Source organism: Suncus etruscus, chromosome 11 (assembly GCF_024139225.1).
Source record: "Suncus etruscus isolate mSunEtr1 chromosome 11, mSunEtr1.pri.cur, whole genome shotgun sequence".
NCBI lineage: Eukaryota > Metazoa > Chordata > Mammalia > Eulipotyphla > Soricidae > Suncus > Suncus etruscus.
Genome location: NC_064858.1, coordinates 84,439,195 through 84,579,599, shown reverse-complemented (window position 1 = coordinate 84,579,599; position 140,405 = coordinate 84,439,195). Strand labels below are relative to the sequence as shown.

The 140,405-nt window shown below is 46.7% G+C and overlaps 5 protein-coding genes, 4 non-coding genes and 1 pseudogene across 13 annotated transcripts in view; 4 read left to right on the top strand and 6 right to left on the bottom strand.

Moving 5' to 3' along the window:
- RAB5B (RAB5B, member RAS oncogene family) overlaps window positions 1-2,084 on the bottom strand; it is an 8,132-nt gene extending 6,048 nt beyond the window's left edge. The window contains exons 1-2 of the mRNA XM_049784078.1: window positions 1,823-2,084; window positions 262-413 (exon numbers count right to left, since the gene is read on the bottom strand). Of these exons, the coding sequence (XP_049640035.1) occupies window positions 262-413; window positions 1,823-1,985 (315 nt within the window). The 5' untranslated portion in view covers window positions 1,986-2,084. The remainder of the gene's footprint in view (window positions 1-261; window positions 414-1,822) is intronic.
- A 24,732-nt stretch (window positions 2,085-26,816) lies between these two features.
- Window positions 26,817-34,196, bottom strand: CDK2 (cyclin dependent kinase 2). 2 transcript variants are annotated; one of them, XM_049784060.1, is made up of 8 exons: window positions 33,987-34,196; window positions 32,991-33,068; window positions 32,560-32,680; window positions 31,064-31,234; window positions 29,103-29,204; window positions 28,051-28,194; window positions 27,551-27,754; window positions 26,817-27,099 (listed from the first exon to the last, which is right to left on the bottom strand). In XM_049784060.1, the coding sequence occupies exons 1-8, from the start codon at window positions 34,100-34,102 to the stop codon at window positions 26,995-26,997; spliced, it is 1,041 nt and encodes a 346-aa protein (XP_049640017.1). In that variant the 5' UTR covers window positions 34,103-34,196; the 3' UTR covers window positions 26,817-26,994. The 2 variants fall into 2 exon arrangements, with proteins under 2 accessions (XP_049640017.1, XP_049640016.1); XM_049784059.1 differs by lacking the exon at window positions 28,051-28,194.
- Window positions 31,366-31,468, top strand: LOC126023552 (U6 spliceosomal RNA). Its single transcript, XR_007500667.1, has one exon. It is a non-coding gene; the product is annotated as a U6 spliceosomal RNA (small nuclear RNA).
- Window positions 34,197-36,583: 2,387 nt separating the features above from the next.
- Window positions 36,584-53,844, top strand: PMEL (premelanosome protein). 3 transcript variants are annotated; one of them, XM_049784001.1, is made up of 12 exons: window positions 36,584-36,659; window positions 40,231-40,341; window positions 40,475-40,621; window positions 44,462-44,596; window positions 45,145-45,309; window positions 45,543-46,028; window positions 46,113-46,208; window positions 51,722-51,838; window positions 52,296-52,380; window positions 52,513-52,718; window positions 52,815-52,902; window positions 53,703-53,844. In XM_049784001.1, exons 1-12 carry the CDS (start codon window positions 36,584-36,586, stop codon window positions 53,842-53,844), a joined length of 1,854 nt encoding a protein of 617 aa, XP_049639958.1. The 3 variants fall into 3 exon arrangements, with proteins under 3 accessions (XP_049639958.1, XP_049639957.1, XP_049639960.1); XM_049784000.1 differs by having other exon boundaries at window positions 45,543-46,208; XM_049784003.1 differs by lacking the exons at window positions 40,231-40,341; window positions 40,475-40,621 and having other exon boundaries at window positions 45,543-46,208.
- Window positions 38,623-38,752, bottom strand: LOC126023097 (small nucleolar RNA SNORA22). Its single transcript, XR_007500309.1, has one exon. It is a non-coding gene; the product is annotated as a small nucleolar RNA SNORA22 (small nucleolar RNA).
- LOC126023282 (small Cajal body-specific RNA 11) lies at window positions 43,660-43,798 on the top strand. The gene has a single exon (XR_007500457.1). It is a non-coding gene; the product is annotated as a small Cajal body-specific RNA 11 (non-coding RNA).
- Window positions 53,400-90,654, bottom strand: DGKA (diacylglycerol kinase alpha). 2 transcript variants are annotated; one of them, XM_049783993.1, is made up of 24 exons: window positions 90,537-90,654; window positions 78,965-79,109; window positions 78,517-78,593; window positions 77,919-78,051; window positions 77,250-77,324; window positions 76,569-76,618; window positions 76,142-76,216; window positions 75,822-75,941; window positions 75,609-75,723; window positions 74,450-74,538; window positions 74,238-74,357; window positions 73,688-73,786; window positions 73,452-73,535; window positions 72,995-73,068; window positions 72,825-72,899; window positions 71,421-71,506; window positions 71,245-71,334; window positions 57,861-58,021; window positions 57,355-57,419; window positions 57,022-57,112; window positions 55,238-55,436; window positions 55,026-55,146; window positions 54,812-54,872; window positions 53,400-54,356 (listed from the first exon to the last, which is right to left on the bottom strand). In XM_049783993.1, the coding sequence occupies exons 2-24, from the start codon at window positions 79,026-79,028 to the stop codon at window positions 54,273-54,275; spliced, it is 2,208 nt and encodes a 735-aa protein (XP_049639950.1). In that variant the 5' UTR covers window positions 79,029-79,109; window positions 90,537-90,654; the 3' UTR covers window positions 53,400-54,272. The 2 variants fall into 2 exon arrangements, with proteins under 2 accessions (XP_049639950.1, XP_049639951.1); XM_049783994.1 differs by lacking the exon at window positions 90,537-90,654 and adding an exon at window positions 90,386-90,504.
- Window positions 82,922-83,027, bottom strand: LOC126023741 (U6 spliceosomal RNA). Its single transcript, XR_007500816.1, has one exon. It is a non-coding gene; the product is annotated as a U6 spliceosomal RNA (small nuclear RNA).
- A 7,025-nt stretch (window positions 90,655-97,679) lies between the features above and the next one.
- On the top strand, window positions 97,680-123,728 carry PYM1 (PYM homolog 1, exon junction complex associated factor). Its single transcript, XM_049784086.1, has 3 exons — window positions 97,680-97,726; window positions 120,825-120,918; window positions 122,809-123,728. Exons 1-3 carry the CDS (start codon window positions 97,693-97,695, stop codon window positions 123,290-123,292), a joined length of 612 nt encoding a protein of 203 aa, XP_049640043.1. The 5' UTR covers window positions 97,680-97,692; the 3' UTR covers window positions 123,293-123,728.
- Window positions 123,729-124,851: 1,123 nt separating this feature from the next.
- LOC126023711 (uncharacterized) lies at window positions 124,852-124,950 on the bottom strand (annotated as a pseudogene).
- Between the last annotated feature and the right edge of the window lie 15,455 nt (window positions 124,951-140,405).

The window sequence follows — 140,405 nt, the reverse complement described above, 5'->3', positions numbered from 1 at the left end:
ACCTCCAGCGCCACCGCCCGGCCCCTTTATTTTTATTTTTTGGTTTTTGGGTCACACCCGGCAGCGTTTAAGGGTTACTCCTGGCTCTATGCTCAGAAATTGCTCCTGGCAGGCTTGGGGAACCATATGGGATGCTGGGATTCGAACCAATGACCTTCTGCATAAAAGGCAAATGCCTTACCTCCATGCTCTCTCCGGCCCCAAAAATGTTTAAGAAAATTTTAATTCTTATTAAAAGGATACTCTTCTTTACCAGCTTACCTGATTAGTAATATCATAAACCACAATTGCAGCTTGGGCACCTCTGTAGTACATAGGGGCCAAGCTATGGTATCGCTCCTGCCCAGCTGTGTCCCAGATCTCAAATTTGACTGTTGTGTCATCTAGACAGACAGATTGGGTGAGGAAGGCAGCTAGAGATGAAAGAACAGAGAGGAAAAAATTGTAAGTGGGAGGAGAAATGTGAACATCCTATAACCCTTTCAAAATAACTCTATTCTCAGTCCATGACCAGTTACCTCTACCCAGGCCAAAGGTTTAGTGTTCTACTTATACAACTTTTTGCACCCCCCTTTTTTGGGTCAAACCCAGTGGCATTCAGTGGTTACTCCTGGTTCTGTGCTCAGAAGTCATTCCTGGCAGGCTCGGGGGACCATATGGGATGCCAGGATTCGAACCAAGGTCTGTCCTGTGTTTGCTGCGTGCAAGGCAAATGCCTTACCGCTGTGCTATAGCTCTGGCCCCCAGCCATTTCTTTTCCATATAATCTTCTCTGGTTCAAGAAGACATCTCCAAGTGGGTTAGTAAAAGATGGGGAGGAAAAATATGGGAATTTAAATAAAATATTCTTTATTAAATCAGCACCCTATTTTGGGGTAATGGGAGGGAGAAGGCAGCAAAGGTGGGAAAGGAAAATACTATTTATAATTAGTATTTAGTTCCAGGAGGTGCTATGGGCTTAGGTTCTGAGGGTTGAATCTGGATAGGCCATGTGCAAAGCAAACACCCTACCAACGTACGTTCTCTCCAGCCCCTCATTAAAGAAGCTTTCCAAACATACATATCTGCATTGTCAAATTGATTCAACCTCCAATATTAATCAGCAGATTGAGTGTAGGGTCTAAGCATGTACAGTATGAAAATGTTCCCCAGTGATTTTGATGTACATTTGTAATTACAAATCACTACTTCAAACCAAGCTTGCTCAAGCTAACACTCAAATGAAAACTAGGGTTAAGAGCAGGAAGCTAGATTGTGATAAACAATATTAATTTCCAAGGTTAAAGTATTATTTTGCTTTTGGGCCACACCTGGCAGCGCTCAGGGGTTACTCCTGGCTCTTCGCTCAGAAATTGCTCCTGGCAGGCTCAGGGGACCATATGGGATGCTGGAGAGCAAATCTGGGTCCGTCCTCGGAAGTGTGCTGTGCTGTCACTCTGGCCCAGTATTTTCCTTCTAGTTAAGAAAATAGCTGGTTTTTGGCATTGTGGCATTTTTGTTTCATTTAAGAATTTCCATTCCAGAAAACTAAAATGACCAGCCCCACAAATAAGTTCCTAGATCTGCCTTCATTAGACAAAGCATAGGGGCTGGAGAGAGAGCATGGAGGTAGGGTGTTGGCTTTGTATGTAGAAGGACGCTGGTTTGAATCCCAGCATCCCATATGGTCCCTTGAGCCTACTAGGAGCGGTTTCTGAGAGTAGAGCCAGGAGTAACCCCTGAGTGATGCAAGGTGTGACTCAAAAACCAAAACAAACAAAAAAACCAAACCAAACCAAAAAAAGACAAAGCACTGAACATCATCTTTCCTGGAGGAACTTACCTCCAATAGTACTCTCCTGGTACTCGTGGAACTGCCCTTTGACAAAACGTAATACCAGGCTAGACTTCCCCACTGCAGATTCACCAAGCAGGACCAATTTGAATTGGCATATTTTGCTGGCCTGGGGCTGCCCGTTGGGCCTTGCTGTGCTTCTGCTAGTCATGGTTATATATCAGAGTGGACAAGGGTGGAGGGAGGGGGGTGCCACAAAGCGGCAGAGGGGGGAAGGGGGAGGGGAGGGGACCTCCAGGCTTCAACAGTCCTGAAAGACAAAAAGGTGGATAAAATTAAACATAAACATATGCCACTTTTTTCATAGGGGGAGAACGGCATTCCCAGTGGTGTTTAGGGATTATTCCTGGCTCTGCACTTAGGAGTCATTCCAGGTGGGCTCAGGGAAACCTATGGGATGCTGGGGATCAAACCTGAGCTGGACTTGTGCAAGGCAAATGCTTCCCCACTTAGGGCTTACTTTTTTTTTTTTTCAAATAAACTTAATTAAATGACTGTGGCATAGTTCAAAGTTGTCACGATTGAGTTCCAGTTATACAATGTTCAATACCCACCCCTTCACCACTGCACATTTCCCATCACCAAATCCCATTTCCTTCTCACCCCTCTATGGCAGATATTTTCTTCTCTCTCTTCCTTTTTTCCCTTAGATACTAGAGTTTGCAATATTGTTTTTTTGTTTTTGTTTTTGGGCCACACCCATTTGACGCTCAGGGGTTACTCCTGGCTATGCGCTCAGAAGTCGCTCCTGGCTTGGGGGACCATATGGGACGCCAGGGGATCGAACCGTGGTCTGTCCTAGGCTAGCGCAGGCAAGGCAGGCACCTTACCTCTAGCGCCACCGCCCAGCCCCAGTTTGCAATATTGTTAATTAGGGGTATCTTGCATATCCTTTTACCTCCTTTTAGCACCTAGTTCTTATTATTTTTTTGGATTTTTGGGCCACACCTGGAAGCACTCAGGTGTTACTCCTAGCTCTGTGCTCAGAAATTGCTCCTTGTAGACTTGGGGGACCATACGGGATGCTGAGGACTGAATCCAGGTCAACTGCATGCAAGGCAAATGTACTCCTCTCTGTGCTCCAGCCCAGCACCTAGTTCTTGTCCAGAGTGAACATTTCCAACTCTCAATGTCATAGTGTTCCTTCTCTGACCTAACTGCATTCTCCTGTTCTTTGTGGTAAGCTTCCTACCATGCACCAGCCCTCCAGTCCTTATCTTACTATTTTTGGGTATTATTAACATACTACAAAAACATTTTCCCACAAATGAGTGTGATCATTCTACCCTTCTCCCTCCTGCTTATTTCACTGAGCTAGTCAATACTCTATCCATGTATAAGCAGCTTTCATGACTTTTCTTAATGGCTACATAGTATTCCATTGTGTAGATGTACCGTTGTGTCTTTACCCACTCATCTGTTTTCAGGTACTTGGGTTGTTTCCAGATTCTGGCTATTGTGAAAAGTGCTGCACTGAACATAGGGGTGTAGATGCCTTTTCTGCATTGTCTTGGGTATATTCTTAGGAGTGATGCTGCTCAGAGACATGGAAACTCAATTTCTAGGGTTTTTTTTGTTTTTGTTTTTGTTTTTGGCCACACCCAGCGGTGCTCAGGGGTTACTCCTGGCTGTCTGCTCAGAAATAGCTCCTGGCAGGCATGGGGGCCATATTGGATACTGGGATTCGAACCAACCATCTTAGGTCCTGGATCGGCTGCTTGCAAGGCAAACACTGCTGTGCTATCTCTCCGGGCCTAATTTCTAGTTTTTGGGTTTTTTTTTTTTTTTGTTTTTTGTTTTTTTTTTGGGGGGGCCACACCCGGCGATGCTCAGGGGTTACTCCTGGCTGTCTGCTCAGAAATAGCTCCTGGCAGGCACGGGGGACCATATTGGATACCGGGATTCAAACCAACCACCTTTGGTCCTGGATCAGCTGCTTGCAAGGCAAACACCGCTGTGCTATCTCTCCGGGCCTAATTTCTAGTTTTATAAGAAATGTCCATTATTGTTTTCCACAAAGGCTGAGCCAGTCCACATTCTCAGCAACAGTGCACGAGTCCCTTTCTGCGCCAGCACTGGCTGTTCTTGTACTTTTTGTGTGTGCCAGTCTTTGGTATGAGATATCTCCTTATTTTTATTTGCATCTCCCTGATGATTAGTGATGTAGAGCATTTTTCTCATGTGCCTTGGGGCCATATATATTTATCACTTCTCCCCATTTTTTGATGGGTTTAAATTTTTTTCTTGTTAAGTTCTAAACGTGCCTTTATATATTAATTTTTTTGTTTGGCTTTTTTTTTTTTTTTTGATATTTGGTTTTTGGGTCACACCCGGCAGCGCTCAGGGGTTCCTGGTTCTATGCTCAGAAATTGCCCCTGGCAGGCTCAGGGGATCATACGGGATGCCGGGATTCAAACCACCGTCCTTCTGCATGCAAGGCAAACGCCTTACCACTGTGCTATCTCTCTGGCCCAGGCAGGGCTTACTCTTAATTCTGTACCCAGGGATCACTAATGGCACTCCTGGAGATTACATGGGCGCTGGGGATAAAACCAATGCAAGGCAAGTGCCATACCTCCTATACCCAGTTTAGTTTTCCTCAGACATCTCCCCTTACGTCTCCCAGTGCCATTTGAGCTCTGATCACTTTAGGGGAATTAAAAGAGTATTGCCATTTCTTTGCTATTAAAATTTACCGCATTTTCCAGAGTATAAGACGATCCCCTAAGTTTGCAGTTAAAACATAGGTTTAGGGCCCGGAGAGATAGCACAACGGCGTTTGCCTTGCAAGCAGCCAATCCAGAACCAAAGATGGTTGGTTCGAATCCTGTTGTCCCATATGGTATGGTCCCCTGTGCCTGCCAGGAGCTATAGACAGCCAGGAGTAACCCCTGAGCACTGCCGGGTGTGGCCCAAAAACCCAACCCCCCCCCCAAAAAAAAAACCCATAGGTTTAGGCCTATATTCGCTGTATCAGACAGAAAGTTCCTGTGCTGCAACTGTATGTACCACAGTGAGCCAATCACAACAAGCAAAGGTTCAAAGGTTCTACTGTACAAGACTTCCTCTCTGACTCTGGCCAATCTGAGCAGGCTTTTGACAGTGTAGATTCGGGTCCAGAACATTGTCTAATTTGCATGCATAAAAAGCCTGCTTGGATTGGCTGAGCCAGAGAGGCTGTCTGAGCAGCCTTGCAGTGATTGGTGCAGGATCGAGTTGGAAAATTCATTTTGTGGCAATATTCAGACAATTTTCATTTAGCGGCATATTGAAACATTTTTCGGGATATACTCGGCGTATAAGATGACCCCCAATTTTCGGTTGACTTTTTTTTTTGTTTCAAAAGTCGTCTTATACGCCGGAAAATATGGTAGCTTTTAAGTCACCCACTATTGGCATGTCAACACTTTTGGGACTGGGAGATTAGCTCAATGCTGAATTCAATGCTGGAGGCCTGGGTTCAATGTTTCATACTGTGTGATCCCCTAAAACCATCAGTCATGAGCACAAAGCCAGAAATAACCCCTGAATGGGGCCGAAGTGATAGCACAGCAATAGAGCATTTGCCTAGATAGACCCTAGATAGACCCAGGTTTTATCCTTGACATCCCATATGGTTCCCAGAGCCTGCCAGGAGCAATTTCTCAAAAAGCCAAGAATAACCCCTGAGTGCTGCTGGGTGTGGCCCAAAAACAAAAACAAAAAAGAAATAACCCCTGAATACCACCAGATTTGGTTCCAAACCCACCCCCAATATCCAAAAAATAAGAAAAAAAAAGTTACACTTCTGAAAGGCTCCTGGGCAACTGCCACTCAGTAGCGAGAATAAAGAACAAGAAAACAGGGGCCGGGCGGTGGCGCTAAAGGTAAGGTGCCTGCCTTACCTGCGCTACCCTAGGACAGACCACGGTTCGATCCCCCGCGTCCCATATGGTCCCCCAAGCCAGGAGCGACTTCTGAGCGCATAGCCAGGAGTAACCCCTGAGCGTCACCGGGTGTGGCCCAAAAACCAAAAAAAAAAAAAAAAAAAAAAAAAAAAAGAACAAGAAAACAAGAACTTAGAGCCAGAGAGATAGCACAGCAGGTAGGGCATTTGCCTTGCATGGAGCCAACCAGGTTCATTCCCTGGCACCACATATGGTCCCCAAATCCTGCAAGAAATTAATCTTCAACACTGACCACAGAGCCAGAAGCAACTGAGCATTCCCAGGTATAGGCCCCAAACCAGAAATAAGCAAAACCTGGGGCCGGGCGGTGGCGCTGGAGGTAAGGTGCCTGCCTTACCTGCGCTAGCCTAGGAGACGGACCGCGGTTCGATCACCCGGCGTCCCATATGGTCCCCCAAGCCAGGAGCGACTTCTGAGCGCATAGCCAGGAGTAACCCCTGAGCGTTACCGGGTGTGGCCCAAAAACCAAAAAAAAAAAAAAAAAAAAAAAAAAAATAAGCAAAACCTTATTTTTGCCAACTGCCAACTGCCAATAGACAAGAGTGAGTTACAGTGAGAGCACTTTTTAGTTGTCTATTAATTTCCCAGCATGCTTTTTAAATTTTTTTGGATTTTGGACACCTGGTGGTACTCTGGGGTTATTCCTGGCTTTGCACTCAAGAATTACTCTTGGCAGTGCTCAGGGGCAACATGTGGGGTGCTGGGGATTGAACTTAGTCAACTGCATGCAAGGGAAACACCGTACCTATTGTCCTATCCCTCTGGCTCCCCACATCACAGCTTTAAAAGCAACCTATTTCCCAACTATCTCCAGCCTCTAGTCTTTCTCAGCAGTATTCTGAGGCTCAGAAAGCCACTCCTGACATCATGTGGCTGGGGCACTTGATGCATTGCTACCCATGCCCAGATACTAGGGGGCCATCAGCATTCCTGCCGTGGTGTTCCAAGGATTAGACGGTGCCTGGGATTGAATATGGGACCCCATGCATGCAATCCATGGCTTGGAGCTAACTGCTCAACTTTTAACTGGCTTGAATCCAGATTCACCCACAGGCAGATAAGATCCTCCATAGTTCTTACTGCTGGCATTAGCATTCCAGTCCTCACTCTCTTTCAGTCTATCCTTTTCTGGTCAAAGATGAGAAGTGGGGCTGCAGTAATAGTAAGCGGGTAGGGTGCTTGCCTTGTATGCAGCTGACAGGTTTTATCCCTGGCATCCAGAGCACCACCAGAGTGATTCCTGAGTTCAGAGCCAGGAATAAATCCCAAGCATTTCTGGGATTTCCCCCCCCTCAAAAAAGAGTTGAGAGCAAAACATAAGCAATAGACCACATATCATATCAGCTTTATGCCTTATTTTTTAGGCCACATCCAGTGACACGCAGGGGTTACTCCTGGCTCTGAGCTCAGAAATTGCTCCTGGCTCGGGGGACCATATGGGATGCTGGGGGTGTCCTAAGTCAGCTGCGTGCAAGGCAAACGCCCTACCACTGTGCCACCGCTCTGGCCCCCACTTTCTGCTTCTTTTACCACTTTTCCAAATCTGAGGGGAAGTAGGTTTAACCCATTCTCAACTTGCATGTCTTCCTGGTGACTGTGGATTATATTACCCATTACAATAAACAGGCCCAACAGATGTAGTTTTGTCCAAATCAGAAGCAGAGAAAGGTATATCTTCTAAACCAGTGGTTCCCAAATAAGGTCTACTGACCATTACTTAAATAAAATTATACTCAGGGCAGAAGTAACAATATGTTTAAGCTTTGCATACAGCCGACCTCGGTTCAATCTGATATCCTATGTGGCCCAAGCTGCTGTGGACTAGCTTGCATGACCCTCCACCCAGGCAAAAAAGAAAAAAAATTAACATAAGATGCTCCATGATTAGCTCTTTATTTTTCAAACTTATGGTGCTCAGGAATCACTCCTGGTGAGTACTCAGAGGCCATTTGTGCTGACAGGGACTGAATTAGGGTTGGCCATAGAAAGGCTAGTGCCCCTATACTAGCTCTCTGGCTCCAACTGGTAAGCTCTTACTGACATTCTTTTTTTTGTTTGTTTTTTTTGGGCCACACCCAGCTGTGCTCAGGGGTTACTCCTGGCTATCTGCTCAGAAATAGCTCCTGGCAGGCACGGGGGACCATATAGGACACCAGGATTTGAACCAACCACCTTAGGTCCTGGATCGGCTGCTTGCAAGGCAAACACCGCTGTGCTATCTCTCCGGGCCCTGACATTCTTTTTCTTTTGGGCCACACCCGGTGATGCTCAGGGGTTACTCCTGGCTATGCGCTCAGAAATTGCTCCTGGCTTGGGGTACCATAGGGGATGCCAGGGATCAAACCGCGGTCTATCCTAGACTAGCTAGCATGGGCAAGGCAGACATCTTACCACTTGCGCCACCTGCTCCAGCCCCTAACATTCTTTTTTTTTTTTTTTTAAAGAACTGGAAGGCACCTTCGGGCCTCGAACCATCAAAGATGACTGTAAAGCCAAGTTTGCTGAAGTAACCGCTGAGCTAAAGCCAGTCCCCTAACATTCTTGGTTTTTTTTTTTTTTTTTTTTTTTTTTTTTTGGTTTTTTTTGGGCCACACCCTGTGACGCTCAGGGGTTACTCCTGGCTATGCGCTCAGAAGTTGCTCCTGGCTTCTTGGGGGACCATATGGGACGCCGGGGGATCGAACCGCGGTCCGTCCTAGGCTAGCGCAGGCAAGGCAGGCACCTTACCTCCAGCGCCACCGCCCGGCCCCCAGTCCCCTAACATTCTTTTTGTTTTGTTTTTTTTTGTGCCACACTTAATGAAGCTCAGGGTGACTCCTAGCAATGCTTGAGGGTTAAATAAAAGATGTCTTTAGTATAGTATAAATAAATACTATTATTTAGGGCCCTGATTTATAGAAAAATGAACACTAAAGTATATTTCAACATTAATTATCAATATATTCTGAAAAAAGCAGTCATATGTAGTCAGAGAAAATTCAGGGATTAAACCATCAGTTCTTTTGGTTTTGAAGTCACACCCAGCAATGCTCAAAGATCACTTCTGGCAGCACTCATGGTATATATGCAGTGCCGGGGAATGAATCGAGTTGGGCTATGTGCAATGTAAGCACATAAGAGTACAGAGGTGGGCCCGGAGAGATAGCACAGCGGTGTTTGCCTTGCAAGCAGCCGATCCAGGACCTAAGGTGGTTGGTTCGAATCCCGGTGTCCCATATGGTCCCCCGTGCCTGCCAGTAGCTATTTCTGAGCAGACAGCCAGGAGTAATCCCTGAGCACTGCTGGATGTGGCCCAAAAACAAAAACAAAAACAAACAAACAAAAAAAGAGTACAGAGGTATAGTCTCTGTATAGTCTCTGTGCCTATGACCCTAGTTTGAGGCTTGGTACTACATGGTTCCCTGAGCACTGAGTTGGAAGTGCCTCTGCATGTACTGATGTACAAAAAGCACCCATAGGAAAGAGGTGAAGAAATATACGAAAAAAGTAGTGCAAAAAGGGCCCGAAGAGATAGCACAGCGGTGTTTGCCTTGCAAGCAGCCCATCCAGGACCAAAGGTGGTTGGTTCAAATCCCGGTGTCCCATATGGTCCCCCGTGCCTGCCAGGAGCTATTTCTGAGCACACAGCCAGGAGTAACCCCTGAGCAACGCCGGTGTGGCCCAAAAACCAAAAAAAAAAAAAGGAGTGCAAAAAGGAAGTCAAAAGAGAAATGAGGAATGACCCCAAAAGACCCAAGGCAAAATAGACTAAGGTAGAACTGAATAAATTGCTCTGATCCTAATAAGTATTCTGTAGTCTCCCTAGATCAGTCCTAAGAATCCAGATATGCGGGCTGGGCGGTGGCGCTAAAGGTAAGGTGCCTGCCTTGCCTGCGCTAGCCTTGAACGGACCGCGGTTCGATCCCCCTGTGTCCCATATGGTCCCCCAAGCCAGGAGCAACTTCTGAGTGCATAGCCAGGAGTAACCCCTGAGCGTTACTGGGTGTGGCCCAAAAACCAAAAACCAAAAAAAAAAAAAAAGAATCCAGATATGCATGTGCCATTCTGTGATGTTTTCAATACTCTATAAAATGGTTAAAAGTAAAATGAGGGGCTGGAGAGATAGCATGGAGGTCAGGCATTTGCCTTTCACGCAAAAGGTCATTGGTTTGAATCCCAGCATCCCATATGGTCCCCCGAGCCTGCCAGGAGTGATTTCTGAGTGTAGAGCCAGGAGTAACCCCTGAGCACTGCCAGGCCCAAAAACCAAAAAAAAAAAAAAAAAAAAAAAAAAAGTAAAATGATACAGTACGTTTTTTTTGTTTGTTTTTGGGTCACACCTGGCAGTGCCTTAGCTCTATGCTATCTCTCCAGCCCCAATACAGTAAGCTTTTTTTTTATATAGTTAAATTTATTCAATTTAAATCATTATTAAGGATAAGGAGAAAGCACAATGAGTTACATCACATGTTTTATACATAAGAGCTCCAAGTTCAATCACCACATGTCCCCAGACCCTCAAACACTGAGCCAGTGTAGTCACCCTCAGGTATGACACCCCATCATCAAAAAAAAAGGGGGGGAGGGGCCCAAAGAAATAGACAGAGGTAAGGCATTTGCCTTACATGCAGAAGGATGGCGGTTCGAACCCCGGCATTCCATATGCTCCCCCAAGCCTGCCAGGAGCGATTTCTGAGCATTGAGCCAGGAGTAACCCCCGAGTGCTGCTGGGTGTGACCCAAAAACCAAAAACAAACAAACAAAAAAGGGCAGAGTGCAAGATTAGCATGCAGGAGCCCAGGTTCAATCCCTGGCACTGCATGATCTTCCAAAGCACTGATGGGATAGACCTCTGCATACTGTACTATGATACTGCATGGCCCCTGAGTAACAGAGGGTGCAGCCCAAAATCCTATGCCACTCCCCAAAAAAGGTAGATGTGTGGTTAGAGAAATAATAAAGTGATTAAGGTGCTTGCCTTATAAGAGAACAACCCCATCCCTGGCACATGATTCCTCACATATCCCCACCCCCAGCACAGAGCCCTCAAGCCATCCCTTGGAGAAATAAAATGAGTAATCTGTGGGGAAGAGACAGTGATTTCTGAAAAGAGGGTAGCAGGTCAAATAATGTTGAGATCTAAGACTATGGTTACTACTAAAGCATTTCTAGGTGAAATTAAGATGAGTGCTAAATATAGTTCTCCAACTCTACTACTAAAGTCATGGAGCAATTATGAAAATGGGAAGCTGAAACAGTCTCATGTCCTAGAGTTTAGGAATCTGGCAAATCTGATTTTTATTCTCTGCTTTGCTCATTAACCCACAATGATCTTAGGATACTCCCTTTGCCCCTAAGCTTCAACTTTCTTATCTGTAAGAATTCTGGAGTGTGGAGGAGAATAGGAGAAAGTAGAAAAGAATTTAAACTCACTTCCAAAAACTTTAAAATTTAAAATTCTTTATTTACTTAGGGATTCTTAGCATCTGTAAAGATGAATTTTGGGCCTGGAGAGATAGCACAGCGCCATTTGCCTTGCAAGCAGGCGATCCAGGACCAAAGGTGGTTGGTTCGAATCCCGGTGTCCCATATGGTCCCCCGTGCCTGCCAGGAGCTATTTCTGAGCAGACAGCCAGGAGTAACCCCTGAGCAATGCCGGGTGTGGCCCAAAAGCCAAAAAAAAAAAAAAGATGATTTTTGGGGTCGTACAGGGGGAGGCTACAGGTTCCCAGCTGTGTGCAGGGGTTTTGTTTACTCCTGGCTCTGTGCTCAGGGATCACTCCTGGTAAGGTTCAGAGCCCAGGATCAAACCTAGGTCAGCCACTTGCCAAGCAAGTGTTTCACTCAGTGTACTTACTACCACTCCAGCCCCCCAGTGAAAATTTTTATTTATTTCAGATCACATCCAAGAGTGCTCCTGTGGGGTGTTGGGTGGGGGTCACTCCTGGCAGTGGTTAGGGAACCATGCAGTGCTGAGAATTTATTTTGGGGTCACAGTCAGTGATGTCCTGGTTCTACACTCACTTTGTGGCAGTGTGCTCAGGGAATGCTGGCCAGCTGCAAGGCAAGTTTTAGCCACTGTACATACTATAGCTTCAGCACTGAATCTGAACTGAATCTAAGATTCTAACGTAAGAAGGAGAAATCATTCTTATTACTTTTTTGTTTTTTGGTCACCCAGCAGCATTCAGAAATTGTTCCTGGCAGGTTCGGGGGACCATATGGGATGCTGGGAATCAAACCGGGTTCATCCGGGGTTGGATGCATGGAAGGCAAATGCCCTACTGCTGTGCTATCGCTCTGGCCCCAAATTATCTTTTTTTGTTTTTATTTTTGGGCCACAGTGGAGGTACTCAGTGGCCACTCCTGATGTTCAAGGGTCTGTACCAAGGACTAAACGAAGGTTGGTTGTGTGCAAGTGCCTTTCTCCCTGTACTATCTCTCTGGTTATATGGAAAATTATTTTTAAAAATATGTGGGGGGGGGCAAAGCTTGGGGGGCCCTATGGAATGCCGGGGGGATCGAACCTTGGTTTGTCCTAGGTTAGTGCTTGCAAAGGCAGACGCCTTACCTCTAGTGCCACCACTCCGGCTTCTAAACCTTGATCTTTAACTGCAACAATTAGAGAATTATTGTGTTTCTTACTCAAAGATTTTCAAATGATCAAGGTAGAGAAATGATATAATACACATGAGATTCAATTTGATTATTTCTCTTATATTCCAGTGATTTTCTGCTTTAAGTCAAAACAGAAAGTTAAATGACCCATTGGTGGTAAAAAACAAGTTAAGTCCTGGCCAAGAAATCAAGTATGACGTTATTTAATTCAAAACAGGGGGCGAAGAGATAGCACAGCTGTAGGGTGTTTGCCTTGCAAATGACAATGGCTTCAGTCCATTGGGAAAGAATGAGGAAGACGAAAGGGCAAGTTTTTGGTTTTTGTTTGTTTGTTTTGGGACCATACCGGGTAAAGCTGAAGGCTTACTCATCATGGCAGGGCTTGAGGACCATTTCGTGCAGGGGAATCAAACCCAAATGCGTGTAAGGCAAATACAATTGATCCAGCTCCAGAGTTCATTTGTTAGGTCCCCTTCTGCTCCCCTTCTGCTTGGTAGTTTTTTTTTTTTTTTTTTTTTTTTGGTTTTTTGGGTCACACCCGGCGGTGCTCAGGGGTTACTCCTGGCTGTCTGCTCAGAAATAGCTCCTGGCAGGCACGGGGGACCATATGGGACACCGGGATTCGAACCAACCACCTTTGGTCCTGGATCGGCTGCTTGCAAGGCAAACGCCGCTGTGCTATCTCTCCGGGCCCAGCTTGGTAGTTTTAGTCCCTATGCCAACTATAGCAGATTATTACTTAGTAATAGTGGCTGGATTCCAGGTATAAAGGCCTCAGGGCTCTATCCTATTCCCAAATGTTAGCCATCCTAAGGTCAGTTCGACAGATGAGAAGCAGTCTAGGGCAGTAAAGGGCTCAAAGGGCTGGAGTGTATACTTTACATGAAGGAGTTCCCCCACCCCATGCACCAGCAGGAATGATCCTTAAGCGCCCAATCAAGTATAGCCCCAGTCCAGTATGGCCTCAAATCCCTTCCCCAAAAGAAAAGACAATCTAGAGATCCTTTAGTCCAATTTGTATTTATAAGTAAGAGGGAAATGGAGAGCCTGTTTAGAGTACAGGCAGGGGTCGGGTGGGGAGGAGGAAGACTTGGGACATTGGTGATGGGAATGTTGCACTGGTGATGGGGGGTGTTCTTTACACGACTGAAACCCAAACACAATCATGTATGTAATCAAGGTGTTTAAATAAAAAAAAAGAATAAAAAAAATTAAAAAAAGAATTTAAAGAACTTAAAGGTCATAGAATTCACCAAATGATCAAGTATTACCATAGCCACAAAGGCTGCGACATGGGTGCTTAGTAGCAAACACTTTCCAGCAATAGTAGTCAGGCAGCCTACTAGTTTATCTTTACACATGTTAAGGAAACAGGAGATGCTAAATTCTGAACTGAGATCTCAAGAGAATACTAGGACCAGAACAAGAGCTTAGACTAAATAGTTTCTACCTCTATTCAATTCAGATAAGCTCTTCCTAAGGGACTAAAAATAAGTTAGGAAAACCCAGGCCTTCCCAGGAACCAGGATCCAGCCCCATCTCCTCCTTTCGATAGGACTCACTCATCATGTTCCTGTAGCACTCCTGCCAGGATGGTTGAAATAAAAGCAATTAAGTAGAACACAATAAATAAAGTAGTAATTCTGCAGGAATTGAGTGAGTTTTGGGGTTAAGGTGAGGGATTTACTGAACAAGGAAGAGCAGATGTCAGTAAATACCTCCAACTTTCCCACCTGTTATATGTCATGTTACCGAAGTATTTTCGTTTTGGGAATAGAACCAGCAACACACAGCTACACCTCACTCTACTGAGGTGACGACTCCTTGCGGTGCTCAGGAGATCATAGGTAATGCCAGTAATCAAAGTGGGTTCAGTCACATAAAGGCAAGTATCTTAACCCTTGTACTATCCCTCTGACCCCATAATATCAAAGTCTTTTTTTGGGGAGGGGGGGTCACACCCAGCAGCACTCAAAAATTGCTCCTGGCAGGCTCGGGGGACTATATAAGATGCTGAGAATCGAACTGGAGTCTGTCCTGGGTTGGCTGTGTGCAAGGCACTCTACTGCTGTGCTATTGCTCTGGCCCCCCCATATTAACAAAGTCTTAAACTGAAAATTCTACAACTTGATTTAGTCCTTTCATTGTGTGGATCCAATGTAAACCATTAAGTCACTCACTAGCCTAAATGAGAATCCTACTTCCCCCATCCTTTCATATTTCCCCAAGAGGCAAACAGCACACTTATCTATTAAATAAACATGGTTACATAAATTCTCTATTATTGAACTAGGAACGACTGGAATGCCCTTTTCTTATACCTAGCAAACTTCTAATTGTAACTTTTGGGGGGGAGGCACATCCAGCTGCACTCAGGGGTTACTCCTGGCTCTGGGCTCAGAAACCACTCCTGGCAGGCTGGGGGACTATATAGGATGCTGGGAATCGAACCTGGGTCTATCCCAGGCTGGCCGCATGCAAGGCCCTAGCGCTGTGCTATCTCTCCGGCCCCTTAATTGTAATTTGTTTTTGTTTTTTTGAGGCCACACCCAAAAAAGCTTAGGGTGAAGCTCAGGGGTTACTCCTGGCCTGGGGGACCATATGGGACGCTGGGGATCAAATGGCGGTCCTTCCAAGGCTAGCACCGGGCACCGGCAAGGCAGATGCTCCATGCCACAGCAACTTTATTTTTTTGTTTTTTTGGGTCATACCCAGCGGCACTTGAGGTTACTTCTGGTCTGCACTCAGAAATCTCTCCTGGTATGCATGGGGGACCGATATGGGATGCCGGAATTCGAACCACCGTCCATCCTGGATCGGCTGCTTGCAAGGCAAATGTCCTACCGCTGTGCTACCTCTCCGGCCCCTAATTGTAACTGTTAAGGTCAAACACAAATGAAGCCTTCTCTATGAAGCTGCATAATTACGATTTTGTCTCTGAATTCATTCCTGATTCCCCTCTGGTTTTCACAATCTTAAGAATATTTTCTGGGACCCGGAGAGATAGCACAGCGGCGTTTGCCTTGTAAGCAGCTGATCCAGGACCAAAGGTGGTTGGTTCAAATCCCGGTGTCCCATATGGTCCCCCGTGCCTGCCAGGAGCTATTTCTGAGCAGACAACCAGGAGTAACCCCTGAGCATCGCCGGGTGTGGCCCAAAAACCAAAAAAGAAAAAAAAAAAAAAGAATATTTTCTTTTGGTAGGGAAGGGGCTGTTAGGGGCCACACCTGACAATGCTCACGGGTTACTCCTGCTCTGAACTCAGGAATTACTGCTGGTGGTGCTCTTGGGATCATGAGTGCCAAGGATGAACTGGGGTTGGGCATGTGCAAGGCAAGTGCTTTACCCATTGTACTATCTCTCCATCCTTAAACTGTGTATGGGTTGTTTTTTGTTTTTTTGAGCAACACTGATGATGCTCAGAGATACCTCATGACTGTATACTCAGAAATTGCTCCTGGAAGTGCTAAGACCATATAGGATGATCTCAAGTAGACTGCTTGCAAGGTAAGTGCCCTCTACTTATGTACTATTGCGGGAGCCCTGAAGAGTATTTCTACCATAGCATTTACTATAAGATTTAATAATTTGGGTTTTGTGGTTTTCAGGCCACATCCAGCAGTGCCCAGGGTCTACACCCAGCTCAGGGATTGGTGGCTGCTCTCAGTGCTGGTGGTGGGGAACCATATGGTACCAGGGATTAAACCCAGCATGCAAAATCAGCACTAAGCCCAGTGAACCATCTTCCCAGGCCAAGATTTAATTATTTCGTATTTGAGTGCTCTTCTAAACTACAAACTTCCTTTAAAAAACCTAACTTTTTCTCAAAGAAGAAATACAAATGGCCAAAAGGCACATGAAAAAATGCTCCACACGGGGCCGGGAAGGTGGCGCTAGAGGTAAGGTGTCTGCCTTGCAAGCGCTAGCATAGGACGGACAGCGGTTCGATCCCCCGGCGTCCCATATGGTCCCCCCAAGCCAGGGGCGATTTCTGAGCGAATAGCCAGGAGTAACCCCTGAGCATCAAACGGGTGTGGTCCAAAAACCAAAAAAAAAAAAAAAAAAAAAAAAAAGCTCCACATCACTAATTATCAGGGAGATGCAAATCAATAAACAATGAGGTACCATCTCACACCACAGAGACTGGCACACATCACAAAGACCAAGAACAGTAAGTGCTGTCGAGGATGTGGGGAGCAAGGAATTCTTATTCACTGCTGGTGGGAATGTTGCCTAGTCTAGCCCTTATGGAAAATAATATGGAGATTCCTCAAAAAACTGGAAACTGAGCTCCCAAATGATCCAGCTATATCACTTCTAGGGATATACCCTAGGAACAGAAAACGAAATACAAAAATCCCTTCCTCACACCCATATTCATCACAGCACTATTTACAATGGCCAAACTCTGGAATCAACCAAGATGCCCTTCAACAGATGAATGGCTAAAGAAACGGCGGTACATATACACAATGGAATATTATGCAGCCGTCAGGAGAGATGAAGTCATGAAATTTTCCTATACATGGATGTACATGGAATCTATTATGCTGAGTGAAATAAGTCAAGAGGGAGAGAGAGACACAATAATCTCACTTATCTATGGGTTTTAAGAAAAATAAAAGACATTATTATAATAATGCCCAGAGATGAGAGCCAGAAGGACTGGCTCACAATATGAAGCTCAACTCAAGGAGGAGTGAGTGCAGTTACAACACTAACAACTACCATGACAATGTTAATGAGTGAGAGAAGTAGAATGCCTGTGTCGAATACAGGCAGAGGGTGTGGGTGGAGGGATATGGGGTGAATTGGTGGTGGGAATGTTGCACTGGCAAAGGGGGGTGTTCTTTTTGTGACCAAAACCCAACTACAGTCATGTTTGTAATCACGGTGTTTAAATTAAAAAACAAAAACAAAAACCTAACTACTTTTATGTTATCTTGTATCTGAAGCAGAGCACAATGTCTGTTCCCTAGTATCTGTTCATTAAATTAGTCCTCAATTAAGGCCAAAGTAATCGTACTTCTGGGGATGCAGTCAATGAATAAAACCTGAGTATTGGGGCCGGAGAGATAGCATGAAGGTAGGGCGTTTGCCTTGCATGCAGAAGGACGGTGGTTTGAATCCCGGAATCCCGTATGGTCCCCCGTGTCTGTAAGGAACAATTTCTGAGGGCAGAGCCAGGGGTAACCCTGAGCACTGCTGGGTGTGACCTCCACCCCCAAAAGCAAACATCTCTGGGGCCGGAGAGATAGCACAGCAGCAGGGCATTTGCTTTAGACCAGAAGGACGGCGGTTCGAATCCCAGCATCCCATATGGTCCCCGAGCCTGCCAGGAGCGATTTGTGAGCGTAGAACCAGGAATAATCCCTGAGCGCTGCCCAGTGTGGCCCAAAAACCAAAACCAAGCCAAAACCAAACCAAAAAACACCTGAGTACCATAGGGTGTAACCCAAAAAACAACAAAACAAAACAAAACAAAAAGTAAACCTATTTCCTCTTCCATTTACTTACTCCTTTCCTTCTGTGCCATCTGGATAGGTCCTTGGTTTTATTTGATGAAATTCATTTCTTCAGAACCAATTCTCTCCCTGATTTCTCTGTCATCTCCCTTGTACAGAGGGCCTCTTGAGACCCAGCCCACAATGTACTGTTGCAACTCATAAGGGCTAACTGCTTTTCCTGTCACCCGTTACCATGCCTCAGATGGCCTAATCACACCCTACATGCTACCCTCCCACCCTAACACTGAAGCAATTGGCTGAAAACAAAGTTGGTGCAGGAGATAGTTAAGCAGATAAGGGTTCTTGCCTTGCATGCAGCCAACCCAGATTCATCTCTAATACCATCTATGGTTACCCAAACTCTGACAGGAGTAATCTGAGTACAGAGCCAGGAGTAAGCCTTGAGCACAACTGGGTATGACATCCAAACAAAATAAAACAAAAGCAAAGTCCCATGAATTTTCAATTGATGTATTAAACATATGCAGGTTGTTGAACTAGAGCAATGGTACAGTGGGTAAGGCCTTGCATATGGGAAGCCAGATATGATCTCAACATCCCAGATGGTCCCAGACCAACAACCAACAGGAGTGATTTCTGGTCAACGACGGGTATGGTCCAAAGAACAAAAAACAAAAACAAAACTCAGGTTATTATCTAGACATTTTTGGGCTTGAGACACTTTTTTATAAAACATATATGGGGGTCAGAGAGATATCACAGCAGAAGGGCATTTGCCTTGTTCGCGGCCAACACAAGACAGACCCCAATTTGATTCCCAGCATCCCATAGAGTCCTGAGCCTGCCAGGAGCAATTTCTGAGCATAGAGCCAGGAGTAACCCCTGAGCAACTCCAGGTGTGACCCCCCCCCCCCGCCAAACAAAACATATATGGCCCATCAATATAGTACAGAAGCTAGGTATAAGTGATAGTACAGCAGGTAGGGGCCATGAGTCTGAGCACTGCTGGGTGTGGTTCCAAAAACAAAACCAATAAAAATTAACTTAAAATGAAATTAATTTTAAAAATATACAGGGAAAAAATATACAGGGGCTGGCAAGATAGTATTGTAGGTAAGGCGCTTGTCTGACAGGTAGCTGATCTGGGATCCTCCCTGGCACCTATAAGGTCTCCCAGGCACTGCCAGAAATGCTATTGAGCAGAGCCAGGAGTAAGCCCTAAGTATGGCCAAATGTGATCTTCATCCCTCAAATATATATATTCAACAGAGTTTGAGACTACACTGAAAAAGGTGCTTCTGGGGCCGGAGAGATAGCAAGCATGGAGGTAAGGCATTTGCCTTGCATGCAGAAGGACAGCGGTTCGAATCCCGGCATGCCATATGGTTCCCCGGGGCCTGCCAGGAGCAATTTCTGGGCGTAGAGCCAGGAGTAACCCCTGAGCGCTGCCAGGTATGACCCAAAAACCAAAAAAAAAAAAAAAAAAGTACTTTTTTTTTTGGGGGGGGGGCCACACCCGGCGGTGCTCAAGGGTTACTCCTGGCTGTCTGCTCAGAAATAGCTCCTGGCAGGCACGGGGGACCATATGGGACACCGGGATTCGAACCAACCACCTTTGGTCCTGGATCTGCTGCTTGCAAGGCAAACGCCGCTGTGCTATCTCTCCGGGCCCAAGTACTTCTTTCTACTAATAATCCAATTCAGAATCCACACATAGGCTTTTTACTCAATTTAGTTACTATTTCATTACTAAAATTTTCCAAAATATTCTTGGAAGATGGATTGTATTGTGTAGGATTTTAAGGTATCCTTCCTCCTAGAGAGCTGCTGCATTTATTTTGTTTTGGGGGCCATACTCAAAATCGGTGTTCAAAGATCACTCCCAGAATAGGTTTGGGAAATCATATGTAATGCCAGGGATCAAACTGGGGTCTGCTGTGAGAAAGGAAAGTGCCTTATTCTTTTTTTCTTTTTTGGAGGGGGTCACACCTGGCAGCGCTCAGGGGTTACTCCTGGCTCTATGCTCAGAGATTGTGCTCCTGATGGCTTCTCAGTCTTTTGGCTAAGATCAAGTGCAGAAATCACTCCTGGCAGGCTTAGGAGACCATATGGAATGCCGGGATTTGAACCACCATCCTTTTGCATGCAAGGCAAACGCCCTACCTCCATGTTATTTCTCTGGCCTCAGGAAAATACCTTATTCTTATATCAGCTCTCCGATCCTCAGATATCAAGGACTGAACCCAGGGCTTTCTGCAAAGTATATGCTCCAGTCCCACTGAACCATGCTTTGCTCTCTTCTAAGAGGCAAAAAGCCTTGTTAAGGGAGTGGTTCAGAGGTAGAGCATTTACTTCACATGTGTGAGGCACCACTGGGTTTGATTCCTGGCACTCTCTCCCCTCTTTCCCCAAAGTAGAAGCAAAAACTTGAGAACCAAAGGATATGGCTCAAGTGATAGAACATATGCCCTGCATGTGTGGAGAGCTGGGTTCTGATGCCCATATCCCAGCATCATGAGAGTGGTTTCCACAATTAAAAAAAAAAAGAGCAAAACTAAAAAATTAATACTTTTTTAGGTAAAGCGGGTCACATACAATGATGCTCAGGGCTTACTCCTGGCTCTGCATTCAGGAATCACTCCTGGTGGGCTTGGGGCACCATATGGGATGCCTTGGATTAGATCTGGGTCGGCCAGATGTAAGGCAAGCAGCATACCTGCTGTACTATGGCTCCAGACACAAAAACTAATACATCTTATCTTAGGTGGGAACCTGATTTTTTTTTTGGTTTTTGGGCCACACCGGGCGGTATTCAGGGGTTACTCCTGGCTATCTGCTCAGAAATAGCTCCTGGCAGGCACAGGGGACCATATGGGGCACCGGGATTCGAACCAACCACCTTTGGTCCTGAATCGGCTGCTTGCAAGGCAAACAACGCTGTGCTATCTCTCCGGGCCTGGGAACCTGATTTTTTTTTGAAGGTATGCTTTTATTTATTTTTGGGGGGTTTTGGGCCACACCCGGTGACTCTTAGCGGTGACTCCTGGCTATCCGTCCCTTGAAGGTATGCTTTAAGGGAAAAGAGGACATGACAAAACAACATAAAGCATGACAGGAAACATGGGGCCCAGAGTGGTGGCACAAGAGGTAGGGCGTTTGCCTTGCACGAGCTAACCTAGGTCTGACCTCGGTTCTAAACCCCTGCGTCCCATATAGTTCCCCAAGCCAGGAACAATTTCTGAGCGCATAGCTAGGAGTAACTCATGAGCGTCACCTGGTGTATCCCAAAAACAAAAGAAACAAAAAAGTGACAGGCAACAACTTGGGTACAGAAAATAACAAAGCCTAGAGGACATATAGACACTCACTCTCTTTTCTCTAGGTCTAGCTTTGCAGGGAGAAAAACAACAGAAGTTTCTGAGAGTACTGTTCAGAGTGGGCACCTTCAAACACCAGTAAGAGACACATTCAATTAAAAAAAAAAAAGGGACCGGAGAGATAGCATGGAGGTAAGCATCTGCCTTGCATGCAGAAGGGCGGTGGTTCAAATCCCGGCATCCCATATGGTCCCCCGTGCCTGCCAGGAGCGATTTCTGAGCGTAGAGCGAGGAAGAATTCCTGAGCGCTGCTGGGTGTGACCCAAACCCCTGCCCCTAAAATAACACATGTGCTGCCTGGGTCCATGGTGCCTGAGCACATGCGAACCTGTATCTCCCCTCCTGAGATGTGCACCTTTATACTTTCTTGCTGAGCTGTGTACATAGGGTCTCTCTCCAACTTTAGAGAAGCCCTCAATCTCTCTTGAACCCGTTACTCATTATTCTTTATCTCTCCCTCCCCTTCAGAATCTCCAAATAAAACCTGTTTTTGACTACAAAAATAAGGTGACTAGGGCTGGAGCGATAGCACAGTGTTAGGACGTTTGCATTGCATACTGCTGACTCAGGACAGACCCAAGTTCAATCCCCAGCATCCCATATGGTCCCTTGAGCCTGCCAAGAGCAGATTCTGAGTGCAGAGCCAGGAGTAACTCCTGAGCACTGCTGAGTGTGGCCCAAATACCCCCCATAAAAAAAGGTGACAGAATGAGATGTCCCAACTGTACTGAGGTTTAGAGGAAAATCTATTTCAAATCTAGATAAACAGGAGCTTTATCTATTACTAGAAAAAGATACAGGAATCATGCAGAATCATCTTTTGGATAAAGAAGGGCCAGTCATATAATCTGAACATGCAAAGACCATACATCAGGATAGATCTCAATCTCACTTTAGCAGAAGCCAATAACTCAAATAAAATGATTCCTCTTACTGTTTCCTTTCTGCCCATAACAGATCGTTTTTGCCATTTAGTTGGGCATTTCCTAGGATGCCCAGTGCACAACTGAAGAGGGGGAGAGTAAGGAGAAGGATCAACAGAGTTTACAGCACTCTACTTTTCTGAGTTTGATAGAAGCAGAATAAAATGAACTGTGAAAGGAATACAATAAATAACTACCAACTCTGAATTTGAGGGAACATGAAGACAGAATTGTCTTTGGTGGCACATCCTCCAAGCAATGCAGGATTAACTTGACTTGCTGTTGCTTATCTCTGACCTTACTGGAAGAAATATGTGAGTTTTGGATGGGTGGGAGGATTTACACTTTTTACACTTCTGTAAACGATATATACCTATTAACTTCGAAACCACGGAGAAATAGAATTATAAAACACATTGGTTTTATATGAAGACATGTGCTCGTTTAAATGAAGGAGTATGAGAAAAGGAAAATCAGAAAGATCTGATCAATGGTAGGAGACCTAAGGTGATCAACAGAGCATAAAAGAATAATCAGGAGTGGACTGCATGCCCTAGTGATCCCTTCTTTTCTCTGCTCTCTCCCTCATCTCCTTCCCAGGGTACCTCACTATTCGTCCAGCTTTCTAAAGGGCACAAAAACCTGGACTCCTGAAGAAGTAGACAAAGAACAAAAGTGATGTCAACCTTCTAGAATGCAATTTCTCACTCTTCCCCAAATTTTCATCACCTCCCATTTCCAAGCTCAGTTCCACAAGCCATTCATTTACCTACTGAGGGACTACCCAACTCCAAGTCCCACAAACACTTCCCCAACTCTGGGGGAAAAAGAAAAAGGAAAACAAAATCACTTGATGACTGCAAACTCCAAACTCCTTCCCCCCCCACCCCCCCACCCCCGGGCGGATAAGGAACTGCCTTATCTGACACTCCACGGGTCTCCCACTGGGTAGGTAAGAGGTCGGTCGTCCAGCAAAGCCCTAGCAGCAGCAAGTGGGAAGGAAGGAAAAGCAAAATCTTCCCGACTGCAGGTGGCTGCAAGTTGTTTTTCCTCTGCAAGTCTGGGAGAAGCAGAAACCAAGAGTTGCTTCTGGGCCCCAAAAGCAAGCCGGTAAGGTGGGGGGGGACGGGACCAAAAGCAACTAACTCCAGGACAGGACCTGCTGAGTGAGCGTGCAAGTGCTCCCCAAAAAAGAGCAAGATCCAAAAAAACTTTGGCTAGGTCGCTGAAAAAAACTTCTGGTCCTGGGTCAACCAACCCTAATGGGCCAAGCAAGCAAGCAAGGGGGTCCTTTGTGGGCACCCCCAAACCTGGGACTCCCCAGGCCCTGGCTCCATTCCTACCTCCTCAGTCTGTGCCTCAGTTTCCCCAGCCCAAGTCGCTCCAGGCTCAACTAAGGGGCACCCCGGACGCCTGCCTCCCTCCCTCTATCCATCCAGGCCCTCGGTCCAGGCGTCTCCCCGGAATCTTGGCCTGGGTTCGAGCTCCCCTTCCTTGCAGCCTCGCCCACAGCCCCGGCCCTTGCTTTTCCACCCCCAGCAGCTCCACCCTTGGCCTCCCACGAGCCCCGGGCCTCCTGAGCCCGGCCCCGGCCCCCCGATGCCTCCTGGACTCCCCCAAACCAAGTTGGAGCTCCCGGCCCGCCCGGCCCCCTCAGCGCCCCCATTAGGCCTGCCGGGGCTCGGCCCCCCTTCTCCCGGCTCCGCCCCAGATCTCTCCGATCAAGTCGCCCCGCTCTTCCCCGGCGCCTCCGCCCCGGCCCGAGTGGGCTCCATCAGTCCGGTACCTGGGGCTCCGTCTCCCCCGTCGGGCCCAAGCCTGTGCCGAACAGACAAACAGCTGCGGCTCAACCAAACTCTCCAGCCCCTCCTCCTCCTCCAGCGCCTCTCCCCGGGAGGGGAGGCCCGCAGCCAATCAGATGACGCCCCGCCCACCACGGAGGGCGGGCTTTGTGAGTGCCACTCCGCCAATCATCTGGAGGAAGGCGGGACTCTCTCCGCGCCGTCGCCAATGAGTTTGAGCGACGGAGTAGATAGACGGGTCCGCGGACCAATACGAAGCGGGAAAACCCGGAAGATGGACAAGGTAAGGAGCCGCTAAAGTGAGAGTTCTCGAAGACGGGGGCCAGGGCCAAGTTGATGGGCATGTGTATCGACCAATCAGATACAGGGAGCGTCACGGCCCCGCCCTCTGACTCATAAGCATCTAATCAGGTGAGCGCGGGGAGGCGGGTCAATGCGAAGCTTTAACCAGTGCGGTGGAAATAAGGAATTTGAGTGACAGGCCAGGCGAGATTGAGAAGCCTTAGTTTAGAGGGGAAGCAGCTGGACCTTCTTCCGCCCCTCCAAGCGGATTTGGCGGGGAGTGAGCGCAGCGCCCCGCCCCCTCTGGTGAATTCCTGGGTGGGAAAGGAACTACCTCTCCTAGAAACCCTGGAGTCTGGAAATTTATTGATTTATTTATTTATTATATTTTATTTTTTTGGAGTCTGGAAATTTATTTGTTTATTTTTTTGGAATCTGGGAATTTATTTTATTGGAGTCTGGAAATTTATTTATTTAATTTTATTTTTTCTGGAGTCTGGAAATTTATTTATTTTATTTAATTTTTTTGTGTCTGAAAATTTATTTTATTTAATTTTTTTTAGAGTCTGGAAATTTAAGTGAACCCTCCAAACTTCAGAAAAAAAGAAATTTTTGCAGGTGGGCTGCAGGAATATTGTGGTAACATTCCTTTTTGGTGGGGCAAGACTTTCTAAACTCCGAGAGTTTATACATCCCTTCAGAATTTTTCTTATAATTGGCAGTTTTCATCATTACAGAAATGTGAATAGTGAAACTTTAGAAAACTTGACTGTATGTTCTATGGACCAATAAAGATAAATGAGTTTACAGGACAAAAGCAGAGTCAAGGGGATTCCCTCTGAGCCCACTTTCAGTCTTGTTCCTGAGCCTAAATCCTTAATATTGAAATTCTGGAATGGTTTATCTTGCATGTATATGATATGTACATGTGTCGGTGGGCAGGAGTAAGAGGCAGTTTGTGGAAAACTGAGGAAGGAAAAGCTTTACTTTTCCCAGACGTTAAATGGGAGCAATAAGTCTTTGCATTATTCCAATTGCATCAAAGTGACCAAGATGGGGCCGGAGAGATAGCATAGAGGTAAGGCGCTTGCCTTTCATGCAGACAAACGGTGGTTCAAATCCGGCATCCCATATGGTCCCCCAAGCCTGCCAGAAGCGATTTCTGAGCACAGAGACAGGAGTAACCCCTGAGCACTGCCGGATATGACCCAAAAACCAAAACAAACAAAAACATGTACACACACACACACACACACACACACACACACACATTTTTTGGGCCGCACTGGCAGTGCTTTTTGGGCTTACTCCTGGCTCTTTGCTCAGAATCCTGGCAGGCAGACCACAGGATGCTGTGGGATTGAACCTATGTCATCCAAGTGTAAGACAAGTGTCCTACCTGCTGTATTCACTTTGGCTCCCACATTCATATTCTTACATTCTTTCTTCTCTTTTTTGGTGACATCTGACAGTGCTCAGGAACCATTTGGGGTACACTAGGAATGGAACTACATCAGATGTATTCAAGGCACCCTTATCTGCTATATTGTCATTTAGGACCTTTGCCCCATTCTTTTAGCAAATCAAGTAAAGGAGGAAAGAGATGAACTATAAAATTAGGAACTTTCTTTTTAATGAATTACAAACTAAATTACAAATAATGTTAAGAGTAAGAACACTCAAGGAGGGATGAGGCAAAAATCATAAAAATGGGGAAAAATACTTTTTTCTTTTTAAACATTTGCATTACAAAACCCCATGGTGCACATGGCAACAAATCCACCCACTGCCACTTAAAAAAAAACTGCTATAACCTGAAATATAAATATAATTGTTCATCCTTCTTTTAAAGAAATATTTTTTCCTTATGCGCGCAACTACCCACCCCAAGTCACAGCCCTAAAAAAAGGTGTCAGCGTTTTCAAAATAATGTCAAAACCCTAACTTCCACTTCTGGGATTGCCTTAAAAGAAAGATGTTAACTGATGGATCCCTGGCACCTGAAGGACTAAAAATCTTAAATGATCAACCCCCCCCCCAAAAAACAAACAAACAAACAAATATATTTCAATTGCCTTTTAAGGACTGAGTGATGCATAATCCTTGACCCAGAGTTTCCCAGACACCTCTTGGCCATAAGAGGGACAGTCAAAGGGTGTTGGCAGGGAAGACAGTCGGGATCAGAAATCACATTCCTCGCCAAAGACTGTGTTTGTGAGTCTCAAACTCTTAGGCAAGATGAAATACTAAAGCTAAAGTATAAACTGGTTGTATCTATTTTTAATCTAATCCCTTAAGACAGGCCCCTGGGTGCGCTTCTGTTTCCCAGGTTTTCAGAAGTTCTAACTTAACCCCCTTGCTTTAAGTTGGCTTTTCAAAGCTAGTGGCTAGAGCTATTGGGAGCTACCTGTCATTCCAAATATAAGAAATAATAATAAAGGGGCTTTTGGCATTGCAAAACCTTTATGGGGGAGGGGACTTAGCCTTTTTATAAAGTACCAACCCTCCTCAGCAATGACTGAGATGAAGGGGAGAGGGTCATGGAGGCTAACTTAAGTGCATCTTAACTTCCCTGGATTTTTCTCCTTTCATCTTTTCACATGTTTCTCTCTATCCTTGGTCTCACCAGAATTGTCTGGCTAAGAGGGGGAGGTAAATGTTAAGGCAGCCAGACAAGACTAGAGGGCAAATCACGCAATTCCAAGCCAGATCAGGCCCCCCACCGACACAAAGAGGGAGATATTTTGAGGCACACAGAAGAACATCACAGTCGAAGATGGGGTACTGGCTTGGTCACATCCTGGAAGAAAGGGTGAGCCAGAGCAGCCTTTGCTGAAATCCGCTTGTTGGGGTCGTAGTGCAGCATTTGCTGGAGGGAGAGATGTATGCTGACTTCAATGATAGCACAATGAACAAAACGGGCAGCGGGTGTGCCAACAAATGGAGAAAACGTGTGGGAGTTTTTTTGTTTGCTTTTTGGTTACATCCAGTGGTACTCAGGGATTTCTCCTGGCTTTAAACTCAAGAATCTGGCAGGCTCAGGAAGCCATATGGGATGCCAGCGATTGAACCCAGGTTGGCTGCATGCAAGGCAAGTGCCTTCCTTACCTGCTGCACTATCTCTCTGGAGCCAAAAACTGAGTTCTTGCACCCAAAACCCTCATTTCCCTCCTCCTATATCAAAACCATTATGCCAATAGGGCAAAAAAAAAAAAAACAAGAACTGCTGAGACCCAGAGTTCAGTCTCATCCTTCATCAAGGTAAAACCCAGACCAGGGGAAGGTGCCTAAGGAAATGGGTGCCCACCCCTCACTCTCACCGATAACAAGCTCTGTCCATCTTCATCCAGGGGAGGCACAACTTTGCTAAAATCTTGGCGGGCCCACTTGGGGAAACTTGGCTTATAGTCAGGCATAGAAGTAACTCCTGGCCAAACCACCTCATCTGGTGTGCCCAGAGTCCGAAAGATCCGGAAGAGCTGGTCGATTTCAGAATCTCCAGGGAACAGAGCCCGGCGGGTCACCTGAAAGGAGGCAAAGAGGAAAGGCCAAAACCCATATTGACGTCAGTTGGAACTGGCCCCTGCACACCCACAGGCAGTGAAAGGTCAGCAGGGCCCCGTGACTCCCTCCCCAGGGTCTTTCATGGGGTTAGTCACACAGAACCTGAGACAATAAAGTCCCTTCATCGGTCTTCTTGCCCCCTCCTTCCTTCCCCACAACCATGGCTTTCCAGATCCCCAAGGCTGGGTGGGACTGGGAGGGGGGCATGTGTCTGGGGTGCCACTGATACGTAGCAAAGGGATCCCAAGCCACTCACGGGATGTGGGGTAGACACTGCGGTCATCCCCCCTCCTTGTGATGCAGCCACTTCTAGATAGGAGCACAGCGGACAGAGACTGTGTCTTCCATTTCTTCTGTGTTCCCCACAGCACTTAGCATGGTGCTGGGTACACACTAGGTGCTTAACAAATATTTTTCAATGAATTGAGAGAGGAAATAGGGGCAATTGTAAGGTAATGTACTGAAAGATTAATGCATATTGTGTGTATACATATATGTGTGTGCGCATATATTTCCATATAAGTTAATGGTCTCCAAGTCCCCAGTTAACAACCTGGAAAAAAGAACCATTTTCTTCTTCTTTTTTTTTCTTTTTTTTTTGGTTTTTGGGTTATACCCGGCAGCGCTCAGGGGCTACTCCTGGCTCTATGCTCAGAAATCGCTCCTGGCAGGCTCGGGGGACCATATGGGATGCCGGGATTCGAACCACCGACCTTCTGCATGGAAGGCAAATGCCCTACCTCCATGCTATCTCTCCGGCCCGAAAAAAGAACCATAAAACATCTTGCTGGTTTAATTTTGAAACTTCAGCCCACTCCACTGTTGTGTTAAAAGGGATGATAGTTCCCATATATTGCCCTCAATGAGTCTTCAATTTGAAGAGCCAGAGGTTGAGTGGGACATGTTCTAAGATTGAAGTTTAAACAAAAGGTGTCGATAAGGTAGACACGGTGTCACTACATTTCTAGTTCTCTAGTAGAAGACGGAATGAGGGAAGCACTAAATTCAAACTCATCCTCTAAAATGTCTAGAGGCCAAAGCATACAAGAATTACAGATATACTTTAGCTCAATTTTGGGACAGAGGTGTTTGGGGATTCTGGATATAAATAAGGCTGCTTGAGGATCTACATGGTTGATATAAGAGACAGCAGCCCTATTCTCTCACTACAACCTTCCTTGGTGCTACTCTAGAGAAAAAAAAAAACCCTGTGATAACAGAAGAGCCAAGAGTCTGAGGCAAGAAATCCCTGTTATTGTTGAATTTGGGGAGTAGTGGGTTGGGCAAAACTTGAGCATGTGGCCATACCATCTCAGCAAAGATGCAGCCCAAGCTCCAGATGTCCACAGCTGTGGAGTAGTATTTGCAGCCCAGAAGAATTTCAGGTGCTCGGTACCAGAGGGTCACAACCTGGGGGATAAGAATAGGAAGGGAAATGGTGGCGTGTGGGCCGTGGACAATCCCACACCTCTGCTCCTCAACGAGGTTCTGCTAACTTACAGTCTTTTCACAGACACTTTCCTCACCTCCCTCACTTCCCTCCCTCTCCTTTCCCACAGGTGAAAAGACTATGTAAATTTTTCCCTTTGGTTTTTGGGCCACACCGAGCTGTGCCCTGGCTCCACACAGAAATTACTGGCAGTGCTTGGGGGAACCTTAAGGGCTACCAGGATCAAATCTGGGTTGACTGTGTACAAGACAAATGCCCTACCCACTGTACTAACACTCCTTTCTTCCTTCCTTCCTTCCTTCCTTCCTTCCTTCCTTCCTTCCTTCCTTCCTTCCTTCCTTCTTTCCTCCCTCCCTCCTTCCTTCCTTCTTTCCTCCCTCCCTCCTTCCTTCCTTCTTTCCTCCCTCCCTCCCTCCCTCCCTCCCTCCCTCCCTCCTTCCTTCCTTCCTTCCTTCCTTCCTTCCTTCCTTCCTTCCTTCCTTCCTTCCTTCCTTCCTTCCTTCCTTCCTTCCTTCCTTCCTTCCCTCGCTCCCTCCCTCTCTCCCTCCTTCCTGCCACAGCCAGTGGTGCTCATGGGTTACTCCTGGCTCTTTGCTCAGAAATCACTCCTGGCAGACTCAGGAAAACATATGGGATAACAGGTCAAACCTGGGGCCATCCTGGGTTGGCCAAGTGCAAGGCTAAACACCCTACCACTGTGCTGTTGCTCTGGCCCCTGCAAACAATTTCTTTTTATTGTTGTTGTTTTGTTTTTGGGTCACACCCAGCCTCGCTCAGGGATTACTCCTGGCTCTGTGTTCAGAAATCACTCCTGGCAGGCATGGAGAACTATATGGGATGCCAGGATTAAAACCACCGTCCGTTCTGGATCCACTGCATGCAAGGCAAATAAATGCCTTACCGCTAATTGCCTTACCATTGTGTTCTCTCTCTCCAGCCTGGCATACAGTTTCTTTTTTTTTTGGTTTTTGGGCCACAACCAGCGGTGCTCAGGGGTGACTCCTGGCTGTCTGCTCAGAAATAGCTCCTGGCAGGCACGGGGGACCATATGGGACACCGGGATTCGAACCAACCACCTTTGGTCCTGGATCGGCTGCTTGCAAGGCAAACGCCGCTGTGCTATCTCTCCGGGCCCGGCATACAATTTCTTAACCCAGAATTAGCCTAGCTCACTCATGGCACTGAGACAATGTATTCTGAACTCCCAATTTGTGACCTTTATTGGAAAACTTGAGATGAAGGATTTTTGTTGTTGTTGTTTTTTGTTTGTTTTTAGAATCTTACCTAGTGGTACTCATGAGCTAATCCAGCCCTGTGTTTAAAAGTCAAGTGGAGCTGAGAATCAAACCTGGGATTCCAGCATGCAAAACATGTGGCCAGTCAATCCAGCTATATGCCCTGTCCCAGTGTCATCATTTTAAGAGCTTGCCATCCCATCATCTGGGCTTGTTATCTCTAAGCCTGGGACAGCATGAACTCTGGTATTCTCTAAGACCTCCTGGGGTCAGGTCTGCTTTCCATTTTCTTTTTTTTTTTTTGGTTTTTGGGCCACACCCGGTGACGCTCAGGGGTTACTCCTGGCTATGCGCTCAGAAGTCGCTCCTGGCTTGGGGGACCATATGGGACGCCGGGGGATCGAACCGCGGTCCGTCTCCTAGGCTAGCGCAGGTAAGGCAGGCACCTTACCTCCAGCGCCACCGCCCGGCCCCTGCTTTCCATTTTCTGAGTGAGAATCTCTAGGCCAGATATTTTTACTATCTCTGTGACTGTCCTTTTAAACAACTACTAGAAGTCAGAAGAAAAGCAGAGAGGGACTTACCTCATGAGTATAAGTACGAACAGGCACTCCAAAGGCTCTGGCTAGTCCAAAGTCTGCAAGTTTGATGGATCCCTCTGCATTGATAAGCAGATTCTGAGGTTTGAGGTCTCGGTGCAGGACCCGATGAGAATGGCAAAAAGCTAGGCCCTGGAGCAGCTGAAACAGATAGCTCTGACAGGAGGAGAGAGAGAGAGAAGATACTCCAGTGAATAGCTTAGGGTCTCTGTCTTTCAAAACTCAACTAAACAAACAGGCCAGAGAGACAGTATAAGAGTAATGGCAGTTGCTCAGCACCTCTATATGTGCTTCGGCAGCACATATACTAAAATTAGAAAGATACAGAGAAGATTAGTATGGCCCTTGTGCAAGGATGACACGCAAATTCGTGAAGCGTTCCCTATTTTTAAAAATGGAATGTTTTGGGGGCCGGAGAGATAGCATGGAGGTAGTGCGTTTGCCTTGCATGCAGAAGGACGGTGGTTCAAATCCTGGCATCCCATATGGTCCCCAGAGCCTGCCAGGAGTGATTTCTGAACATAGAGCCAGGAGTAACCCCTGAGTGCTGCCAGGTGTGACCCAAAAAACAAACAAACAAACAAAAAAAAGAAACATTTTTGAGGAATAAAAAGAGTAATGGCAAGGCCCGGAGAGTTTGCCTTGCAAGTAGCCTTGCAAGTAGCCGATCCAGGACCAAAGGTGGTTGGAGTAACCACTGAGCTAGCGTAACCCCAAAACCATAAAAAAAATAAAATAAAAATAAATAAAGAAGAAAAACAAGGGGCAAACTCAGGTTCATAGGACATTTGCATCTAACCCCAGAACTATTTCCCCATATTTTGTCTCTCATTTTCACACTCTGCATCTACCATTGGAGGTGTTCAATATATCTGCACTGAATTCTGGTGATAGATCTGAAAGGAACTGCATGACCAAGGAACCCAACACTAAAACAGACAGAAAGTGGACTTATTATTGCCTGTTTTTCCATCATGAGGTGGAAGGGTTTTTTGAAGGTTTTTTGAAGGCATTTACCAAGTGTTCGCAAGCCCTCCAGCTCCATGATCTAAGTTTCATCTAATCTTCCACCTGAGTTTCTAAATTGATTCACCAAGGTTTTAATTCCTTTGATTCTCCTGCCCTGCCCAAGCGTTAAGAAGCATAATGGGCAGTGGAAATATACATGTGTATATATAAAGTGAGAGAAGTAAATGTGTGTCGAGAGAGGGTCCGTGGAAAGAAAATCAAGATCCTGGGGCCGGAAAGATAGCATGGAGGTAGGGCATATTTGCCTTGCATACGGAAGGTCGGAAGGTCGGTGGATCAAATCCCAGCATCCCATATGGTACCCTGTGCCTGCCGGGGGCGATTTCTGAGCATAGAGCCAAGAGTAACCCCTAAGTGCTTCCGGGTGTGACCCAAAAACAAAAAAAGAAAGTCAAGATCCCAAATCAAAAGTCTGCAATTTTCTCAGAAGAGAGCATAAAAAATAAATTTACCTTAATGAGCGGAAGAGGAATGCCAGTGAGAGCGGATGCGTCCATGAATTTCTTGAGGTCCTGGTGTAGAAACTCAAAAACCAAGTAGAGTTTATTTTCTGTGTGGATGACATCTAGCAGCCTAGGGAAGGAGTGGACGTTTAAGAATTAGAGGTGAGGGCCCGGAGAGATAGCACAGCGGCGTTTGCCTTGCAAGCAGCCGATCCAGGACCAAAGGTGGTTGGTTCGAATCCCTGTGTCCCATATGGTCCCCTGTGCCTGTCAGGAGCTATTTCTGAGCAGACAGCCAGGAGTAACCCCTGAGCATCGCCGGGTGTGGCCCCCCCCCAAAAAAAAAAAAGAATTAGAGGTGAGGAAAAGAAATGCCCAAACTACGAAGACACGGCTCCCTTTTACCCTACCACCATCGCACATCGCGGAGACACACTTACTTGACAATATTAGGGTGGCTGAGTTCCTTGAGCAGAGAGATCTCCCTGATGGCAGTACTGGGCACACCCTCTGTCTCACTTGGGGAGGTCGGAAAAGCAAGCAGGAGAGGCGAGTGTGGTTACAAATATTCTCTTTTTCTCTTACCCAGGCCTTCTTCTTCCCCACCCCTCGACACCCTTACCACCTCTGACACCCCTAAAGTAGACACAACCTTTAGGAAAGTAAGAAAAAAATGGGGAATTAATCCACGATTAAGAAACTAAGCAAGGGCCTGAGAGATAGCATTTGAATTTGGTTCGAATCCCAGCATATCCCATATGGTCCCCCAAGCCTGCTAGGAGCGATTTCTGAGCGCAGAGCCAGGAGGAACCCCTGAGCGCTGCTGGGTGTGACCCAAAAACCAAATAAGTAAATAAATAAACAAATACATAAATAAATAAATAAACAAGGGGTGGCTTTGGGGGGGACAAGATTCTCCTCTTCTCCCCAGCGAAGGAAAAGCAAGAGGAAAAAAACGTTAATAAAAGGAGCAAGCAGCAATGCCCGCCTCCCTAGAGTTGAACCAAGTGAAGTTCAACTGCCATTTTTGGGGGGAAGAGAGTGAGAAAATTCTAATACGAGGCTGGAGTCGGGAGGGCAGTGGGGATCCTTGAATGAAAAGGGGGGGGGTCCTTCATTCCAAAAACCTTTCGCCGGGTCCCACAAAAATCGCAACTCTACGGGAAGGGCCCGGACTCGGCGGTCTCCAGGCTTTTCCTGAACCTTTCCGGGAGCACTCCGGGAGTTGGGGGGCTCTGGAGGCTTTTGGGGGGTCGGTTTCAGGACTTAGGGCCTCTCCCACCCTTCCTTGCAGCCCCCCACCCCGGGCTCCGAGTCTCCCCGCCACTTCCAAGAGGCCCCTCCCCGCCCAGCGGCCACCTTCCGGTCCCTGGACGGGGCAGCCCGCCCGCCTGTTAGTTCGGGTGGGGGTGGGGGCCATTTGGGGGGCCACTCACGTGTCCAGGCGGATTTTTTTGAGCGCCACCACTTCTCCCGTCACCTTGTTTTTGGCCTTGTACACCACGCCGTACGTGCCCTCTCCGATCTTTTCCACTTTTTGGAAGTTCTCCATGAAGCGCTCCAGCCGAACCCGGGCAGCCCGACCGGGTGAACCCCCAGCTGGGAGCGGCGGGGGCCCGGCTCTCGGGGTGCGCACGGAGGAGAGGGCGAGACCGGGTTCAAGCAAGCGAGGCCCGCACGAAGGAGCCGAGCCCGAGCCGCCCGCTTGTCAATTTCGTGTAACTTGCAACAAGGTTGCCGCCGCCGCCGCCTCCTCCCGCCCCGGCTCCCGGCCGCCGCCGCTGCCGCCGCAGGCCCCGCCCCTCCTTCCCGCGTTTCCCTGGCCACGCCCCTGAGGCTCGCTATTGGTCGGTGGTCGAGCGGGAGGGGAGGGGCGGTGTTTCTGGCGGCCGGCGGTCCCGCCCACTCGGACTAAGCTAACTATGCTGGTGGAGCTTTGGAGCGTTTCTTCTGCTACGACTTGGAAACTCAGTGAATGTCTTTTGGCCAAGGATCTATCTATCTGTTTTGGGCTGGAGATCTGAGTCCCCTAGGGATTTTTTTTTTTTTTTAATTTTTATTGTGGTCAAAGTGAATTACAAATCTTTTCCAGTTTTTTTTTTTTTTTTGGTTTTTTGGGCCACACCCGGTGACGCTCAGGGGTTACTCCTGGCTATGCGCTCAGAAGTCGCTCCTGGCTTGGGGGACCATATGGGACGCCGGGGGATCGAACCGCGGTCCGTCTCCTAGGCTAGCGCAGGTAAGGCAGGCACCTTACCTCCAGCGCCACCGCCCGGCCCCAAATAAACTTTTTTTTTTTTTTTTGGTTTTTGGGCCACACCCTGTGACGCTCAGGGGTTACTCCTGGCTATGCGCTCAGAAGTTGCTCCTGGCTTCTTGGGGGACCATATGGGACGCCGGGGGATCGAACCGTGATCCGTCCTAGGCTAGCGCAGGCACCTTACCTCCAGCGCCACCGCCCGGCCCCTCTTTTCCAGTTTTTTAAAAAATAAATATCTGGGTGGCCCGGAGAGATAGCACAGCGGCATTTGCCTTGCAAGCAGCCGATCCAGGACCAAAGGTAGTTGGTTCGAATCCCGGTGCCCCATATGGTCCCCTGTGCCTGCCAGGAGCTATTTCTGAGCAGACAGCCAGGAGTAACCCCTGAGCACTGCCGGGTGTGGCCCAAAAAACAAAAACAAACAAAAAAACCATGGGGCTGGAGAGATAGCATGGAGGTAGGGTGTTTGCCTTGCATGCAGAAGGATGGAGGTGTTAAATCTAGGCATCTCATATGGTCCCCTGAGCCTGCCAGGAGTGATTTCTGAGCATAGATCCAGGAGTAAGCCCTGAGAGTTGCCAGGTGTAACCCAAAAACCAAAATAAATAAATAAATAAATATTTCCCTGTAATATTTAAGGCACATAGTGACAATGAATGAGGGGCATTGCCACCACCAGGGTTGTTCTCCCTCTTCACCCCTGTTCCCATCAGGCATCCCATATCTCCCTCCTTTACCCCGCCCCATAATGCTAGTATAACTGGTCCCCCACTTGTACAGCTTGTTGTAGATTGGGTATCAATTCTGTTGTCTTTGAACTTTGGAATTGGCGTTCAAGTCTGATTTTTTTTTTAAGTCTGATCCTTTTTTATTTCCATCCCTAGGGATTTTTGAATCTCTAACTTGCTATTTTTCACTACCCTAAGGAAAATGATTAATTCCTGTTGTTGACCAGGGAACCTCATTGTGAAACTGGGAAGTTGGGGATCTCTCCTAAGGGTATTCTGGTTTTAGAGGCTAGGCGGTCTTAGCCACTCAGATCACCCATTAAAGTCTCTGTCTGCTTTTTTTTTTTTTTTTTTTTTGGGAGGGGGGCCACACCCGGCAGTGCTCAGAGGACATCAGCTCTGTGCTCCGGGATAACTCCTGGCAGAGCTCAGGGGACCACATGGGGTGCTGGGGATCGAACCTAGATCAAACCCAGGTCGATTACAGACAAGTGTCCAACCTGCTAGTACTCTCTCTTGTCCTTCTCCCCTCTGCTTTTGATTATTGTTGTTTATTTGTTTTTGAGTTTTGTTACTCAAGCTCTGTACTCAAGAATCACTGCTGGCAGGCTTACACACCATATGGGATGCTAGGAGTCGAACCCAGGTAAGCCAAGTGCAAGGCAAGCACCCTACCCACTGTACTATCACTCCAGACCTCTCCTCTGCTTTTGTAGGCAGTGTATCTCTTACTATCTAGTTGGAAGATTCCTGGTTTGACTCCATACTTCTTGCCCTGGTGACTGCTGTGCATCAGGTTTGTGTTCTGTAGTTGTCCTTTGGGTAATTCTTTCTGGAGGGAGATACACCAAATTGAAGGTGACCCAGTGAAAACCAGAAACAGGCTAACTGGGGAAGTGGGTCCCTTGTCAGTACGGTCTCATCTAGAGGCCCCTCCCAGGTCTCTTGGTGGATGAGGAGGGTTTATGCAAATAAGTAGGGGTTTCTCATATAGGGGCTTAGCCATCCCTCCAGCACCTTTGGTTGCTGCTTGAAGAGGACCAGGATGGATCTAGTGCAGAGAAAATGCCTTCTGTCTGTGCCTGTATTATGTGCTGTTCTGACTGTGGTGGCCCCACAAGGTGAGTGTGGGTTCTGTGGACATGAACAGTATGAATTTGGGGTTGATTACCTGTGCTGTGTTTTCCCTCTCCTAATGAGAAATGCCAGCAGTACTGCAGCTTTCTCCTATTGGATTTAGTCAGGACATGGGCACCTGAGCTCCCTCACCACCTAGAGATCTGGGGTTGAGTCTGAAAATAACTCCTACTTGGAAGGACAGAAGCATAGTTGGTTCTTCTTACCAAAGTCTAAGACCTTCTGAACTTGAGCTAGAGCAAGGACTCCAACAGGTGAAATGAGGTGAAAACTCATTTGAAGCTCTTGGTATAGGCCATAGGGTCTTTAAAATGGGAGGACAAGGATGTGGTTTTTAGTAAAAAAGCTAAGAGGACCCCACCTTTCCTCTTTGAGATGGATGGGGATGGCTGAACACAGCCAGATCTTTTGTTCAGGAGCTGGGAGAGACAAGCATAGGGGTCTCAGCTGAGCATCACATGAAAGGGCTCTGGGAGATTGGGGACTCGTGATGAGAGCTAGAGGGGGGAGTGGGGATGGTTTAAGATCAGGAATGTCTCGTGCTGGTCTGGGAAGGAAGGGTTGGGAGTCAGAGCAAGAATGGGGCATCTTGTGATTCTCTTGTTCTAGAGGTGGTATGTTTAAGGAATGATCCCAGATTCCACCCCCATGGAATAAATTAACTAGGTTTCGATTTCATGTACATTGAAAGGATGGAAGAGTTTCTACTGTGCTGAAACTATAGGCATACTCTCTTCACTTCCTGTATCTTCAGTTTTACACATTTCTTTTCCTTTTTTATTTATTTTATTTTATTTTTGCTTTATGGCCACACTCGGCGGTGCTCAGGGTTACCCCTGGCTCTGCAGTTAGAAATTGTTCCTGGCAGGCTCCAGGGATTAGATGGGATGCCAGGGATCAAATTCTGGTTCGTCCTGGGTTTTTCACATACAAGGCAAATACCCAACTGCTGTGCTATTGCTCTGGCCCTTATTTTTCATTTTGAAATAATTTTTTTTTTTGGTTTTTGGGTCACACCTGGCAGTGCTCATGGGTTACTCCTGGTTCTATGCTTCTTCTTTTCTGTTTTTGGCCGGCCCCTCTTCTTCCTTCTCCTCCTCCTCCTCCTCCTCCTCTTTTTCTTCTACTTCTTCTTCTTCTTCTTCTTCTTCTTCTTCTTCTTCTTCTTCTTCTTCTTCTTCTTCTTCTTCTTCTTCTTCTTCTTCTTCTTCTTCTTCTTTTCTGTTTTTGGCCGGCCCCTCTTCTTCCTTCTCCTCCTCCTCCTCCTCCTCCTCCTCCTCCTCCTCCTCCTCCTCCTCTTCTTCTTCTTCTTCTTCTTCTTCTTCTTCTTCTTTTCTGTTTTTGGCCGGCCCCTCTTCTTCCTTCTCCTCCTCCTCCTCCTCCTCCTCCTTCTCCTCTTCTTCTTCTTCTTCTTCTTCTTCTTCTTCTTCTTCTTCTTCTTCTTCTTCTTTTCTGTTTTTGGCCGGCCCCTCTTCTTCCTTCTCCTCCTCCTCCTCCTCCTCCTCCTCCTCCTCCTCCTCCTCCTCCTCCTCCTCTTCTTCTTCTTCTTCTTCTTCTTCTTCTTCTTCTTCTTCTTCTTCTTCTTCTTCTTCTTCTTCTTCTTCTTTTCTGTTTTTGGCTGGCCCCTCTTCTTCCTTCTCCTCCTCCTCCTCCTCCTCCTCTTCTTCTTCTTCTTCTTCTTCTTCTTCTTCTTCTTCTTCTTCTTCTTCTTCTTCTTCTTCTTCTTCTTTTCTGTTTTTGGCCAGCCCCTCTTCTTCTTCTTCCTCCTCCTCCTCCTCCTCTTCTTCCTCCTCCTCCTCCTCCTCCTCCCCGGCCCCATCTTTTTTTTTTCCCGGCCCCATCTTTTCTGCTTCTTTTCCCTTCTTTTTTATATATATTTTATTCTTCTTTACAAACCACCATCAAGATTAGAATTCTTCACTTTGACACAAAATATACAATTTTGTATAATGTGCTGACTTTCTGAAAACACTTAAAAGGATAGTCCTTTCAATGTAGAGGTAAAGAACAGACATTGCTGTAGCACAGAATTAAAACCAAGGGTACTATAAAGCACACTTGGGTGTTCACTGTGCAATCTTTTCTGCTTATTAAAATTCAATTTAAATTTAGGGGTTGAAGTGATAGCACAGTGGTAGGGCAGTAGGGCATTTACCTTGCACACAGCCAATCTGGGGCAGACCCGGGTTCAATTCCCAACATCCCATATGGTTCCCCAACCCTGCTAGGAGCAATTTCTGAACTGCAGATCCATGAGTAACCCCTGAGCATTGTTGGGTAGGGCCCAAAATTAAAATTAAAATTAAAAAAAATATTTCAGGGCCAGAGCCATAGTACCCCTGGTAACATGCTTGCCTTGCACATGGCTGATTCAGGTTCAATTTTATGTACTCTATATGTTCCCCCTAAGCCCCACCAGGCAAGATTCCTTTTTTTTTATTTGTGTTTTTTTTTGGGGGGGGGGTCATGCCTGGTAGTGCTCAGGGGTTAATCCTTGTTCTGCACTCAGAAATCACTCCTGGCAGGCACGGGTGACCATATGGGATGCTGGGATTTGAACCACCGTTCTTCCTGGAATGGCTGCGTGCAAGACAAATGCCCTATCGCTTTGCTATCTCTCCAGCCCTCAGGAAAGATTCTTTTTTTTTGGGGGGGGGGGCACACCCAGCGGTGCTCAGGGGTTACTCCTGGCTTACTGCTCAGAAATAGCTCCTGGCGGGCACGGGGGGACCATATGGGACACCGGGATTCAAACCAACCACCTTTGGTCCTGGGTTAGCTGCTTGCAAGGCAAACACTGCTGTGCTATCTCTCCGGCCCCAGGAAAGATTCTTAAATGCTGAGCCAGGAATAAACTCTGAGCACCACTAGATGTGCTCTTAAAACAGACAAAAATTTATTTATTTATTTATTTATGGTTTGGGGGCCACAGGCAGTAACACTCAGGGGTTACTCCTGGCTATGCACTCAGAAATCGCTCCTGGCTTAGGGGACCATATGGGACACCGGGGGATTGAATCACAGTCCATCCTAGGCTAGCACAGGCAAGGCAGACGCCCTTACCCCTTGCCGCCGCTCCTGCCCCCAAAATTTAGTTATTTATGGGCTTGGGAAACACCCAACAATGCTGAGGGATTAATCCTGGCTCTGAACTCAGGAATTACTTCTGATGATATTCAGGGAGCCATGTGAAATGCCAGGGATTGAACCCAGAATGGCTATATCCAAGGCAAATGCCCTACCTCAATTAAAAAAAAAAAACATAAATAGGGGCCAGAGAGATAGCATGGAGGTAGGGCATTTGCCTTGCATGCAGAAGGATGGTGGTTCGAATTCCGGCATCCCACGTGGTCCCCCTGCCTGCCAGGGGCGATTTCTGAGCGCAGTCAGGAGTAATCCCTGAGTGCTGCCAGGTGTGGCCCAAAAAGCAAAAAAAATTTTTTTAGTTTAAAAAACCAAATAGCACACCAATCCAAAGAATCAGTAGGGTGACATGGAATAGTCTTATTTTCTCAAAAGTCACTACCTGTGGACTTTCAGGATCTTTCCTTTCAGGACCCAGAAACCAGGACTGGCTGGGCGTCTCAAGGCACTTCAGAACTAAATCCTGGAACAACCATCTGTACCCAGAGTGGACGGAAACTCAAGGGCCTGACTGCTGGAGAGGTAGGAATTTGGCAATCTCTGGGAAAGGCAAAGTGGGAGCGGAATGGGGAGAGGAACTCAAGAACTTAGGAAAGGACAATGTGTACCTGAAGGGAGAGCCAAGAAGTTCCAGTTAACACAATCGTCCTTTCAGGTGGCCCAGTTTCCCTGAAGGTCAGCAATGACGGGCCTACACTGGTGGGGGCGAATGCCTCCTTCTCTATTGCCCTGCTCTTCCCTGAGACTCAAAAGGTTTTGGATGATGGGCAGGTCCTCTGGGCCAACGACTTCATCATCAATGGTGAGTACTTCCCTGAAAATAGTTTTAGAGCTCACGTTCTCTGGTATCTTCAAGGAATTGCTTCCTCCTTGATCTTTTCCTTCCTTCCTTCCTTCCTTCCTTCCTTCCTTCCTTCCTTCCTTCCTTCCTTCCTTCCTTCCTTCCTTCCTTCCTTTCCCTTCCTTCCTTCCTTCCTTCCCTCCTTCCTTTCCCTTCCTTCCTTCCTTGCTTCCTACCTTCCTTTTCCTTCCTTCCTTCCTCTTCCTTCCTTCCTTTCCTCCTTCCTTTCCCTTCCTTCCTTCCTTGCTTCCTTCCTTCCTTGCTTCCTACCTTCCTTTTCCTTCCTTCCTTTCCCTTCCTTCCTTCCTTTCCCTTCCTTCCTTCCTTCCCTCCTTCCTTTCCCTTCCTTCCTTCCTTCCTTTCCCTTCCTTCCTTCCTTCCTTTCCCTTCCTTCCTTCCTTCCTTCCTTCCTTCCTTCCTTCCTTCCTTCCTTCCTTCCTTCCTTCCTTCCTTCCTTCCTTCTTTCCTTTTTTGGTTTTGGGTCACACCTGGCAGCAGGGGTTACTCCTGGCTCTCTGCTTACAAATTGCTCCTGGCAGGCTCCGGGGACCATAAGGGATGCTGGGATTCGAACCACCATCCTTCTGCATGCAAAGCAAACGCCCTACCTCCATGCTATCTCTCCGGCCCTTCCTTCCTTCCTTCCCTCCTTCCTTTCCCTTCCTTCCTTCCTTGCTTCCTACCTTCCTTTTCCTTCCTTCCTTCCTCTTCCTTCCTTCCTTTCCTCCTTCCTTTCCCTTCCTTCCTTCCTTGCTTCCTTCCTTCCTTGCTTCCTACCTTCCTTTTCCTTCCTTCCTTTCCCTTCCTTCCTTCCTTCCCTCCTTCCTTTCCCTTCCTTCCTTCCTTTCCCTTCCTTCCTTCCTTCCTTCCTTCCTTCCTTCCTTCCTTCCTTCCTTCCTTCCTTCCTTCCTTCCTTCCTTCTTTCCTTTTTTGGTTTTGGGTCACACCTGGCAGCAGGGGTTACTCCTGGCTCTCTGCTTACAAATTGCTCCTGGCAGGCTCCGGGGACCATAAGGGATGCTGGGATTCAAACCACCATCCTTCTGCATGCAAAGCAAACGCCCTACCTCCATGCTATCTCTCCGGCCCTTCCTTCCTTCCTTCCTTCCTTCCTTCCTTCCTTCCTTCCTTCCTTCCTTCCTTCCTTCCTTCCTTCCTTCCTTCCTTCCTTCCTTCCTTCCTTCCTTCCTTCCTTCCTTCCTTCCTTCCTTCTTTCCTTTTTTGGTTTTGGGTCACACCTGGCAGCAGGGGTTACTCCTGGCTCTCTGCTTACAAATTGTTCCTGGCAGGCTCCGGGGACCATAAGGGATGCTGGGATTCGAACCACCATCCTTCTGCATGCAAAGCAAACGCCCTACCTCCATGCTATCTCTCCGGCCCTTCCTTCCTTCCTTCCTTCCTTCCTTCCTTCCTTCCTTCCTTCCTTCCTTCCTTCCTTCCTTCCTTCCTTCTTTCTTTCTTTCTTTCTTTCTTTCTTTCTTTCTTTCTTTCTTTCTTTCTTTCTTTCTTTCTTTCTTTCTTTCTTTCTTTCTTTCTTTCTTTCCTTCTTTCTTTCTTTTCTTTCTTTCTTTTCTTTCTTTCTTTGTTTCAAATTATTATATAATAGTTATAGTAGAAGACACAGGTAAAGAAAAGGAAATGTTTCTCACATGATTGGGAGCAGAATCCAGAAGTTAGACAGATTTGGACTTAAACTTAATAGTGGTATGTGACCCTGGTCACAAGCTACTTGAATGTTCTGTGCTTTCATTTCCTTATTTGTGGATTGGGGGTGATTGATGGCATTTGAAGACTGTGATTGGATTAAAATGTGATAATACAGGAAGAATCTGGCATAATATTTGTCCTAGCTGTTATTTATGCATTTAATTTTTTCATTTTTTATTTAAACACTGTGATTACAATGTATTTTTTTCATAGATAAAATTGTTCATGATTGAGTTCCAGTCATACAGTATTAATTTTGTTTTTGGGTCACACTTGGCTGTGCTTAGGGGCACTCCTGGCAGTGCTTGAGGAATCTAATGCTGTGCCAGGGATCAAATTTGAGTTGACTTTAGGCTAGGCAAGCACCTTAATCCCTGTACTATATCTCTATCTCTAATAATTTGGCTATTTCTGTTTTGTTTTGATTTTGTGTTTTAGACTTTACCTGGTAGTGCTCAGCAGCATTCCTGGCTTGTTGCTCAGGGGTTACTCCCAGTAGTTTTCAGAAGACTATGAGCCCTTAGACCTATTACCCCACCTTAACATTTAATTTTATTTATTTTAGTATTTGAGCAACATTGGCAGTGCTCAGAGTTTATTCCTTTTTCTTCTTTTTTTATTTATTTTTATTTTTATTTATTTTTTTAGGGTTTATTCCTGACTCAGTATTCAGGCTTCACTCTTAGCAGGGTCAGGAACAATATTTGAGATGCCATAGATTAAACTGCTATAGATCAAACGATATCCAAGGCAAACGACCTACCTTGTATTATCTCCCCAGCCCCTAACTTTTGTTTTTAATTTCTGTCTCATTAACTGAGCCCTAGACTAAAATTCTCCCCAGATGGGAAGTTTCTTTTAGTTCTCTTTTTTTTTTGGGGGGGGGGGCCACACCCGGTAACGCTCAAGAGTTACTCCTGGCTATGCGCTCAGAAGTTGCTCCTGGCTTGGGGGACCATATGGGACACCGGGGGATCGAACCTCGGTCCATCCAAGGCTAATGCAGGCAAGGCAGGCACCTTACCTCTAGTGCCACCGCCCGGCCCCTCTTTTAGTTCTCTTTTACTTTTTTTTTTTTTTTTTTTGGTTTTGGGTCACACCCGGCAGCACCCAGGGGTTACTCCTGGCTCTATGCTCAAAATTACTCTTGGCAGGCTCAGGGACCATATGGGATGCCAGGATTCGAACCACCGACCTTCTGCATGCAAGGCAAAACATCTTACCTCCATGCTATCTCTCTGGCCCCTCTCTTTTACTTTCTAATAAACCTTCCTATTAAAAAAAAAAACAACTTGTCCCAGCCTGTGTTTTTCCTGCTGCTATGCTCCGCTCAAGCTGCAGGAAGTCAGTGGGACATACAGTAATCTTCCTCTCAGTTTAGGAGGGCCTTCCTGAGCATTGGGCTGGCTCTTAAAGGCACGAGAGGACAAATCTGGGGAAAAAAAAAAACAAAAACAAAAACAAAACTGGGGCTGGAGTGAAAGCATAGCAGATTTGATAACTGGCATCCCATATGGTTCCCCTGAGCTGCCAGGAGTAATTCCTGAGCACAGAGCCAAAAGTAACACCTGAGCACTGCTGGGTGTGATCCAAAAACAAAACAAAATAAAGTAAAACAAATCGCTCCCACTACAGAGAAAGCCATTCTAAACATTCTTATGTATTTTTTTTTCAATATCTTTCCTACTAAGAACATACATAGGAATCTTTCTTTTGTTTTTTTTTTTTTTTGTTGTTGTTGTTCGTTTGTTTGTTTCTTTGGCCACACCCAATGATGTTCAGGCTATGTGCTCAGAATTGCTCCTGGCTCAGGGGACTATATGGGATGCCCGGGATCTAACCCAGGTCTGTCCTGGGGCACCCGTGTGCAAGGCAAATGGCCTACCACTGTGCTATCACTCCAGCCCCAGAAATCTTTCTCAGTAGAATACCTTCCATTTCTCTTACTGCAATCCTATAGAGGTTACCTTCTCCTGGGGAATGTACTCTGTAGGTAAGGAGTATTCCCAGATCCCCTCCATGGCCATTGTGTTAGGAGGTTTGGTGTAGAGGAAGGTATGCTGGGTTCTAAGAGTAATTCTATTTGCTTTTCAGGGAGCCAAGTTTGGGGGGGCCAGCCAGTGTATCCTCAGGACTTGGATGATGCCTGTACCTTCCCTGATGGGGGGCCTTGCCCATCTGGCCCTCAATCTCAGAAGAGACACTTCGTTTACGTCTGGAAGACCTGGGGTGAGGAACTCCCCTTGTTAGTCTGTCATCTGTACTTGGAATTACCTCATTTTTTTTTTTTTTGTTTTTGTTTTTGGGTCACACCTGGCAGTGCTCAGGGGTTATTCCTGGCTCCAGGCTCAGAAATTGCTCCTGGCAGGCACAGGGGACCATATGGGGCGCCGGGATTCGAACCGATGACCTCCTGCATGAAAGGCAAACGCCTTACCTCCATGCTATCTCTCCGGCCCCGAATTACCTCATTTTTATCTGGACCTTGTTCATTCTTTATAGTGGCAACCCCTTAAGTTTTGTCAGATTCCCCAACTTTTACTTCCCCTTGCTTCCTTCCTGAAGCCTCCATATCTATTCTGGGTCATTCTGAGGGACCTTCCCAAATTATAGCTCTGTGGCATAAGTTTTCCTTTCATGTCCCCCAGACCACTCTCTTTCTAATTTCTTTCTAATCACCATCTGAAATAATTATCCTCAGTTTGTCTCCTAACCTTCCTCTCCCGTGCCATGCCTTATCCTGCCCCACTAACCAGCGGACTCACCCCTCTCTGTAGGCCAATACTGGCAAGTTCTGGGAGGCCCAGTGTCAGGACTGAGCATTGGGACGGGAGCACACACAATGCTGGGCACACATACCATGGAAGTGACCGTCTACCACCGTCGGGGACGCCAGAGCTACGTGCCCCTTGCTCATGCCAGCTCAGCCTTCACCATTACAGGTTAGTACAGTATTTAGGCAAAGCCATGAAAGCCATGTAGGGCTGGAGAAGGTGAGGAGGCTTCCCTGGAATGGGCATTGTGAAATAGGAAAAGGGCTACATCCCAGAAAACCAAGGTAGAGCAATGTAGAGGGTAGAGCCAGTGACGCAGCTTAGAGCTGGAGGGTATGGTTATAAAGGTGCCTCTGGGGCCCAGGCCTGATTGTTCTCTCCATTTTTGCCTCCAATCCCAGATCAGGTCCCCTTCTCTGTGAGTGTGTCCCAGCTACAGGCCTTGGATGGAGAGAACAAGCACTTCCTGAGAAATCAACCCCTGACCTTTGCCCTCCAGCTCCATGACCCCAGTGGCTATTTGACTGAGGCTGACCTCTCCTACACTTGGGACTTTGGAGATGACACTGGAACTCTTATCTCCCGGGCACTTGTGGTCACTCATACTTATCTGAATTCTGGCCCAGTCACTGCCCGGGTGGTGCTACAGGCTGCCATTCCTCTCACCTCATGTGGTTCCTCCCCTGTGCCAGCTACCACAGATGAGTATGTGCCAACTTCTGAGGCCCCTGGCACCACAGCTGGGGAAGGGCCTACTGCAGGAGTTGTCAGTACTGAACCTGTTCAGGGATCAACTACAGAGCCTTTGGGGACCACAGCAGCACAGGTGCCAACTGCAGAGATCACTGGCACTACACCTAAGCAGGTGTTAACCTCAGAGGTCATTGGTACCACACCTGCAGCAAGGCTGACTACCGATGCCAGAGGTTTAACTTCTGAAGTGCCAACCACAGAGCCTTCTGGAGCTACAGGTGCACAAGTAACAACAGAGCTGGGAGAGACCACAGCTGGAGAGGTGCCCAGTCCCCAAACTGAGGTTCCAACTATGCTTCCAGAAGGGGTCACAGGTAAGGGGCCAAAGGGCATGGAGTTAATTGAGATGACTTATCCAGAATTCAGATGTTGCCTAATTCTTTTTTCTTTTTGTTTTGGAGCCATACCTGGTGGCACTTGGGTTACTCCTGGCTCTGCATTCAGAAATTGCTCCTGGCAGGCTCAGGGGACCATATGGGATACCGGGAATTGAACCCAGGTCTGTCCCAAGACAGCCACATCCAAGGCAAATGTCCTACTGCTGTGTTATCCTTCGACCCCATAGATGTTTAAAGTCCTTAAACCTTTTCCTTTGGTGCTGGTGTGGTTGGGACGGAGCTGATACTCAAGTTCTTTCCCTGTCAGCTCTCTGCTTGGGGCTGGTGGTGTTGAGTGATGTGATGCTTGGGTTCAAATTCCTTAACCCCTGTGCTTTCTTTGACTTCTAAATCTCTCTTATTGATGTAGAATAAATATCTGGAGTTCTGGAAACTCCCTTCCTTCCTTCCTTCCTTCCTTCCTTCCTTCCTTCCTTCCTTCCTTCCTTCCTTCCTTCCTTCCTTCCTTCCTTCCTTCCTTCCTTCCTTCCTCCTTCCTTCCTTCCTTCTTCCTCCCTCCCTCCTTCCTCTCTCCCTCCCTTCTTCCTTTCTTATTTCCTCCCTTCCTTCCCCTCCCTCCCTCCCTCTTCTTCCTCCCTCCCTCCCTCTCTCCTTCCTTTTTCCTTCCTGTCATCCCATATGGTCCCCAAAGCCTTCTGGGAGTGATTTATGAGCAAAGGGCCTGGAGTAACCCTAAACACTGCTGGGTGTGGCCCCACAAAGAGTATTTTATGCTCTTCAAGCCTGTTTTCTCCCTTGAACATGTATTTCATGTCTTTGTCTCTATGTCTCTACATTTGCTTATTCACACTCTGGAGAAGCCTATTTTCTGGTGTTGTTTTGTTTTGTTTTGGGCCACACCTGCTGACACTCAGTGGTTACTCTTGGTTATGCACTCAAATCACTCCTGGCTTGGGGAGACCATATAGGATGCCGATGAATCGAACCACAGTCTGTCCTAGGCTAACGCACACAAGGCAGATGACTTACCTCTAGCACACCACTCTGGCCCCCTCTTTTATTTTTTTTAAACTTTATTTATTTGTTGATTAATTGATTGGTATTAGGGCCACATCCAGTGGTGCTCAGGTGTTACTCTTGGCTCTGCACTCAGAAATCGCTCCTGGCAGGCTTGGAGACCATATGGAATGTCCAGAATCGAACTGGGTCCCTCCCAGGTTAGCTGCATGCAAGGCTAACACCCTACCACCGTGCTGCCCTACCACTGTGCTATCTCTCCAGCCATCCATGGTCTCTTTTTTTTTTTTTTAATTAATTTTTTTTTTGGGGGGGGGTCATACCCTGCAGCGCTCAAGGGTTACTCCTGGCTCTATGCTCAGAAGTTGTCCCTGGGGGCCGGGCAGTGGCGCTAGAGGTAAGGTGCCTGCCTTGCCTGCGCTAGCCTAGGATGGACCGCGGTTCGATCCCCGGCATCCCATATGGTCCCCCAAGCCAGGAGTGACTTCTGAGCGCATAGCCAGGAGTAGCCCCTGAGCGTCACCGGGTGTGGCCCAAAAAACCAAAAAAAAAAAAAAAAAAAAGAAGAAGAAGTTGTCCCTGGCAGGACAGGGACCATATGAGATGCCGAGATTCAAATCACCGTCCTTCTGCATGCAAGACAAACGCCTTACCTCCATGCTACCTCTCCGGCCCCATATCTTTCTTTAAGTTAATTTATGTATACACCATGATTTACATAGTTGCTCATATTGCATTTATTTCTATCATTCATGTTCCAATACCAATATTAAATTTCCTCCACCATTGTCCTGGAATTCTCATCCACCCCAAAGCCTTGGCACCCACTTCTTGGCAGGCACAAAATAATATACTTTATATTGCTTGTTTACAAATGAGTAGTAATTAAATTATTTTTGTGAAAATTTTATCTCAAAATGAGGTAATTGAGTAAGTCATTGCCTGAGATTTACAAAGCTATTTGTTGCTAGTTGTTTCTGTTATTTGATCTGCTTCTTTCTGTTTGTTTTTGTTTTGGGTCGTGCCTGGTGCATTCAGGGGTTACTGTTAGCTCTGCGCTCAAAAATCACTCCTGGTAGGGTTGGAGGATCATGTGGGATGCCAGGGATCGAACCCGGATTGGTCCCAGGTTTGGCCGTGTGCAAGACAAACAAAACGTCCTCCCCGCTGTGCTATCTTTCTGGCCCCGATTTGCTTTTTCTTTTCTTTCTTTCTTTCTTTCTTTCTTTCTTTCTTTCTTTCTTTCTTTCTTTCTTTCTTTCTTTCTTTCTTTCTTTCTTTCTTTCTTTCTTTCTTTCTTTCTTTCTTTCTTTCTTTCTTTCTTTCTTTCTTCTTTCTCTCTCTCTTTCTTTCTTTCTTTCTTTCTTTCTTTCTTTCTTTCTTTCTTTCTTTCTTTCTTTCTTTCTTTCTTTCTTTCTTTCCCCGATTTGCTTCTTCTTTTTTCTTTTCTTTCTTTCTTTCTTTCTTTCTTTCTTTCTTTCTTTCTTTCTTTCTTTCTTTCTTTCTTTCTTTCTTTCTTTCTTTCTTTCTTTCTTTCTTTCTTTCTTTCTTTCTTTCTCTCTCTCTCTCTCTCTCTCTTTCCTTCCTTCCTTCCTTCCTTCCTTCCTTCCTTCCTTCCTTCCTTCCTTCCTTCCTTCCTTCCTTCCTTCCTTCCTTCCTTCCTTCCTTCCTTCCTTCCTTCCTTCCTTCCTTCCTTCCCTCTCTCTCTCTCTCTCTTTCTTTCTTTTTTTTTTTCTGATTTGCTTCTTAACATTAGATGGTTTGGGGCCGGAGCTATAGCAGAGCAGTAGGGCTTTTGTCTTGGTTGCGGCTGATTCAGGATGCACCTGGATTTGATCCCTGTCGGCCCATATGGTCCCCCGAGCCTGAAGCAATTTTTGAGCTCATCGCCAGTCAGCAGTAACCCCTGAGCATTACAGAGTGTGACCAAGAAAACCCCAACCATTTTTATGCCACGTTGACATCTAATTTGGTGTGTTCCTACAGAAATAGCAATACTGAAAAATTCGGAAGTGTCGCATGGCTGTATGCGGGAATTTTAAGCTCTGTGGTTTATATGGAAGTACAAGAAGTGTGATTGATGGGGGAGTATGTCTGCATTCACTCCGACACTGTCCTAGTGATTTCAGCCCAAATATCATTATACCTGGAGTTTTGGTCTGTTAGGCATCTCTGCAGTGATCAGTGGTTAAATGGTGAAGTCGGGTCATTGGCAGAGTGGTGATTGTGGGTGGTGGGTACAGCTGGTGAGGCTTTAGCAGGACAGGAACTTGGCCCACCCCTTTTTAAGATTGCCCCAATTTTCAACTGCAGGGCCCGTATACCCATGATTTTTTGTGGCTTGATTTACTTCTCTTTTGTTTTTGTTTTTGTTTTTGGGTCACAACCAGTGGTGCTCAGAGGTTACTCCTGGCTGTCTGCTCAGAAATAGCTCCTGGCAGGCATGGGGGACCATATGGGACACTGGGATTAGAACCAACCACCTTTGGTCCTGGATTGGCTGCTTGCAAGGCAAATGCCGCTGTGCTATCTCTCCGGGCCCTGATTTACTTCTCTTTTGAGCATGTGGTGAAGGCTGTGAGATATATATATATATATATATATATATATATTTTTTTTTTTTTTTTAATTTAATTTTCTTGGGCCATGCCCAGTGGTACTCTGGCTCTGCACTCAGAAATCATTCCTGGCAGGCTCAAAGGACTATATGAGATGCTGGGAATTGAACCGGGGCCTGTCCTGTGTTGGCTGTGTGCAAGGCAAACACCCTACTACTGTGCTATCTCTCTGGCCCTTATTTTTGGCTCCTCACCCTTCCTCCCTCCCTCTCTTCCTCCCTCCCTTCCTTCCACCCTTCCTTACACCCTTCCTCCCTTCCCTGCTACTATGACTGGCTCTAAGCTTAGAAATTGCTCCTGGGGCCGGGTGGTGGCGCTAAAGGTAAGGTGCCTGCCTTGCCTGCGCTAGCCTTGGACGGACCTCGGTTCGATCCCCCGGTGTCCCATATGGTCCCCCAAGCCAGGAGCAACTTCTGAGCACATAGCCAGGAGTAACCCCTGAGCGTTACTGGGTGTGGCCCAAAAACCAAAAAAAAAAAAAAAAAAAATTGCTCCTGCAGGCTTGGGGGACCATATGGGATGCCGGGGATCAAACCCGGATTGACCATGTGCAAGGCAAACATCCTACCTGCATTGCTATTGCTCTGGCCCCCTCATTTTCTGTTTAAGTGTAAATGTGTAGAAATATTCAAGACTCTGGTCCATTTCCCACCTCTGGTTCCCATCCCATAGTAGTCAACCATCATTATGCTAGGAACAGAGAGCGAAGGAATGAGAAAGTTATTATTATTATTATTATTATTATTATTATTATTTTGTGTTTTTTGGGTTACACCCGGCAGTGCTCAGGGGTTATTCCTGGCTCCAGGCTCAAAAATTGCTCCTGGCAGGCATGGGGGACCATATGGGACATCGGAATTCGAACCGATGACCTCCTGCATGAAAGGCAAATGCCTTACCTCCATGCTATCTCTCCGGCCCCAAGAGAAAGTTATTTTTTGATAAGTTAAAGTATATTGAATGCTGAGCCCAGAACCTGGCATAGTAGCAGGGTGTTGATGTATGGAGGTTCAAAGTTTAACTGCTATACATCAATAGCAGGGTATGAGAAATTTTTGAGATTTTTTTTTGGGGGGGTTTTGGGGGACCATATGGGATACTGGAATTCAAACCACCGTCCTTCTGCATGAAAGGCAAACGCCTTACCTCCATGCTATCTCTCTGGCCCCGAGATATTTTTTTTTTATTTTATTTTCTCCCTTCATTTCCCTCCCCTTTGTTGCTGTTGCAATGACTAGGGGCCACACACACCTAATTGCAGTTTTCATGTGCTTGGGTGAGATGCTTTCCTAGGTTTACCAACAGCCCTATTGCTGGGATCACAGTGGCATGTGGGATATGGTGCTGGCGATCTAATTTGTGGCCTCATGCCTACTAGGCAGATGCTTTGTTATTGGGACACAACTCCAGGACTTTTTTTATGGGACCACACATGGTCAGGGATTACTCCTGGCTCTGTACTCAAGAATCACTCTTGGTGGACTCTGGGGACCACGAGATGATAGGGATTAAATCTGGGTTGTCTACATGCAAGGCAAATGCCTTACCCACTGTACTATCTCTTTAGCCCAACTCCAGGATTTTAAAAAACTTCCAAACTAGCCATAACTGTGTGGTTCTAGAAACAATGCACAGCAGGGTCCCCCCTCCCCCGCTTCAGTTTCTTATCTCTCAAATGAGATTTCCAGGCTGTAGGGACCCCGATGGGTTTAAAAGAAAATGGAATTGCCCAGATCTTATTAGATTCCAAATCTGCATCTACTAGCTCTGACTCTTTCTAGTGGGGAAAAATGCCTTCTTTGGCCTGCTTTTTGACGTCATTTTTCTTGACTGCCTTTTCAATCTTCTTGCCAGGCTCCCAGAGCCCCCTGCTGGATGACACAGTCGCTTTAATCTTGGCTAAGCGACAGGTTGCCCTGGATTGTGTTTTGTACAGATATGGCTCCTTTTCCATCGCCCTGGATATTGTCCGTGAGTCTTCCCTACCATGGAGGGAGGGAGAGGGAGAGAGGGAGGGAAAGGGAGCGAGAGAAGGGAGGAGGGAGAAAGGAGAGGGAGAGGGAGAGAGTACTGCCCAGTGGATGAATATCTAGAAAGGAATAAAGACAAGAGTACTCAAACACTTTGATTTTCGCTTGAAAGCAGAAGGATGGTAATGGGGAAGCAACCCCAGGGCTTTCCTGTTTATGAGAAATGGGGAGGCCTAGCTGAAGAATCCAGTTGACAATCTTGCCACGTTGGACCTGTAGAGATAGGATAGTAGGCAAAGTACTTGCCTTACATGTGGCTGATCCATATTTGATCCTTGGCATCCCATATGGCCCCGAGACCACCAGAAGTGATTCCTGAGTGTAGAGCCAGGAGCAAACCTTGATAATTGCTGAGTGTGGCCCCCAAACAAAAAAAAACAAAATCTTGCACTCTGTAGAGGGCATTGAAAATGCTGAGATCCTGCAAGCTATGCCTTCAAGTAATGGAGATACATTTGAGCTGACTGTGTCCTGCCAAGGCGGGTAAGTCATCTCCTGGTTTCCCTAAGAATCCTTTAATTGACCGCTGCCCTGCTCTCTGGTGTGTTTTCCCTCCATTTGACATAAATGGTCTGGTTTCCTAGATCGTTTGACATAAATTGACACCTTTCCTAGGTTGCCCCAGGAAGCCTGCATGGAAATCTCATCACCAGGGTGCCAGCCACCTGCTCAAAGTTTCTGTCAGCCTGTGCCACCCAGTCCAGCCTGCCAGCTGGTTCTATACCCAGCACTGACAGGTGGCTCAGGGACCTACTGCCTCAACGTGTCCTTGGCTGATGCCAACAGCCTAGCGATGGTCAGCACTCAGCTTGTCATGCCTGGTAGGTGCTTGGAAGGGCTGAGCTGAAGAAGAGAGGGTAGAACTATTTAGCAGGCAACAGATACTGACAAAAACTCTTCCTGGGATTTTGCTCAAGGGCAAGAAGCAGGCTCTGGACAGGTCCCTCTGTTCCTGGGCATTGTGTTGGTGTTGACAGCTATGGTGCTTGCATCTGTAACCTACAGGTGAGGACTGCCCGTGTTGGGCTTTCATATCCCTTTATCCACTATTTTTCCTCCAAGGAAGAAGGAGCTTTCTTTGGGGATGTTTTCCATGAGTCCATATGTGAAACTTAAACAGGCCTGACTGTGTCCTTGCTTATAGGACCTGGGGGAAGTAACTTAGGAAAACTTACAGCAGCCTTGGAAGGCTGTAATGATTAGAAGTCATGAAGGGAGGGCCGGAGAGATAGCATGGAGGTAAGGCGTTTGCCTTGCATGCAGAAGGTTGGTGGTTCAAATCCCTGCATCCCATATGGTCCCCCAAGCCTGCCAGGAGTGATTTCTGAGTGTAGAGCCAGTAGTAACCCCTGAGCGCTGCCGGGTGTGATTCAAAAACAAAAACAAAAAAAAAAAAGATAAAGAACCTAGTTTTAAGAGCAAGAGTGCAAGAAAAGGGCCAGGAGTTATCTCAGAGAGAGGAATAATTCTTTGCATAGTCCCCCAAAAATGAGTACAATAAATTATATTGTTAATTGTTGTTATTAATAATATCAAAAGCAGATGAGAATGAGTGAATTCAGTCCTCTGAAAAGGGCAAATTCCCAGGTGTAGAGAGCCAAGGTCCTCAAAGCATGAATGCTTATGAGGGTCAGTCTTACAGAGATTTCCATTCAAACAAGAGAAAAATTTACTTGAGGAAGAGAAAGAGAGGGAGCTAGAACCCACACCTAGGAGATGGGGTAAGGGTGTGTCCTCTTCATGGAGAAGTGCTGACTGGCTGCCCTTATCCACTGCTAACCAGTTTCCCTTTCTTCCAATCTCAGGCAGAAGCTCAGGAAGCGGGACTCAGCTCCCGCCCTTCCCCGGCTGCCACGCCGCACTGCCCACTGGCTGCGGATGCCTCAATTCTTCCGTTCTTACCCTACTGGTGAGAACAGCCCTCTCCTCCATGGGCAGCAGGTCTGAGTATGCTCACAGGACCCCCTGATGGACTTTGAGTTGACAGACAGCAAAGTCTCTCATTTCTCCAGTCTTCTGCCGGAGATGACCATATTTGAAATAAATGCTCAGAACCTAGTGTCATTGCTGTTTTGCTTGCTTCTGGAAGACTTCTTTCAGTAAAGAGATACGAAAGGAGGTGAACCACTTAACAAATACCCCAGTGAGGAGGAGAGGTCATTTATTAGATGAGGCACTTTGAATGTGTATGTTTGGTGTTTCATGTTTGCATGGAGAAGAGCAGCGTGGTGTGGGATAATAAATACTGTGAAGGTGAAGGAACACGCTCCTGGGCTGGCGGGAATTTGTGCAGCAATGTGCAGAGCCTCAGGGTTCGAGTCCTGCTCGAACATAAAGGTGAATTCAAGGCTGGATTGGAGGCTGTGGTGTTTCTCTCAGCACAAAAAGCCAAAGAAATTGGAGGGGCGTTGGGGTGGGCCAATGAGCATAGGCATCTGGTTCTTGTGGGTGATCTTGATCTGCAAAAGAAGGAACATATTCAAAGGCAGAACATGGGGCTGGAGAGATAGCATGGAGGTAAGGCATTTGCCTTGCATTCAGAAGGACGGTGGTTCAAAAAAAAAAGAAGGAAGGTGGTTCGAATCCCGGCATCCCATATGGTCCCCTGAGCCTGCCAGGAATGATTTCTGAGCGTAGAGCCTGAGCGCTGCTGGGTGTGACTCAAAAAACAAAATAAAAAACAAACAAACAAAAAACAAATCAAAGGCAGAACATACTGCTTTGGGACTGCATTAGTAGTTTGAAGGGAAACATGTGGGATCCAAGGTGGATTGCTAGGGTCCTAGAGTCTAAGGGCCAAGCAATCAGAATTGAGGTAAAGGGCATCTTCTGGTTTGAAGAGGAAATAAAAAGTGAGGGAATGAAATAAAAAAGTGAAGATCCATAAATCTTCACTGGCACAGGCAGGACTTACCGTACAAGGCGTCTGCATCCAGGGCTCTCCATCAATCTGCATGGGAAGGGTTTTCCTGGTGCTGTAAGAAGCCGAGACAGATTGGTGATGATTTCTTTACCAGTCAAACCCCAAAACTCAGTTACGAGCTTCATAATTCCAGGCTCAAAGCCCATTTCCTCCAGCTCCCTTGACCCTCTTTCTGCCGAGAACCCCTGGTCAGAATTTCCCTTACTGGAATGTGATCTCAGAGCACTTGGCCAGGCGATGTCCAGCACTCTTGAGCTTGGTATAGATCTGGCCGATATCAATTGCACCTTCCAGACCGACTACTTCCAGTCGCTTGTCACTTAGGTCTGGGGGTGAGAAGTAGAGAGTTTGACAGGGGAGCGTCACACAACACCTTCCCTTCACCCACCCATTCACATCAAAGACAGCTCTTCTCACCTGGGACACATGTTTTCAGGATATCAGGGTCAGTGATAACTTTGGCTGTAGGACCTAAGGCCTGGTTGATCCCATGGGTGTCTCCTTGAGGTTTCTTGGTATCGCCCCAGAGGTTGGAACCACCGTGTGTACTAGGGATATTCAGTACAGCGATGCCTTCTAGAGAGAGGTGGCTCAGGTCCAGAGGCTTACCACAGATCTGAGCAAGAAGGGCACAAAGCACTCATCTCATGGTATAATGATGGTGAAGCATCTTCCCACCACAAGCAAACTAGGAAGGTGTGCTCAGAGTTTTGCAAGGGATGGAAGAATAGGAATTTTTGGAACTTGAGAATTTGGGAAATCAGAATTGGAGATGGGGGATCTCAAAGGTTCAAGAACATGAATAACTCCTGACTGAAGGCTATGAAGGAAGAAATGAAGATATACAAAAACTGAAAAGGAACTGGGGATACAGCACATAGAGCAAAGTGCATGTACTGTAAATGGCAGCCCCAATTCAAGCCCTGGTCCTGCCTGGCTCTCAAGCACTGCTGGGAGTAGCCCAACACCTCATAAGGAAAGAGCTTTTTTAAAAAAGGGAAAGTTTGGGGCCGGAGAGATAGCATGGAGGTAAGGCGTTTTTGCCTTGCATGCAGAAGGACAGTGGTTCGAATCCCGGCATCCCATATGGTCCCCCGAGCCTGCCAGGAGCGATTTCTGATTGTGGTGCCAGGAGTGACCCCTGAACACTGCCGGGTGTGATCCAAACCCTCCCCCAAAAAAGGGGGTAAAGTTTTAAAAAAAAGGGGGGGGGGCTCCGGAGAGATAGCATAGCGGCATTTGCCTTACAAGCAGCTGATCCAGGACCAAAGGTGGTTGGTTCGAATCCTGGTGTCCCATATGGTTCCCCGTGCCTGCCAGGAGCTATTTCTGAGCAGACAGCCAGGAGTAACCCCTGAGCAAGGCCGGGTGTGACCCAAAAACCAAAAATAAAATAAAATAAAATAAAATAAAAATAAATAAATAAATAAATAAAAAAGGGAAAGTTTGAGGCCGGAGTGGTGGCGCAAAACGTTAAGGCGTCTGTCTTGCGCACACTAGCCTAGGACAGACCGCGGTTTGATCCCCCAGCATCCCATATTGTCCCCCAACCAGGAGCGATTTCTGAGCACAGAGTCAAGAGTAACCCCTGAGCGTCACTGGGTGTGGCCAAAAACCCGAAAAACAAACAAACAAACAAAAAAACAAAAAGAGGGAAAGTTTGGGTCAGTGTGATAGTATAGTGGGTATAGCATTTGCCTTACATGGAGCCAACCCCGGTTCAATCCCCAGCATACTCTCCGAGCCTGCCAGGAGTAAATTCTTTTTTGGTTTGTTTTGGCCACACCTGGCAGGTTACTCCTGGCTCTGTGCTCAGAAATCGCTCCTGGCAGGCATGGGAGACCATATGGGATGTTGGGGATCAAACCTACATTGGCAAATGCCCTACCACGTGCAAGGCAAATGCCCTACCGCTGTGCAACACAAATGCCCTACTGCTGTGCTATCACTCAGGCCCCATGCCAGGGCCAGGTGTAATTTCTGAGGGCAGAGCCAGAAGTAACAGCTGAGTGCCACCAGGTATGGTCCAAAACCCGAAAAGGTAAGAAATTAAAAGAAGGGTGGTCCGATGGCAGTGGTTTATCAGAACTTATTAACGTTAATATCACAAAAGTTGACATATAAACCCCCCACTGCTCAATTTGACTGGCTTAAAAAAAAAAGAAATTAAAAGAATAAAGCTTATGTTTTGTAACCCCTACCTCAATTGTTAAAGCATTCTCTAGCCCTTTGCATGTTGAGAAGATAGATTCAGATGTAGCAAATTCGAAGTACCATAGCTTGTTCTTCATTCTGTATCAGCAACAACACAAGATCCAGGAGAGAGGGGACAGGTTAATGCTGGCCACGCTGGGCCATTTGGCAGTGAAATGGCCATCTATTTCCTGAATCCAGTTACAAGGTGAATAGGGTGAATTCGGTGAAGAATTCCCACAAATGTCAGTGTCTTTTGAATCCTCTGAGTCAAACCTGGACACTGCCAGGACCTTTGCTATTGTATATACCAACCCTACCCCACAGCTCCTGCTCCTCACCTGCTGTTGAACTTCTCTGGATATTTCTCTCTCATGGCATGAAATCGGTGAGCGATAGAGGCATCCTGAGGGGTTCAGGACATATTAGATGAGAGGCCTGATTTCTGTCCTAGTATAGAAACCCATAAACCCATAACACCCCAGTCTTAGTAGCAATATAGTCTTGTCTTGTCTTTTTTTTTTGGTTTTTGTGTCACACCCGACGGTGGCATTCAGGGGTTACTCCTGACTCTGTGCTCAGAAATCACTCCTGGCAGGCTCAGGGGACCATATGGGAGGCCAGGAATCAAACCAGGGTTGGCCACATGAAAGGCAAATGCCCTACTGCTGTGCCATCACTCTGGCCCCCAAAGTCTTTTCTTGCAGCTTCTGTACCCACCTAGCTCCACCCCTTATTTCCATGCATCTCAGCCCCATCAACCTCTACCTTTCTCTTCTGCTCTCATCTGACTTCTGTCTGCACAATCCCAATTCCCCCCACTTCCCCCACATCCCACCACACTGACCACACCAATGGAGAAGTAGTTATTGATTATATGAAAGGGAACTGGGTCGCTCTTTTCTTCGGTGTGCTGGGGTATCACCTCCACAGACCATCGATCCATATGTACCACCTTACTCATCTCTATATCCTTGAGAATCTTTGACAAATCCTCTCCCTCATATCCTAGGGAGAGAACCAAAGAGAATAGAAAACAACCATCAGTCCTAAAGAATCGTTTTTCCTAACACCTTTCCCACAAACTTCTAGAGTTTCTCTGCAAGCCCCCCCTCCCCCTCCAGGCCAAGTGTACTGGTTATGAATCTTTTTTTTTGTTTTGTTTTGTTTTGGGTCACACCCGGCAGCGCTCAGGGGTTACTCCTGGCTCCACACTCAGAAATTGCTCCTGGCAGGCTCGGGGGACCATATGGGATGCCGGTATTCGAACCACCGTCCAGCACGCAAGGCAAATGCCTTACCTCCATGCTATCTCTCCATCTGGATCCTATTTTTTTCCCATTATTTTTCTTTTTGATCACACCTATTAGTACTCAGGGCTTATTCCTGGTTCTGAGTTCAGAGATGACTTTTGGTGGAGTTGGGGGACCATAAGGGGTGCCAGAAGTAGATCCTAGTCAGCCATATGCAAGACAAGAATCTTATGCATTGCTCTATCTCTCCAGCCTCTTTCTTATTCTAGTTTTTGGGTCATATGCAGCAATGTTCAGTAGCTATGCCTAGCTCTGTTCAAGGTTAACCTCTGGCAGTGCCTGGGAAACCATGTGGAACCAGAGATTGAACCTAGGACCCCTGTATCAGAGCATGCACTCAATCCATTGAGTCATTTTTCTGGTCTACGGTTCAAACATTTTTGGAGTAGGAAGAGGCAGAGGGAAGATTGGGACCACAGCTGGTAGTGTCAGAGGCTATTCTTGGCTCTGGAATAAACACTGGCAGTGTATGAGGAACTATGTTTGGCATGGTAGAGCCAACTGGGGCTGGCCATATGAAAAGAAAGTGCCTTAAAGCCTGTACTATCTCTCTAGCCTCGGTGGGCTAAGCTTAAATAAACTCCTTACTGAAGCTTTGCTCCATGTTGTCAAGGAAGATAAAGTTTCTAAACTGTAATACTGACAATAGAATCAAAAGTTTGGGGCTGGAGCAATAGCACAGCAGTAGGGCATTTGCCATGCATGCGGCTGACCTAGGACAGACCTGGGTTCAATCCCTGGTGTCCCATATGGTCTCCCAAGCCAGGAACGATTTCTGAGTGCATAGCCAGGAGTAACCCCCGAATGTCACCAGATGTGGCCCAAACACCAAAACCAAAAAACACAACAACAACAAAAAAGTTCAACAGTAGGGGCCAGAGTGATAGCACAGCAGTAGGGTGTTTGCCTTGCACACAGTCGACCCGGGATGGATCCCAGTTCAATCCCCAGCATTCCATATGGTCCCCAGAGCCTGCAAGGAATAACCCTGAGCACTGCTGGGTATGGCCCAAAACAAAAACAAAAACAAAAGTTCGGGCCCGGAGAGATAGCACAGCGGTGTTTGCCTTGCAAGCAGCCGATCCAGGACCAAAGGTGGTTGGTTCTAATCCCGGTATCCCATATGGTCCCCCGTGCCTGCCAGGAGCTATTTCTGAGCAGACAGCCAGGAGTAACCCCTGAGCACCGCCGGGTGTGCCCCCCCCCAAAAAAAAGTTCAATAGTAAAGGACAAAATGACCAGATATATGGCCACAGACAGCACGAAAGTTAAGGCACTTTTCTTGCATGTAGGCAAACCCCAGTTTGAGCCATCCCATATGACCTCCAAGTCTTTCCAAAAATGACCTCTGACACAAAGGTAGGAATAAGCCTTCAGCACACTGTGGACCAACAGATCTCTTCCCACCCCACACTCAAAAACAGAATGCCTAGAAATTAGACCCAACCATATATGGAAATTTTTTTTTTTTTTTTGGTTTTTGGGCCACACCCGTTTGACGCTCAGGGGTTACTCCTGGCTATGTGCTCAGAAATCGCCCCTGGCTTGGGGGGACCATATGGGACGCCGGGGGATCGAACCGCGGTCCGTTCCTTGGCTAGCGCTTGTAAGGCAGACACCTTACCTCTAGCGCCACCTTCCCAGCCCCCATATATGGAAATTTGTTTTATAATTCAGTTTGTTTTGGGGCCATAACTAGTGGTGCTCAGGCTCTACTCTTAGCTCTGTGTTTCTGGCAGTGCTTGGGAGACCGTGTGGTAATGGTGGTGGGGAGATTGAACTGGGATACTGCATGCAAAACTGTCATTCTAACCCATGAAGTATTTCCTACCTCCATATGATGTCACTTTAAAGGGGTGAAAAGATGGGGCTGGAGAGATAGGGCTGGAGAAATAGTACAGTGGGTAGAGCACTTGCCTTGCATATGAAGAAATCTGGGTTCAATCCCTGGCACCACATATGGTCCTCCTTAGCCCACAGAGCCAGGAGTAATTTCTAAGCACCATCAGTTGTGGTCCCCAAACCAATAATATAAATAAACAAATAAATAAAAGAATGAAATGATAGATGGTGGGGCCGGTGAGGTGGCGCTAGAGGTAAGGTGTCTGCCTTGCAAGCGCTTAGCCAAGGAAAGACCCCGGTTCGATCCCCCAGCATCCCATATGGTCCCCCCAAGCCAGGGGCAATTTCTGAGTGCTTAGCCAGGAGTAACCCCTGAGCATCAAGCGGGTGTGGCCGAAAAGAAAAAAAAGAAATGATAAGATGGTTAAAAATTATTGTTGGATGAACAGACATTCCTTATGCCAAAATAAATTCAAGATGAGTCAAAGGTCTGGGGAGATGGCCCAAAGGGCTAGAGTGTAGGCTTTGTATGCAGAGTTGGGTTCAAACTGGGTTCAGGGGGCTGGAGAGACAGATAGGGTGTTTGCTTTGCATACAGCCCACCTGGGAGAAATCCGGTTTGATTTTCAGCATCCTATATGGTTCTCCAGCCTACCAGGGACGATTTCTGAGTGCAGAGCCAGGAGTGACCCCTGAGTGCTGCTGGGTGTGGCCCAAAATCAATCAATCAAGTTAAAAAAATAAATTAGGGGCTGGAGCAGTGGTGCAAGTGATAGGGCATCTGTCTTGCATGCACTGACCTAGGATGGATTGGAGTTCAATCCCCCAGAGTCCCATATGGTCCCTCAAGCCAGGAGCGATTTCTGAACACATAGCTAGGAGTAATACCTGAGCATCACCGGGTATGGCCCAAAACACCAACCCCCCTCCCAAATTAATTAATTAAAAAAAAACTGGGTTCAAACTGAAGTACCAAATGGTGTCCTAAACACCAACAAGAGGAACACTGAGCAACTTCTGAGGAGCATTTCTAAACCAAACAACAAAAAAGAATACAAAGATGTAATAACAACTACAAACTACTTTGTGTTAGTGATGGAGAGAGAGCTCAGGTGATAAAGTATATGCCAAACATATGCAAGGTCCTGAACTACATCCCTGGCCCACAAGTCTGCTGGGCCCAAGTAGCACAACATTACCAGGCAGAACCATATTGTCAGCCCAGGGGCCAGTTAGATAGTATACTGTGTAGAGTGTCTGCCTAGCACGCGGCTGACCAGGGCTCAATCCTGCTATCCTATATGGTCCCCTGAGCACCACCAGGAGTGATTCCTGAGTGGAAAGCCAGGAGTAAGCCTTAAACCTAGCTAGGTGTGACTCCAAACAAAACCAAAAAAGACAAAAGCTGGAGAATGGTTCTGTGCCAAAAGTGCCTGCCAGCACCAGAGAGAAAGTACGCACTATTGGTGTAATCCAAAACCAAACTAAAAAAAAAAAAAAAAAAAAAAGGGAAAGAAAGGAGTGGTAAAAAACTAGACTGTGAGAATCCCCTCTATCACAACTGAGCCCAACTAAAAATTGTGAAAGCAGTATGGGGCCACAGTGTGACCCCTAGTGGAAACACACGAGTCCACAGCTAAAGATTGTGACCCAGTGAGAGTGTGTTCATGCAACTAAAGTGTATGTTCCTCCAGAGCACTATGACTGAGTGTGTGGGTACCTCAGCCATGTGTGCAACACCCCAATCATCACCACAACAGTAAAAAGGGGGAAAGACAAGGGATTAGAGAGATAACACACTGGTAAACTGCTTCCCTTCCATGTGGATGATCCTGCTTGATATGGTCCCCTCTGCAAGGCCAGGGTCAGGTCACTCCAGAGCACAGACCCAGGAGTAAGCCCTGAATACTGTAGGAGAGTGGCCTTTACAAGCAAAACAAACGGGCTGGAGTGGTAGCACAGTGGTAGGGCATTTGCCTTGCAAGATGCCTATCCGGGACAGACCTAGGTTTGATCCTTAGCATCCCATATGGTCTCCTGGACCTGCCAGGAGCGATTTCTGAGCGCAGAGCCAGGAGTAACCCCTAAGTGTTGCCAGGTGTGGCCCAAAAAACAAAAACAAACAAAACAGAAAATGCTGACAGGGCCAAAGAGAAAGGGCAGCAATTAAATTGCTTGTCTAGCTTGCAGTTGTACATTTCTGCTGTTTGAGCCTGGCAGCTTTACTCTATGTAATCCCTGACACCACAAGTGATTTTTGGCTGTACCATAGTCAGGTATAAGTAAGTACCATAAATGGGGTATGACTCAGGTGAGCACTACTACCAGGAGGTGTGACCCCTGGCAACATGAATGTGAGGCCTTTGTGACCTTAAAACATCACAACCAGGGCTGGAGCGCTTCTGAGTGCCAAAAACAAAAAACAAAAAAACAAATTAAACAAATAAGTAAATGTACAAGCAGAGGCCAGAGCAACAGTACAGTAGATAAGACATTTCTTTGCATAGTCAGCCCAGATTCAATTCTAGGCATCCCAGATAGTCCCTAGAGTTCACCAGGAGTGATCCCTGAGTGCAGAACCAGGAGTAAATAGGCTGAATATAAACAAGGGCCCCACCATTATACTATTTCTCCAGTCTCAATCTGACAATTTTTAATCAAAACATTATCATCTTATATAAAAATATATCACTCGAGGTAGCTCAGAATTTCTCCTACAGAAATGATCATATGCGGGGCCGGAGAGATAGCATGGAGGTAAGGCATTTGACTCCCATGCAGAAGGTCGGTGGTTCGAATCCCGGCGTCCCATATGGTCGCCTGAGCCTGCCAGGAGCAATTTCTGAGTGTAGAGCCAGGAGTAACCCCTGAGCGGTGCCAGGTGTGACCCCAAAACAAAAAACAAAACAAAACAAAACAAAAAAAGAAATGATCATATGCATGCAGAAATAAATATACAAAGTGTAGGCTGAAGGTACTAGCTGAAATAGCAAACTTGGGGCCAGGGATTAGCTCAATGTTAAAACATATACCTTACATGTTTGAGGCCCTGGGTTCAATCCATGAAACTTTCCCCTCGAAATCCATGCTATGAACTACTTGAACTACTGTACAACAGGTGAATATAGTGAATATAGGGCCTTGCACGTGGCCAACTTGGGTCCTTTTTTTTTTTTTTTTGGTTTTTGGGCCACACCCATTGACGCTCAGGGTGTGCTATGCGCTCAGAAATCACTCCTGGCTTGGGATGCTGGGGGATGGAACCACAGTCCATCCTAGGTTAGCGCATACAAGGCAGATGCCCTACTGCTTGTGCCACCGCTCAGGCCCCCAACCTGAATATCTCAGGTATCTCATATGGTTTCCCGAGTCTGCTGGAAGTAATTTGGGGGGGGGGGGGTTTGGGCCACACACTGTGATACTCAGGGGTTACTCTTGGCTATGCACTCAGAAATCATTCCTGGCTTGGGGAACCATATGGGACCCCAGGGATCAAACCGCGATCCATCCTAGGTCAGCTTCGTGCAAGGCAAACGCCCTACCATTGCGCCACTGCTCTGGTCCCTGATGGAAGTGATTTCTAAGAACAAAGCCAAGAGTAACCCTCAAGTAGTGCCGAATATAGCCCAAAAACAAAACACAAACAAACCAAACGCTACTAGTGAATTTAGAATGAAATCTATAAACTGGGGGCCGGGTAGGTGGCGCTGGAGGTAAGGTGTCTGCCTTGCAAGCGCTAGCCAAGGAAGGACCGCGGTTCGATCCCCCGGCGTCCCATATGGTCCCCCCAAGCCAGGGGCGATTTCTGAGCACATAGCCAGGAGTAACCCCTGAGCGTCAAGCGGGTGTGGCCCAAAAACCAAAAAAAAAAAAAAAAAAAAAAAAAAAAGAAATCTATAAACTAACCTGAAAATCTATAAACTAATCGATTCCCTCACTGCATATATAGTTGGTTCCCTAATCAAGAATAGGAGTGAGCCCTAAGCACCACCAGGTATGGCCCAAAACAAAACCAAAAATACATAGAAAAAGAGAAGTGGGGGCCGGGCGGTGGCGCTAAAGGTAAGGTGCCTGCCTTGTCTGTGCTAGCCTTGGACGGACCGCGGTTTGATCCCCCGGTGTCCCATATGGTCCCCCAAGCCAGGAGCAACTTCTGAGCACATAGCCAGGAGTAACCCCTGAGCGTTACCGGTGTGGCCCAAAAACCAAAAAAAAAAAAAGAAAAGAAAAGAAAAGAAAAAGAGAAGTGGCTTGAATGGGTAAGGCACTTTCCTTGCACATGGCTGACCCTGATTATATCCCTGGTACTGCATATGATCCCCAGAGCACTAAGAGGACGGGCCCTGGAATACCACCAGGTATGGTCTAAAAGTAGATTAAAAAATAAAGGGGCGGGCCCGGAGAGATAGCACAGCGGTGTTTGCCTTGCAAGCAGCCGATCCAGGACCAAAGGTGGCTGGTGCGAATCCTGGCATCCCATATGGTCCCCCGTGCCTGCCAGGAGCTATTTCTGAGCAGACAGCCAGGAGTAACTCCTGAGCACCGCTGGGTATGGTCCAAAAACCAAAAAATAAATAAATAAATAAATAAATAAAGGTGGCGCTAGAGGTAAGGTGTCTCTGCCTTGCAAGCGCTAGCCAAGGAAGGATAGATCCCCTGGCGTCCCATATGGTCCCTCCAAGCCAGGGGCAATTTCTGAGCGCTTAGCCAGGAGTAACCCCTGAGCATCAAATGGGTGTGGCCCCAAAAAACAAAAAAAATAATAATAAAGGGGCGGGGACGAAGAGATAGCATGGAGGTAAGGCGCTTGCCTTGAATGCAGAAGGTCGGTGGTTCGAATCCCGGCATCCCATATGGTCCCCTGGGTCTGCCAGGGGTGAGTTCTGAGCCTAGAGCCAGGAGTAACCCCTGAAGTGCTGCTGGGTGTGACCCCAAGACCAAAAATAAAAAAAAAATAAAATAAAGGGGCTAGAGAGATGTTATAGTGAGTAGTCACTTGCCTTGCCTGTTGAAAAACTGTATTAACTTCCTGGCACCTCAGACGATTCTTCAAGCTCACAAGGAGTGATATCTGAGCTCAGAGTCGGAGTTGGCCTTGAGCAATGGCGGTGTGACCCAAAACTCAAAATAAATAATTATGAAAAGGGGCTAAAGAGGTAGAACAGTAGATAGGATATAGCTACAGGTGGCCCAAAAAATTAAAAAAATGTTAAATTTTTTTGTTTCAGGGCCACATCCAGTGTTGTTCAGGGATTGCTCCTGGGAGTATATGGGGACCATATGGGATACAAGGGAGTGAACCAGAGTTGGCTGTATGCTATATGCAAGGTAAGTGTCCTATCCACTGTATTTTTGTTTCTGCCCTAATGCCCTAATTTGTTGTTGTTGTTGTTTTGTTTTATTTTGGGACCACACCTGGCAGTGCACGGGAGACCATTTGGGATACCAAGGAGTTGACATCATGTGCTGTAATCCAGACTTCTCACTGCTCTCTGAACCTCATAGTTATTCCTTTGGTGATCCCTGGCACTGTAATAAATTTATGTTCCCACCACATCCAGTTTTGTGTGAACACCACAACAAAGGGGTATGGCCCCAGTGGCCACCACTGAAAGATGTGTCAGCACCACAGCCAGGAAGTGAAGCCCCGGAGAGAACCTGTATGTACCACAGCTAAAGGACTGTGACCCACAGTGATCACCATAGTCAAGTGTGTGTGTGTCAGTACCAGATGTGCAAGTTCTGGAGAGCATCAAACTAAAAAGTGTATGAGCACTACAGCAAAGTATGTGTGTGGACTCTGGTCATCACTATAAAAATTATAACAGCAGGGCCCGGAGAGATAGCACAGTGGCGTTTGCCTTGCAAGCAGCCGATCCAGGACCAAAGGTGGTTGGTTCGAATCCCGGTGTCCCATATGGTCCCCCGTGCCTGCCAGGAGCTATTTCTGAGCAGACAGCCAGCAGTAACCCCTGAGCACTGCTGGGTGTGACCCAAAAACCAAAAAAAAAAAAAAAAAATTATAACAGCAGGGGCTGGAGCAGTGGCACAAGCAGTAAGGTGTCTGCCATGCCCAAACTAGCCCAGAACAGACCGCTGTTGGATCCCCTGGTGCCCCATACGGTCCCCCAAGCCAGGATTGATTTCTGAGCACATAGCCAGGAGTAAGCCCTGAGCATCACTGAATGCTCAGTGATCACCTTTGCCTCCCAAAAAAAACACCAAAAAAAAAAAAAACAAACAAAAAAAACAAACCCTTGCAACAACAAAAACAACAATGAAAGGGAAGTGGTTAAAAACTGATGGGGTGGGACCAGAGAGACAGCATGGAGGTAGGGTGTTTGTTTTGCATACAGAAGGTCCCGGCATCCCATATGGCCCCTCAAGCCTACCAGGAGGGATTTCTGAGCATAGAGCTAGGAGTAACCCCTGAGCGCTGCTTAGTGTTATCCACAAAAACAAAACAAAAACAAAACAAACAAACAAACAAAAAAAACCCAAAAAAACCTGATGGTACCAGAAAGTTAGCACAGTATGCTTGATTGCATGCAGCCAATCCAGGCTCGATCCCTAATACCACATATGGTCCCCGAGCCTACCAGTAGTGATCCCTGAATACAGAGTCATGAATACACCTTGAGATCAACCAAAAAAAAAAAAATTACTGACTTTATTTTGGCATAGAGATAGGGTAGCAGGTGACCTTGGTATGATCCCTGGCACTCCATATGGTACCTCATATGGCCTCTCCATTTACTGCCTGGAGTGATTCCAGAGTGGAGAGCCAGGAGTAAGCCCTGAGAAGCTTAGGGAATGATACCCCCCCCCAAAAAAAAAAAAACCCACCAACTTAATTAATTGGAGAGAATAGTAGCTCATTGTTTAAATATATATTAGTTGGAGAGTTAGAACAGGGGTTAAGGCACTTGCCTTGCATTTTCATCCAGTTTCATCCCTGGCACTACATGGTCTCCTAAGCATTAGCAGGAATAATCTCTAAGCACAGAGGTGGGAATGGACCCTGAGTGCTATTGAATGTGACCCCCCAAACCAAAATAAATAAATAAATAAATAAATACATAAGTACATATTAATATGTTAGTATGTTTCTAGAAAAATGTAAGTTTAGGGATACAGACTTCAAAACATTAGGGAATAGATTCATAGAAAATTTTTTGTGCTATCTCTCTCGCCCTATGCTTTTTTTCTTTTTGGACCACACCCAGTGATGTTCAGAGGCTGCTCCTGGCTATGCGCTCAGAAATGGCTCCTGGCTTGGGGGACTGTAGCATATGAAAAAGTTTCCATAAGAGGATTCTTGGAATTGTATATAAAAGTGTTTCCTTAGGATTGTTCTGTGACTTTTGCCCCACCTAACCCTTCCAGGTGGGGCGCTGTGGAGTTGGCAATAAATAGCTTGAGGGAGAGGAGTGAGGGGTCCTTCTGTGAGAAAGCTGCTTGCTGCAGGAGGATTCTCTGGCTCTCCTTGCCCGATCTTTTAAATCCTATCGTTCTTGTCTGTGTGGATTATTATTTGCTGCAGATAAATATTACCAAGGTCTTCCCCCGAAAGGGGACAAGGGGATGGGAAGTAATTTCTCATTCTGGGGACTGTTCTTGGATTCACAAATACCCAGCAAGGTTAACAGCGAAGAAACCTTGCAGGGGACTATATGGGACACAGGGGTATCGAACCGGTCTATCCTAGGCTAGCGCATGCAAGGCAAACACCCTACCACTTGTGCCACCCCTTTAGCCCCCCTAATGCTTTTTTTAAGTTACATCTTTAAAAATTTTTAGCCACATTTAATCCTGGCTCTGTGCTCAGGGCTTACCCCTAGCAGATCTTTAGTGACCCAATGGAGTTCCAGGGATCAAACCTAGGTTGGGTGTATGCAAGGCATGCATGTACACCTTACCTGCTGGACTATCTCTCTGGCCCCCTTGTTACATCTTTCATAATTTCAAGAGTTCCCCATAGTTTAGGAATTTTACATTTAAGTGCCTCGGTGACAAAAAAGATGAAGAGAGTGATTAAGTAACAAGGAGCAGAGAGAAATGTAGTGAACTGAAAAGTTCAAGATGCAATTATCAGAAATAACTAATTTCCAAAAAATATAAACAAGGGTTGGACGGGGTCGGAGAGATAGCATGGATATAAGTCATTTGCCTTGCATGCAGAAGGACAGTGGTTTGAATCCTGGCATCCCATATGGTCCCCTGACCCTGCCAGGAGCAATTTCTGAGAGCAGAGCCAGGAGTAACCCCTAAGCACTGCCGGGTGTGAACCAAAAACCAAACAAACAAACAACAAAAAAAAACCAAGGGTGGAGAAATAGCTTGTGTGTAGAAATAGCTTGTGTGTACTTTGCCTTGCAAGTAGCAGGTCCAGGTTCAACCTGGGCTATCCCATATGGTGCCCTCAGCAGTCAGGTGTGGCCCCAAAACAAACCAAATAATGTAAAATACTACCTGATAAGCAATGCAGTATACTTTTTTTTTTTTTTTTTTTGGTTTTTGGGCCACACCTGGCGATGCTCAGGGGTTACTCCTGGCTGTCTGCTCAGAAATCGCTCCTGGCAGGCACCGGGGACCATATGGGACACCGGGATTCGAACCAACCACCTTAGGTCCTGGATCGGCTGCTTGCACCCACTATGGAATCTGCATTTGGAAATCCCTCTTGGCAAGACTTAGGGAATTATATAGGATGCTGGGGATAGAACCAGGTCAGCCACATGCAAGGCAAGTATCCTACCTGCTGTCCTATCTCTCTGACTCCGTGATACAGCATTCTTATTTATTACTTTGTGTGTCCTATTATTATTATTCTTAGCTTTGCACTTAGGTGTTACTTCTGGCAGGGTTCGGAAGACTGTATGTAATACCTGGAATTGAACCTGGGTCAACAGCATAGAGGTAAGCACATTATCCACTGTACTATAGCTCTAGCCCCAACACAAAGTCCTTTTATAAAATTTTATTTTGCTTTTGGACCATACTCAATGGTGCGCAGGGATTACTCCTGGCACTGCACTCAAGAATTATTCCTGATGGTGGTTGGGGGACCAAATGGGGATCAAACCCTGGTTGGTACAAGGCAAGGCACACTATCTGCTGTACTATAACTATGACTCCTGACATAGCATTCATTCTTTTTTGGGGGTAGCGCTCAGGGGTTACTCCTGGCTCCACACTCAGAAATCGCTCCTGGCAGGCTTGGGGAACCATATGGGATGACGGGATTTGAACCACCATCCTTCTGCATGCAAGGCAAACGCCCTACCCTCCATGCTATCTCTCTGGCCCCAGCATTCATTCTTTTTTTTTGTTTTTGTTTTTGTTTTTGTTTTTTTTGGGCCACACCCGGCGGTGCTCAGGGGTTACTCCTGGCTGTCTGCTCAGAAATAGCTCCTGGCAGGCACGGGGGACCATATGGGACACCGGGAATCGAACCAACCACCTTTGGTCCTGGATTGGCTGCTTGCAAGGCAAACGCCGCTGTGCTATCTCTCCAGGCCCAGCATTCATTCTTTTTTTTTGGTTTTTTTTTTGGGTCACACCCGGCGGTGCTCAGGGGTTACTCCTGGCTGTCTGCTCAGAAATCGCTCCTGGCAGGCACAGGGGACCATATGGGACACCGGGATTCGAACCAACCACCTTTGGTCCTGGATCGGCTGCTTGCAAGGCAAACACCGCTGTGCTATCTCTCCGGGCCCCCAGCATTCATTCTTAACCCACGGAATCTGGATGCTATTCAACCCAGTCCTTCCTGTCCCCCTTCCCACCTTGTACTCGAGTCCCAGTCAATGAACGATACACTGTGCCACATTAGTGGCTATTTTCACTTTATACTTTTCCATCAAAAATGTCTTTTACTCTACCAACTCCTCTTCCATCATCTCTTGCAAGACCTTAGAGCTGGACTCTAAACCCAACAGGATCAACACCAAAATACTTCCAGTACAACTACCTGTCAAGATGACATTTCAAAGCAAATGCTCTCTCTCTTGCTCTCACTCACTCTATCTCTCTTCTACTCTGTCTCTTTCTTTCCCTCCCTCTCTGTCTCTCTCTCTCTCTTGGGCCACACCTAATGGTGTTCTTCCCAGCGTGGTGCATAGGAGTGACTCTGGTGGTGAAGGGACTAAATCTGGTTGGTTAAGTTAAGGCAAGTGCTATAACCTTCTGTTCCATCTCTCTATCCCTCTACATTTATATTGGGAAAGCAAGGGTATTTTTAGATTTCCAAGGAAAAGTGCTATCATCCTTGAACCTCCTAGGTTCAGATAATATCCTTGCTTCTTTCGAAATATTCTTTCAGGGTCTAGTGGTGTTGCAAGCGGAAAGGCACCTGCCTTGCCTGCACTAGCCTAGGACGGACCATGGTTCGATCCCCTGGTGTCCCATATGGTCCCCCAGGCCAGGAGTGATTTCTGAGCATATAGCCAGGAGTAAACCCAGAGCGTCACCAGGTATGGCCCAAACACCAAAAAAAAAAAAAAAAAAAAAAAAAGAAAAGAAAAAATGTAAAAGGGACCAGAGTGATAGCAGTGGTAGGGTGTTTGCTTTGCACACTGCTGACTCGAGATGGGCCCTGGTTTGATTCCCGGCATCCCATATGGTCCCCCAAGCTGCCAGGAGTGATTTCTGAGCACAGAGCCAGGAATAAACCCTGAGCGCTGTTTGGTGCAGACCAAAAACAAAACAAAACAGAAGAAAAAAAAGAAAAAAATATTCTTCCTTTTGGACAATCCATTTTGGTACACCCTCCCCTTCTGTGCCTCTTTTCTTTCCCAATCCTTTTTCTTTTTTCTTATTTTTTTTTGGGGGGGTCACACCTGGCAGTGCACAGGGGTCACTCCTGGCTCTGTGCTCAGAAATCGCCCCTGGCTGTCTCTGGGGACCATATGGGATGCCGGGATTCGAGCCACCATCCTTCTGCATGCAAGGCAAACACCCCACCTCCATGCTATCTCTCCGGCCCCTCTTTTTTCTTGTTTTTTCAATCCTTTTTCTTCCCTCTTCCTACTCAATGCCCCCAATCCCCACAGAAAACAATTTCTAACCACTTACCTCCTCCCCATCTTAGACAACGAGCCAGATCATTTCCAGTGCCCAGGGGCAGCACAGCAACAGGAGGTAAAGCAGGCAAGTTAGCTTTGTCTGGGGACACAGGTGAAGAGATAGAGGGAGTTAGTCCAGAGAGACACTGCCCCCAAAACCCTGCCTAAAACCTCTCTCATACTGACCAACGGTTTCTAGAATCCAGCCTACTGTGCCATCTCCACCACACACCAAAATTCGGTAGTCAGGAACATCCCTGAAGAATCTGAGCCTAAGGTAAAAGATGAGAGGAAAAAATGAGAAAGGACAGGGCCAGAGAGATAGTAAGGTTCTTGCCTTGTATAAAACCTGGGTACCGGGCCATAACTAGTAGGGCATTTGCCTTGCACACAGCTGACCTGGGATCAACCCAGGTTCAATCCCCGACATCCCATATAATCTCTAGAGCCTGCCAGGAGTTGAGTTCTAAGCGCAGAGCCAGGAGTAACCCCTGAGCAGCCTCTAGTATGGTACAAAAACAAAACAAACAGCCAAACACAACTGACTTGGGTTCAATTCCAGGTACCACTTATCCTGGGGTCTTACCATACCAGAGATCTCAGAGTGATCTCTGAGAGCAAAGTCAAATATAAACCTTGAGCAGCCAGGAGTAAACATTTTGTGCAAGGTATGACACTAAAGAACCAAAACCAGAGGGGCTAGAGAGGTAGTATAGTGGGTAGAATGCTTGCTTGTCTTGGACATGACTGGCCTGGGTTAGATCCCCAACATCCCATATAGTCCTTCAAACCATCAGGAGTGATTCCTGAGATCAGAGCCAGGAGTAAGCTCTTTGTACTGTCACGTTTGGCCCAAAAATAAAAATGAAAACATTCAACAAAAGGAGAAAGGATAGTAGTCTTGAGGCCATTGTACCCCTGGACAATGGGCAGATCCTTCTAGATTCTCATCTCTTATACCCTTCATCCCATTATCAAAAGGCTTCTATTTCTAGTAAAGGGAAAGAAAACAGTAAAACAGGAACAGTGAGTGACTGCTAAATGGCTGGGAGAGAGAGTATCATCACCTTCTTTGAGGTGAGAATAAAGATGAGCCAGGGACACAATCTCTGTCTTTTTCTCTCCCTCCCTCTCTCTGTCTCTGTCTCCTCTCTTGGGCCACACCTGATGGTGTTCTTCCCAGCTTGGAGCATAGGGGTGATTCTGGTGATGATGGGACTAAATCTGGTTGGTTAAGTTTAAGGCAAGTACAGTACAGTGTATAGAGCACTTGGCCTGTATGCAGACGACCTGGGTTTGATCTCTGGCACCCAATATGGTCGTCTCCCCACCAAGCACTACCACCAGGGGTTAATTCCTGAAGGTGGAGTCAGGAATAACCACTAAGCATTTCTGGGTATGGTCCTCAAAAGCCCCCCAAAACAAAACCAAACAAAGATGAGCCAGAGAACTAAGTGGGGGAAGTCCAGTGATTCTGAGTTCTGGTTGTTTGTACTCCACAAGCTTTTTAGTTCACAATATAGGTGTTTTCCTTCTCTCTTTCAAGCAGACAAACACAAATGCTGGAAGACAATTATGGCCTACACTCACCCTGGCTCAGGACCATCTTTCAAAAGGTTGAAGACCTGCCGAGGATTCAGTAGATACTGAAATTTCCAAAGCACCCTGGTTGAGGGAAGAAAGAAAGATCATGGCAGGGGATGACATGTGGCTATTCAAGCCTGTCACCATCTTGGAAAACCCAGTAAATCTTTTCTCACCTCTCTCCCTGCTTCCCACCACTCTTGGGGTTGACAAAGACCAGGAGTGGGTGTGTGTTAGAAACAGGGTTAATCTGTATAAAAGAAAGAAAACCAGGGCTCAGGGTAGCAACAAAGTGAAGGTAGAGGCTCACTCCTTCTGCACAGGGTGAAGCTTGTGGAGGGCAGAACCATACTCCAGTTTCCCCATTTCATTTCCTCCCAGGGAAGAGAAACCAATCCCCACCATAAGTTCTCTGGGGGCCGGAGAGATACTATGGAGGTAAGGCGTTTGCCTTTCATGCAGAAGGTCATCGGTTCGAATCCCCGAGTCCCATATGGTCCCCCATGCCTGCCAGGAGCAATTTCTGAGCCTGGAGTCAGGAGTAACCCCTGAGCACTGCCGGGTGTGACTCAAAAACCACACACACACAAAATAAAAAACAAAGCAAAACCATAAGTTCTCTGAATCTCATACCCGAAGAGCCTCAAAAGTGCTCAAACTTGTGTCTTCCATGGTCTTCTGATCTGTTTTGCTGGTTTTACGCTCCATTCCGGAGGCCTGAGGAGGCAGTGAGGGTTCGAGGGGGAGAGGGAAGGACAACTGGATTGCGTGTGATTCCCCACACAGGATTTGAACAGCTGGCATGGCAGTGGGTATTCCAGTCCAGAAATCCCTCACCCACCTTCCCAGCCACTGCCAGAGGCTCTCACCAGGACACTGGGGTAGATGGAAGATGGAGGCAGAATATGATCACGGAGCACCCCACAGTCACACTCTTGGCCCATGGCTGGCAGGCAGTCATCGTGAATCTGAAAGACAAATCAGGCACCGAAAGGTCATGGAGGGAGTCCTTCACTTCTCAATGTGATATCTGTATTGGATAGAGAGTTCTTGTGAGCAGAGACAATGGGATTGAAAGGGAGGGGAGTGGCTGGAGCAGTGGCACTAGAGGTAAGGCGTCTGCCTTGCTAGCACTAGCCTAGGACGGACTGAGGTTCGATCCCCAGGCGCCCCACATGGTTCCCCCCCCCCAAGCCAGGAGCGATTTTTTTGTTTTGTTTTGTTTTTGGGTCACACCCAGATTTCTGAGCACTTAGCTAGGAGTAACCCTGAGCGTCAACGGGCATGGCCCCCCAAAAAAAAAGAAAGAAAGGGAGGGGAGGCCTGGGAACCCAACCACAGGAACATAAAAGGATTATATTATATATTATTATATTATAGATTATAGATTATAGTCAGGGGTACAGTTTCTGAACTGACCTCGAGGTGGCACCACACGCAATGAAGCCCAGATAGACTGTGATAGATCCGGATCTTCTTCTGACAGCGATCACATCTTCCAGACTCACAGCCTCCTCGCACCCACACATGTGATTGCACCTTGGGGAGCAAGGTAATCTCTTGTCTAAGAGGTTCTGACCAGGGCCTGGAGGATATGTGGGAGGTAAGAGGGTGGAAATGGGGATACTCACACCAATGTCCTTCCTAGATTTGGCATAGGTGCTGACTTCACAAGGTCGGGCCTTCATGGCACATTGGTCATGAACGATGTACTTGCAAACTGGGCAAGAGGGAAGAAGGTTAAAGTCTTAGTTGCAACCCTGACACCTAATTCCTCCTCACCTGGCACTAAAATTAGACAGAACCACTTGTTGAGAGGGTATATAGCAGAGAATAAAAAATTGGTGTGGGCTCAACTCCAAGACCCAGATTTTTTCCCCCTCATTCTTTTCCCTACAATAATAATTATTTCTGCCTACCTCCATGCCAGAAACTATGAAAAGGTGGCCAAGAAAGAACAACAAGAACAATAGCTAACTTTTATTAGAATTGAGAGTTCGAGGGGCCGGAGAGATAGCATGGAGGTAGGGTGTTTGCCTTGCATGCAGGGGGTCGGTGGTTTAAATCCCCAGTATCCCATGTGGTTCCCCTGAGCCTGCCAGGATTTCTGAGCATAGAGCCAGGAGTAACCCCTGAGAACTGCTGGGTGTGACCCAAAAACCAAAAACCAAAAAAAAAAAAAAGAATTGAGAGTTCGTGTCTACATTGTGGAAAGCATCTTTCTTACATGGTTATTTATTCTTACACATAACCACTTCATTTTCAGTTGAGGAAATTAAGACTTTAAAGGGTTATGGTTTGGGGGATGGAGAGATAGTACAGAAAGTAAGGCACTTGCCTTACCTATTATCAAACTGGGTCCAATTCCCAGTACCCCATGTTCCCAGATCCCTGCCAACAGTCATCCCTAAGCATAGATTCAGGAATAACTCCTGAGTATTGCTAGGTCTAGCTCCAACATGAAGCAAGCAAGCAAAAATAAAACCTCAAAAAAGTTATGTTTTGGATTGAAAGATAGCTCAATGGACTGAGATTGCATGTTTTGTATGTTGGAACCCTGGGGTTAATCCCCAGCACCTCATCATTCCAAGAAGATAGCTAAGTGATCCCTGAATATGAATATGGGAGTACTTACTGCCAGGAGTAGGGGGAAAAAGGATTATGTGGCTTTCCCAGGGTCACAGAGCTTCTCAGTGGCAGAATTTAGGATTCAAATCTAGGTCTCTCAAAGTTCAGAGTCATGCTTCCACTTTAAACGTGGTTCTCACAATCCCAGATCCTATCACTTACTATTACAGCTCAGCCCCTGTTTGCCAAGACCAATGCTGGACTCGCATAGGTTACAGTAGACTGGTCGGGGGAACCTTTTGGATCTCCACATGTGTTGGCCATTGTCTTTCAGGGTCTAGAAGAACATAGTAGATGGTAGGCGGCGTCTCGGCATTTTGGGGGTCAGAATCAGAGCAGATGAGTTTCCCATCCTCACAAGTCTCTTTGACTTACCATCTCTAGACCCAGCAGTACTAGCAAGGGCACGGTGGTGGCTCCAGCCTGAAGCCATTCAGATAGGGAGACAGAGCCACTGCCATCGTAGTCGATTTGTTTCATCATCTCCTGAAGAATCTGAACAGAGAATGGGGGTGAAAGCACTGATTTTTGGTCTAGGCAGACCAAAAATATGGGATATGACACACCTCAAGAGCCTGTGAGGACACTCAGCCCAGCCATCTGAGCCACAGGGGACCAGCTTGCATGATAAGGGCAATGAGGAACTCACCAAGGAAAAGGAACCAGGGAGGACCATGAAGGAAGAACTGCCTTACCGGCCTCAGCTCAGAAACATCCCAATCCATGTACTCAGCTACTCGCATCATCTGTTTGATGATCTTTTCCACTTCCTGGGGGTCGAGAAGGTAAGAGCCACCGCCATATCCTACCTCACAGCCACATCCAAACTCTTCTCCAGAAATCAGGGTTCCTGGGTTCCACCCCCAGACCCACCTCTCACTCTCAGGTGCCTCTGCCAAGTAAATGATTGTCTATGTGTGTTCATATATTTGCAAGGCAGCCCCCAATTCATGTCTCCAATTTCCTCTTTCAGGGGTCCAGAGCTTGGAATCTATTCCCAAGTTCAGTCCTAGAGACTTAACTTCTCCCTCTGCTTCCTAAGATCCTGGAAGAGTTGGGACAGGAGGGCACAGACACAAGGACACATGCTCCCTTGTCCAGCATATGGGTACCCCAACTCACTGAGCTGTCCAGGATCCCATTTCTGTCCGTGTCGTACAGCTTGAAGGTAACTGTGGAGCATTTTAGAAGGCTCAGAGCCTGTTTGTAAGGGATATCCCCCAAATTCATAATAGACTATAGGGTAACAAAGAGATAGGGAGACACCATTGGAATGAAGAGTCCAGAACTTGGGGACTTGAGAAAGGACTTGAGAAAAGGGTACAAGCACATCTGGAAAACCTCAGGGGAGACAGTACACTTCTTCCCCATCCCAAAAACATTGCAGGGCACCCACAAGACATGAAAAAAGAGATGACAATGTGGATGGCATTAGATATAAACAACCAGAAGTAGAGAGGAAAAGGATCCAGTCACTGGTTCCATCTCTGTCTGGTCCTGCCAGACTTTAGAAATCTCCCCAAAAGGGCCGGTGAGGTGGCGCTAGAGGTAAGGTGTCTCTGCCTTGCAAGTGCTAGCCAAGGAAAGATCACGACCATGGTTCGATCCCCCGGCATCCCATATGGTCCCCCCAAGCCAGGGGCAATTTCTGAGCGCTTAGCCAGGAGTAACCCCTGAGCATCAAACGGGTGTGGCCCGGAAAAAAAAAAAAAGAAATCTCCCCAAAAAATGAAGGAAGGAAGTCTAGGAAAAATCCTATCTCCCTTTATTTTCCTTCTCTCTCTAGTCTGGAAGGCAACTCACATTCTAATTTGTCCTCTGGACGACCTCCTTCCAGCAGGGAGAAGTAGCAGGAGACATCATTGAGGCAGACCACATCTGGTTATAAAAAGGATAAAAGAGGGCCAGAGAGATAGTACAACAGTAAGGCACTTGTTTTGCCTTTGGTCTACCCATGATTGATCCCTAGATTTGCATATGGATCCCTGAGTATTGCCAGAAGTGATCCTGAGCATAGAGCCAGGAGTGAGCCCTAAGCATATCTTGGTATAACCCATTCCCCTCAAAAAAAAAAACAAAACAACAACAACAAAAAACACAAACAACCCCCCCCAAAATAAAGGATAGTGGAGAGGCCAGAGAGATGGCTCAAAAACATGGAAGGTTGGTTCTATCCCAGCAACACATAATCTCCAGAGCAACCTTTGAGCACTATCAAGTATGGCCCCAAAACAAACAAAAAAGTTAGCAGATCTGAGATAGGATCACTCACTCTGACTCTTTTTCTTTATTCCAGTTCTTCCCTTTCATTGTCTTCCCTTCAGTTCCTAACCAAATTAGTTACCCTCTATTCTTCATCTTCCCCAACTCTTCCCCCAAAGTGTGTCTCAATTCAACTCTTGCCCTCTCCCCTAAAGCCCCATTGGACCATCTTCCGGAGACCCAGCCCAGCTCTACCCTCTCTGACCATACCTTTCTCCACAGTGTTTTCTACGGATTGGTAAGTCTGGAAGGATTGAAACAGTGCAAGGCTTAGGTGATGAGGAACCTCATCCGTTTCCAAATAGATTTTCAGGAATTGCTGGAAGCCGCTGTACCCAATGGCCTGTGATGAGAGCACACATTATTCCAGGGCTCTGGGGACTGAAGAACTGGAAGCAATGAGGACAGAGACATGAAGTGCTGAGCTCAGGAGCATCCAAGGCAACTATGTGGTTTTTTTGGGTCAAGTCCTGACTTAATAAACTCTCTAGCTTTCTCATCAAGTAATAGTTGCAGTGACAGGCTTTTAGTGATTCTAGAGGACGATATATTAAGGCATGAACCCAGAATAATTCCTGAAGACTGGGAGTAGCAAACCCCAATGAAGATGCATAAACAAATGGGTAAACAAATAAACAAACACACAAACAAACATAAACAAGTAAATACATAAACATGTATTTATGGTCCAATGGGGTTTTAGGGGGGAGGGCAAGAGTTGAATTGAGACACACTTTGGGGGAAGAGTTGGGGAAGATGATACAAGGGATGGGTGACTCTAGGAGTGGGTCACCCTACTAATACTCACATCTCCTTGGAGATAACTGGCCAAGTTTCCGTCTTCCTCAAAGAGCTTTAAGACATCACTAACCTTTTGGGTGGAGTCTAGGGTATGAAGAGAATGAGAGAACATTAATCAATTTTTCTCCCTTCCAGCTGACAAAGTTCCATCCAGACATCCAACAGGGAAAAGATAAAAAGGGTCAGTGAGATAAGGCAGAAATTCCACAAAGAAACAGAGAGAAACATACTTGAGATCTTCCCAAGTGGCAAGCACTCTTCTCTCTGAGATTGGGGCAGGCAGCCAAGACCCAGAAAGGTGGGGAGAAAGATGAGAACTACAGTGTCTCCCATACCCTTCCTTTTACCTTCCCAGCCACCTCAAGAGTTAACTGGATAAAGCCAGGCAGACTTGTGGGGGATAAGAGTCTCTGGGGTAAGGTCTGCAAAATTGAGGGCCAGAAGAGAAGACTCACATTCCATGTATTTTTGTAGCTGGGCAAAATCAGTGGGGCTTATTAGGCCCCTCTCCTTGGCCATCTTTCTATTTTTCTCAGTGATTTTCACAAAGGCAATGTGGTAGTACTTCAAGCGCCGGGGTCGCCTCTTAAAATAGTTGGTCTGGAGGAAGATGACAAGAACACATAGAGGAAAGAGGCAGCTTCTGTATCTCCTTTGTTCCTTCTCCAACCCACCTTTTATTTCTATTCATTGATTGTCCTCGAAGACCCCTTCCCAGACCCCTACAGAATCCCCCTTCGCTTATGCTCTTCTCCTCTATGTCTTTACCACTTCCTGATAGCCTCCGTTCCTTTTGTGATTCAGCTGTATCTTTCTTTCCTTGGTTTCTTCCTTTCTTTTTTGTTTTTGGGTCACACCTGGCAGCGCTCAAGGGTCACTCCTGATTCCATGCTCAGAAATCGCTCCTGGCAGGCTCGGGGGACCATATGGGATGCCGGGATTCGAACCACCATCCTTCTGCATGCAAGGCAAATGCCTTACCTCCATGCTATCCCTCCGGCTCCTCTTCCTTTCTATTTTTCTCTTTATTTAAGCACTATGATTAGATAGTTGATTGTAGCTGGGTTTCAGTCATAAAAAGAACACCCCCACCCCTCCCTGGAGAGATAGCAGAGCAGTAGGGCATTTGCCTTGCAAGCAGCAGACTATCCAGGACAGAGGTGGTTCAAATCCCGGCATCCCATATGGTCCGGTTCCCAGAGCCTGCCAGGAGTGTTGTTTTCTGAATGCAGAGCTAGGAGTAACCCCTGAGCACTACCGGGTGTGACCCAAAATACCCCCCCCCCCCAAAACACAAAGAAGAAAAAAAAACACCCCCTTTTACCAGGGCAACCTTCCTTCCCACCACCAATGCCCCCCATCTCCCTGCTTTCCTTTTGTTTTTGTTTTGTTGGCACACTCACAGAGCTCAGGGATTGATTACTCTTGGCCATGCGCTCAGAAATTGCTCCTGGCAGGACCATATGGCATGCCGGGAAAAGAGCCCTGGTTCATCCCGTGTCGGCCGCGTGCTAGGCAAACGCCCTACGGCTGTACCATCGCTCCCCGGGGTTTCTGGTTCCTTCCCACTTGGTTCATCTCTGCCGGGGCGCCACCCCACCTTTACTTCCCTACTTTTAGTTTATCCTTTCTACCGCCTCTCCCAGTCTCTGCCTTCACTCCAGCTCTGCCCGGCTCCTAGGATGAAGTCGCGGCCTTCCAGGGGGTTCTTTGTCCCTACCTTGAGACCACGGGAGCAGCATACCGAACACGACCCCATCTTACTCCACCGCCAGCCTCAGTCGGGCAGTCACCCTGTCTAAGCCACCCATGGCCCCCGCAACGACCTCCAGCGCTTCGGACCCAGCGCGTGACCCAGAACCAGCCCTGGCTTGGTGGGGTCCCCAGCCCCAGGTGGGTAGCTAGCTGGCCGGCTGTGTTTTGGGAAAACTTCAGGTGAGGAAAGGTCAGCAGCGAAGTAGGGGAGATCTGAAAGGTAGTAGAGGATTTGCCTGGTTTTCCAGCAAGAAAAGGGCTTCACCCAGAGCTCAGAGCTCAAGTCTTCCTTCCACCCGACCCGCTCAGTTTGTTTGGAGAGTCTCAGCAAAGTTTTTGTTTGCTTGGGGGCCACATCCAGTGGGACTCAGGACTTACTCCAGGCTTTGGGCTCAGACACTGGGGACTAGATGGGGAGCTGACTGCTTGCAAGGCAAGTGCCCTTCCTTACCCACTGTATTATCACTCCAGGCTGGAGTCTTAGCTTTGGCTCTGGAACCCAGGGACCACTGAGAAGCCATCAGTGGCTCATACTGAAATACCAGCCCAGGGACAGTCTCAAGTGCAAAAGGCAACTTGGCTTTGAGAATTCAACTACCAGCAATGGCAGCCTCTTAGAATTAGTGCAGCAAAGTTTGTGAGTGGAACAGAATTTATCAGTGTATCTGGGTTCTGTTCTTATTTCTGATACCATGTAACCTCTGTAAATTTGGGGGGGGGGGGAATCACACCTGGTGGTGCTCAGGAGTTACTCCTGGTTCTAAACTCAGAGATCACGACTGGCATTGCTTAGGGGACCATATGGGATGCCAGAGACTGAACACAGGTCCACCCAGGTGCAAAGAAAATGCCCTGCCCACTGTACTATCACTCAGGCTCCCATGGCCTGTTTAGTTTGTGTGACTTGGACAAACTACATCTGTAAAGTAGGGAGAATGATACTCATAGGAAAATAACCTTTGCTTTAGGATTATTTGTAATGAAATACTTAGCATAATGCCTGGCATAAAAAAGTCTATAAGGTTATTATAGGGGCTGGAGAGACAGTACAGAGGGTAAGTTGCTTGCTTTGAGCATGGCAGACTGGGGTTTGATGTTCTCCTCCAAAGGTGATGCCTAAGCACAGAGCCCAGTGGTAAGCCCTGAGCATCACTAGTTGTGACCCCAAAACAACAAAAAATCTGTTTAGAGTACAGTCGGGGGTCAGGTAGGGAGGAGAGAGATTTGGGACATTGGTGATGGGAATGTTGCACTGGTGATGGGTGGTGTTCTTTACAAGACTGAAACCCAAACACAATCATGTATGTAATCAAGGTGTTCAAATAAAAAAAATAATAAAAAAACAACAAAAAATATCATTATATAAATATGTATTTTAATATAACATGTAATCATTTATAATTATAATATATCATTATGATATAAGTCAAACCAAAGGCCTTGAGATATGCAATTAATTGGTACCACCATTCTACAGATTAAGAAATAGAATTCAAAAAGGCTGGGATTTCCAAAAGCAGCTGATATGCTCTGCCAAACCTCAAAGAAGAAACCCAGACAGGATCCCTGACTGTCCTCTTCACACACCACTCAAGGCCATTCTCTCTATTCCTCACACAAACCAAGTCTTCCCTGTTAACTTGACCTATGTTCCTATTCCCATGCAGAGCTGACTTTCTGGCTCCAGTTGAAAAGTCACCTCCTTCAGGACACATTCTTGGATCATTCTGGCCTACAGTAGCCCCCACGCCTTTTTAGAGAACTCTCCTTTGTTTCTTCTTAGAACTTATCACAATTGAATGTTACTACTGTTTATTATTTTTCTTTATTTTGAGCCACACAGTGGTACTCAGGGCTAACTTTTTTCCCCCAGAGCTAACTCCTGGCTCTACTAGACTCGGAATTACTCCTGGTGGAGCTTGAGGGACCATATGGGATACATAGAATTGAATTACATTGGCTTCTGTGTAATACTACCCACTGTAGTATTGTTTCCTTCCTCCCATCCTTATTTTTGTCTATATTTGGCAGTGCTCAGGGGTTGTTCCTGGAATCACTCCTGGAGTACTCAAGGAACCAAGCACCCTACCTATAGTATCGTAGTATCACTCCCGTTCCTATTAAAAAAAATTTTTTTTTGGCTCTTGGGCCAGACCCACTGTTGCTCAGGAGTTACTCCTGGCTCTGTGCTCAGAAATCACTTCTGGCAGGTTTGAAAACCTGCGGGATGCTAGGGATCAAAACTGGATTGACGGGGCCGGAGAGATAGAATGGAGGTAGAGTGTTTGCCTTACATCAAGAAGGACGGTGATTCGAATCCCCACATCCCATATGGTCCCCCGAGCCTGCCAGGGGCGATTTCTGAGCACAGAGCCAGGAGTAACTCTGAGCGCTGCCGGGTGACCCAAAAACCAAAAACCAAACACCAAAAAAAAAAAAAAAAAAAAACTTGGGTTGGCGGGGCCGGAGAGATAGCATGAAGGTAAGATGTTTGCTTTGCATGAAGAAGGTCGGTGGTTCAAATCCCAACATCCCATATGGTCCCCAAAAACAAACAAACAAACAAACAAAAAACTTGGTTGGCTACATGCAAGGCAAATGCCCTACAGCTGTGCTGTTGTTCTTGCCACTCTATTTAACTTTTTCAAAGCTTTTATTGAACAATATAAAACTTCATGAATTTGCATGTCTTTCTTGTACAGATGCCATGTTAATCTTCTCTTATAAATTCCAATTTTAGTCTATATGCTGCAAAGCAAGTACACAAGTAGAAATTATTTTGCTGTTCTGTTTATTTTTTATTTTTGGTTTTTGGGCCACACCCGGTAACGCTCAGGGGTTACTCCTGGCTATGTGCTCAGAAGTTGCTCCTGGCTTGGGGGACCATATGGGACGCCAGGGGATCGAACCGCGGTCCATCCAAGGTTAGCGCAGGCAAGGCAGGCACCTTACCTTTAGCGCCACCGCCCGGCCCCGTTCTGTTTACTTTTGATTTTCTGGTTATCTATCCTCCACCAAAATGTTAAATTACAAAAGAGCAGGAACTTTTTTTTTTTTTTTTTTGGTTTTTTGGTGGCCCATACTGGGAAGCAGGAACTACTTAGTCTTGTTCAACACTGAATCTCCAATACTTAAAGGTGTCCAACATGAAAAAAAAAAAAAAAAAAAAAGTAAAGTGTCCAACATACATAGTTGTATAAAAACAGGGAGTCAAATATAGTTAATCTATATTTTTTAGGGGCTGGTGTGCTAGCACAACAGTAGGGCGTTTGCCTTGCACACAACCAACACAGGACGAATCCCGGTTTGATCCCGGGCATCCCATATGGTCCCCCAGCCTGCCAGGAGTGATTTCTATTTTTTTTTTTTTTTTTTGGTTTTTGGGTCTCACGAGGAGCGATTTCTGAGCACAGAGCCAGGAGTAACCCTTGAGCGATGTCAGGTGTGACCCTCCCCTAAAATTTTTTTGGGGGGCCGGAGAGGTAGCATGGAGGTAAGGCATTTGCCTTGCATGCAGAAGGACGGTGGTTCAAATCCCGGCATCCCACATTGTTTCCTGAGCCTGCCAGAAGCGATTTCTGAATGTGGAGCCAGGAGTGACCCCTGAGCGCTGCCAAGTGTGACCCAAAAACAAACAAACAAAAAAAACAAAAAAAAATTTTTTTTACCTTAATATGGTTAATAGAATACAGTATGCCTATCATGACAGGGAGATATGAGACATTTTAAGGAATAGGTGCTAAATGAGTTTTTTTTTGGGGGGGGTGGAGGTGGTCACACCTGGCAGTGCTCAGCGATTACTTACCCCTGAGTCTGAGCTCAGAAATTGCTCCTGGCAGGTTCGGGAGACCATATAGGATACCAGGGATCAATCTGGGTCTGTCCAGGGTTGGCCGCATGTTAGGCAAGTGCCTACCACTATGCTATCGTTCCAGCCTGAATAAGTATTTTTTTGGAATATAAGAGCAAGTGCTCTTCAAGTGCTTTTTGGTTTGTATGTTTTTGGCTTTGGGCCACACCCAGCGAAACTCAGGGGTTACTCCTAGCTCTGTGCTCAGAAATTGCTCCTGGCAGGCTCAGGGTACCATATGGGATGCTGGGGATCAAACCCAAGTAGATCCAGGGTCAGCTGCAGTGCAAGGCAACTACCCAACCACTGTGCTATTGCTCCGGCCCCATAAGTATTTATTTATTAAACAAGAAAATAATGCTAAAGAGCACTTGCTGATTGGTCATTTGCTTTGCATGCAACTGATCCGAGTTTGATTCCCCAGCATCCCATATGATCGATCCCTGGAGCCTGCCAGGAGTGATTTCTGAGCACAGAGCCAGGAGTGACCCCCTGAGCACCAGCAGGTATGGCCTAAAATAAAAACAACCAAACAAGAAAGCACTTGAAGAACACTTACTGAGGTATTTTGTTGAAATCTCCAACTTCCTGTCTCCCTCCCTGTTGCCAACTAATTTAGTTTGTTGGGTCAGGTTCAAAGAGGCAGTTAGAACCTATAAGAATTTCCTTTCTGGGGGCCAGAGAAGTGGCGCTAGAGGTAAGGCACCTGCCTTGCAAGCGCTAGCCTAGGACTGACTGCACATGGATCCCTAGGTGTTCCATACAGTCCCCCAAACCAGAGGTGATTTCTGAGCGCATAGCCAGGAGTAAGCCCTGAGGATCAAATGGGTGTGGTCCAAAAAAAGGGATGTGTGTGGAGAGATAGCCTGGAGATAAGGTGTTTGCCTTGCATGCAGAAGAAAGGTGGTTCGAATCCTGGCATCCCATATGATCCCCTGAGCCAGGAGTAAGCCCTGAGTGCCACCGAGTGTGACCACGAAACCAAAAAAAAACAAAAAACAAAAAACAAAAAAAAAACCACCAACCAAGAATTTCACTTTTCGATGGAGCACGACTCTTCTCTATAGCCTCTGCCCTTGGAACTCCTCTGCTGCCCACCTTTTTGTAGTCTATCATTCCTATGTTGGAGCACTCAGGGAACAATTAGAAGGTGGTTCTGGAACAGTGACATTCAGGAGAAAGGACTCTACCCATCTAGCCCTTTTTTAGTGACTATAAACCAACATCAGTTGCCAACAATCTAATTAATATATAATAGACTCATGGGTAATGAGGCCTGTATGGCTTAATTAGCTGCTCTGAGTACCTCTGGGTATTCTTAAATGGCTCCAAAGTTCTAGGAATGGAATCTGCAAGCGAAAGTGACAGGAAGAGAATATAGCAAGGGACAATGAACAGGAAAGAGAAAAGGACACTCCTTTCTTGTTTCTCTTTTCATAAGGAACCTTTCTGGCCCATCAGATGGTAAAAACAGCATACAAGAGTAGAGTTTAAGAAAATAAACCTTGGGCCCGGAGAGATAGCACAGTGGCGTTTGCCTTGCAAGCAGCCGAGCCAGGAACAAAGGTGGTTGGTTCGAATCCTGGTGTCCCATATGGTCCCCCGTGCCTGCCAGGAGCTATTTCTGAGCAGACAGCCAGGAGTAGCCCTTGAGCACCAACGGGTGTGGCCCAAAAACCAAAAACCAAAAAAAAAAAAAAGAAAAAGAAAAAGAAAATAAACCTTGGGCCAGAGAGATAGCATGGAGGCAAGGTGTTTGCCTTGCATGCAGAATGACAGTGGTTTGAATCCTGGCATCCCATATGGTCCCCTGTGTCTACCAGGAGCGATTTCTGAGCACAGAGCCAGGAGAAAGGAGAAACCCCTGAGCACTGCCAGGTGTGACCCAAAAACAAAAAAAAAAAAAAAAAAAAAAAAAGAAAAGAAAAGAAAAGAAAAGAAACCTTATGTCCAGAGTGATAGCACAGCAGGTGGGAGTTTGCCTTGCACACGGTCAACCAGGTTTGATCTCCAGCATCCTATATGGTCCTCTGAGCCTGTCAGGAGTGATTTCTGAGCACAGAGCCAGGAGTAAGCCCTGTGCGCCACTGGATAAATGATCCAAAAACCAAACCAAACCAAAACAAAACAGAAGAGAAAATGAACTTCAGCGTCATTGCCTTAGTACAATGAGTAAGGCTCCTGTCATTCATGCACCTGGCCAGGTTTAATAGCCTGAACCCTATATGGTTCACTAGGAGTGATTCCTAAGTACAGAGCCACGAGCAGCACCTGAGCATTACTGAATGTGTCCTCAAAACAAAACAAGCAGGGGCCAGAGAGATAGCATGGAGGTAGGGCATTTGCCCTGTATGCAGAAGGGAGGTGGTTCGAATCCCGGCATCCCATATGGTCCCCTGCGATTTCTGAGCATAGAGCCAGGAGTAACCTCTGAGTACTGCCGGATGTGATAAAAAACAAAAACAAGGGGCCGGACGTTGGCACTAGAGGTAAGGTGCCTGCCTTGCCTGCGCTAGCCTTGGATGGACTGCGGTTTGATCCCCCGGCGTCCCATATGGTCCCCCAAGCCAGGAGCGACTTCTGAGCGCATAGCCAGGAGTAACCCCTGAGTGTCACCGGGTCTGGCCCAAAAACCAAAAAAAAACCCAACAACAACAACAACAACAAAAACAAACAAACAAAAAAAGAACTTTGGAGCAATAAGACAGTATGTAAGGGCCTTCCTTGCCTCGCACGCAATCGACCTAGGTTCAATCCCTGGCATCCCATATGGTCTCTGAGCACTACCAGGAGTGACTCTGAAGTACAGAACTAAGATGTGACAGAACAATTAAAACAAACAAACAAAAAATCCCCACAAAACTGAATATAATCAACTTTGTGATTGCCTGGATCCCAACTTAGAGTAGTAATTCCTTTCTTTTAGTTTCTGGAGTTCTCATCTTTAATATGTTAAATCCTAAATAAAATACTTTCACTTTGCTACAAAAGAAAAAGAAAAAGGGAGAGTGCTCAATGGGTTGAGTGCATACTTTCTGTGGAAGAGACTTTGGTTCTACAGAGCACCATAAGGTGAAGAACAAAAACAAAGAAAGGAAAGGAAAGGAAAAGGGGCCGGAGAGATAGCATGGAGGTAAGGTGTTTGCCTTTCACGCAAAAGGTCATTGGTTCAAATCCTGGCGTCCCATATGGTCCCCCGTGCCTGCCAGGGACTATTTCTGAGCAGATAGCCAGGAGTAACCCCTGAGCACTGATGGGTGTGGCCCAAAAACAAAACAAAAACAAACAAACAAAAAAAACTCCGGAATTTTTGGGCCCGGAGAGATAGCACAGTGGTGTTTGCCTTGCAAGCAGCCGAGCCAGGACCAAAGGTGGTTGGTTCGAATCCCGGTGTCCCATATGGTCCCCCGTGCCTGCCAGGAGCTATTTCTGAGCAGATAGCCAGGAGTAACCCCTGAGCACCGCCGGGTGTGGCCCAAAACCGAAAAAAAAAAAAAAAAAAGAAAGGAAAGGAAAAGAGAGACAGAGACAGAGAGAGAAGGAAAGAAGTTATGAAGAAAGAGAGAAAGAAAAGAGAGAAAGCAAGCAGGCAGGCAAGAAAGAAAGGGGCCAGAATGATAGTACAGTCGGTAAGGCAATTAACTTGGAAAGAAAAGAAAATGTTTACATGAGGTTGGCAGGGCTTAGAATCTTTGCTCTGGAGTAAGTTATTTTTATCTCCCCAACCTGTTTCCTCACCAGTAAAATGGGTATTTAGAGAAGTCAGTCACAATATGGGGATGAAATGACAATAGCGCAACCAACGTCCTTAGCAAGCTGCAAGGCAAAGAGGAAGGACTCAACTTAGGAGCCACTGCTGTTACTGTTGTTATCCAACTCGGAGAAACCCTTGTGGAGATTTAAGAAAACGGATGTCTTTGCCTGAGAAGGAATATATTCTAGGAACCCCCAGCAAGTGTGGCCAGGTTGCACATCTGCACACTGCTTCTAGCCAAACCAGTATAATTTCCCCAGCACAGTGCATTGAATCAAACTGCACTTTGCCTTTGGGAGGGTGAAGAGGTGACACACAAGACTGTGCACATCTAAGGACACACCTGGGACTTTGAGTTAAAGACACCCCACCCCCTCAGGACTTTTTCAGCTGTTCTGACTTCTTTTAACTTAACGTAAGTTTGGCTAAGTTTGGCTGCCGGGTTCCTGAAAGGCAGCAATCTTCGGGGTTGTGGGACCACAGAGACCAGGAATAAATCCAATTTGCTCTCAATTCCTTCCCAACCCTGAGGCTATAACCTGGGCTAGTCTGGGCAGCAGGCAGTGAATGCCAGAGCTGGGAGGGTGGGGTCTGCTGCTAGCCTGCCAGCTATTTGTGACTCATTCTTCCCTCCCCCCTCTGGTTTCCCTGCTACCCCAAACAACTTGGGGGAGAAAGTTAGAAGTCAGAAGATTCAGAGAGAGAATCCCAGAACGTCAGCAGAGCTGAGAGACTCTCCTATTTTGTGGAGGAAAAGTCAGAAGGAAAGTCAGAGGAGAGTCAGAAAGAAGATTCACTCGGAATCTCAGAACTTCGGCAGCTCTCAAAACATGAGAGAGGCTCTCATATTTTGCAGAGGAAACTGAGGCCCTGAGAGAATGCAACTCTTTCAAGGTCACAACCAACAGGAGTCTAAACATCCTGTCCTCAGTTCCACTAAATCTTAGGGTTTTGTATTTCTAGTCTAGATTTTTCTTCGGAGTGGGGGCACATATAGTGGTGCCTAGGGATTACTCCTGACCCAGTGTTCAGGGATCACCCATGGTGGTGTTCAGGAAGTCATGTGGTACTGAGGATTAAATTGTGGCCTCCCACATGCAAAACATGTAATCCAGGGGCAAGGGTGATAGCACAGCGGGTAGGGCGTATGCTTTGCACAGGCTGATTCAGGTTTGATCTCTGGCACTACAGAGCACCCCAAGCATTGCCTGAACTGATCCCTAAGTGCAGAGACAGGAATAAATCCTGAGTACCGTCAGATGTAACCCCCAGAACAAAACTAAACAAAAAAACCTGTGCTACAGCCTTTTGAACCATCTCCCAAGCACTCTAGATCTTATCTTTTAAATTTGTGCTTGTATGTGGGGTAGCCAGGATTGAATATAGAGCCATCTACCTGCAAGATAAGTACTGTACCACTGAGCTACATTCCTGGCCTGGATCTTGTTGTTGTTGTTTTTTTTAATCAAATGCAAAAATTGGTGGTAACCAAGAAGTAAATATTTTCCAAGGCCAGTGCTAACCTTTACTTATTGCTACCCCCACCTTGTTTTGGGGTCACACCTGCCTATGGTCAGTGGATCCTCCTGGCTGTGCATTCAGGAATTATTCCTGGTGGGCTCTCAGGGACCATATGGGAAGCTGAGAATCAGACCCTGATCGGTCTCCGCTGTAAATATCATTCTGGCTCCCTATAGTTTCCCTTTTCATTTCAACATTCATTTCTCACATTTCAAGCCATAGAGCTTTACCATTACTCAGAAATCAGCTATGCCCCCACACTCCCCAGCATTCAGGCTAGCCCAGCAAGAAACCCCAAGGGCCAGACACGTACACTCCTCTACTGGCTACGCTAGATTACTGAATTTCAGAATCCCTTAACCACCCTAGCTAGGACTGCCCCCTCTTTCCAAGGAGGAAATGGGGAGGCCTCACCATCCCTGCTATTATTAGTTAGCCCCCCCTTCCCCCGGCCAGGCATAACAATTTGACTTAAAGCCTCAAAATTGGTGAAGCCAAGGCAGAGACTGCAGAAGGGGGGGAGGCAGTGGAGAGTGTCATTGTGTATAGTACAAGCGGGAAGTTGAAATGTTGGCATGGTTTAGGGGTTTGTTTGAGGCTAAAGGAGATGCCCGGTGATATTTGCATTTCTGGCCCAGGAAAGAGAATTCCACCCGCCCGTCCTCTTCCCTCTTTCAAAGGTCTTTTCAAAGTGATGGCCCTGCCAGGGCAGTTTCAGAACTTCGCATTGGCAGGTGTGGAAAGGTTAGATAGAGGTGGGAAGTTTGGAAGGCTGAATTCAGGAGGCTCAAGCTCTTTCCCATCCGTGCAAGTGCTGCAGAGTCTCCCCAATGACTGTCCTGTAACTCTAGTCCCTAAGAGCCTTGCAAGCCGCACTTGCAAGGCGGGCGGGGAAGGAAGGAAGGAAGGTCGGAAGGTCTGGGCCGAGGTGCGGGGATGCATCTCTGCGGTTCTGGCCCAGTTTCCCGCCGCAGCCCCCCGCATCCTGGCGCAAACCTTTCCAGGCAGGACCCGCTCCAGCTGTCACGCTTCCTCCTCCTCCTCCAGGGCCTCACCGCCCTTCCTTCCCCGCCCGCAGGGGAACCCGGCCCACGGCCGGGGCTGGGACGCGCGGGGAGACTGGGGGTGCCGATGGACGCAGCCTTACCGGGCGAGGGCGCGCGGTCCGAGCTGGAGCTGGAGCCCTGAGCTGGGCTGGAGGGGACGGGCCGGGACGACAGACGCGGCAGGCAAGGGCCGCCCCGCTCCTGACGACACAGCTGCCCGCCCCCCGGCCGGCTGCCCAGCCCGCCCACCCATGCCCTGCGGCCCGGACCCGGGACTTGCCGCTCAGGAGTCCCCTCCCAACCCATGCACCCCGTTTCCAATTCATCAGAAGTCTGGTCGGGCATCCCTGCTCCTTGGAATCCTCCAGACCCATTTCCCCCACCTCCTGCCTCCTTCTTCCCGCTCCGGGAACAGCTAGCTCAGTTACTATCTGTTTCCCCTTCTTTCCAGTCCCTCCCGGGCTCTCCCTCCCGCAGCTCTGCGAGGCCAAGATAGGGGTGAGCCCCGCGGGTGGGACGCTTGGCTGCTGCCCACCTAGCTAATGGCAGGTCTCACTACTCTCCAAAATACCGCCCGCCCAGGAGACTTTCACTTCCCAGTTCCTTTCTCTATGGGCACCATTAACTAGATTCTTCCTTTGTTTTTGTTTGGGGGGGGGGCACACCTGGTGGTGCTTGTGGGACTATGTATGTGGGAGGCCCAGGATCAAAACACAGGCAAGTGCCCTGTGCACAACATGTAAGGCCGCTCTGACCCCATTAGCTGTACATTCTGACCTGGAAGATCCCATAGGAGCCATGGCTCAGTGATCCACAAGTAGCATCTAAAACTCCAACATGGGGCCCGGCGAGATGGCACAACGGCCTTTGCCTTGCAAGCAGCCGATCCAGGACCAAAGGTGGTTGGTTTGAATCCCGGTGTACCATATGGTCCCCTGTGCCTGCCAGGAGCTTTTTTTTTTTTTTTCTTCTGGTTTTGGGCCTCACCCGGCGGTACTCAGGGGTTACTCCTGGCTGTCTGCTCAAAAATAGCTCCTGGCAGGCACCGGATTCGAACCAACCACCTTTGGTCCTAGATCGGCTGCTTGCAAGGCAAATGCCACTGTGCTAGCTGAAAGAATCTGTTCTCCTTTGCTTACTTGCAACCCAAAACTTAGATGTCTCTGATTTTTGTTTTCTTGGTTTTTAAATTACTCTCTTCTCTCAAGAGTCAGTTTCTTCCCTCAATTCTGGGATGGAGGTTAGGTGGATTAGGTCCATTCTTTCTTTTGGCTGTAGACTCCCACTTTACCTGGTGGCCTGTGTTGAAGAAGAGGTCAAAAAGAGTCTCTCAGTGCCTTCAGATCGAATTCTTTTCTGGAGTTGTTAAGGCTCCCGGGGGAGTCATGGATGATGGTGAGGTTGCTAGAGTAAGGCAAAGGGAGAGAAACCTGGGAATTTAGCAGAAAGAACTAGGGACCCAGGCTTCCTGCTCTTGGGCCCCACCCCGTCAGTCTAACCCTCTCCACCCCTCTAATAAAGGCACAGAAACAAAGGTTTACATTCTTGGAATCTTCCCCTTTCATGTTAGTGAGAGTGGAACTAGAAAAGTCTAGTCGCTGACTAGAAAAGTGTGTGTGCATGTCCTGTGTTGTACAACACACACACACACACACACACACACACACACACACACACACACACACACACGGCCCTCTAGTGGAATAGTGGAAACGGGGGTCTAAGCAGTTTTTGATTATTTCAAGAAATGTTTGTTGGAAGAGCCTTCTCATTTTCATGAGAAATACAGCTTCCAAATAAGGTTTGGAAATATTTTATTGTATATAAACTGGAGATGTGAGACACAAATTGCAGAGGGCTTGGCTTTTCTCCTGTCTTCCACCCAGTCTTAAAAAGACAAGGTTCCTGGGCTAGAACAATGGCACAGCGGGTAGGGTGTCTGTCTTGCACACAGCCCACTCTGGTTCGATCCCTGGAAATCCATAAAGTTTCCTGAGCATGACTGGATGTGGCCCAACCTCCCTCCAAAAAAAGACAAGGTCCCTGTCACTCCTCAAACTTCATCTTCTGGGGCTGGAGAGATAGCATGGAGGTCGAGCTTTTGCCTTAGATGCATCCTGGCATCCCATATGGTCCCCCGAGCCTGCCAGGAACGATTTCTGAGCGTAGAGCCAGGAGTAACCCCTGAGTGCTGATGGGTGTGTCCCCAAAACCACTAAAAAACAAAACAAAACAAAAAAAAATAACTTCATCTTCTATATAGGAGGTCATATAGACCTCTTTAGTCATACTATTAAGAAATACTTAGAAGACCTGTTGTATACCTGCTCCTATTTGTAGTTCTGCAGGACAATCAGCTTGGGGCTAGGAAAAAAATAAAAGTAATTGTGTGTTTATGAAATAAAAATCCTCCCCAATACAAGTCATCGAAGAAAACCAGCATAAAATACAAGAGCAAGTCTTGCAGGGGCTGGAGTGACAGCACAATGGTAGGACATTTGCCTTGCACACAGCTGACCAAGGATGGATCCAGTTTCAATCTCTGGCATCACATTTGCTCTTCGGAGCCTGCCAGGAGCGTTTGTTTTCTGAGTGTAGAGCCAGGAGTAACACCTGAGACCTGCCTGGTGTGGCCCCAAAACAAAAGCAAGTCTCCCAACCCCATTTCTTTTTTTGGGGGGGGTCACACCTACCTGGTGGTGCTCAGGGGTTACTCCTGGCTGTCTGCTCAGAAATAGCACCTGGCAGGCACGGGGGACCATATGGGACACCAGGATTCGAACCAACCACCTTAGGTTCTGGATCGGCTGCTTGCAAGGCAAGCACCGCTGTGTTATCTCTCCGGGCCCCCCCAACCCTATTTTTTTTTTTTTTTTGCTTTTTGGGCCACACCCGGCATTGCTCAGGGGTTACTCCTGGCTGTCTGCTCAGAAATAGCTCCTGGCAGGCACGGGGGACCATATGGGACACCGGGATTTGAACCAACCACCTTTGGTCCTGGATCGGCTGCTTGCAAGGCAAACACCGCTGTGCTATCTCTCTGGGCCCCCAACCCCATTTCTAATAGTGTTTCTATTCTTGAACTCCTGAAGTCCTCACCTAGAAATTTTAGATTGAGCCTAATCTTTAAGCTATTCAGTCTTCTTGCAAATATACATAGTGTCACTCCCTATGTATGACAAGTTTTTCTCATGCTCATCCTCGGATACATTCCTATGTAAAGTTAAAGACACCATTTAAGACCTTTTACAAGACTTCAAAGTGGGAGAGGAGATCTCTAATTAAGAAAAATGGTAGTCACTCTAGCTTCTTTGTGTCTTCTTTATGATCTGTGTTCCATCATGCCCTAGTCAGTTATTGGTGGGGGTGGGGTGAAGTAGGGCCAAGAAACATCTGAGGAGGCGTGTAATGCCCATGGTTCCAGGTGCTCATTTCTTTAATCAACCACATCACATATATCAGAAAGAAAGAAACCACAATGAACAAAGGGAAAGGAAAAAACAAGTCTGTTCTCCCCAGCCTCTTCTTTCCTCTCTTCCTCCAGCCGGGGCACATCCGGGACTGGGGGCTGAGCCCTAGGTAGGCAATCAGTTGAGTTTCACTTCCTGTCACCTCAGAGCAAAAGTCAGATGTCTTTGGCACCAAGGGAGAGGTCTAGGGGAGGTAGCTAACAGTATAATCCACTTTAGGATTACTTCTTGCAAAAGAAAGGCCTATGGAGTTACCACCTACTTACTACTACCTTAAGAAGCTGACAGAGAAGACACTCAAATCTCACCACTAATTCACTAGCAGTTAACAAGGCTAAGGTTAATTAGTATTCACAGTAATGTACTGAATGCACATTGTTATTGTTTTGTTTGTTTTTGGGCTCCACCTGACTGTGCTCAGGGGTCACTCCTGGTTCTGTGCTCAGAAATTACTCCTGGGGCTGGAGAGATAGCATGGAGGTATTGCGTTCGTCTTGCATGCAGAAGGATGGTGGTTTGAATCCCAGCATCCCATATGGTCCCCCAAGCCTGCCAGGAGCGATTTCTGAGCCTTGAGCCAGGAGTAACCACTGAGCACTGCCGGATGTGACACAAAAACAAAAACAAAAACACAAAAAAATAAGAAATTACTCCTGATGGGCTCAAGGGACCATATGGGATGCCAAGAATTGAACCCAGGTCTGTCCCAGGTCGGCTGCGTGCAAGGCAAATGCCCTATCTCCAGCCCCAGCACATCAATGTTTAAATGAAAAAAAATTTTTTTTAAGAAGTCGGGGTTTCACCTCTGGCAAAAGTCATAGAGGTGAAAAATGGGAAGGGACGGGGCTGGAGAGATAGCATGGAGGTAAAGCATTTGCCTTTCATGCAGAACAACTGTGGTTTGAATCCCAGCATCCCATATAGTCCCCTGAGCCTGCCAGGAGTGATTTCTGAGCATAGAGAGCCAGGAGTAACCTCTGAGCACTGCTGGGTGTGACCCAAAAAGAAAGAAAGAAAAATGGGAAGGGAGGAAAGTTGTAACCTGAGAAAGCTTTCACATTCATATTTATTTGTCTTTGGGGCCACACTAGTGCTCCAGGGCTACTCTGGCTCCTGGAGGTGCTGGGAAATCAGGCAGTGGACTAGGTTTCCTGCATGTGAAACCTCAGTTCAACCCACTCACTGTCTCTTAGGCTCCTGGATTTTTGTTTTACAAAGGAAACAGAGCCTAGAGTTGGAGATGGGCAGGAATACATGCTTCCTGCCTGGCATTAGCGATCCTGCGTGATAGTAGTAACCAAAGCCGTGGGTTGGTGATTTAGGAAGCTTAAAGAATGGATCCATGGGGGGACGGGGGGGGGGGGGGCTAAGAGATAGCACAGCGGTAGGGCATTTGCCTTGAAAGCAGACGATCCAGGGTCCAGAGAGATAGTACAGCGGTGTTTGCCTTGCAAGCAGCCGATCCAGGACCAAAGGAGGTTGGTTCGAATCCCGGTGTCCCATATGGTCCCCCGAGCCTGCCAGGAGCTATTTCTGAGCAGACAGCCAGGAGTAACCAACCCCTGAGCACCGACGGGTGTGGCCCCCCCCTCCAAAAAAAAAGAAAGCAGACAATCCAGGATGGACGGTGGTTCGAATCCCAGATCCCATATGGTCTCCCCAAGCCGGCCAGGAGTGATTTCGGAGTGCAAAGCCAGGAGTGACCCCTGAGCGCTGCTGGTTGTGACCCCAAAACCCGAAGGAAAAGAAAAGAATGGATCCAGGCAAAAAAATCAGGGGCAGGACAGGCCAGGGCAGAGCCAGGCTGACACCTGAGGAGAGGAACCTGCAGCCCCTCCCAGGCTGCAGGGGAAACAAGTCGAGCAGGATTTAGCCCTGAAGGAACAACAGTTATTGAAAGAGGGGAATTGGGAGGGAGGCCCTTGGGGTTTGGCTAAAGAGCAGAAAGGCAAGGAGGAAGGGCAAGGCAGGACTGCAAAGGGAGTGAACAGAGAGGCTGAAATCCCTGCCCTGTGGTCCCTCTTGGGCTACCCAGCATCCAAGCAGGGGAGTCATTAAGAACACGAGTGGGGGAGGGGGCAGAGAGATAGCATGGAGGTAGGGCATTTGCCTTGCATGCAGAAGGTCGGTGGTTCGAATCCGGGCATCCCATATGGTCCCCCATGCCTGCTAGGGGTGATTTCTGAGCATAGAGTCAGGAGGAACCCCTGAGCACTGCTGGGTGTGACCCCCCAAAAAATACGAGTTGGGAGAATAGTCTCACTCATCTATGGGTTTTAAGAAAAATAAAAGACATTCTTGCAATAATTTTCAGAGACAAAAGAGAGGAGGGCTGGAATGGAAGTTCCAAGTCATGACATAAAGCTCACCTCAAAGAGTGATGAGTGCAGTTAGAGAAATAACTACACTGGTAACTATCATAACAATGAGAATGAATGAGGGAAGTAGAAAGCCTGTCTAGAGTACAGGCAGAGGTGGTGTGGGGAGCAGGGAGATTTGGGACATTGGTGATGGGAGTGTTGCACTGGTGAAGGGGGGTGTTCTCTACATGACTGAAACCCAACTATAATCATGTTTGTAATCAAGGTGTTTAAATAAAGATATTAATTTTAAAAAAGAATACAAGTTGGGGGGGGGCTGGAGAGATAGCATGGAGGTAGAGACGTTTGCTTTGCATGCAGGACGGTGGTTCGAATCCGGCATTCCATATGGTGCCTGAGCTTGCCAGGAGCGATTTCTGAACGTAGAGCCAGAAGTAACCCCTGAGCACCACCGAGTGTGACCCCAAAAACCAAAAAGAAAAAAAGCTGATGGGGCCGGAGAGATAGTATGGAAGTAAAGCGTTTGCCTTGCATGCAGAAGGACGGTGGTTCGAATCCCAGCATCCCATATGGTCCCCCGAGCCTGCCAGGAGCGGTTTCTGAGCTCAGAGCCAGGAGTGACCCCCCCCCCAAAACACAAATAAACAAAAACCAAAAAAAGAATACAAGTTGGGTCCAGGGCCTGCCCCGTGACCCTTGGGTGGGGCGGGCCTTAGAAGGAGGGGCGACCCGGGGTGCAAGGTGCAAGGTGCAAGGCCCAAGGCCAGGGCAGGCCCGGGGCGTCGGCAGGGCATCCCAGGACTGGGGCCGCCCCGGGGGGCAGGGCCAGGCCGGGGCTGCCCGCCCCATCGCACCCCACCCACCCCAGGCAGCCCGCCGGCCGTGTCGTTTCCTAGTCGGCCATGGAAGCTGCCATCAAGTCCGAGGCGGCGGGTTCAGGTGACCGGCCTCGCGTGAGGGGGTGGCGTGGGGGTGTCCCAGGGCGCGCGACCGGGCGCTCAGGCCTGGCAGCTGCAGAGAAGAAAGTTGGGGGGCCGAACTGAGTTGGGGGAGTCACAGTCGTGGGGAGGAGGCCTGGCAGCCCCGCAGTGCTCCACTAAGCGCTCCTCCTCGCCCGTCCGCTCCCCGGGGCCCTGGGGGAGAAAGAACCAGTGTGAGCGCACCCAGAGAACTTTCTTGGGGGGCCCTGAGGCCTGCTCTGCAGGGAGCTAATGGTGCCCCAAGAGAGGGGGGTCCTCTGGGGGGGTTTCCTTTCCATCCACGTTCGCACACCGCCCCCTGATGGCCCCCCGCTTCCTCTACCACCCCTCCCTCTTTGGGGGGTCCCCCTCAGCGTGCGCCCAGCCAGCCCTCTGGCTGGAAGGAGAAAATGGTGGCGGGCGCCGGAGCGGGGCCTCCACTTCCGGGGGGCAGGGGGCGGGACCCCAACCCGCCCGCTCGCGCCGGAAGTGGTTCGCGGCCCCAAGATGGCGACTCCCTATGTAACTGACGAGACCGGCGGTGAGTGCGGGAGGCGCCCAGTGGCTCCTGCCCCGGGCTCCTCGGGGCCTCTGGGGGTTTGGGACTGGGGAGGAAATAAAAGAGGGGTTCAGGGCCCCGCCCATCCCGGGGCTCCTCCTTGGCCCCGCCCTCCGAACCGCCCTCTCCCATTCATTCTCTCCTCTACTGGGGGGTTGGTTGCCACCTGCGCCCCCTTCTGGTCTCCTTTCTGGGGGGGCCTGAGTCTGTCTGGCTCTGCTTCCGGTCATGCCAGTTCTGGGGGGGACATCCTTCAGCAGTGTGCTTGCTAGTGTCTGTACATATTCCAGGATCTTAAGTCTTAGTTGTACCTTGGCTTTTTTTTTTCTCTTTAACAGTTGGAGCCCCCCCCCTTATCTTTTTGGGGTTCTCTAGTATTGAAAACTCCTGCACTTTCCTTTCTAGGGGGGGCTCTGAGTCTGTCTGGCTCTGCTTCCGGTCATGCCAGTTCTGGGGGGGACATCCTTCAATAGAGTGCTAGTGTCTGTTATTCATGATCTTAAGTCTTAGTTGTACCTTGGCTTTTTCTCTTCTCTTTAACAGTTGGAGCCCCCCCCCTTATCTTTTTGGGGTTCTTTAGGCTTGGAAACTCCTGCACTCTCTGTTCATTCCAATGCCTACCCTCCCTCAAGCCTCCCCTCTCCCCATTTTTCTTAGCTTTCTTAGGCTTTCTGGGCCCTCTTCCCTGGCCCAGCTTTCAGGACTTTTCTTTCTTGAAGACCAGATTTCCCTTCCTGCTACATAGTGCTTTGTGTGTTTTTTCCTCCTTCATCATCATTTTTTTTTTTTTTTTTTTTGGTTTTTGGGTCACACCCGGCAGTGCTCAGGGGTTACTCCTGGCTGTCTGCTCAGAAATAGCTCCTGGCAGGCACGGGGGACCATATGGGACACCGGGATTTGAACCAACCACCTTTGGTCCTGGATCGGCTGCTTGCAAGGCAAACGCCGCTGTGCTATCTCTCCGGGCCCTTCATCATCATTTTTTAGGGGGGTCACTTAAGAGCTAAAGGTGTGAAGGGAAGATGAACCTGATAGGACTTGCAGGTTTTAGTTTTCTCATGCATGCTTTTTTTTTTTTTTTTACCTTTTTTTTTTTTACTTTCTGCAGAGAGGATAATAGGCGTTGCTATAGCTAACTAAAGTAGAAGAACCAAACAGGAAAGTGTATATATATATAGTGACCTTTTGGGCCCTCTGACAAGTTGGTAGAATATAAGATTCTTTAAAGGCTGGCAAATTGTCAGCCTGAATCAGATGGTGGTTTCTAGGTGAGGTTTGTTTTGTGTATTGGGAACTGAGAATCAAGATAGTCCTTGTTTTTATTTTTTGGGGGGACACACCCAGTGACACTCAGGTTACTCCTGGCTATGTGCTCCTGACTTGGGGGACCATATGGGACGCTGGAGGATGGAACTATGGTCCGTCCTAGCTTAGCGCATGCAAGGCAGATGCCCTACCGATTGCACCACCACTCCGGCCCCAGAAATAGTCCTTGTTTTTATTTTATTTACTTATTTTGGTTTGGGGGTCATGCCCAGTGTTGCTCAGGAGTTACTCCTGGCGCTGCACTCAGACATTACTCCTAGAAGTGCTTAGGCTAGGGCCATTTGAGATGCTGGGGATTGAACCATGTGCAGACAACTGCTCTACTCCTGTACTCTCTCTCTGACCTCCCCTCCAGTATTTCTTGTTTTTAATCTCATCTTTTTTTGTTAATCTTCAGGAAAATGTACATAGTTTTACCTGCCCAGTGATGATTAAATAAGGTAGCATATGCAAAAGCAACTCATAAAATGTGTTGCAAGTGTTCTGTTTTTTCTGTAGTCTGCATTGTGGGGGAAGGGAGTGCACCAGTGTTATACCAGAGGTGGCCTGAGGGCCATATGGTGCCAGGGCCTTGTACATGCAAGTTAAGTGCTCTACCACATAAATCATTACTAACCCCTTGTGATCTGTTTTTCAGATATTCTCATATTTTCTTGTGTTTCTTTTTTTATTTTATTATCATAATTTTGGTTCTTGGGGCCACACTAGGTGGTGCTCAGTGGTTATTTCTGGCTCAGCGTTCAGAAATCACTCCTGGCAGGCTCAGGGGACTATATGGGATGCCAGGGATCAAACCAGGGTCCATCCCAGGTCAGCCGCGTGCAAGGCAAACATCCTACCGCTGTGCTATCACTCAGGCCCCTCTTTGTGTTTCTTTCCATGTTACCTCTCTTCCCTAATAGCCCAAGTCTGCTAGATCTTCCCACCTCACATTTTATAGTGGTATGTAACCTTCCTCCTGCTCTGTGATCAGTAGATACTTTTTTGGGGGCGGTTGGTTTTTGGGTCACACCTGGCAGCGCTCAGGGGTTACTCCTGGCTCTGTGCTCAGAATTCATGCCTGGCAGGCTTGGGGGAACCATATAAGATGCTGGGATTCAAACCACTGTCCATCCTGTGTTGGCCACGTGCAAAGCAAACTCTCTACCACTCTGTTATCACTACAGTCCTAGTAAATTCTTTGTTTTTCTGGTTTTTGTTGTTGTTGTTGTTGTTGTTTGTTGTTTTGGGTCACTGGCAGTGCTCAGGGGGACTGAACTCTACGCTCAGAAATCGTTCCTGGCAGCTCAGGGGACCATATGGGCTGCTGGGATTCGAACCACCATCCTTCTGCATGCAAGGCAAACGCCCTACCTCCATGCTATCTCTCCAGCCTCATATATTCTTCTTTAACTCTAACTCTTTTTGGTTTGGTTTGGTTTTTTGGGCCATACCTGGTGGTGCTCAGGGGTTACTCCTGCATTCGGGAATCACTCTTGGCGAACTTGGAGGACCATATGGAAGCTGAGGCTCAAACCTAGGTTGGCTGTGTGCAAGGCTAACTTTTTACTTGTTGTACTCTTGCCCTGGCCCTCTTTTTTCTTTTTCTTTCAGGTTCTCACCAGCATTGCTCAGGGCTTCTTTCATGCTCTGTTCTTTGGGGACAGTATATGGTGCTGGAGTCAGCTGCGTACAAGATGAAAAAAAAATGGCTCACCTTCTGTATCTCTCTAGTGCCTAACTAATTCCTTTCAATGTGTGATTTGTATTATGTTATTTGATTAAATTTACTCCCTATGTGGTATATACTCATAACTTTTTTTTGTATCCTGTTTTTGGCCATATCCAGTAATCTTCAGGGGTTACTCCTGGATCAGTCCTCAGGGGATCATAAGCGGTGCTAGAATTCAAACCCAAGCTGCATGCAGGGCAAGTGCCCTACCTGCTGTGCTCTGGCCTCTTGGATACACCTACTTTTGTTTTGGGGCCCTTACCTAGCTGTGCTCAGGGCTTATTCTTGACTCTTCATCCAGGGATTCCTCCTGGAAATTTCAGGGGACCATATAGGGTGCTGGGGATTGAACCCAGATCACCTGTATGTAAGGCAAATTCCCTGTCCACTCTACTATTTTTTTTTTTTTTTTTTGGTTTTTGGGCCACACCCGTTTGACGCTCAGGGGTTACTCCTGGCTATGTGCTCAGAAATTGCCCCTGGCTTGGGGGGACCATATGGGATGCCGGGGGATCGAACCTCGGTCCTTCCTTGGCTAGCGTTTGCAAGGCAGACACCTTACCTCCAGCGCCACCTACCCGGCCCCCCACTCTACTATTGATTGGATCCTTTAGGTATAATTTTATACGCTGGCGCTCAAAGCATATACTCAATCCAAAGCATACACTAAATCCTTTGGGCTATCTTGCCAAGTCCCATAGATCAACTTGTTGAAGAATTTTTTTTCTAAAATTTTTTGTTCGTTTTTATGCTACACCTGGCAATGCTCAGGGTTTGTTACTTCTGGCTTGGGGAATCATGGAATGCCCCAGATTGAACCCCAGTTTTTCACTTGCAAGGCAAGCACGCTATCTGCTGTACTATTGCTCAGGCCTCTTAAAAAATATTTTATTTTATTTTTTAGGCCACACTCCAGGGTGCTCAGTAGCTACTCTTGGCTCTGCTCGGAATCATTCCTAGTGTACTCAGAAGACCATATGGGAAGCTTAGGATTGAACCCAGGTCAACCCCTTGCAGTGCAAGGGCCTTACCCAATCCAGGGGTCTGCAACCTTTAAGACATAAAGAGCCACTTGGACTCCTTTCTGAAGGAAAAAAAAACAACCTGTGAGCTGCAAAACCATCACAACATTTAAAACAAATATAATACTGCATCCATTGTTTCTTATCTTAATGCTGTATACAGGATAGTGCAGTTAGCTGAGGATCTGAAGAAAAAAACCTTTTCACTTAACAATGTAAAATATTTTTGTGCAAATCAATAGCCAATTAGCCAATTAAAATATTTAAGAGATACCATTCCAGACCATGCAGTGTGGGGGATCAAACCCAGGTCAGCCACATGCAAGGCAGGCACCTTACGCCTAGTACTGTCTTTGTTGCCTTTACAACAGAGTCACACAGGCTGCTCAGAGGTTGCTCAGGGGTCATTCCTAGTGGGCTCTGGGGGGGGAAGAGAGGGAGATAGACCATATGGGATGCCAGGGATTGAATCTGGGTTAGCCGTGTATAAAATAAAAGCCCTATACACTTTTCTAATGATCTGATCAGACCCCATCCTAGTGAACTTTAAAAATTTTTTTCTGGGGTTGGAGAGATAGCATGGAGGTAAGGCATTTGTCTTTTATGCAGAAGATTGGTGGTTTGAATCCCGGCATCCCATATGGTCCCCTGAGCCTGCCAGGAGTGATTTCTGAGCATAGAGCCAGGAGTAATCCATGAGCGCTGCCGGGTGTGACCCAAAAACAAACAAACAAACAAACAAACAAAAAAAGTTTTTTTTTTGGTTCTATGGACCAAAAACAAAAAAGAAATTGGCATAATCAGTGATAATTATAGTGATGGGGCTGGAGTGATGGCACAGCAGTAGGGCATTTGCCTTGCATGCAGCAACCCAGGACAGGCCTGGGTTTGACCCCTAGCATCTCATATGGTCCTGGGAGCCTGCCAGGAGAGATTTCTGAGTGCAGAGCCATGAGTAACCCTGAGTGCTGTCAGGTGTGGCCCAAAAGCCAATATATGTAAATATATATATAATGGTAAAAAACCAAAATGCCTTCTTTTTTGTTTTGTTTTGTTTTTGAGTCACACCCAGTGATGCTCAGGGGTTACTCCTGACTTTGTGCTCAGAAATCACCCCTGTCAGGCTCAGGGGACCATATGGAATGCCGGGATTCAAACCACCGACCTTCTGCATGCAAGGCAAACGCCTTACCTCCATGCTATCTCTCCGGCCTTGTCTTGCCTTTTCATTTAACTTTATGACAAATATTATTCCTTGCTATGTAAAAACTGCAGGGCCCGGAGAGATAGCACAGCGGCGTTTGCCTTGCAAACAGCTGATCCAGGTCCAAAGGTGGTTGGTTTGAATCCCGGTGTCCCATATGGTCCCCCGTGCCTGCCAGGAGCTATTTCTGAGCAGACAGTCAGGAGTAACCCCTGAGCACCGCTGGGTGTGGCCCAAAAACAAACAAACAAACAAACAAAAAACCCTGCAAATATCTTGTAAAATACTGCACTGGGCTGGGAATATGGCTCAACAGATCATAAGCCTTACATGCAAGAGTTCCTGGGATCATTGCACGACAAACAAAAATGAAATAAAAAGTACTTGGCAATGTCTTATTTGGGCATCTCCCCTCTCTTTTTCTTTTTCTTTCTTTTTTTTGTTGGAAGGGTCACAACCAGCAATGCACAGGAGTTACTCCTGGCTCTGCACTCAGGAATCATTTCTTTCCCTCTTTTGGTTTTTGGGCCACACCCGGCTCACTCAGGGGTTACACTTGGCTCTGTGCTCAGAAATGGCTCCTGTCAAGCGCAGGGGCCAAATGGGATGCTGGGATTCAAACCACTGTTGGTCCTGGATCAGCTTCGTACAAAGTGAACTCCCTTCCGCTGTGCTATCTCTCTGGCCCATCAGGAATCATTTCTGATGGACTCAGAGGACCCTTTAACTTCCTTTTTTTTTTTTTTTTTTTTTGGTTTTTGGTTTTTGGGTCACACCCAGCAGCACTCAGGGGTTACTTCTGACTCTATGCTCAGAAATCGCCGCTGGCAGGTCCGGGGGGCCATATGGGATGCCGGGATTTGAACCACCGACCTGCTGCATGCAAGGCAAACACTTTACCTCCATGCTATCTCTCTGGCCCCACCCTTTAACTTTCTCTTGTTACTATATACTTAGATTATTTTTAGGATTTATGTTTCAAGAACTTTGTGAATATTTGTGTTTAGGGTTTATTTCTTTTTTTGTGGTAGGGGGTTTGAGTCACACCTAGTGATGCTCAGGGCTGCTCCTGACTCTGAGCTCTGGGTTTGCTCCTGACTGCTCAAGAACCATGCAATGCAGGTGTTATAGCACCTTAACTCCTTTTTTTTTTTTAAATTTGTTCTTTGTTTTTTTTGGGGGGGGGGTCACACCTGGTGGAGCTCAGGAATTACTCCTGGTTCTGCCCTCAGAAATCACTCCTGGCAGGCTCAAGGGACCATATGGGATGCCAGGATTCAAACCTGTCTGGATCAGCTGTGTGCAAGGCAAACACCCTACCGCTGTGCTATCTTTCAGCCCTTTACCTCCTTTTCTATTTCTCTAGTCCTAGATTTCTTTTTTGGGGAGTGGGGGATGGAGAAGTGGTTGGGCCACACCTACTTTGCTCAGTGTTTTTTTTTTAGTTCTGCTCAGGCATCACTCCCGGCAGTACATCAGGACCATATGCTTATTTGCGTAGGATAGGTTTCCTAGAAATAGAATTACTGGGTTGAAGGGTACAGCATTTATTTTGTATTGATCATATAACTAATGTCAGTTGTAAAAAAAACTTAGAACATATTTATGTAGTAGTAAATATGTAAATCACACTATTCTAGAACTCAAAAATAGATATTATTATATTTTCTTTTTATTTGTTTTTGTTTTGGGGCCACACCTGACAGCCCTCAGAGGTTACTCCTGGCTCTTTGCTCAGAAATTGCTCCTGGCAGACCCAGGGGACCTTATGGGATGCCAGGATTCAAACCACCATTGGTCCTGGGTCAGCTGCCTGCAAGGCAAATACCCAACGCTGTGCCATCTCTCTAGCCCTATATTTCCTTTTTAACTGCCCTATTTGGGGGGGGGGGGTTGGGGTCACACCTGTCAGCACTCAGAAATTAATCCTGGCTCTATGCTCAGAAATCGCTCCTGGCAGGTTCGGGGGACCATATGAGATGCTGGGATTGAACCACCATCCTTCTGCATGCAAGGCAAATGCCCTACCACTGTGCTATCTCTTCGGCCCCATTAACTGTCCCTAGTTTTAGGGTTCACACCCAGTGCTCTGAGGTATACTTGACAGTGCTAGGAATTGAACCCTTGCCTCCTGCATCAAAGCCTATGCTCCAGATTATTGTCTAGGCCCCTGGACTTACTATGTGACTCAGTACAAATCATGCTCTATAGAGTATTATAGTATGATTCAACCTAAACCCCCTGGTCTGCTGCTTGCAAGTCAAACGCCCTACCACTGTGCTATCTCTCTGGCCCTCAATTGTCATTTTAGATAAATATGTTTAACTTCTTGACTGCTATTTTATCAATTGTAAATGATAATATCTATCCATTGTCTCAATTAGGCAGTGTGTATAAAACTGTTGATGTAATAGAGTCATGAAAGAAAGATGTTCTTATTTATTTATTTATTTATTTATTTGTTTATTTATTTATTTATTTATTTATTTTATTTTTTGGGTCACACCCGGCAGTGTTCAGGCTTTACTCCTGGGTCTATGCTCAGAAATCGCCCTAGGCAGGCACAGGGGACCATATGGGATGCTGGGATTTGAACCACCATCCTTCTGCATGAAAGGCAAACACCTTATCTCCATGCTATCTCTCCGTCCCCAGATGTTCTTTTCTAACCTTTTCTTGGGGAGTGGGGGTTTGGGCCACACTTGGTGGAGCTCAGGGGTTACTCCTGGATCTGCACTCAAAAATTACTGGGTCCGGGGCCGGAGAGATAGCCTGCCAGGAGCGATTTCTGAGCATAGAGCCAGGAGTAACCCCTGAGTACTGCTGGGTGTGGCCCAAAAACCAAAAAAAAATAAATAAAATAAAATTTACTGGGCCTTGGGCCGGAGAGATAGCACAATGGTAGGGCATTTGCCTTGTACGTGGCCAACCCTAGAAGAACCCTGTTGATTTTCTGCATCTCTGAGCACCACTGGGTGTGACCCAAAAAAACAAAACAAAACAAAAAGAAAAAAGAAAAAGGAAAAGAAAAGAAAACTAGTGCCAGAGTGGTGACACAGCGGTAGGGCATTTGCCTTGTACATGGCTAACCTAGGATGGAGCTTGGTTGATCCCTGGGCGTCCCATATTGTCCCCCAAGCCAGGAGCAATTTCTGAACACATAGCAAGTAGTAGCCCCTGAGCATCACTTAGTGTCACCCAAAAACAAAACAAACAGTCAAAAAAAGAAAACTTGTGAAAGCATCTCACAGTGGTGTCATTAAAGTCATTATCTGAGGATTTCCTAAGCTGTCCCTAGCTGAACCTGTGTTGTTTTTGCATATTGATTGAGCTTAGTGTGGGCTTCTATGCTACTTCCCATCTAATTTGATGTGCAATTACTGGATTGTCGTTATTGTGGAATTTGAAGGCGTTGCTAAGTCACACATGTTGCCACTCCCTTTAGGAGCTCCAGGTTCTGTAGAACTGGGACAGTTCTTAGCCTGCCCCTTCCCAAGGAGGCCCAAACTTTTCAGCCCAAAGACTGATATATCTATGAGTTTCATCAGCTTGGTTTGGCATCTCTCCAAAATTAGCATGAAGCTGAGCTATTTAAATGCTTGGGGCTTCTGGCAGTATAGGGAATGGGAGAGGCTGCAGAAATTTTTATCGGTTTAGTATCTCTTCATCTCTTCAGAGATTAGTCTGAATCAGTGATGTGGGTTCACTTATATGGCAACAGTTGTGGTGTAGTTGCAGCTGCCTGGGCTTCCAACAGTATGGGGGAAGGGGAAGGCTATCTGTCCCAAGAAGACACCAGAGTTTTCAGCTGAAGACCCATATACCTGGGAGTTTTGTTGATTTGGTATCTCCTCTGAAATAGTTATGAAGCAGTGAAGCTGGACTGTTTATATATATGGCAGTGACTGTGGGGTGTAGGTATAGCTGCTGCTATCACCTTCTGAGGGGTCCTCAGAGTTCTCAGCCCAAAGACTAGTGTACCCGTGAATTCTCTGGACTTAGCTTGTCATTTCTTCCAAGATTAGTTGTGAAGCTGGGTCATTAACATTGTGGAGGCAGTGGGATATGGTTTAGATTTGAAAGTTATTTTTGGGGGGATACCATAACCTGTGACAACTTGGGTGTTATTTCTGGCTATGCGCTTAGAAATTGCTCCTGGCTTGGGGGACCATACGGGATTCCAGGATTGAACCAGGTCCATCCTGGATCTGCCGCGTGCAAGACAAACGCCCTACGCTGCACTATCGTTCCTGGCCGGAAAGTTCTCTATTTTTGGGGGGAGGGGGTTACACCCGGTGGCACTCAGGGTTACTCCTGATCTGCGCTCAGAAATCGCTCCTGTCAGGCATTGGGAACCATATGGGATGCCGGGATTTGAACCACTGTTCATTCTGGATTGGCTGCTTGCAAGACAAACGCCCTGCTGCTGTGCTATCTCTCTAGCCCCGTTAATCATTTTTTAAAAATTATATATATTTTTTATTTGGGGAGGCCACACCCGGCATTGCTCAGGGGTTACTCCGGCTCTGCATTCAGAAATCACTCCTGGCAGGCTTAGGGGATCATATGGGATGCTGGGAATTGAACCGGGATCTGTTCTGGGTCAGCCGTGTGCAAGGCAGTGCCCTACTGCTGTGCTGTCTCTTCAGCCCTGTGAAAGTTACCATTTTTTGGAAGGCCACATTCAGCAGCACTTAGGGGTTACTCCTGGCAGGCTTCGAGTACCATATGGGTACCATATGCCAGGGATTAAACCCGAGTCTGTCACTGGTTGACTGCATGCAAGACAAACGCCCTATTGCTGTGTTATTGCTCTGGCCCGAAAGTTATTATTACTTATATTGATAATTCTTGTAATACTAATATATTTTTTTCTCATGGATGCTTTGTTAATGATCATTGGGTTTATATGTGTAGTCTGGCTTCTAATAATTCTACTTTCCAAGGCTGTACTCTTGGAAGTAACTGGTTATTTTCAGGTTGCCCAAATAAGTAACCTTTTTCTTCTCAGTTCTCTTTTTCCATAATCTCTCTGCAAAATTTAATACTGTCAATCACTTCTTTTGCTTACAATTCTTTTTTTTTTTTTTTTGGTTTTTTTTTTTGGGCCACACCCGTTTGACGCTCAGGGGTTACTCCTGGCTATGAGCTCAGAAATCGCCCCTGGCTTGGGGAGACCATATGGGACGCCGGGGGATCGAACCGCAGTCTGTCCTATGCTAGCGCTTGTAAGGCGGACACCTTACCTCTAGCGCCACCTTCCCGGCCCCTGCTTACAATTCTTTTGGTCTCTATAGCATAGCACTGTTCTGATTCTCCTTTCCTAGAATAATTTCCTTTTGTTACTGGCACTGTTTCCACTTGAGTAAAATGATCAGATCATTGTTTTCTTTAGTCCCCCACCCCCCATTTGGGGCCACATTCAACTCAAGGTTTACTCCTGGCTTTCTTCTTCATTTTTTTTTTTTTTTTTTGGTTTTTGGGCCACACCCGGTAACGCTCAGGGGTTACTCCTGGCTATGCGCTCAGAAGTCGCTCCTGGCTTGGGGGACCATATGGGACGCTGGGGGATCGAACCGCGGTCCGTCTCCTAGGCTAGCGCAGGTAAGGCAGGCACCTTACCTCCAGCGCCACCGCCCGGCCCCCATTTTTTTTTTTTTTACTTTTTGGGCCACACCTGGTGACACTCCGGGGTTACTCCCAGCTCAGAAATTGCTCCTGGCTTGGGGGACCATATGGGATTCTGGGGGATCAAACCGAGGTTTGTTCTAGGTTAGCACATGCAAGGCAAGCGCCCTACCATTTGCGCCACTGCTCTGGCCCCATACTCCTGTCTTTGTCTAAGGGATCCCTTCTGGCGGTGACTCAGGATCCTATGGGGTGTCAGGGATCAAACATGGATCAGTCACTTGCAAGGCAAGCTCTGTACTCATTGTACTATTTTTCTGGTTCCCATTTTTCTTTTCTCTTTCCTCTCTCTCTCTCTCTCTCTCTCTCTCTCTCTCTCTCTCTCTCTCGCTCTCGCTCTCTCTCTCTCTCTCTCTCTCTCTCGCTCTCGCTCTCACTTCCTCATCACATCCAGGGATGCTCAGAGCTTACTCCTTCACTCAGGAACATTCCTCTTGGGCTTGGGGGACCAGATCAAGTTGATGACGCGTAAGACAAGTGCCCCTATGTATTATTGCTTTGTTCCTCTGGTCCCTGTTTTTCTTTCATTACTCACTGATACTATTTTAAATGTTTTCTCATGTACAGTGGGTAGAGTGCTTTCCTTACTTATACATGTCTGTCTCAGATACTATCCCCAGAACCCTTTATGTTGTTTCAAGCACCACAAGTCACAGAGCTAGGAATAAACCCTCCTGAGCATCACCAGGTGTGACTTAAAAACATCACAAAAGGGGGCCAGAGCTATAGCACAGTGGGTAGGGCATTTGCTTTGCATCTGGCCGAACCAGAGTCCATCTCTAGCCTGCCAGGAGTGATTTCTGAGTGCAAAGCCTGGGCATTGTTGGGTGTGGCACAAACAGAGTTTACTAGGGAAATGAAGAGATAGTAGAGCAGGTAGAACACTTGCTTTGCACAGGGCTAACCTGGGTTCGAGCCTCATTATTCCATTTAGTCCCCTGAGCTCCACTAGGAGTGATCCTTACATGGATCCACACAGTCAGGTGTGGCATAAAAACAAAAAACAACAATAACAAAAAGTTTAGGGGCTGGAGATAGTAGAGGGATTAAGATGCTTGCCTTGCATAGAGCTGACCACCCCAACTATCACTTAGAGTGATCCCCTGACCACCACCTACCAACCACCCACTCCCTCTAGAACACAAACACACAGCACAGGAGTTTAGGGGCTAGAGGGAGCATGCAGGCTATAAGGTGCTTGCCTGTCATGCTGCATCTGCATCTAGTCTAATCCCTGGCATATGGTTCCCTTGCACTGCCAGGGTTGAACTGTGAATGCTTCTTGATATTGGTCCAAAAACAAAAACAGCTTTAATATGGTGGAATTAAAACCAACTTTATTTTAGTTAGCTTGATCCTCCTTTTAGTTTTCAACATGAGATTTAGTGGTGCCTGGGCTATTTCTGGCTTTCAGTCACCAGCTGGCAAAATTTATTTCTTTGAACCTTGTCAGATTCTTGACCTTTACAGACCAATGGGAATTAACTCTGATAAGAAATCCAGTCTAGGGGCTGGAGAGATAGCATGGAGGTAAGGCATTTACCTTGCATGCAGAAGGTCGGTGGTTCGAATCCTGGCATCCCATATGGTTCCCTGAGCCTGCCAAAAGTGATTTCTGAGCACAGAGCCAGGAAGAACCCCTGAGCGCTGCCAGGTGTGACCCAAAAACCAAAAAAAAAAAAGAAGAAGAAGAAGAAAAAGAAAAAGAAACTCAGAAACCCAGTCTCTTACAAACCAACCAGGCAATAGCAAAATGACAGAGAACTGCGATGTAGATCTGATGAGATTTGTGACTGATTTTATTTTATTTTATTTATTTTTTTGCCTATGTTTTTTTCTTTATGAACTTTATGGATTTGGATTTGATTTCAAGGTCTTTAATCCACTTTGAATGACCTTTGTGTAAAGTGTGATATATGGATCAATCTTTAATTTCTTACATTTGGTTATCCAATTGTTCCAACACCATTTGTGTAAAAGACTATCTTTATTCAATTTCAAATTCTTTTTTTTTTTTTTTTCAATTTTTAATTATGAGAACAAAGATGCAAAGAAAGAGGACAAGGTAAAGTTACAGTGGAAGGACAATCACCTGTAACATAATTCTCAGAAGAAGTCCCCTTGCTGATATCTTAACTTTGAACTTTCAGCCAAAGAACATTAAGATAAATAAAACAGAATCCATGTACAATTACTTTGTCCCGCAAGTCCCCAGATTGTAATACATTAGAATATTTCTTAGCAGCAGACAAGGCACTCTAAAGCCATAAAACTTATGTAACTCCTTAGACATTAGAGGCATAGTATTTTTTTACATTTCCATGTACATGCATATTAGTTTAAGTTAACCTCAAAAGTTTAAGTGGTTTTTTTTTTTTAAGGATTAGAGTCAAAGGAGCACAGTAAAAACAGTGTTAGAGTGGCAATTGTTGTTTGCATAGGCCCACCAAAATATGAGAGGCATGGAAAGGAATAACCTTGGCCTAAATACAAAGAGACCCTACCCCTGAAGTTTCCTGGCATAAGACCAAATCTAGGCTCCAGGCAAGCTAGATTGTCCAATCCAAGACATTATCTTTAGTGCCAGCACACTTTTATTTTTCACATAGTCTCCATTGTTGGTATCATGTTTCTGTATTAAAGATCCCGGAATCTGCATATCCTACATTGAAGTCAGGATGTGGAGTGTCCTCTAGTTTCACCTCACAATTAAAGGGCAATACAGAGAGCCCTGTCCTATAATCAGGTTGTTGTTGTTAAGTCTTCTCAGTGTTAAGGGAAGTCTCTTTTGAGCAGGTCGATGTCTGAGCAGTGGTAGGGTCTTCCGTGGTAGAGGATTGCTTCCAGGTGATGTTATAGACAAACTTGGATGTTTCGTGGATGGCTTCCCTGGTTCAGGGGTGAATGGAAAATGCCCATTCTTCTGAGGCCTGTGCCAGGTCGTTCAGGGTGTAAGGTCTCTTTGCACTACAAGATTTGTGTGTTCCAATCTCTTATTAGATAAGATCTTATTTGTATGTATAGTATTTTCCCATTTTAATGTGCCTATGCAAGAAAGGAACAATGCCACGTGGAGTTATTGGTGCATATGGGGGCCATAAGAACAAGTCCAACAATCCCCATGACATGGTTCAATCAACAGCATTAAACTGGGGGACTCTTTTTTTTTTTTTTTTTTTTTTTGGTTTTTGGGCCACACCTGGCATTGCTCAGTGGTTATTCCTGGCTGTCTGCTCAGAAATAGCTCCTGGCAGGCACAGGGGACCATATGGGACACCGGGATTCGAACCAACCATCTTAGGTTCTGGATCGGCTGCTTGCAAGGCAAACACCGCTGTGCTATCTCTCCGGGCCCAAACTGGGGGACTCTTTCACCAAAATTCCTTATTGAACAGCTCACAAAGAGAAGATAAAAAGTGGTTAGAATCGTCACTGTATAAGAGAATATTTAGCTGTCAGAGAAAAAAACACATAAAATATTCTAAAGAAATACGTGTCCATTTTATGTCTTTTGAAATAGTTGGGGGGTTGTTACACACAGTGCACGGCTTTGGTCTGTGATTAGGATTGTGCAGTACTGAAGTTAAAAAGAGTAATGTGGGGGCCCAGAGAGATAGCACAGCAGCGTTTGCCTTGCAAGCAGCCGATACAGGACCAAAGGTGGTTGGTTCGAATCCCGGTGTCCCATTTGGTCCCCTGTGCCTGCCAGGAGCTATTTCTGAGCAGACAGCCAGGAGTAACACCTGAGCACCGCCGGGTGTGGCCCAAAAACCAAAAACCAAAAAAAAAAAAAAAAAAAAAAAAAGAGTAATGTGGGTTAGTGATGTTTGGGGGGTGAGAGAGTTAAGGAGTAAAAATGAGCTTTGTAGGGGAGTGGGAAAGGGCAGAATACAAAATGGACATTCTGGATACGCAAAACATAACATAAGGATAGGGAATACTCTTTTTTTTTTTTTTTTGGTTTTTGGGTCACACCCGTTTGATGCTCAGGGGTTACTCCTGGCTAAGTGCTCAGAAATTGCCCCTGGCTTGGGGGGACCATATGGGACGCCGGGGGATCGAACCGCGGTCCGTTCCTTGGCTAGCACTTACAAGGCAAGACACCTTATCTCTAGCGCCACCTTCCCGGCCCCAGGGAATACTCTTAATACATGCGCAGTGCCCCTGCGCGGTTTTCCACATGTAGCCTGGTCAGAAATTGACAGCGGGGGCCGGGCGGTGGCGCTGGAGGTAAGGTGCCTGCCTTGCCTACGCTAGCCTAGGACGGACCGAGGTTCGATCCCCCGGCGTCCCATATGGTCCCCCAAGAAGCCAGGAGCAACTTCTGAGCGCATAGCCAGGAGTAACCCCTGAGCGTCACAGGGTGTGGCCCAAAAACCAAAAAAAAAAAAAAAAAAAAAAAAAGAAATTGACAGCGACAAATTTAGTGCAACCGAGCAAATCCCAGCACACCCCAAGTTTGGACCCACCATTTCTGGCCGGCTGGGGGCCTATCAAGGCTCCCAGTGCACCCAAGTTAGGGAGAAGGCCTTCTACATGGGGTCTTCCCAAACTCCATGCCGGCTAGAGCTAGCCTCCAGATCAAGAAAGGATTGATAGATAGCTGGAAGCCAGGATCTGCCCGCCCTCCACCCTGTGCCCTTCCCACCCTAGTGCAGGGGGGAAAGGCGGGGAAAGCTTGGGACCCCATCTAGGAGGGACCCCCCCCACACACCCACCTTGTCTGGACGCCTGGGCTGCCACCTTAGGAAGGCCTGGAGGCCGGGGGCAGAAGAGGGGACGGCTGGGGTCCTGTCAAGGCTCCCAGCGCACCCAAGTTAGGGAGAAGTGACTGATTTTAGTAGCTGGAGTTGAAAGTGAGTGACTGAGCGAGAAGTGGGTCAGAAAGGCCTTTTGTGTATGGTCTGGCCTGTATGAAAATAGCCTGTGGGCAACTGGAAGCCAAGAACCATTTTTTAAGAAAAAACATCATTAATCTGTGTTCCTTTGGCCTTCTTGCTCACTAACTATATCTGAACTATATTTTTTCTTATAATTTCACCTCTCATCTTGTGCTTTTTAAATTTTATTTATTTGTTTATTTATTTTTGTTTTGTGGCTACACCCAGTGGCGCTCAGGGGTTACTCCTGGCTCTGCTCAGGAATCACTTCTGGCATGCTCAGGGGACTATATGGATGCTGAGATCAAACCTGGGTTGGCAATGTGCTGGCCCCAAATTCTGCTTTTTAAAATATGCTAGATCCTCCATGAAAGAGGAATTACCTGGGGCCAGGGCAGTGGTACAGCAGTAGGGTGATTGCCTTGCATGAGGCTGACCTAGGATGGACCATGGTTCAATTCTTGATTTGATCCCTGGTGTCCCATGTGGTCCCCCAAGCCAGGAGTGATTTCTGAGCGCACAGCCAGTTGTAACCCATGAGCATCACCGGGTGTGGCCCAAAAATAACAACAAAAAAAGAGAAATTACCTGATAAAAAGTAATTTCACTCAGGCATATACTCAGCCTCTTGCAGCTCTTTAGCCCATACGTATTATTTATAGTCAGTGAAGTGTAAAGTATAGTGGGTAAGATGTACCTGAGTATATAGTTGATAATATAATTTTCACATTAAATATAACATAACTTAATATTACATAAAATTATAAAAGTTTTCTTTTTCTTTTTTTTTTTTTTTTTTTTTTTGGTTTTGGGTCACATCCGGCAGCGCTCAGGGGTTTACTCCTGGCCCTATGCTCAGGAATCGCTCCCGGCAGGCTTGGGGAACCATATGGGATGCTGGGATTTGAACCACCGTCTTTCAGTGTCTAAGGCAAGCGCTCTACCTTCATGCTATCTCTCTGGCCCAAAAGTTTTTTTTTTTCTCTTTCTGTTTTTTTTTCCTGTTGAAAATGTTTCTGTATGTTAAATTCTCATGATTGAGTTTACTAAAATTAAGTGTCTGACAGTGAATTACCAAGGGTTTGTGGTTGACTCATTGATTATATTTCTGGCATCTATCATTTTTCTAGTCTTACTGTTTCAGCCAATAATGTTTCTTTTGCCAGTATTATTACACTTTCTTTCCTAACTGGATTCCTCTCTTTCCAGTATTTTCCCTCTTCAACTCACCTCTCATTGTGCCAGAATAATTTCCTGAAAACACTGTCTGAGATTAAAATAATCATTCACTTGACAAATTGTTTTGAATGAATTCTTTTTTTGTTTTTGTTTTTGGGCCACACCCGTTTGATGCTCAGGGGTTACTCCTGGCTATGCGCTCAGAAGTCGCTCCTGGCTTGGGGGGACCATATGGGACGCCGGGGGATCGAACCATGGTCCGTCCTACAGTAGCGCTTGCAAGGCAAACACCTTACCTCTTGCGCCACCTTCCCGGCCCCTGTTTTGAATGAATTCTATGAGTCAAATATTAAATTCTTTTTTTTTTTGCCCCCCCCCCAAATATTAAATTCTTTTAACTGGCATTACAAGATCTGAACATTAGCTTCCCTTTATATTGTACCAGCTCTCTTGACTCAGCCAGTCTGCACTGTTCATTGTGTCCTGATCATGCCATCTACTTTCCCACGTTTAAAATTTTGTTCAAGGCCCGGAGTGATAGCACAGTGGTGTTTGTCTTGCAAGCAGCCGATCCAGGACCTAAGGTGGTTGGTTCAAATCCCGGTGTCCCATATGGTCCCCTGTGCCTGCCAGGAGCTATTTCTGAGCAGACAGCCAGGAGTAACCCCTGAGCACCGCAGGGTGTGGCCCAAAAACCAAAATAAATAAATAAATAATAAATAAATGCCCAAAATCCAAATAAATAAATAAATAAATACATAAATAAAATAAAATAAAATAAAATTTTGTTCAGAGTGAGCGTTTATTTAAAATCTACTCTACATTCCGTTTCATTCTCTTTTTTTTTTTTATTAATTATTTTTTTTATTATTTTAATTATGACAACAAAGATGCAAAGAAAGAGGACAGGGTAAAGTTACAGTGGAAGCCCAATCACCCATAAACAGGATTCTCAGTAGTTCCATCGATGATATCCCAGCCTTGAACTTTCAGCCAAAGAACATTAAGAAAAACAAAACTGAACCCATGTACAATACAATTACTTTGTCCCTCAAATCCCCAGTTGTAGTACATATTGTTTCTTAGCAGCACACCATATAATCTAAAGATATTAGACTTATGTAACTCTTTAAACATTGAGGGCAAAGTACATTTATCTAGTTCCATGCACATGCTTACTAGTTTAAGTTAACCTCAAAAGTTTTTTTTTTTTTTTTTTTTTGATTTTTGGGCCACACCCGTTTGACGCTCAGGGGTTACTCCTGGCTATGTGCTCAGAAATCGCCCCTGGCTTGGGGGGACCATATGGGACGCCGGGGGATCGAACCGCGGTCCGTTCCTTGGTAGCGCTTGCAAGGCAGACACCTTATCTCCAGCGCCACCTTCCCGGCCCCTACCTCAAAAGTTTTAATGGGTTGTTTTTCTTAAGGATTGGAGTCAAGAGAACATAGTAAAAAACGATATTAAAGTGGCATTTGTTTGCATAGGCCCACCAAAACATAAGGGACATGGAAAGACAAATTATGGTCTAAATACATGGAGACCCTACCCCTGAAGTTTCCTGGCACAGGACTGACTCTAGGCTCCAGGCAAACTAGTTTGTCTAATTCAAGTCATAGTCTGTAGTGGCAATACACCTCCATTCCTCACATAGTCTCTGTTGTTGGTATCATTCTTCTGTATTAAAGATCCTGGAGTCTGCATATCCCATATTGCAGTCAGGATGGTGCAGAGCATCCTCTCGTTTCACCTCACACTTAAGGGGCAATAGAGAGAACCATGTCCTGTAGAGCAGGTCATCGTTGTTGTCATGTCTTCTCGCAGGTCATTGTTGTTGTCACGTCTTCTCAGTGTAAACGGAAGTGTCTTATTAGGAGGTCGATGTCACACCCTTGGTAGTGTCTTTCCTGGTAGAGGACTGCTTCCAACTGTTGCTATAAAAGACCTTGGATGTTTCGTAGATAGCTTGCCTGCTTCCAGCGTGAATGGAGAATGCCCATTCAACTGAGGCCTATGCCAGGTCATTATATCAATATTCAGGGTGTAAGGTACATTGTAATGAGATTTATTAGATAATAACTAATCTGTATGTATAGTGTTTTCCCATTTTAATGTGTCTATGCAAACAAGGATCAATGCCACGAAGCGTTATTGGTGCATCTGGAGGCAATAGGAACAAGACCAGCAATTTCCATGACATAGTTCAATCATAGGCATCAAACTGAGGGATAGTTCCACCACAATCCTTACTGAACAGCTTACAAAGAAAAGACAAGATGAAAAGTGGATAGAAACATCATGGTAGAAGAATATATAGAGAGTTACAGCAGTTAAAGAAAATAACCATAAAATATTCAAAAAATATATGTGTTCAATATGTGTTCGATTTGTGTCCTTCTAAATAGTTCTGGGATTTGTAAGATCTACTGTATGTCTTTGGTCAGAGATTGAAGCTGTGTGTTACTGAAGTTAAGAAGGGTAAATCTGGGGTACTGATGGTTGGGAGGAGCATATGATCGCGCGGGGGCGCTAGCCCCCGCGCGGTTTCAAAATGTAGACTGGTATGAAATTGCCAGTGACAGCCTGAGTATAGCTGAGAAATTATTTGCCTCCCCCCAGATCAAACTACACCCCCTGATCCACCCTCTAGACCCGGCCTGGGAGTGGGGAAAACCCAGGGTGCCCCATGAGCTCCTCCCAGAAACCCACCTGGAGATCCGGAGGAAAGGGGGAGAGGGGGTTCGGGTGACCCAGGTCCGGGCCCCCCACCCTAGGCCAGGCCAAAAGGCCGCTGGCACATACGGAGGTCTGCCAGCTGCCCGCCCGTGCTGCTAAAAATCCAGCTCCAGGAAGGGAGAGAGACCCTCCCAAGCCCGAAGGACAGGGATTTAAGCCCAACCTAGGCCGGTCCCCAGACCCGGCCTGGGAGTGGGGAAAACCCAGGGTGCCCCATGAGCTCCTCCCAGAAACCCACCTGGAGATCCGGAGGAAAGGGGGAGAGGGGGTTCGGGTGACCCAGGTCCGGGCCCCCCATCGTTTCATTCTCTTTAGTTTGATTGTTGTTGTTGTTCATATTCCTGTGGTGCTTACTCCTGTCTCTACTCTGAGAAATCACTCCTGACAATGCTTGGGGAAGATAAGCATCCTACCCACTATGCTATCTTCTCTAGCTCAACTTAAATTTTCTTTTTTCTTTTTTTAATATATATATATATTTTTTTTTGGTTTTTGGGCCACACCCGGTAACGCTCAGGGGTTACTCCTGGCTATGTGCTCAGAAGTTGCTCCTGGCTTGGGGGACCATATGGGACACCGGGGGATCGAACCGCGGTCCGTCCAAGGCTAGCGCAGGCAAGGCAGGCACCTTACCTTTAGCGCCACCGCCCGGCCCTCTTTTTTTAATATTTTTTATTTAAGTAACATGATCATAGTTGAGTTACAGTCACAAACAGAACTTCACCAGTGTAACATTCCCCCCTCCTCCCTTCCCATCCCCTACCTATATTCAAGACAGGCATTCTACTACAGTTATTTGTTTTTAAGTTCAGTAAATTGTATTTTTTTTCCTTAAAGGATAAGAGTAAAAAAATATATAGTAAAGGTGTGATAGTGGCAATTGCTGTTGTTTGCATAGGTCCAGAAAAATATGGGGGAAAATGGAAAAAAAATCCTTGGCCCAATTACAAAAAGGCCTCACCCCAGAAGTTTATTGGCATAAGACCGACTCTGAGTTCCAGGCATACCAGTCTGTCCAACCCGAATCATTCTCCGTGGTTCCGGTGAAACTTTTTCAGACTTTAGCTATTGTTGATATCAGGTTCTTATATTTAAAGATTCTGTATTCTGTGCATTTCTTTCATCGATGTCAGGCTGATGTGAAGCATCCTCTAGTTTCATAATACCATTAAATGCGGAGCAATCTGCCCTGCAAGCAGGCTGTTGCTGAGTCGTCTGGGTGTTGAGAGCACTCTTTGGAGTATCAACTTGAATTTTCTTAAAGCCCAATCTCAGTCCTGTCTTCAGAAAACCAATTTTGTTTTCATTCTTCAGCTTCTGTTTTTATCTTTATACTGTGAAAGTTAAGTATAGTATCTTCCAGTTGCCTCTCTTATTCAAAAGATAAACCTGAAATTTCTTAATTTCTTTTTATTTTTCACTTATTTGGGGTGTGTGGTGGGGTGAGCCACACCTGATGGTACTGAAAACTTACTACTGGCTCCGTGGTCAGGGATCACTCCTGCAAGTGTCAGAGGATAATATGGAATACTGGAATTAAATCGAGGCTTGCCACCTGCAAGGAACACACATGCTATCTCTCACCTCAGAAATTCCTTGATGTTAAGGTAGTGTAAAATCTGGCCTCATTTTCTTTTGCTTTCAACCAGTTTGTCTATTTCCCAACATAAGTCTGGACTCCTCTACTGTCAGTTCTTTCAATATACTTCAGCCTGGAGATGGACTCAGCACTAAGTCACATACTACAGTTGACTGGCTTCCTGAAAGGAATGTATCTTAACCCTGTAATACCTCTCCAGCCCCCGTTACAGGATATTTTATTGTTGGTGGTTTTATTTTGGATGACACTTGGCAGTGCTCTGTGTGCCCAGGAATCATTCTTGGTGAAGCTCAGAGGACTATATACATCTTTGGGGATTGAATTAAGGTCAGCCGCATGCAAGGCAAATAAATGCCTAACATGCAGAAGGTCAGTGGTTCGAATCCTGGCATCCCATATGGTCCCCTGAGCCTGCCAGGAGAGATTTCTTTTTTTTTTTTTTTTTTTTTTTGGTTTTTGGGCCACACCCAGCGGTGCTCAGGGGTGACTCCTGGCTGTCTGCTCAGAAATAGCTCCTGGCAGGCACGGGGGACCATATGGGACACCGGGATTCGAACCAACCACCTTTGGTCCTGGATCGGCTGCTTGCAAGGCAAATGCTGCTGTGCTATCTCTCCGGGCCCCAGGAGAGATTTCTGAGCATAGAGCCAGGAGTAACTCCTGTGCGTTGCCAGGTGTGACCCCCCCCCAAAAAAAAAACAACAACAACAACAACAGAAAACCAATGACCGTTTTTGTTTGTTTGGAGCCATAACAGCCAGTGTTAGCAGGCTCTCCAACCTGGAGTTCAATACACTTCCATCAATACTCAGAACCACCATGGATATTAAACTCAGGGCTCCTGCTTGCAAAGCACATCTAAACCCATTGAGCACCTCACTGGCTCTGGTTATATTATTTAAAAGCTCTCCCTCCTTGCTTGCTCAATTTTGCTAACTATATTATAGAAATCTGGGCCAGGTACAGTACACTGTTTTGCATGTAGCTGACTCTGAGTCTATATTTGGCACCACATATGGTTCTTCAAACCCTGACAGGAGTGATCTTTGAGCACAGAGCTAGGAATAAGTCTTAAGCACAACTAAATCTGGTCCATACCCTCTTCCCTCCAAAATTTAACTTTAGATATAAAAATTCTGATAGATACACCTCAAACCAGGCGCTTTGCCTGGTCTGTATTGTGAATGGGGGGGACAAAAAAAATTCTGGTAGAGGTATGGTATAGTATGCAGAATATATAGAAAGTAAGTAAGGATGATGTAGAGATTGAGGTCGTTTAGAAAATGGGTATCTTAGGGCTGGAGCAGTAGCACAGCAGGGAGGGCATTTGCCTTGCACGTGGTTGACCCAGGTTTAATTCCTGGCATCCCATATGGTCCCTAGCCTGCCTGGAGTGATATCTGAGTGCAGAATCAGGAGTAACCCCTGAGCTTTGCTGGGTGTGACCCCCAAACAAATAAAAATTAAGAGAATAAAAGGTATGAAAGGTAATCCCTAAGTGCCACTGGGTATGGCTCTAAAACAAAACAAAAAATTAAGAGTGGGACTAGAGAGATAGTACAGTGGGGTGCTTGCCATACATGTGGCCAGCCTGGGTCAATCCTTCGCATCCCATATGGTCCCTTCAGATCCCTGAGCAAAGCTGGAGTAAGACCTGGGCACTGCTGGGTGTGACCCCCCAAACTAAAAACAAATAGAAAAATTAGTAACTCCATTTTAATTCTGTCATTTCAGGCAAATACATCGCCTCAACACAGCGGCCTGACGGGACCTGGCGCAAGCAGCGGAGGGTGAAAGAAGGCTATGTGCCCCAGGAAGAGGTCCCAGTGTACGTGGTTAGGCCTGTAGAGGGGATATTTAATTGGATGTCTATCTTAAGAAAGATGTGTGGTAGGGCCCAAGAGATCCTACAGTTGGTAGGGCTCTTGCCTTATACTTAGCCCACCCAGGTTCAATCTCTAGCAACTTAGAGTCCTGCCAGAACGATTCCTGAACATACAGCCAAGTGTAAGCCCTAAGCAAAAGAATATGTGTGAGCTTCAGGGTTAATGTAGAGGTTATGTGTTTGTTTAACACGTGGCTAACCCATTTTACTCCCCAACACCACATATGATTCCCAAATCATTTCTTTTTTTTTTTGTTTTGTTTTTGGGCCACACCTGGTAACGCTCAGGGGTTACTCCTGGCTATGTGCTCAGAAGTTGCTCCTGGCTTGGGGGACCATATGGGACACCGGGGGATCGAACCGAGGTCCGTCCAAAGCTAGCGCAGGCAAGGCAGGCACCTTACCTTTAGCGCCACCGCCCGGCCCCCCCAAATCATTTCTAAGAAATGACCCCTTTGGCCAGAGTCAGGAGTTAGCCTTGAGTTCTGACACATGTGACCCAAAATATGCTCCCCCCAAAAAAGAAAGTGTACCTATGAAACAGATTTCAGAAAGTAAAAAGCAAAAGAAGAATAAAAATCTGAGAAAGGGGGGCCAGAGTGGTAGTGCAAGCCAGCCAAGTCGTGTCTGCCTTGCATATGCTATCCTAGACCGGACCATGGTTCGATCCCCTGGCATCCCATATGGTCCCCCAAGCCAGGAGCGATTTCTGAGCATATAGCCAGGAGTAACCCCTGAGTGTCACTGGGTGTGGCCGAAAAACCAAAAAAGAAAAAAGGGAAAAGAAAAATCTCGCCAGAGAGATGGTACAGCGGCGTTTGCCTTGCAAGCAGCCGATCCAGGATCTAAGGTGGTTGTTTCGAATTCCAGCGTCCCATATGGTCCCCTGTGCCTGCCAGGAGCTATTTCTGAGCAGATAGCCAGGAGTAACCCCTGAGTGCCACTGGGGATGGCCCAAAAACCAAAAAAAAGAAAAAAAGAAAAAGAAAAAAAAAATCTGAGAAAGGAGAAGGCTGGGATTCAAGGACAAGTGAGGACTCCAACTGATCACCCATTCCTTTGGCCTCTGTTCAGCAGAATCTCCAGCTAGCACCATGAGATAAAGACACATGTGGCCCAAAATATGTTCCCCCCCCAAAAGAAAGTGTACCTATGAAACAGATTTCATTCTGTTCTTTGGGACTTGGAGACCTTCCCAACACTTGAAATGGGCGATAGCATAGTGGGTAGGGCATTTGCCCTGCATGCAGCCAATCTGGGTTCGGTCCCCAGCAACCCATATGGTTCCCAGATCTGGCCAGGAGTGATATCTGAGCTCAGAGCCAGAAATAACCCCTGAGCACCAGTCAGTATATGTGGCTAAAAACAAACAAAACACCAAATCAAAATCCCAGAGTAGAAGAAACTTGTGGGATGCATGAAAAGTAAGAAAACATGAAAGTGAAATGGGGTGATAGTACAGTGGGTAGGATGTTTACTTTGCATCATTTGGCAAACCTGAGTTTGAAGGAATGATCCCTGAGGATATTGCCAAGAATAAGCCCTGAGTACCACTGGGTATAGGCCCCCCATCAAAAAAAAAAAAAAAAAAAGTAAAATGGATGAATTGATTTGGAAAGGATGGGGGCTGAATCAGAGAAATAGTACAGTGGGTACTGTTGGGTTTTTCCAAGGACTGAATTCATGCTTTGTATATTGAAGGCCCAAAATTGATCCCCATTATCTTTCTGTGTCCTGCCCAAATTGACTCTCAAGTAAAATCACATATATACCTTCTTCCTAAAAGCAAGAAAAGGCTAGATTAAATTAGTGATTCAGACTGTCCCCCTGCAGGTATGAAAACAAGTACGTGAAGTTCTTCAAGAGTAAACCAGAACTGCCCCCAGGGCTGAGTCCTGAGGCTACTGCGCCTGTCACCCCATCCAGGCCAGAAGGTGGTGAACCAGGTCTTTCTAAAACAGCCAAACGCAACCTGAAACGCAAGGAGAAGAGACGGCAGCAGCAAGAGAAAGGGGAAGCAGAGGCCTTGAGCCGGACTCTTGAGAAGGTGTCCCTGGGGGAGACAGCTCACCTCCCCAGTGCTCCCCAGGGATCCCAGGCAGCCCCTACAGCTGCCTCGGACCAGGCAGACTCAGCTGCTACCACGGAGAAGGCCAAGAAGATCAAAAACCTAAAGAAGAAGCTTCGGCAGGTAGAAGAGCTGCAGCAGAGGATCCAGGCCGGGGAACTTAGCCAGCCAAGCAAAGAGCAGCTAGAGAAGCTGGCCAGGAGGAGGGCCCTGGAGGAGGAGCTAGAGGACTTGGAGCTTGGCCTCTGAGGCCTTCAGTAACTAGAAAATGGACTGCAGAACAAACCATGGGGTTCTCTGAGGAATTGGGGCAGCCACAGTCAGGAGGGCTACGACCCCTACTGGCTCACTTCCGCCTCTCATGGCCCAACTCTGTCCTCCAGAGCCTAGACTTGCCCTCATTCCTTCCATTTTCTTTCCAACTCCCAGATTTTTGGACTTTTCCCCATCCCATTCCAAGTGTTCAAAACTCTCAGTGACTACCCACGTACCTTTGCTGCTGATTTGGGTGTCTTGTTTAAAAGCAATTCGGGTGGGTGGGAATTTTGGAGAACTGAGGTTGAGGTTAGGGGGAGTTTGCCCAAGCCCAGGAGTAGTCTTGGTTCCTGTTCACAGTGTTTCTGAGTTATTCCCCTATCCCTCTTATTTTTTTTTTTAAGAACAGAATAAATTCAAGTAGACAACATGTCTGGCTTGGCTTCTTTTTTATTATCTTTTACAAATATTTTATTTACAACAGTATTGAGGTAATGTTTTATTTAATTTTTTGTTTGTTTTGGGGCCACACCCTGCAGTGGTCGGGGATTACTCCTGGCTCTGCATTTGGGTCACTTCTAGTGGTGCTTAAAGAATCACATAGGGTGCTAAGGATTGAACCTGTCTGGCCACATGCAAGGAAAGTGTCCTAGCCATGATACTATTGCTCCACTGCCCCATTGCCTTTCATTTTTAAACTTTTGTTTGTTTCTGTTTTTTTATGGGGCCACATCCGGCGGCATTCGGGTTACTCCTGAAATCGGGTTACTCAAAAATCACTCCTGGCAGGACCGGGAAATGCTGGGAATTGAACCCGGTTGTGTCCTGGGTCAGTTGTGTGCAAGGCAAACGCCCTGCTGCTGTGCTATCACTCTGGCCCCTTAATTTGACATGTTTTTTTTTGTTTTGTTTTGGGGGCACAACTGGTGATGCTCAGGGGTTACTCCTGGCTGTGTGCTCAGAAATTGCTTCTGGCCTGGGGGACCATATGGGACACCGGGGGATCGAACCACGGTCCATCCTAGGTTAGTGCGTGCAAGGCAAACACCCTACTGCTTGTGCCACCGCTTCGGCCCCTTAATTTGACTTGTTAATTGACACATTATCATTGTGTTCCATACATTGGGCCTAAGTACATCCATTGTGCAATTTTTTTTAAATAAGGGGGAACCTGTTATGGTAGAGTTTAGGGACTTGAGGATCACTTCTGGTGATTATCTACATATCTATATACATATGTATTTTATAGATATATTTTAAATTTTTTATTGAAACAATTATGATTTACAAAGCCCTTTATAGTTGGGTTTGTGTGGTTGTTTTTTTTTTTTGTTTTTTTTTTTTTTTTTTTTTTTTGTGGTGGGGGTTATACCTGGCAGCGCTCAGGAGTTACTCCTGGCTTTGTGCTCAGAGGACCATATGAGATGTTGGGATTCTATTTGGGATCCATCCTATGTTGGCTGTGTGTAAGGCAAATGCCTTAACTTTGTGCTATCACTCCGGCCTTGGTTTGTGATATATATATATATATATATATATATATTTTTTTTTTTTTTAATATGGAGCGCTTCATGAATTTGCATGTCATCCTAGTATAAGGGCCGTGCTATCTCTGTATTGTTCCAATTTTAGTATATGTGCTGCTGAAGCAAGCATTGGTTTGTGATTTTTTTTTGGTTTTTGGGTCACACCCGGTGGTACTCAGGGGTTACTCCTGGCTGTCTGCTCAGAAATAGCTCCTGGCAGGCACGGGGGACCATATGGGACACCGGGATTCGAACCAAACACCTTTGGTCCTGGATCGGCTGCTTGCAAGGCAAACGCCGCTGTGCTGTCTCTCCGGGCCCTGGTTTGTGATTTTTATTTTTATTTATTTTTTTTTTTGGTTTTTTGGGCCACACCCGGTGGCGCTCAGGGGTTACTCCTGGCTATGCGCTCAGAAGTCGCTCCTGGCTTGGGGGACCATATGGGACGCCGGGGGATCGAACCGCGGTCCGTCTCCTAGGCTAGCACAGGTAAGGCTTACCTTACCTCCAGCGCCACCGCCCGGCCCCCCTGTGATTTTTATTTTTTATTTTGGGACCATATGGGATCCTGGGATACGAACCACTGTCCTTCTGCATGCAAAGCAAAAGCCCTACCTTCATGCTATCTCTCCGGCCCCATGGTTTGTGATATATATATTTGGTTTTGGGGTCACACCCTGCAGCGCTCAGGAGTTACTGCTGGCTCTATGCTCCTGGCAGGCTTGGGGGACCATATGGGACACTGGAATTTGAACCACAGTCCTGCATGCAAAGCAAACGCCCTACCTCCATGCTATCTCTCCAGCCCTGTTTTGTGATATTTTTTAAACTAATTTGTAATTTCCACACCTGGCAGAGCTTACTCCTGACTTTGTGCTCAGGGATCACTCCTGATGGTGCTGGGTGGACTAACCATGTTTTTTTTTTTTTTGGGGGGGTGCCCCCTGGTGACTCTCGGGTTACTCCTGGCTATGCATTCAGAAATTACTCCTGGCTTGGGGGACCATATGGGATGCCAGGATTCTAACCACTGTCCTTCCTGAATCTGCTGCATGCAAGGCAAATACCCTGCTGTTGTACTATCACTCTGGCCCCCCATGCTTATTTTATGTTTTGTATTTTTGGTCACACCCAATGGCACTCGGGTTACTCCTGACTCTGCGCTCAGAATTCTCTCCTGGCAGGCTTGGAGAACCATATGGGATGCTGGAGATCGAACCTGGGTCTGCCCTGGGCCAGCAGTATGCAAGGCAAATGCCCTATCGCTGTGCTGTTACTTCGGCCATGAGTTTTTCATCTTCTGAGTATTATTCCATTGTATTCATATGCTAGTTTCTTCATCCGTTCTTCCTTGCACACTTCAGTTTATTCCAAGTCTTAAATATTGGACTAGAAAGATAGTATAAGGGGTATGGCACTTAGCTGGCATAGACTGGCCCTAGTTCAATAGCACCACATATGGTCCCATAAGCTTCATCCAGGGAGTGATCCCTAAGAACAGCCAGGATGGCTCAAAACAAAAATCTTTTTTTTTTTTTTTTTTGGTTTTTGGGCCACACCCGGTGACGCTCAGGGGTTACTCCTAGCTATCCGCTCAGAAGTCGCTCCTGGCTTGGGAGACCATATGGGAAACCGGGGGATCGAACCGCGGTCCATCCAAGGCTAGCGCAGGCAAGGCAGGTACCTTACCTCTAGCGCCACCGCCCGGCCCCAAAACAAAAATCTTTTTTTTTTTTTTTTTTGGTTTTTGGGCCACACCCGTTTGACACTCAGGGGTTACTCCTGGCTATGTGCTCAGAAATCGCCCCTGGCTTGGGGGGACCATATGGGACGCCGGGGGATCGAACCGTGGTCCTTCCTTGGCTAGCGCTTGCAAGGCAGACACCTTACCTCCAGCGCCACCTACCCGGCCCTCAAAACAAAAATCTTGACTATTGTTTTTCGTTTTGTTTTGTGTTTGGTTTGGTTTTTGGGCCATGCCCAGTGACACTCAGGAGTTATTCCTAGCTATGAGCTCAGAAATCGTTCCTGGCTTGGGGGACCATTTGGGATGCTGGAGATCAAACCTAGGTCCATCTTGGGTCAGTTGCATGTAAGACAAAAGCCTTATTGATGTGCTATTGCTCCGTCCCCCCTTTAGAAAAATTTATTTATTTGGGGGTTTGGACCACATTAACCCAAGATGGTATCTTATCTTAGTTGTTATTTTTGGTTTGCATTTTTCTAATAAATGGTGATTAGCAGTCCCCCCATTTTTTAACTTGGGCCACATTTGGCAGTGTCTTTGGGTGACTCCTGGCTTTATGTTCAAGGATTTCTCCCAATAGTGTCTTGGGGACCAGTGATACAAGAAATCAAATCCAGCCCAGGATTCCCACCTGCAGTGTGCATTCAACCCACTTCCCTTTCTCTGTCTTTGATGAGCAGTCATTCTTTTTTTTTTTTGGTTTTTGGGCCACACCCGGCGGTGCTCAGGGGTTACTCCTGGCTGTCTGCTCAGAAATAGCTCCTGGCAGGCACGGGGGACCATATGGGACACCGGGATTCGAACCAACCACCTTTGGTCCTGGATCAGCTGCTTGCTGTGCTATCTCTCCGGGCCCGAGCAGTCATTCTTTTATCAGTTGGCTAACTGTTTTTAGGTAAATGTCTCTTACACTCTTTTTTTTTTTTTTTTTTTAATATTCTTTTTTTTTTTTTTTTTTTTTTTGTTGTTTTTTTTTTTTTTGGGTCACACCCGGCAGTGCTCAGGGGTTACTCCTGGCTCCATGCTCAGAAATTGCTCCTGGGGCCGGGTAGGTGGCGCTGGAGGTAAGGTGTCTGCCTTGCAAGCGCTAGCCAAGGAAGGACCACGGTTCGATCCCCTGGCGTCCCATATGGTCCCCCCAAGCCAGGGGCGATTTCTGAGCACATAGCCAGGAGTAACCCCTGAGCATCAAACGGGTGTGGCCCAAAAAACCAAAAAAAAAAAAAAAAAAAAAAAAAAGAAATTGCTCCTGGCAGGCACGGGGGTCCATATGGGATGCCGGGATTCGAACCGATGACCTTCTGCATGAAAGGCAAACGCCTTACCTCCATGCTATCTCTCCGGCCCCATACACTCTTAATGATTATTTTGAGGTACTTCCCCATGAGGACAACTCTTAAAATATATATATATATATTTTTTTTTTGTTTTGTTTTGTTTTTGTTTTTGTTTTTGGGCCACACCCGGTGACGCTTAGGGGTTACTCATGGCTATGTGCTCAGAAGTTGCTCCTGGCTTGGGGGACTATATGGGACACCGGGGGATCGAACCGCAGTCTGTCCAAGGCTAGCGCAGGCAAGGCAGGCACCTTACCTTTAGTGCCACCGCCCGGCCCCTTAAAAATATATTTATATTTTTTTGTTTTGTTTTGTTTTTTGCTTTTTGGGCTTAGGAGTTACTCCTAGCTTTGCTTAGAAATTGCTCCTGGCTCGAGGAATCATATGGGACGCTGGGGATCGAACCAAGATCCGTCCTGAATTGGCCACGTGCAGGGCAAAATGCCCTACTGCTGTGCTATCGCTCTGCCCCAACTCTTGAAATTTTATCTTATCAAATGCTACCCTAAAATAGCATGCAGCATACAGGATGACAATTTTTTAGCTAAAAAGCCATTACTAAAATGTACTTTTATTTTAATTTCCACACCCTTACCACATTTCTGTTGACATGACACTGTAGAGATCAATGGAACAGGGAGTCCATCATCATGAACTTTCAATCTGGCTTCATTTCTAGCCATTCCTCAAGTCAAATAAAATTACAGTGTAACTAGATTGAACGGCTTTCAGTTCATTGAATAAAAAAACTATCAGTCTTTTTTGCTTAGGCTAAAAAAGGCATTTGAATCTTTGGAATACTTTTTTTTTTTATGTGTGTGGGGAAAGCACATCCAGCAGTGCTCAGGGTTACTCCTGGCTCTGCACTAGAAATCACTCCTGGCAGGCTTGGGACCATATGGAATGCCAGGGATCAAATCTGGGTCTGCTGTGTGCAAGACAAATGCCTTACCCAGGGGCTGGAGAGATAGCATGGAGGTAAGGCGTTTTCCTTTCATGCAGGAGGTCATCAGTTTGAACCCCGGGCGTCCCATATGGTCCCCTGTGCCTGCTAGGAGCAATTTCTGAGCCTGGAGCCAGGAATAACCCCTGAGCACTGCCAGATGTGACCCAAAAACCACACACACACACACACACACACACACACACACACAAACACACACAAAACAAATGCCTTACCCGCTGTGCTATCATTCCAGCCCCTGGAATACTCTTGTTTGTTTGTTTTTTGTTTGTTTTTGTCACACCTGGCAATGTTCAAGGGACCATATGGGGTGTCAGGAATCAACCTTAGCTTAGTCACGTGCAAGGTAAGTGCCCTACCTGCTGTATAATCCTCTGGTCACTGAAACACTTTTCTTTTTGTTTCTTTTTTTTTTTTTTTTTTGGTTTTTGGGCCACACCCTGTGCCCCTCAGGGGTTACTCCTGGCTATGCGCTCAGAAGTTGCTCCTGGCTTCTTGGGAGACCATATGGGACACCGGGGGATCGAACCACGGTCCGTCCTAGGCTAGCGCAGTCAAGGCAGGCACCTTACCTCCAGCGCCACCGCCCGGCCCCCTTCTTTTTGTTTCTGAGCCATGCACAGTGATGTTCAAGGGATGTTCTTTTTTTTTTTTTTTTTTTGGGGGGGGGGGGTGGTTACTCCTGGCTATCTGCTCAGAAATAGCTCCTAGCAGGTACGGGGGACCATAGGGGACATCGGGATTTGAACCAACCACCTTAGGTCCTGCATCAGCTGCTTGCAAGGCAAACACCACTGTGCACTGTGCTCTCTCTCCGGCCCCTCAAGGGATGGTCATCAGTGATCAGGCTTGATCCTGGCTCTTTTGTTTGTTTGTTTTTGGGCAACACCGGCTGCGCTCAGGGATTGCTCCTGTTTACTCTGGCTCTCTTCTCAGAAATCAATCCTGGCAGGCACCGGGGACCATATGAGATGCCGGAATTTGAACCACCTTTGGTCGTGGGTCTGCTGCTTGCAAGGCAAACGCCCACTGCTGTGCTATCTCCAGCCCCTTGATCTTGGCCCTTATGCATGCAAAGCATGTGGTCTGGCATTTGAAGTCATCTCACCACCCTGTCTGGAATACACTTTCATTTTAAATTTTGTTACATTTTTGAAACACACCTGGCTGTGCTCAGGGCTTACTCCTGGCTCTCAAAGGATCTTAGGTATGCTCAGGACCATATGGAATGCTAGGAATTGAACCTGTATTAAGTCACCTGCAAGGCAAGCGCCTTACATCTCTAGCTCCTAGAAAATATTTTTGCCTCTCTTCCTCTTAGCCTTTGAATCTCAGCTTAAAGTCTGGGGCTGGAGAGATAGCGTGGAGGTAGGGTGTTTTCCTGGCATGCAGAAGGATGGTGGTTTGAATCCTGGCATCCCATATGATCCCTGTACCTGCCAGGGGTGATTTCTGAGCATAGAGCCAGGAGTAACCCCTGAGTGCTGCTGGGTGTGACCCAAAAATAAAAAACTAAAAAATTTCCAGCATCCCTAATGGTCCCCCAAGTCTAAGACCAGAGCCAGGAGTAACCCCTGAGCACCTCCAGGTGTGGCCCAACACAAAACATATATTATATATATATGTTATATATGTAATATATATAATTATATATTATATATATAATTATAAAGATTTTATTAGAAATAGAGGGCTGCGGTGCTGGAGAGATAATACAGTGGGCAAGGCACTTGATTTGCATGTAGCTGACAAGGTTTGATATCTGGCACCCCAGATGATCCCCTGAACACTGCCAGGAGTCATCCCAGTGCATAGAGCCAGAAATAAATCCTGCGTACCAACGATGTGGCCCCAAAACAAACAAATTGACCAGAGAGATAGTACAGAAGGTTAAGGCAATTGCCTTGCATGCTGTCAAAGACAGTTTGAGCCCAGCCCTATATATGGTCCCCTGACCCTGTCATGAGTGACCTTTGAGCCAGGAGTAAGCAAAGGGGTGAAAACAGTTCTATCATTTTGGGAGATACAAGAATGAATACATTTTATTTTATTTTTATTTTATGGTTTATGGGATCATACTGAATAGTGCTCAGGGAATTATACTTGGCTTTGCACACAAGAGTGACCATGACGTTGTTTGGGGGACCATATGAAGTACCAGGGATTTGCACTTGGGTGACAGGATATAAGGTAAGTACCTTAACCCTTATACTTTGACTGAAGCCCTGTGAATAAACTTTAATTTGGTTGGCTGTCGTTTTTTTTGTTTGTTTGTTTGCCCTTTTGTCTTGTTTTGGGGCAATACTTGATGGTGCTCAGGGGTTACTCCTGGCTCTGCACTCAGAAATCACTCCTGGCAGGCTTGGGGGACCATATAAGATGCTGAAAATCGAACCCTGGTTGGCTGCATGCAAGGAAAATGCTCTACCCTTTGTGCTATTGCTCCAGCCTGACTGGTTGGTTTTGGGCCACAATGTTCAGGTATTACTCCTGGCTCTGTGCTGAGAGATCACTTCTGGCTTAGGGGTCATATGTGATGCCAAAAACTAAACTTGGGTGGGCTACTTGCAAGGCAAGTACCTTATCTACTATACTAACTCTCCAAGCCCCTATGCATATATTTTAGAACCTTTATTGAAGGAATTTATTAATTTATATAAATCACTAAATGCTAGGCAGATTTAATAGATTCTATGATAGATGTTAGTCATGTATTAAGGGGGAGCTAAGGAACCGGAGAGCTAGCACAGTGGTAGAATATTTGCCTTGCATGCAGCCAACCCAGGTTTGATCCTCGGCATCCCATATTGTCCCCTGAGACTGCCAGGAGCGATTTCTGAGCACAGAGCCAGGAGTAACCCCTGAGTGCTGTCAGTGAGGCCCAAAAAACAAAGAAGGGGTGGCTAAGAAAAAAACTGGGGGGCCCAGAGAGATAGCACAGCGGTGTTTGCCTTGCAAGCAGCCGATCCAGGACCTAAGGTGGTTGGTTAGAATCCCAGTGTCCCATATGGTCCCCCGTGCCTGCCAGGAGCTATTTCTGAGCAGACAGCCAGGAGTGACCCCTGAGCACCACTGGGTGTGGCCCCCCCAAAAAAAAGAAAAAAAGAAAAAAAACGGGACTAAAGAGAAGGTACATCAGATAGGGTGCTTGCCTTGCATATGACTGACCTGAGTTGAATCCCTAGCACAGGTTTATACAGGTTTAATCCCTGTATAGGCCCCAGAGTCTCTCCAGAAATAATATATGATCTTGGATCCAGGAATAAACCCTGGATTTATCGCCCAGGTGTGGCCCAAAACCAAATTTTTTTTAAAAAGTAAAAAATTGAGGGGCCAGAGAGATAACATGGAGGTAAGGCATTTGCCTTTTATGCAGAAGGACGGTGGTTCAAATCCCGGCATCCCATATGGTCCCCAATGCCTGCCAGGGGCGATTTCTGAACATAGAGCCAGGAGTAAACCCTGAGTGCTGCTGGGTGTGATCCAGAAAAAATTTTTTTTGATTCTTGGGTCTGGAGCGATAGCGCAGTATGGCGTTTGCCTTGCATGTGGACTAACTTCAGTTTGATCCCCGACGACCCATATGGTCTCCCAAACCAGGAGCAATTTCTGAGTGCATAGCCAGGAGTAATCCATCACCGGGAGTGGCCCAAAATCAAAAAAAATTTTTTTTATTCTTTATTCTTGGATTGAGAAGTAGAACAGTGGGTAGGTACTTGCAAGCAGCTCACCCAGGTTTGATTCCCAGGACCCCATATGATACCCAGAGTACCCACCAGGAGTGATTCTTGAGTGCAAAACCAGAATAACTCCTGAACATTGCCAGATGTGCGAAAAAGTTTTTTGTTTGTTTGTCTTTGGGCCACACCCAGCTGTACTCAGGGGTTACTCCTGACTCTTCTCTCCAAAATCACTCCTGGCAGCACAGGGGACCATATGGGATGCTGGGATTCGAACCACCGTCTGTCCAGGCAAACACGTGCAGACAAACGCCTTCCTGCTGTGCTATCTCTCTGCCCCCCCCCAATTTTTTTGTTTGTTTGTTTGTTTGTTTTTGGTTTTTGGGTCACACCCAGCAGCTCTCAGGGGTTCCTCCTGGCTCTATGCTCAGAAATAGCTCCTGGCGGGTTCAGGGGACCATATGGGATGCCGGGATTCTAACCACCGTCCTTCTGCATGTAAGGCAAATGCCCTACCTCCATGCTATCTCTCCAGGCCCTATATAAAACCTTAAACATATATGTATATATACACACAGGTATTTGCATGTATGTTTCTATATTGAGTTAGGATATAAGATATATTATCTTGGGCCGGAGAGATAGCACGGAGGTAGGGTGTTTGCCTTGCATGCAGAAGGTTGGTGGTTCGAATCCCGGCATCCCTATGGTCCCCTGAGCCTGCTAGGAGCGATTTCTGAACATAGAACCAGGAGTAACCCCTGAGAGCTGCCGGGTGTGACCCAGAAAAAGATATATTATTGTGGGGTCCCATTTACTCCTTTATTTGTTATTTGTGTATCCTCAGAGAGCTCCCAGAATGAGAAATTGATTCCAATCCTCTTATCCCCTTTTGGGGGAAGATCTTGGTAATATTTATCTGCAGCAAATAATCCACACAGACAGGAGGGTAAAGGGGTGAAAAGATTGGATTCAGAGAGTCCTTTGTCAGCCTCCTACCAGCTCCAAAAAAACACCTGGAGCCAGCCAGTAAACTGCCAAAAGACCCTGAACACCTCGCTCCCAAACTATTTATTCGGCTCTCAACGGCGCCCCCACCTGGAAGGTCAAGGTGGGACAACAGGCAAAGAATAACCTTATGGAAATGTTTTCATATACAACATATTATCTTACACACAGAAGTCACTCTTGGCAGGCACGAGGGACCATTATGGGATGCTGGGATTCGAACCACCATCCATTCTGGATTGGCTGGGTGGAAGGCAAATGCTCTATCGCTGTGCTATCTCTCTGGCCCCTTTAGTTTTATATTTTTGTTTGTTGAGGAATATATACAGCTGTACTCAGACCTTGCTCCTGGCTCTGTTTGCAGGGGACCATATACAATACTAGGGATCAAGTCCTGTTTGGTTGTGTGCAAGGCAAGTGTAATTACCTCCTGTACATCTCTCCTTTCCCCCAATGAACTTTCATTGTAAAATAACTTAGCCTCTGACTTTCTTTTCTTTTCTTTTTGTTTTTTGGGGGCTATACCTGGCAGTACCCAGAGCTTACTCCTCGTTCTGCACTCAGAGATCACTCCCGAAGGCTTGGGGGAACCATATCAGATGTTAAAGAATGAACAGGGGTTGGCCGTATGTAAGGCTACGTCCCTATCTGCTGTATTATTGCTCCAATCCCTTTTTCTTTGTGTGAAGTTACACCTGGTTGTGCTTAGGATCACTTTGAGGACATCCGACCCAAGGTTCCTTCATGGCAAAGCATATTCTCAACCCCCTGAGTCATCTCCCTAACACGATTATGTTTTCTTCAAGCAAGCACCTTATTGTTGTTGCAAAAACACTATGCCCTATTTTTTGGCATTTCTTTTCAAATGACTTGCAAATGACTCCCTTCTACTGTGTAAGTACAGAAGGTAACAGGGATTTAGAAATGAGTCATTTATCTTCCTGGGTTCAGAACTTTAGTTCATGCTTTAGTGCTTCATTGTCCACTAGGTGGTACTATGAGGGACTGATGCTTTCCTTAGAAGCCAATTTGTCTTGAAATCGGCAGTTTGTGACTCAATCTTTTCCCTTCAGAATACCTACCAGGCTTGCACTGAGAGGGCAACTGTCTAGATTTCCCTCCTTTCCCCAGCTATAACGTAGTCTTAGAAATGCAAGGATAGATAGAACATTGGAGATGGTATAAAATATTCTAAAGTTTGTAAACCACAGTGTCCAAAAACTTTTCTATGGTAAGCTTCCTTCTTCCTTCCTTCCTTCCTTCCTTCCTTCCTTCCTTCCTTCCTTCCTTCCTTCCTTCCTTCCTTCCTTCCTTCCTTCCTTCCTTCCTTCCTTCCTTCCTTCCTTTCTCTCTCCCCCCCTCCCTTCCAGACCACACACGTTTGATGCTCAGGGGTTACTCCTGGCTAAGCGCTCAGAAATTGCCCCTGGCTTGGAGGGGACCATATGGGACACCGGGGGATCGAACCGCGGTCCTTCCTTGGCTAGCACTTGCAAGGCAGACACCTTACCTCTAGCGCCACCTCACTGGCCCCATCTTTCCCTTTCTTTCTTTCTTTCTTTCTTTCTTTCTTTCTTTCTTTCTTTCTTTCTTTCTTTCTTTCTTTCTTTCTTTCTTTCTTTCTTTCTTTCTTTCTTTCTTTCTTTCTTTCTCTCCCCGTCCTTCCTTCCTTCCTTCCTTCCTTCCTTCCTTCCTTCCTTCCTTCCTTCCTTCCTTCCTTCCTTGGGTCCTTCCTTTCCTTTCCTTTTGTTTTCTTTTTAGTTTTTGGGCCACATCCAGTGATATTTTCTGGCTAACCCTGGTTCTGCACTCAGAAATTACTCCTGAACCTGTTCTGGGGACCATATGGGATGCTGGGGATAGAACCCACATAGGCTCATGCAAGACAAATGCTGTACTATCACTCTGGCCCTAATTTTTTTTTTTTTTTTGGCTTTTTGGGCTACACCTGGTGACACTTAGGGGTTACTCCTGGCTATGTGCTCAGAAATTGCTCTTGGCTTGGACTATATGGAACACTGGGGGATCGAACCTTGGTTTGTCCTAGGTTAGTTCGTAGCAAGGCAAATGCCCTACATCTTGCGCCAACACTCTGGCCTCCCTAAAACATTTGTTGTTTTTTTTTTTTTTTTTGGTTTTTGGGCCACACCCTGTGACGCTCAGGGGTTCCTCCTGGCTATGCGCTCAGAAGTTGCTCCTGGCTTCTTGGGGGACCATATGGGACGCCGGGGGATCGAACCGCGGTCCTTCCTAGGCTAGCGCAGGCAAGGCAGGCACCTTACCTCCAGCGCCACCGCCCGGCCCCCTGTTTTTTTTTTTTTTTTTTTGGGCCACACCCGGCAGTGCTCAGGGGTTACTCCTGGCTGTCTGCTCAGAAATAGCTCCTGGCAGGCACGGGGGACCATATGGGACACCGGGATTCGAACCAACCACCTTTGGTCCTGGATCGGCTGCTTGCAAGGCAAACGCCGCTGTGCTATCTCTCCGGGCCCAAACATTTGTTTTAAAAAAGAACATTGGGGCCCGGAGAGATAGCACAGCGGCGTTTGCCTTGCAAGCAGCCGATCCAGGACCAAAGGTGGTTGGTTCGAATCCCGGTGTCCCATATGGTCCCCCGTGCCTGCCAGGAGCTATTTCTGAGCAGACAGCCAGGAGTAACCCCTGAGCACCGCCGGGTGTGGCCCAAAAACAAAAACAAAACAAAACAAAACAAAACAAAAGAACATTGGAGGGACCAAAGCGATAGCCGGTGGATAGCTGTTTGCTGCCAACCCAGGTTCTATTCCTGGCATCCCTATGGTCCCCCAGGCCTGCCAGGAGTAATTTCTGAATGAAGAGCCAGTAGTAATCCCTGAGAGCCATGGAGTGTGGCAAAAACACAACACACACACACACACACAACACAAAGGAAAACCATTGGAGATTGGAGATGAAAGGAATTTTGGGGGCCTGGAGAGACAGCACAGCTGTAGGGCCTTTGTCTTACAAGTAGCCGATCCAGGACGGATGATGGTTCAATTCCCAGCATCCCATATGGACTCCCAAGCCTTCCAAGAGCGATTTCTGAGCACAGAGCCAGGAGGAACCCCTGAGTGCCGCCGGGCATGACCCCCCCCCAAAAAAAAAAACCACAAACAAACAAAAAAAAGAAAGGACAATTTTGGTCTGTATTTTTTTTTACCAAAAAATATTAGGGATGCATTCTATTTGTATTCTATTTTATTCTAGAGATCAAAGGAGCTGAATTGCAAGAGAAAACATGGGGTTACACCCCTACATGAACAATTGACAGAGTGAGGTAATAGGACTGGCAGAGAGAAAGAGAGAAAGGAAACATTATAGTTCTCTTCTTGGTCCAGAGTGATAGTACAGCAGGTAGGGTGCTTGCCTTATAAGCAGCTGACCCAGATTCAATCCCAAACATCACTTGAGCACCACCAGGTATAATTCCTGAGTGCAGAGTCAGGAAAAACCTCTGAGCACAGCCGATAGTTACTGAAAAGAAAAAAAAAAAAACAACAACAGTTCTCTTCTTCAGAAAAAGCAGAGTCCGGGAGTTTGATTTAATGGAGTGTTTTTTCCCTCATTCTTTGGTTTCTCGATCACAACCTTAATGCTTAATGCTCAGGGTCTATTCCTAGCTTACTTGGCTGCACAAAGACAATAATTACTCTGTACTATTTTCTGAGCTTCTTTTTTTTGTTTTGTTTTGTTTTTGGGCCACACCCGGCGGTGCTCAGGGGTTACTCCTGGCTATCTGCTCAGAAATAGCTCCTGGCAGGCATGGGGGACCATATGGGACACCGGGATTCGAACCAACCACCTTTGGTCCTGGATCAGATGCTTGCAAGGCAAACACCGCTGTGTTATCTCTCCGGGCCCATTTTCTGAGCTAATTCAGTATTTTTCAAGAGTTTTCTGTAGGGACTTGAATGGTGGCACAAGTGGTATGGCATTTGCCTTACACACATTAACCTAGGATGAACTGTGGTTTGATCCCCTGGTGTCCCAGATGGTCCCCCAAGCCAGGAGCAATTTCTGAGCACATAGCCAGGAGTAACCCCTGAGCATCACCGGGTGTGCCCTCCCCACAAAGTTTTCTGTTGACCAGGAGAATACAAATATGAATTTTTTATTTGTTTTGGGGTCTTTCATTTGCTGGAGATCTAGTCAGGTGGAAGGAGGTGGGCATCTGCAAAGCAAGATTATTTCCATCTCTCTCTTGGGCCCCAGCGTACAAAGTTGAATGAACTTTGATACTTTCTATAATAATAAGAAAAAGAGATAGCATGGAGGTAAAGCATTTGCCTTGCATGTAGAAGGATGATGGTTCGAATCCCGGCATCCCGTATGGTCCCCCGAGCCTGCCAGGAGCGATTTCTGAGTGTAGAGCCAGGATCAACCCCTGAATGTTGCCAGGTGTGACCCCAAAACAAACAACAAAAAGAGGTAAACAATCTCCAACATTAAAAAACTAAGGAGTGGTCAGAGTGATAGTACAGCAGGCAGGGTATTTGCTTTTACACAGCCCACCCGGGTTCAGTCCCCAGCATCCCATATGGGGATCACTAAGAGTGATTCCAGAGTGCAGAGCCAGGAGAAATCCCTGAATGCTGCTGGGCATGGCACATGCCCCCCCACCCCCACCGCACTCCCCGCCAAAAAAAAAAAGGAGGGGGTGCTGGAAGCCTCAGCTTTGAAGGCAGATAGAACTGGTCAAGAAAGATATCTTTTGGAGAAAAGTCTGGAAAGATGAGTAGGAGATGGCTAACCTTCAAGAAATCTCCAAGGTTCTGCTGGACTCTGTTCTCCCTCGTGGTTTCATTTATTCCTGTGACTTCAGTGATGATCTCTATGCTAATGATACTTGATAAACTTTCTCTGACCTGTCTAAAACCTGTCTATTCAGCATGTCCTATTTGGATACTGGTATTTCAAATTCACATCTGAAAACAAAACATTTGGGCCAGAGAGATAGCACAATGGTAGGACATTAGCCTTACATGCGGCCTACCCAGGAGGGACCTGGTTTGATTCTGGGCACCCATATGATCCCCCAGCTGCCTGGGCGATTTCTGAGTGCAGAGCCAGGAGTGACCCCTGAGCATCGCTGGGTGTGGCCCAACAACCAATCAATTAATCAATAAAATTAAAAAAAAAACACTAAAAGAATCCTAGGGCTTGCCTTCTTCCCTCCCTCCCTCCCTCCCTCCCTCCCTCCCTCCCTCGCTTCCTCCCTCCCTCGCTCCCTCCCTCCCTTGCTCCCTCCCTCGCTCCCTCCCTCCCCCCCTTTCCCTCCCCCTCCCTCCCTCCCTCCCTCCCTCCCTCCCTCCCTCCCTCCCTCCCTCCTTTCCTTCTTTCCTTCCTTCCTTCCTTCCTTCCTTCCTTCCTTCCTTCCTTCCTTCCTTCCTTCCTTCCTTCCTTCCTTCCTTCCTTCCTACCATCCTTCCAACCATCCTTCCCTCTTTGTTTTGTTTTGGGACTATACCTGGTATTTCTCAGGGGTTACTGAGGGCAGAGGGAAAGGGAACTATATGGAATTTGGGCCGTGTGCAAGGCCCCTACCAACTACACTATTGCGTCAGCCCTTTTGTGGGAAGAGAAGCTGGGAAATAAAGGGATTTCTGCAAGCTGGCATTGACTATAAAAGAAAGCCTCTGTTCAGAGACTTGTGTTCCCTGCTGTTATGAGTGCAGTGAGCTTAGGAGAAAGTCACCCAGGTCAAACAACTTGTCCTTACAAACTATAGTGCCATAAACATTGCAACCGCTATCTTTACATACTTTTTTTTTTTTTTGGTTTTTTTTGGGCCACACCCAGTAACGCTCAGGGGTTACTCCTGGCTATGTGCTCAGAAGTTGCTCCTGGCTTGGGGGACCATATGGGACACCGGGGGATCGAACCGCGGTCCGTCCAAGGTTAGCGCAGGCAAGGCAGGCACCTTACCTTTAGCGCCACCGCCCGGCCCCTTTACATACTTTCTGATTTAATGATGCCATGAGCATTGATTGCTACGCTATCTTTACATGCTTCCTAATGTAATGATGCCATGGACATTGTAACTGCTATCTTTGCATACCATCCAAATCAATGATGCCATGTACCTTGTGACTGTTGTCTCTGCATACCATCATGTTGCTGTAATGCCTAAACTGTATCACCCACATTCTGTTTCCCGCCTAAAGTTTGCCCTTAAAAGCCTTGTCCCTACCTTCAAGAAACGAAGCCTATTGTTCTGACAATACTTTCTGGTGAGTGGTCTGTGGCTCGTAGTCTTCCCTTCTTTTCTCAAGTCCAGCCTCTGACACTAGAGACTGGAAGAGACCCTTTCCCACCCATCAGCCTTGTTGGGGGTCTCCCCGCCAGAGCATGCACCCCATTTTTTCTCTTGGGCCATATCATATTTTGGGCAGTTTTCAGAAGTTACTCTTTGCTCTGCACTCAGGAATTACTCCTTGCAGGCTTGGGGGACTGAATTTGGGGATTGAATCCGATTGGTCACGTGCAATACAAGCGCCATACCTCCATACCTGCTGTGCTCTGTCTTTAGCCACTCAATTTGTTGTTCTCTGAGCTGCATTATTATGTTTTTTTCTTTATATGAAAGGTGTCTTTTTGTTTGCTTATTTGTTTTAGGGTCACACCTGGCTGTGCTCAAGCTTACCCTTGGCTCTGGAGTAAGGGATTACTTCTGTCTAAGCTCTGGGGACCACGAGTGGTGCTGAGTATCAAGTCTTGGTTGACTGCATGTTAGGCAAGAGTCTTGCCAGTTGTACTATCTCTCTAGCTCTGTGGTCCAAAGCCACACCTCCTCCCTACCCCTATGTACACACATAAAAATCAAA

Bases quoted from the DNA above. Each gene is read 5' to 3' on its own strand.
- CDK2 (XM_049784060.1), bottom strand. From the start codon at position 34,102: ATGGAGAACTTCCAAAAAGTGGAAAAGATCGGAGAGGGCACGTACGGC. The intron at 29,205-31,063 runs GTAAGTCCCTCT...CTTATCCCCCAG, and splicing joins TTCGTACTTATACTCATGAG to GTTGTGACCCTCTGGTACCG. The intron at 28,195-29,102 runs GTATGGCCACAT...ATATTTGTTAAG, and splicing joins GCTGCATCTTTGCTGAGATG to CACCTAGTGTGTACCCAGCA.
- PMEL (XM_049784000.1), top strand. From the start codon at position 36,584: ATGGATCTAGTGCAGAGAAAATGCCTTCTGTCTGTGCCTGTATTATGT. The intron at 46,209-51,721 runs GTAAGGGGCCAA...TCTTCTTGCCAG, and splicing joins GCTTCCAGAAGGGGTCACAG to GCTCCCAGAGCCCCCTGCTG. The intron at 52,381-52,512 runs GTAAGTCATCTC...CACCTTTCCTAG, and splicing joins ACTGTGTCCTGCCAAGGCGG to GTTGCCCCAGGAAGCCTGCA.
- DGKA (XM_049783993.1), bottom strand. From the start codon at position 79,028: ATGGCCAAGGAGAGGGGCCTAATAAGCCCCACTGATTTTGCCCAGCTA. The intron at 78,594-78,964 runs GTGAGTCTTCTC...TTCATACCCTAG, and splicing joins GCTACAAAAATACATGGAAT to ACTCCACCCAAAAGGTTAGT. The intron at 73,536-73,687 runs GTGAGAGCCTCT...CTGCCTCCTCAG, and splicing joins CCATCTACCCCAGTGTCCTG to GCCTCCGGAATGGAGCGTAA.
- PYM1 (XM_049784086.1), top strand. From the start codon at position 97,693: ATGGCGACTCCCTATGTAACTGACGAGACCGGCG. The intron at 97,727-120,824 runs GTGAGTGCGGGA...CTGTCATTTCAG, and splicing joins TGTAACTGACGAGACCGGCG to GCAAATACATCGCCTCAACA. The intron at 120,919-122,808 runs GTACGTGGTTAG...GTCCCCCTGCAG, and splicing joins CCCCAGGAAGAGGTCCCAGT to GTATGAAAACAAGTACGTGA.